At 40.2% G+C, this 144,179-nt stretch overlaps 1 protein-coding gene across 4 annotated transcripts; it reads left to right on the plus strand.

The window, feature by feature from the left end:
* Nucleotides 1–18,203: 18,203 nt before the first annotated feature.
* On the plus strand, nucleotides 18,204–119,228 carry LOC117529194 (tenascin-like). Of its 4 annotated transcripts, XM_034191894.1 has the most exons (22): nucleotides 18,204–18,753; nucleotides 19,209–20,522; nucleotides 25,598–25,861; nucleotides 25,962–26,077; nucleotides 28,922–29,075; nucleotides 31,889–32,158; nucleotides 34,174–34,359; nucleotides 34,705–34,794; nucleotides 34,951–35,214; nucleotides 71,654–71,932; nucleotides 91,152–91,424; nucleotides 91,713–91,835; nucleotides 93,720–93,863; nucleotides 93,936–94,055; nucleotides 94,187–94,330; nucleotides 98,161–98,291; nucleotides 99,133–99,265; nucleotides 103,184–103,335; nucleotides 104,615–104,711; nucleotides 104,799–104,960; nucleotides 118,452–118,615; nucleotides 118,698–119,228. In XM_034191894.1, exons 1-22 carry the CDS (start codon nucleotides 18,276–18,278, stop codon nucleotides 118,806–118,808), a joined length of 5,169 nt encoding a protein of 1,722 aa, XP_034047785.1. In that variant the 5' UTR covers nucleotides 18,204–18,275; the 3' UTR covers nucleotides 118,809–119,228. The 4 variants fall into 4 exon arrangements, with proteins under 4 accessions (XP_034047785.1, XP_034047787.1, XP_034047786.1 ...); XM_034191896.1 differs by lacking the exon at nucleotides 71,654–71,932; XM_034191895.1 differs by lacking the exon at nucleotides 31,889–32,158.
* The last annotated feature ends 24,951 nt before the right edge of the window (nucleotides 119,229–144,179 follow it).

Here is a 144,179-nt window from a genome sequence, read left to right on the forward strand (position 1 = left end):
TAATTACATTCCCACTCCAGCAGGCGGCGGTAAATCTATCTATATCTAAATCTATCTATCTATATAGCAAAAGCGAAGTGGCCTCTGTGTACATGTATGTGTGCATGTGTACCTTCCAACACAGAGAAATTGGAAAGAGCTGACATTTGCCGTTTGGTATGCTTATGTATTTTGTGTCAAAGATGAACACCGCCAAAATGGAACATTGATAGGACAAATATTTTTGGAGAAATTGGCAATTTTAGCTAATTGCATGTTGCATTTCAGTGCTGCAATGCACCATGGGAGTTTGGGGTTTTGAGGTTTTAAATGTTGTAATTGTGGTTTATGTTAGTTTAACAGTGTTGTTGCTGTTATTGATTTATTGTGTTTTTGTAGCTAAATTGGTTTTGTCAGTTTAGTTAAATGTCATGTTGCCATTACCATAAGTGAGTTAAGTTTCATGTTGCCGGTACCATGAGTGAAATTTTAGTGATCTTAATGTCTTCAGCCACTGTCTTTGTTTGTCAAGTTAAAACCACCTGCTTACAGCAGCTGTGCATGCTTGGGTGAAACTTTGATCAGGGACAAACAGAGCACAGCTGACATTTGCTGTTTGGTATGCTTATGTATTATGTGTCAAGGATGAACACACCACCACAATGTAACATTGATAGGACTAATATTTTTGGAGAAAGTACGGATATTACGTAACAACAATGAAAAATAGACGATAATTACATTCTGGGCTCACACGTCATTCCAAACCATTATTGAAACTTTGCTTAATTTATTACCACCCTTGAAATATGTCAGATACCTATTTTATAAACACTACCCAAGCTATAGCCCGTGGATCCCCATGAACAATGTGCTAGTTTACAATATTAGGGTCATTACCACTCCAGAACTGTTGGGGGCACTGTGCAAAATTCTTTACTTCAATTGCAAAGCATTGCTACCATTACAAAGAGTCATAATCTTGATGTTTATGCTTCAGTTATTTCAGACTTCAAAATATTTTTAAAATACATTGCATAGCCATATCTCTTCAGCTAGCATATTTTTGTTGCAACAATAGAGGCTGAGTTATGTGTGCTGCCACTTAGTGGGTAAAAATTCTCACATCATCACAATGCATTCTGGGAAAAAGGTGGAAGTTTACCTGTGGATGTCAAGTGTCAGCTTCTCCATTTAAGTTCAGACTTCTTATGATCACACTCATGTCTGCCCTCTGCCTGTTCTAGATCAAATGTCTTGCAGTTGCTTCCTGGTTTGATAACGGTACATCAGAAGTCATGTTGGATTTGGCATGTTGCCTAGCTACCCAGATGAGACGTAAAGTTTTACCCGCTTAGTGGCAACACATGTAACTCGGGCACCATCTATCCTGAAAATTCTGACATTTTATTAGCGTTAGCTTCACTAGCCTACGTTACACTCACTGGCCGTGCGTGCAAACAGCAGTGCAGTGCGACAAATCGAAACTGTCAATGCACAGTAACTTGGGAGATGTGGTAAACATCTGTTTTATTGCAAGAATTTGAACCCAGCATAAGAAACACCCTTTTTTTTTGTGCCCGCCAGTTTAAATGTAAAGGAGCATTCCGTTTCCTACAGACCATGTGGGCGTGTCACAGGGCACAGATTGGCTCAGTGAGCCGCCGTGCCGATAAGGACACGGCTTTCAGATCTAAATTCTGTTTATAGCTGGACAGTTTTAACATTCAAACTCATACAATTAAGAGATCTGAAGATGTTTAAGCTGCAGTTTATATGATTTAGCGGTGTTTAACAGAAATGGAATCTAGCATTAATAACCATCTGTTCATTAGTGTGTAAATTATCTGTAACAATGAACTGACGTGTTTTCATGAGCATAAAATGAGCCCTTCATATGTATATGGGTGAGCGCCCCCTCATGGAGGCTGCCATGTTGCACCACTATGTTGATACAGTTGCGCATACGCCACCTTTATCACTGTACGAGACAGCCAGAAGACAGAAGTACAAAGAAGAGCAATTGATGGTCGCTCCCATCTATACTGTTTATTTGATGCTAGTGGAGGCTAACAACATTAGGAACCCTCATTTTTATGAAATGTAGGACTATACATATTGCTTAAACAAAGGCAAGATGGCAGGAATCCCCATTGCCAAAGAAGCGAAAATGTGCAGGAAAACAAAATCATCACGTTATGGTGTAATGCAGTTTGCAACGTCACCACTAGGTGGCACTAAATCATGCACACTGTAGCTTTAAAATGAACCACCACCACCACCAAATTTAGAAAGACGTTTTACACAATACGGCCACTTTAAGATTCTCATTTATTGGATGTTCACCTCCTGCTGAAATAATTGGCTTCAATCTATATAACAGTAGCGCTCATATATATCATTTTTTACAGTTTAATTTCCTAAAACACCAAAGAGCATCAATTATGTTAAATTACACAAAGCACATTCTTGGCATATCCTGTGACTCCTTCCACAGTCAGACAGCTGTAGCAGTGGATACTTATGGTTGTGTGATGATGACTGACTGTTGAGGGGGTGGACGTGTGGGAGAGTTATCCACAGCTTTGATCGTCTGACCGAGCGGGCCAGCCGCCGGGGCGCAAGTCAAGCCAAAAAAGAGAAAAATTTTCCCATTTCTTCAGGTTGTAGATCAGTCTCTAAAATACAATAATAACTAGAGCACCGCACTCATACAGCGCAAACCTGCACCAACAATAGTTTCCAATTCCACAAATTTTTACTTTGGAAAACATTTTCAAGGTCAAAGAAGTGGCTTTTCGTAAGATAAAATATAATACAAAATATAGCTCAAAAGGGCTTTTCAATGTTAAAAAGAATCAAATATCCGATAAGTCAGATCAAATTTAGTCGATTCATTGAGAGTGTCGGTTTGCATTTCATTCTCACAAATGAAAGTGTTTGAGGCACTTTTGATTAAGATATAATGCAAAATATACACCAAATGGGCTTTTCAATATTTTTTTAAATTCAAATGTCCACAAAATCCACAATCCGGATCAGTCTGTCAGTCTGCACCTCACATTCAAATATGAGAGTGATTGAGGCACATTTGATTAAGATATAATGTAAAATATACATTAAAAGGGGGTTTTCAATGTTAAATTCAAATGTCTACAAAATCCACAATCCAGATCAGATCCAGATCAAACTTTGTCAGGTGATAGTGAGTGTGACTCTGCACCTCATTTTCAAATGTGAGAGTGATTGGGGCACATTTGATTAAGATATAATGTAAAATATACATTAAAAGGGGTTTTCAATGTTAAATTCAAATGTCTACAAAATCCACAGTCCAGATCAGATCCAGATCAAACTTTGTCAGGTGATAGTGAGTGTGACTCTGCACCTCATTTTCAAATGTGAGAGTGATTGGGGCACATTTGATTAAGATATAATGTAAAATATGCATTAAAAGGGGGTTTTCAATGTTAAATTCAAATGTCCACAAAATCCACAATCCAGATCAGATCTGGATCAAACTTTGTCAGGTGATAGTGAGTGTGACTCTGCACCTCATTTTCAAATGTGAGAGTGATTGGGACACATTTGATTAAGATATAATGTAAAATATGCATTAAAAGGGGGTTTTCAATGTTAAATTCAAATGTCCACAAAATCCACAATCCAGATCAGATCTGGATCAAACTTTGTCAGGTGATAGTGAGTGTGACTCTGCACCTGATTTTCAAATGTGAGACTGATTGCAGCACATTTTGTTAAGATATAATGTAAAATATACATTAAAAGGGGGTTTTCAATGTTAAATTCAAATGTCCACAAAATCCACAGTCCGGATCAGATCCAGATCAAACTTTGTCAGGTGGTACTGAGTGTCGGTATTCACCTCATATTCAAATATGAGAGTTATTGGGGCACATTTGATTATGATATAATGTAAAATATACATTAAATGGGGTTTTCAATGTTAAATTTAAATGGCCACAAAATCTGATCAAACTTTGTCAGTTGATACAGGATACCATCCTACATAACACTCTCACATATGAAAGAAATTGGATCTTTTTTTGACAGAGTTATGAATTTTCAAGAATTCGTTCAATGTTAAAGGACAGGGATTTTTCCATTTTTCCAAGATTTTTACTGACTTTGCCCTTTGACCTTGAAAATTAAATCAGTTCTTTCCTATGAGGATATGAATCTTCAGTAAAATGGGCTGTTCACAGACAGGGTCGATAATATCACTGCGTCCAACTTTGTTAGCGGAGGTAATAATACTGATTTTAAAAAGTCTCAGTCTGCGTGTTGTGCTGGGCTGCAGATTCGTGCAGAATCATCCTTTTGTCTGCTGAGGCTTTGCAGTCCCATGAGTCATCACAGTACATCGGGCAAAACTTTGCATTATTTGTTTTTTCCATCATGGCAGCCGAATGAAAGGAAAAGTGGGTGATGGCAGAACATTAACCAGGGTGGGCGAAGAAACCTCTCTCCCCTCCATTAAATCCATTTGTGCTGCTCAATTGAAGTTTAAGTCTCACGGTGGTTTCACATCCTTTTCATCCTTTGGGTGCTGGTTTTGAGTCAATAGTTTCAGTTGACGATGATATTCCAGATAAATGTGGTTATAATATTTTAATTTCTCTGCGTATTTGCACTTTTTTCTGCATATACGTAAATGTGCATCCTATTCTGTCTAGGCCTGAATGTTTTACAGGCTCCCCGCTGTGTGCCGGGATGTGTCTGAGCGAGGCGGAGCGGTAGTTTACTACCATCAGCTTCCCCGCGGCTCTGACCCTATTTAACTGAACTTGACTTTGCTTCTGAGAGTCGTGTCTTAGCTATAACTCATAATCTGCTGGTGCATTTAATGAAAAATGCAACTGATTTCCCCCCAGCATCCAAAGAACATAGTAAGAAAGCCCAAATGAAATGGTTGGCTGTTTAAAAATCTGCTCTCAATTATTAGGGAAAATTAATTTTGAAATATCTCACTTTGCAGTTATTTTGGGGAATATGAACTGTAAATAAACACAAGTTGCCTGTTGCAGGTAATCGATCACCTACAAGGAAGAAAGTTGCAACAGGCACCGGGTTTATTACCAAGTTATGGAACTGTTCATAAAACGTTGACGAACCACAAAGTCTTTGCAGTTTAAGTGCAACACTGTCTGAGCCTGTGGGTCGAAAAAAGGAGGCAAGAAACGGCAAATAAACCTGTTTACAAGATACAACAAATTTGAAGTTTTGACTATTTCTTCAAATGTAGACCCCAAAAAACACTTGATTCCATTACTTTGTGTCCTTATGGGCAGCGTTTGCTTGGATTCAGTCTGAATTTTCAACCAAGTTGGTTATAATTTCAGACTGATCACCACAGGAAGAGCAGCATTTTGCAGTTTTAGCAGAATTTCAACAATTTCCACTTTCTGTGGGAAATCTTCTGATCTACATTCGGTCTCTATTACTTTATGGGTGCAGGGTGAAGGGTTCTGTTCCTCCCTGTGACTGGGGATCCAGCCAGACCACTTCGGACATGTCTTTGGAGGACTCTGGCTCTAACCCTTGGGTGTCCCCTGGCATCTCAATAGACAGCGTCTCATGATGTGGATGCAGATTCACATGGTAGTTCTGATGCTGTCCTGTGGTCATCAGGAGGGTGGGATCCTTGGGTTTGGAGATGGTGTGCTGTAGGGTTGTTGGATGACTGGTTATGCAGTATGTGCCTGGTGTTGATGGCTGCAGAGGAACTCCCCTTGGCTCTGGTGTGGCGACCTTTACCCTTGGAGGGTGAAGCAATGCTTGGAGATGTTGCTGGCTCTTGCTGTTGTACGCAGTCTCAGATGGGGTATTGGCTCACTAGCTATGTTGGGTTTTGGGTCTGTCTGTTGTAGGGATTGATGGTCTAGGTCCTTTGTCATACTCACAGGGCTGCTTTGCTCCCATATGAGGGGAGGTTGGGGGCACTCTGTCGTTGGGTGATTGGTCTGCGGTCCCCATGGTCATTCTTGCCTCCTGGTGGTATGGGCTGTTGGTTCTATCCCTGCACATGTCTGGATCCTGTGTGGCGATGGAACTGAATCTTGTTTGGGGGCTATTTGGCTCTGATGCAACTCCTTACAATCAGTCAGGATATCTGGAGTGATACATGAAGACAAGGGGGTAAGGGTAAGGGTAAGGCCCTAAGGGTTTAGTTTGCATGGTTAAAAAATTAATTCTGCCTATAGCAACCTTATGGATGTAAGGATCTTAAGTGAACAACAAATAATAATACCTTCTCTTTGTTTAATAGCAGACAAAACCAACAGTAAATGGTATCACATTTGTAATCTCAAGTACTCCAATATTACTGTTTACAGTAATATCGCGATGACATTGCTATAATGTGCATGACATATTTCCTTCACTGATAACAGTGTAGGCCTGTGGCTGAGTAGAGTATGCCCATCCCAGCTAGCTTGTGCAGACAATAATTCAAAACAGTCTATGCCATCATTTTGTATTAACAATCTAAACTAAAGAGCACATTAGGACGATGAACTGATTAATTTGTGGTGAATTTTGATGCACCTGATCTATTCAAAAAGTAACTTTGTTTTGGCCTATGTAATATCCCATAAACATATTTGCTTCGCCACTCGTTAGTGTCAATTAATGAGGGAAGTTCGGCTAGAAAGTGCAGGGAGAAACACAATGAATACAGGATGAAACTCAAAACAGAAGACGACTGTAAAACCAGGATTAAATAATCGATGGAACTTGTGGCTGTGGATGGTGCGGAAACGTTTTGTAGATACTGCAAATTGGTGATGGCTAATTTGAACACTGCAAAAAACTTTTGACAAGTCTGTGTTTTGAACATTCTTCTGGAGTTCTGATGAAAATTATGCTGTGGTGACACCCAGAGAACACTGACACCTGCTGGACAATTTGAGGCTTAAAGATGCAATGAATGATTTTTTTGCCAGTAGATGTCACACTTGTCTCACACTATGAGATGTAAACAAAGCTTCACTGTCAGCCACTGCCCCCCCCCCCCCCCCCCCCCCCCACACACACACACACAGGTCGGACAGTTCTGTATGTGAGAAAACAAAATGTATGTTGATTCTAGTCTAGCAATTTTTACCCCCTAAATGTAATTTTTGGACATATTTCTGGTACGTTTTTGGTGCATCATGGTCACCACCTGATTAGTGCACTTGTTTCCAGAGCAGAAGGTTCCTGCGCCTTGGGGCAACTGTTTGTTGTGATTTGGCGCTATATAAAAAAATTGATTGATTGATTGATTGATTGATTGATTCAAAACCACCCATGCCCATTCTCCACGCAATCTGGCATTAGATCGCGAAAGGCATTTGAAGTAAAACTTGTGCCAAAGGATTTGCTGTGGTGATCCCGAGTGGAAAAACTAATTCTGGAAAGTTGTTGCCATTGTGGATAAAGTTCAAGAGCTATGTGATGAGTGGCAATGGTTTCACACGGGGTCACGTGCACTAAATGTACACGTAGCATAAATCTCATGCAATAAACATGAACGTGTGCCCAGTCTGAGGAGAATGTAAACAGATGATAGAACGGCAGCACAGAGTTCTTAGCTGCTAAATGAATGTTTAAAATGGCATTTGGGGACATGTGTCACAGTAAAGGGGGGAGTTTACAATCTCTTAAAGATGTGCTGCAAGTTCTACTGTTGTATCAGCTCCACTAACTAGTGGTGACTCCAGTGAACTTGCTGGAGATGACTTCCAGATGTTCAAACTTAGCTTTTAATTGAAAACAAAAATGGCAAAATTTCAGATAAACAAAAACATGCAATGGAACAGTGTTAAAAATCTACCACTCACCCAGTCTGTCAGCCTCAAACAGTTTTCCACTCAAACCTTTCTTGCAGAAATTAATGCTTTTTAATGAGTGAACTTGTTGCCACACTTACTGAGAAACCTGGAAGCAGTTCTTCACACCAGCTGCTGGTGGCACAGGTACAGGCTATAGAACTGACTGCAAATAGGCATTTAAATAAGTACCGCTTTCCTTTGTCTTGACACATGACAAGAACCCCAGGGCCGTTTTCTGGGACTAGGCAAAACAGATGTCCATAGATCAGGGCCAATATTTCCAGTCTCCACGTGGGAAAATTCCCTTCTCACTGCCAGCATGGGGGAAGCTACGCTGATTCTGGATTATAGCTTAGTGAACAGGTTATATTTATTTCAGTTTTCTCTCCAGAATGTCTCCCCATGCATGTCTCCTTGTGAAATGAGAATTCTTGTCAACCCCAGGCGTGCTTTATATAAAAATAGAAGATAGGTGGCAGTCTGTCCATTATCTATAACCACACATACAGTAATATCTGTGAAAATATTTTGGGAACGGCATAGAATATACTGTATAGAATTTTTATTTATGTTTTTAGTATGTATTGAGGTTTTGAGGCCTTTTCTTGTGCAAATACTCCTTTAGGTAAATTCACATTGTCTACAATTTATTAATTTGCTCATGTTTTTGTGTGGATTGTTGACCAAAATATTTTTTAATTCGATGAATAAATACTGTTCATTAAAAAAAAAAAAAAAAAGTTGTCTTGCAAAAGGGAGTTATGACAATCTGTCCACTATTTCAACCCTGTGGACCCAACATAAATACACAGGAATGTCCAATTACAGGACACTACACAACCTATGACATCATTTCTATCTTAAAATGGTCAATACTGGTGTCAAGACAGGTTTGGTTCACAAAGGAGTTGGCGTTACCGTGTTCGTTAGGCACGAGCATGTTCTGTTCCGAAAGACATATCAAGTAATCAGAAGCAGATGCAAGTGAAAGGATTTCTGGTGCATTAAAGGATTAGTGCCAATCTGTCAGAGTGCACAGTGGACGGCAGCCACCAAAGCTCCCTGAGGTGAAGCAGCAACTATCTACAATGAGATCAGACATGTATTACATGACCTCCACATTTGCATCACTCACTACTGGTTCACTGCTCCTAAGCTCTATTACAACTACGGGTATCAAAGGATTTGGCAGAGGGCTGCAGAAAGTGTAGCGTCACATAACATGCAGTTGTGTCCATAAATATTTGCACAGTGAGAAGGGTTTTTGTAATTTGATGATGATAATCCTTCCTTGAGAGTCCTTCTCCATGCCACTCCACTATCAACGTGTGACAGATCAAATTTGCCCTATGCACAGCGAGTGCTGCTAAATTTGAACATGTGCCAAACACTGCACACCTCCTGTGACAAACCATTTTCAAGGCACATTCATTTTCATCTAATATGTGTTTGTTTTCTAATAGGCTGCCCATAGCTGCAAGTGGCTGATTGAATTTTATTTTGCATTTACAGTCATTAACACACGCAAAATCCTCATTTACAGTGGGGTAAAAAAAAAGTATTTAGTCAGTCCCTGATTGTGCAAGTTCTCCTACTTAGAAAGATGAGAGAGGTCTGTAATTTTCATCATAGGTACACTTCAACTATGAGAGACAAAATGAGAAAAAGAAAATCCAGAAAATCACATTGTAAGATTTTTAAAGAATTTATTTGTAAATTATGGTGGAAAATAAGTATTTGGTCAATAACAAAAGTTCAACTCAATACTTTGTAACATAATCTTTGTTGGCAATGACAGAGGTCAAATGTTTCCTGTAAGTCTTCACACACTGTAGCTGGTATTTTGGCCCATTCTTCCATGCAGATCTCCTCTAGAACAGTGATGTTTTGGGGCTGTCACTGAGCAACACGGACTTTCAAGTCCCTCCACAGATTTTCTATGGGGTTTATTTTATTTATTTATTTATTTATTTATTTATTTATTTATATTTATATAGCGCCAAATCACAACAAACAGTTGCCCCAAGACGGGTTGAGGTCTGGAGACTGGCTTGGCCACTCCAGGACCTTGAAATGCTTTTTATGGAGCCACTCCTTTGTTGCCCGAGCGGTGTGTTTGGGATCATTGTCATGCTGGAAGACCCAGCCACGTTGCATCTTCAATGCTGTCACTGATGGAATGAGGTTTTGGCTTAAAATCTCATGATACATGGCCATGTTCATTCTTCCCTGAACACAGATCAGTCATCCTGTCCCCATTGCAGAAAAACAGCCCCAAAGCATGATGTTTCAACCCCCATGCTTCACAGTAGATATTGTGTTCTTGGAATGCAACTCAGCATTCTACTTCCTCCAAACATGACTAGTTGAGTTTTTACTAAAATGTTCTATTTTGGTTTTATCTGACCACATGATATTCTCCAAATCCTCTTCTGGATCATCCATATGCTCTCTGGCAAACTTCAGACGGGCCTGGACATGTACTGGCTTAAGCAGTGGGACACGCCTGGCACTGCAGGATTTGAGTCCCTCTCTGTGTAGTGTGTAGCCTTTGTTACTTTGGTCCCAACTCTCTGCAGGTCATTCATCTGGTCCCTCTGTGTAGTTCTGGGATTTTTGTTCACTGTTCTCATGATCATTTTGACCCCACGGGATGACATCTTGTGTGGAGCCCCAAATCAAGGGAGATTATCAATGGTCTTGTATGTCTTCCATTTTCTTACAATTGCTCCCACATTTGATTTATTCACACCAACCTGCTTGACTATTGTAGATTCACTCTTCCCAGCCTGGTGCACATCTACAGTTTTCTTTCTGGTGTCCTTCGACAGCTCTTTGGTCTTGGCCATGGTTGAGTTTGGAGTCTGACTGTTTGAGGCTGTTGACAGGTGTCTTTTAAACAGATAACAAGATCCAACAGGTGCCATTAATACACGTAACAGGTGGAGGACAGAAGAGCTTCTTAAAGAAGTTACAGGTCTGTGAGAGCCAGAAATCTTGCTTGTTTGTGGGTGACCAAATACTTATTTTCCAACATAATTTACAAATAAATTCTTTAAAAATCCTACAATGTGATTTTCTGGATTTTTTTTTCTTCTCATTTTGTCTCTCATAGTTGAAGTGTACCTATTTTGAAAATTACAGACCTCTCTCATCTTTCTAAGTAGGAAATTAATAAATTAATAATAAATTAATAAATAATAAATTTAGGAGAAGTTGCACAATCACGGACTGACTAAATACTTTTTTAGCCCACTGTACATACTCTTGTCTATGTCTCATTAAAACTCACTGTCATGTGCACAATTATTCTTAGTAAATCACCTGTAAACCCTTCACCAACCCAACCCACAATAGGTTTAAATGTCCGTACAAGTCGGTACTTATTATATGGGATCTTAGTAAGTAAGTCAGGTCCAGGATGTTGTTTGTTTCTTATCACAGAAGTGTAGATTTTCAGGGCCTGTCTTGATGATCTCTGGTACACAGTGTAAAGTGCATGGTGCAAGAACAATTGGGGCATATCTCACTCCTCTTTTACCTTAGGTCATGGTCAGCATTCACATCTCACAACTAGGACCAGGACTTAAAGACTTGGACCTTCGTTCCTTCTTCGTTTGTCCTAAAAAAAAGATTGCCAAACACCTCTGTCCAGTGATCCCATGACTCCATTGGCTCTGCCCTGGTATAACCTATAAGGAAAAGGTATTCATTCTGTTACTTGATGACTTTGGAAACACCTTGGGTGTCGTTGTAATGACTTTGTGTCATATGAACCATTAGTTAGGGAGATGCAGATGAGGAGTATCACTGGCATGCTGAGGGAGACGACCACAATATTTTGGTGATGTGACACCTTTTTTGGTGCATGACCCAGCATGCAGGTGTCACATTTCTGGGGACCCCAGCAGCTGGAGAAGGCCAACAGCACAGCCATGTTCTATCCAGCTGAGGCAGATGGATTGTTACAGTTGACAGGATGGACTGGGTGGGTGGTTGCCAGCCAGAACCAGGGCAATTTTATAGTGTGGTGTGTTGTGGAATTTTTGAGTTGTGTCAGCAGGAAATGAGACCAGAGAGCAAGGACCACCAGGATTCAGATATACGATGCAGAGAGAGAGATTTATTTACAGTTGAAGCAGAAACAGGTGCACCTGGAGGAGACCCCCAATGGATACCGCATGCAAACATACCCACAGAGCCTTCTGTCGACGGTGCAGTCACTTTCTGTTGCCTCACGATATCAATACACCAACACTGTGCCTGATCACACCTCATTGTAAGACCAACATGCACAAATGAGCGCAAGTACATTTGTGATTTAAACAACATATGCGCTGGACGTTGCAATTATGGACTAGCAATGCTTGTTCTGGTGTGCTGCACATTGCATTATGCAGGGTGTAAGTCTTACTGCATACACCTTAGATCTTTATAGACCCATCAGAGTTCCTAACAACACCTAAGACATAATGTATTCAAAGACCAGTGGACAACTTATTGTGTTTTCCCAATTATACATTTCAGTCCTGGGAAAAGTCATCTTATCTACGTAGAGCTTCATGTGTTTTCCAAAATAAATAAATAAATAAAATCCACAGACATGAGCTGTCCACCTTATACAGTAGTGTTCGGAATAATAGTAGTGCTATGTGACTAAAAAGATTAATCCAGGTTTTGAGTATATTTCTTATTGTTACATGGGAAACAAGGTACCAGTAGATTCAGTAGATTCTCACAAATCCAACAAGACCAAGCATTCAATATATGCCACTCTTAATGCTATGAAATTGGGCTATTAGTAAAAAAAAAAAAAGTAGAAAAGGGGGTGTTCACAATAATAGTACTGTGGCATTCAGTCAGTGAGTTTGTCAATTTTGTGGAACAAACAGGTGTGAATCAGGTGTCCCCTATTTAAGGATGAAGCCAGCACCTGTTGAACATGCTTTTCTCTTTGAAAGCCTGAGGAAAATGGGACGTTCAAGACATTGTTCAGAAGAACAGCGTAGTTTGATTAAAAAGTTGATTGGAGAGGGGAAAACTTATACGCAGGTGCAAAAAAATTATAGGCTGTTCATCAACAATGATCTCCAGTGCTTTAAAATGGACAAAAAAAAAAACAGAGACGCGTGGAAGAAAACGGAAAACAACCATCAAAATGGATAGAAGAATAACCAGAATGGCAAAGGCTCATCCATTGATCAGCTCCATGATGATCAAAGACAGTCTGGAGTTACCTGTAAGTGCTGTGACAGTTAGAAGACGCCTGTGTGAAGCTAATTTATTTGCAAGAATCCCCCGCAAAGTCCCTCTGTTAAATAAAAGACATGTGCAGAAGAGGTTACAATTTGCCAAAGAACACATCAACTGGCCTAAAGAGAAATGGAGGAATATTTTGTGGACTGATGAGAGTAAAATTGCTCTTTTTGGGACCAAGGGCCGCAGACAGTTTGTGAGACGACCCCCAAACTCTGAATTCAAGCCACAGTTCACAGTGAAGACAGTGAAGCATGGTGGTGCAAGCATCATGATATGGGCATGTTTCTCCTACTATGGTGTTGGGCCTATATATCGCATACCAGGTATCATGGATCAGTTTGGATATGTCAGAATACTTGAAGAGGTCATGTTGCCTTATGCTGAAGAGGACATGCCCTTGAAATGGGTGTTTCAACAAGACAATGACCCCAAGCACACTAGTAAACGAGAAAATCTTGGTTCCAAACCAACAAAATTAATGCCTCGCAGATGTGAAGAAATCATGAAAAACTGTGGTTATACAACTAAATACTAGTTTAGTGATTCACAGGATTGCTAAAAAAAAAAAGCAGTTTGAACATAATAGTTTTGAGTTTGTAGCATCAACAGCAGATGCAACTATTATTGTGAACATCCCCTTTTCTACTTTTTTTTTACTAATAGCCCAATTTCATAGCATTAAGAGTGTGCATATCATGAATGCTTGATCTTGTTGGATTTGTGTGAATGCACTGAATCTACTGGTACCTTGTTTCCCATGTAACAATAAGAAATATACTCAAAACCTGGATTAATCTTTTTAGTCACATAGCACTACTATTATTCTGAGCACTACTGTATGTCGAAATGGCTGTAATGTATTGCTCCAAAGTCTACTGAATATTGGCTAATCAAATATATATGACAACAAGTCAAAAAAAATATACCGAATCTCAATGTTGTGAATTTGTTTGAGCTCAAAATCAGAAATAGAGACTGTGTTGTGATGGATAACAATCTTGGTTGCACAGTTACGAGTTAAATTGATGCAACAAACAACTCTCATCTTACCGTTTTTGTTTAATTGTCTAGTTTTCATCACCTGGCGGAAGTCAATCAGCTGTGAAGAGACCTAAAAAGTGTTTCCAGAAGTCTTCATGAGAACCGTCTTCCAGGTGTGCACCACATCATGCTTTAGAATCACTACTTCCTGAGCAATTTCCTCCTGGAAATTATTTCTCATTGGTTTGCATGTGCTTGGCCTGTCAGCACCTACCTTTCAAATACTGTGGCTGAAGCATCACTGGCAGAGACTTTGTAGAGGTGTTGTTTTCTTCCTCTCAGAGGTAGCAGCAGACAAGCTACTGAACATGGTGGTGGTTTCTCTGCTCAACATTTCCCGTCTGTTGTCTCCCTACCTGGATGATGAAAATAAATCCATAACAGAACTAGAAGGGCACTCGGTAGAGCGCATACCTCCGTCACGCCACATATCAATATCGAAGGATGTGGATTCACAAAAGGGCAAACTAATACATTATGCTATATTTTCCAGAGTTTAATCCGGATCATCACCAAATTTCAATCGATTGATCCTGGACATATTTCCTATCATTCCACCAAATTTGGTTCAAATGCGTCTAAAACGTTTTGAGTTATCCTGTTAACAGTCAAGCAGACAGACAAACGCTGGGGAAAAAAAACCCTCCTTGGCGGAGGTAAAAATGAGAGCGATATAATGTCAAATATACATTAAATGAGGTTTTCCATGGCCACAAAATCTGTAATCTGGATCAGATCTGGATCACGCTTTGTCAGTCGATAAAGGATACCATCCTACATAATGCTGTCAAATATGAAAGAAATTCAATCTTTTTTGTTCAATGTTAAAGGATAGGGATTTTTCCAATATTTTTCCTGACATTGACCTTTGACCTTGAAAACTGAATCAGTTCTTGCCTATCAGGATAGGACTCCTCTGCAAAAATTTCAAAATGTTCACAAACAAACAAACAAGGGCAAAAACATAATCTCCGCCCACAAAGTTGGGCAGAGGTAAAAAAAAAAAAAAAAATTCACCTGCACATTTTCCGTGTCACATGTCCTATGACTTTTCCTGTCAGTGAAAACATTTCTGAAGATATGTGTGTATGTGAAGAGGAGGTCGTACCGGTGGACAGATGTTCTGTCTGTTGGCATATAGCAAATGATTCTGAATGTATCATCAGTATGTTGAGCCTTAAGTTTACCCAGAAATACAAGACTGGAAGAAAATTAACTTTACTTTCAATTTGTCAACCACAAATTGTTTCTTGGCATCCAGCCGATGAAATCATCTGAGAGATTTCAATCAATCAATCAATTTTTTTATATAGCGCCAAATCACAACAAACAGTTGCCCCAAGGCGCTTTATATTGTAAGGCAAGGCCATACAATAATTATGTAAAACCCCAACGGTCAAAAACGACCCCCTGTGAGCAAGCACTTGGCTACAGTGGGAAGGAAAAACTCCCTTTTAACAGGAAGAAACCTCCAGCAGAACCAGGCCCAGGGAGGGGCAGTCCTCTGCTGGGACTGGTTGGGGCTGAGGGAGAGAACCAGAAAAAAGACATGCTGTGGAGGGGAGCAGAGATCGATCACTAATGATTAAATGCAGAGTGGTGCATACAGAGCAAAAAGAGAAAGAAACAGTGCATCATGGGAACCCCCCAGCAGTCTACGTCTATAGCAGCATAACTAAGGGATGGTTCAGGGTCACCCGATCCAGCCCTAACTATAAGCTTTAGCAAAAAGGAAAGTTTTAAGCCTAATCTTAAAAGTAGAGAGGGTGTCTGTCTCCCTGATCTGAATTGGGAGCTGGTTCCACAGGAGAGGAGCCTGAAAGCTGAAGGCTCTGCCTCCCATTCTACTCTTACAAACCCTAGGAACTACAAGTAAGCCTGCAGTCTGAGAGCGAAGCGCTCTATTGGGGTGATATGGTACTACGAGGTCCCTAAGATAAGATGGGACCTGATTATTCAAAACCTTATAAGTAAGAAGAAGAATTTTAAATTCTATTCTAGAATTAACAGGAAGCCAATGAAGAGAGGCCGATATGGGTGAGATATGCTCTCTCCTTCTAGTCCCCGTTAGTACTCTAGCTGCAGCATTTTGAATTAACTGAAGGCTTTTTAGGGAACTTTTAGGACAACCTGATAATAATGAATTACAATAGTCCAGCCTAGAGGAAATAAATGCATGAATTAGTTTTTCAGCATCACTCTGAGACAAGACCTTTCTGATTTTAGAGATATTGCGTAAATGCAAAAAAGCAGTCCTACATATTTGTTTAATATGTGCTTTGAATGACATATCCTGATCAAAAATGACTCCAAGATTTCTCACAGTATTACTAGAGGTCAGGGTAATGCCATCCACAGTAAGGATCTGGTTAGACACCATGTTTCTAAGATTTGTGGGGCCAAGTACAATAACTTCAGTTTTATCTGAGTTTAAAAGCAGGAAATTAGAGGTCATCCATGTCTTTATGTCTGTAAGACAATCCTGCAGTTTAGCTAATTGGTGTGTGTCCTCTGGCTTCATGGATAGATAAAGCTGGGTATCATCTGCGTAACAATGAAAATTTAAGCAATACCGTCTAATAATACTGCCTAAGGGAAGCATGTATAAAGTGAATAAAATTGGTCCTAGCACAGAACCTTGTGCCTTGTCTGTGAAGAAGATTCCCCATTTACATGAACAAATTGTAATCTATTAGACAAATATGATTCAAACCACCGCAGCGCAGTGCCTTTAATACCTATGGCATGTGATTTGTGTGCTATAAGACATATGGGATAGATTATCCCCCCATACAAAACCTCTACCTCCAACCCCCCACATTTGTGCTCGATTTTATTCCGGTTTTAAGTACTTATAGACTGAGGAAGGGTGTAGATATAAGTGGAAACGTGGAAAACAGTTGGAATTTAATATTAACATGCTTTATAACTCTGCGATTCTCTACAGTGGCAAATATTATTCAAACTGAAGTAGTGATGTTTACTACCTCAGTTTCCCAGAGGGAGTCTTTACAAGGGATCAATAAAGTTCTATCTAATCTAATCTAATCTAATCTACCTCTAGAGCAGGTAGCTCAGTGGGCAAGGAACTGACCTGCCAATATATAGAACAGGTTTGAATCCTGCTCATGTCACCTGTCTGTGTCCTTGAACGAGACAGTCTGCATTGTCCCAGTCCACCTAGCTGTAAACGGGTCCCGCCTTAAGAAATAGTCTGGCGTCCTATGCAGTGGGAGTCATAGACTCTCATCCACTTCACACTACGGAATCCAGAGATAAGCAATGGGCTTCGGGGCCTATACAGGACATATTTCTTATTAGTGCAGCAGATCTATCTGTCTATGACTGAATGAAAGTTAAACTTGGTATTTTTTGGTAAAAGGTGGTGCAAATTATTGGTTGAGCTAATAGGATTAATAAATGGAATAGTTTTGACTGTGTTGAATTCTTGGTTTGCAAAATACATGTCGACATACATTGGCTTCTGTGACATATATGTTACCCTGTAATGTGACAACTGAGCATGACACATGATGCAAACTATTCCTTTTTAAAACCCTATTAACTTAACCAATAATTTGCATCACATTTTACAAAGGTTGGAGCAACTTTAACTTTTGACCCCTGTACAAACTGAAACTGACCTTTGTCACCATTCTTGCTGTTTCTACCCCATAACTCCAGAACATTCAGTCATAGATAGTCCAAACTATACCTTTTTGGAATCTTTGTGATCAGACACATAATGTGGTATAGCTTTCAATATGATTGGAGCATTTGTTAAATTTTGACCCCTGTGTAATTCTTCTATGGCCGCCATATTGGATTTTCAAGTGGCCTGAACACTGATTTATGAAGAACATTCATGCCAAATCTGATGCTTGTATCACCAAGTGAACAATTCTGGCCAGAAATCATACTTATCTGCTCCACTATATTATGATGTCACAAAGGTGTGATGGGCACTTTCAGCTTTTCAAGGTGATGTTGAATATTAAATGTGTTGAGTATTTGAAACATTCCAAATTGAACATGAAAGCAGTTGCCGTATCTGATATAGTGTTTTCTGTCTGTTTTTCTAGGACTTTGGTCACTAACCAGGATTAGTTGAGTCAGAAGGTGCAGCTGTTTATTTTGCCACAACCACATCCTGTTGCTAGCATGGGTACCAGAGGCCAGTTTTGCCGCCTCCTCTTTACTACTGTCCTCACGTTATCGAATGCTGGGCTTGTAAAGAAAATCCTTCGGCATCCACGAGAGACTTCTTCATCTTCTGGACAACATAACATCACCTTCCCCAGTCCAGAACATCCTGTAGTCTTCAACCATGTCTACAACATCAATGTACCCGCAAGCTCTTTGTGCTCCGTGAACTTGGACACCCCAGACGGCATGCAACTGCACCCCAAAGATGGAGCAGCAGGCTCAGACTATCATACTACTGAGCACACCCTAGACGGGCAGAACCAGATTATCTTCACCCACCGTATCAACATACCATGGCAGGCCTGTGGTTGTATCGAGAATCTGCCCGGCATGAAGGAACTCATGAGCAGGTTGGAGATGCTGGAGAGCCAAGTTTCAGTATTGAGAGAGCGGTGCAACGGTAACGGTGGCTGCTGCAGCTCACAGGTCACAGGTAGAGATGCTTTCATGTAAAGACAATAATGTACCTACCATATGGGTGTAAAAGTTATAGCCTTAAAGTAAAATAATCATGCATTTTGCCACAAGATATATGGTATAATCTTGTGAGTTCAAGTCTTCAGAACAAGACACATCTGTTGAAGTCATCAGCTGGAATGCTCTTGGACGTAAAGTGGGAGCAAATAATACTGAGGCTTATAGTGCGGAGACCAACAGCTCATCAGTTACATTTGAATAGGTCTTTATTATAGTGCAGAAAAGCATGCAGATGCTGTAATTCCTACAAAGTAATAGATGTTCTTGAGTATGTTTAGTTAAAAAACAGCTGTTCAAAAATGCACATTTGGAATTGAAGTCAGCGTCTTGCAACAGGAACGGTATTCCTTAAAATGCTCGACTGGATCTGCAACAATCAGTCAGTTTTACTGTCTTTCTTTTCTGTCCCAGGTGAAGTGGGTACTAAACCTTACTGCAACGGTCACGGAAACTACAGTGCTGAAACCTGTGTCTGCATTTGTGAATCTGGCTGGAAAGGAACCAACTGCACTGAGCCCGACTGTCCGAATAACTGCGAGGGCCGAGGCCGCTGTGTGGAGGGAAAGTGTGAGTGCCAGGAGGGCTTTGCAGGAGAAGACTGCACGTCAGAGGTTTGCCCCGTGGACTGCGGAGAACACGGCCACTGCGTGGGCGGCATCTGTGTCTGCTCAGATGGTTTCTCCGGTAAAGACTGCTCCCTGACCGCCTGCCTCAACAACTGCCAAGGGCACGGCCGCTGTGAAGCTGGAGACTGTGTGTGCTATAAACCCTGGACGGGTTCCGATTGCTCTGAACTCAACTGCCCCAAAGACTGCAATGATCATGGGCGCTGCGTGAATGGAACCTGTTACTGCAACGAGGGTTACATTGGGGAGGACTGTGGGAATCGTACCTGTCCCAACAACTGTCGAGGTAACGGGTACTGCCAAAATGGCATATGCGTCTGCAGCGTCGGCTATAGTGGAGATGACTGCTCTCACTTCACCTGCCTCAATGACTGTAATGGTCGAGGTACATGCTTCAACGCCATGTGTATTTGTAACACGGGCTACCAAGGGGAGGACTGCAGCCAGTTAGCATGTCCAAACAACTGCAATACCAGAGGCCAGTGCATAAATGGGCATTGTGCTTGTGATGTAGGTTTCCAGGGCGAGGACTGCTCTGAGCTGTCCTGCCCCAGTAACTGTCTCCTCAGAGGACACTGTGTTAATGGCCAGTGTGTGTGTGACGAAGGCCTCACTGGTGAGGACTGCAGCATCAAGACGTGCCCCTCAAACTGTTACGGCCGAGGGGACTGTATTGGCGGCCGTTGTAGGTGCTATGCTGGCTTCACTGGTGAAGACTGCAGTGAGCTGAGCTGCCCAAACAAATGTCAAAACCGTGGCCGGTGCATTGATGGTCAGTGTGTGTGTGACGAAGGCTTCAGCGAAGAAGACTGCAGTCAGAAAGCCTGTCCCAACGACTGCAACGCTCGAGGACGCTGTTTTGACGGCAAGTGTGTATGTCAGGAAGGCTTTTCAGGGGACGACTGTTCCGGGCTTATTTGTCCAGATAACTGCAACAATAGGGGGCGCTGTATCAAGGGAAGGTGTATATGTGAGACTGGATATGAAGGACGTAGCTGTGCAGAGCAGAGCTGCCTCAACAACTGTCAGGAGAAAGGACAGTGCGTGAACGGTCAGTGCATCTGTGACGAGGGATACGTTGGTGAAGACTGCTCACTGGGTAAGTCTATGATTTTAAAACACACCTGTCAGTTCATAGCATTAAAGAGGCCGAACCCAAAAAAAGTCCACATTTATTTTCCTTTATATAGCACCAAATCACAACAGAGTTGCCTCAAAGCGCTTCACACAGGTAAGGTCTAACCTTACTAACCCCCAGAGCAACAGTAGTAAGGAAAAACTCCCTCTGAGGAAGAAACCTCAAGCAGACCAGACTCAAAGGGGTGACCCTCTGCTTGGGCCATGATACAAACATAAATTACAGAAACAATTCACAGAACAATTCACGGACGAATATACAAGAAATGCTATTGGCACACAGGACAGGAGGGTCGCCAACACAAATACAGCTCCCATCTCTGGATGGAGCTGCACCTTAAACAGAGAGAAAAAATAGAATCAGGCATCAGAAAGACAAAAAATACTATATAATTTTCAGCATTAAACAACAAGAAAAACAGAGAAATACTAAGGTGATCGCCGGCCACTAGACCTAAACTTCACTAAAAGACCCAGAATTTAGGTAAAGTTGAGGCCGCGACATGCTCCAATTACTAATAAATGAATTAAAAGAGTAAAAAGTGTAAAACAAAACTGTACCAGTATGCTAGCCATATGAAAGGGAAAATAAGTGCGTCTTAAGTCTGGACTTGAAAATCTCCACCGAATCTGACTGTTTTATTGACGCAGGGAGATCATTCCACAGAACAGGGGCACGATAAGAGAAATCTCTGTGACCCGCAGACTTCTTATTCACCTTAGGGACACAAAGTAGTCCTGCACCCTGAGAACGTAAAGCCCGGGCCGGTATGTAAGGTTTAATTAGGTCAGCTAGGTAGGGAGGTTGTTGTGCCTGTACCTTCATATGGCCTGTGGGTACATCACCCTGCTCAGGGTGCCACTCTCATTGGACCTATTGGACCTATTTTGGAATTGTGGGATAGCTCGCGCCCACAGATTGAACTCGCCTGCCACCCTGCTCAGAGTGCTGCTCTCATTACCAAACCATTCCAATCGTATCGTTCTGAACTCTTCCACATCAAACTCCATCGTGTCAATGTTTACAATGTGCTTGAGCAATAACAGGTGAAGTTGCTCATAAACTTTAAGTTTCTTAAATATTTATTACGGCCACTCTTAAAACTTCAGTTATCTTTATCATTTTATTACTGGTAAACTTTAGAATTAATTTAGATGAGATATACTCATTATCTCACAGAAATATATCACAATTATCTGGGAACTACTTTATGCGCAGGAATTCATCAAGCATGTTGGCTGCAAGTGCGTACTAACACAGAATCCCCAGAAACTGGACAGTTGTTTAGCCATAATGAGAGCGTCCTCTTTTAACTTGTCATAGCTTCTTTTAAAATTAACAACTTCTACTGGTCATGTAAATAATGGCAATCTCAGCTCTGCCACTAACCACGCAACGGCCAAATACAGAAGAGTGTCTATGCCATTGCTTAACAACATAACAAGCATTATCATTATTATTATTGTATGAGTACGACAGTACGCGTGCTCTGACTGCCTGTTACCATGACAATCGGTCGGGATCGCGGGATCGGGATCAGATGTGCAACTTTGTTTACAATTTTCACGGAATGAAATAAAACAAAACAAATTTCGAATAAAGCATGAGCGACGAAGAGGACCATTCTCTGAGCGAATTTTATTACACTGATAAGTTTGAATTGGAGAAATTAACAAGTCGAAGTGCACATGCAAAATGAAGACCAACAAGATGAAAACACAGCTTCGAACAGCCATAAAATAAACAAATTATGAGGCTTGCTTGCTCGGTCTGTTTGGTGTTTTTTTTGCACTGTCAACACCTCGGCCTGATATTTTCCTGTACAGACCTCATGCTCGGTTATGGCCCCTTCGCACATAGTGTGAAGTTTGGACAGTGTTTGGATGAAAACAGCGAAACAGTTCAAAATTAGCACACGAAACATCGCGCCAATGAGCAGGCGTGCACGACCCTGGTGCGAGAGTTCATGCACGCGACGGGGTCTTTCAAGCAAGAACAGTGCCAGGTGCAGCACATGGCACCGCTTATGTGGCATAAATAAAAAATAAAAACCCGCCGATACCTGTGGAACCACATGGCGCTGCTTATGTGGAATAATTAAAAAAAAAAGAAAGCGAAATCACACCACTCACTGGACGCAAACTCACGCCTTTCAAAAGTTCTGATTACCAGTCAGCAACTTTACCACTGAGCTACGGCAACGTTCTTTGAAAGTTGCAGGAATCTGCCTCATATCAGGAAGGACATGGAAGTATTACAAAAAAAACTAAAATTACACACCATATAAAAACACCGCATTTATCAAGCGAGCAATACAAATATAATCCATCTGTTCACCTGTAAATGACCCACGGTCACAGATATACAGTCATGAAATGACATGAATGAGAAGCAGTTCACTTGTCTAATTCATGTCCACATCTGCAGGCATGTCTCCAACTGGCCACACGTGCATGTCTTGTGGATGACGCACCACAGGACACTGCGTCATGTGGAACAGAGCTCACGTGAGTGACGTGACAGTAAGACTGCCTGCTGCACGTTCTGATCTGACAGTCCGTTTCAACCTGGGAGCAGCCTGTCCATGTGTGCTCCGTGCGTGCGCGTGCTGCAGCATGTCACCACAGTGATATGTTTTTATTTATGTCCACTTGTTAATAGCAAACAGACACATGCGCGTCACAGTAGGCAGTTGTTTGTCCATGTCTATCCAAACACAGTACGTGGTGTCCAGCTGTGATGTCCAGAACCACAGATTTTCACAGCCGCTTCAGTGGGAGGACACACCTCCTGTCAACTCAGCGCACACAACAAAGCCACACTTGTGTGGGACTTAGACAAATTTCTCTGCGAGTACGAAGGTGATTGTCTGCAGTCTGTTGTCATGTTAACAGTGCGACTGCCCACGCATTTTCCGTGCGAGCCGTGTTAGATGTTCATGCGTGTCACCTGGAATTTGGCCGGCACCTGCCGTGAGAGGGTGCGATGGTTCACACAGCGCACATGCTGTCATTCAGGCGCTGGTGTGCGCAAATAGTTGTAGCAACAGGAGGCAGGGATGACATTACACAGTTTGCACATGATTCCCGCATCATGCGCACTAAGTGTGCACTTTGTGCAAACTTTGCACTATGTGTGAACGGGCCCTTAATAATCCTTTAATCATATCACAGCATCCGTACTATTGGGTCACAGTAACCGTACCATTACCTAACATAGCAGCCAATCACATCACACTATTCTCACCATTGCCTAACAGAGCAACAAGAAATCATATTATATTGTCATTACCATTGCCCAACCAAGTGATAACATCACTGTCCTTGCTGTTGCCTAATAACATGACAACCAGTCACATCACAGTGTCCGTGTCTTAGATGTCTCATCATCATATGACCTTTCACCTTTGTTATTAATCAATGAATGCAAACAGTTTATGCAACTAGGAAGTTTTAAATGTGCAGAATGTTAACTGGTATTAATACACCATTATCTATGTTTTGCTCCTTGCAGTACATTGCAGTTGCAATGGCTTTGATTTTGCAGTAAGCGGTCTGCTTTGATCAGCTGTTGTGAAAAGAGTATTAATAAAAGCAAAAAGTCCTCAGCCTCAGGGCCTTCATGGGGCGGTTATAACGTCCAGCCAACCAATGACTATGTTGTCCTTATAACATATTATACAGTTATTACAGCAGATGGCAAATAAAGGCACTGACAGTATATTCTGGGCTTTTTCAGATTGTTTCATGACTGTTTGTCTTGTACAGTTAAAATGATATAAACAAGTCAGTAAAAGTAAGTCCCTTCGGCTGCTCCCTTGTTTGCACTCGGGGTCGCCACAGCAAATCCAAGGTGGATCTGCATGTTGAATTGGCACAAGCTTTACGCCGGATGCCCTTCCTGACGCAACTCCACATTACATGGAGCAATGTGGCAGGGGTGGGATTTGAACCCAGAACCTTCTGAACTGAAACCAAGCGCATTAACCACTTGGCCACCACCCCTATCTGTAATGAACTGAGGTTAAAAAAAAAAAAAAGAAGAAAAAGAAGAAGAAGAAAGAATTTCCACATAGAGGCAAAATGACTGTTACATATCTCATATCACTACGAAATGCATGAATTTAGCAAAAAGCCTCTGACAGCATGAACGAAATGACCTATATGGTTGTATGGGTTGGAGGACTTGTAGGTTTTGCACGTTTCTGTGTGTGTGTCAGTTAGATGCACAATTAATGAAAATGTGGATGGGATATTTTTTGAGTTTCAAAGTTAAGTCACCATCCATAATGAGAAAAACTCATTTTATTCTGCTCTTTGTACACATATTTTTGACAGGAACTGTGGCTCTTGTGTTTGTTTTTAGCATTACGTGATGGATCCTCAATTACTACGTTTACGAGAAACATTTTTCCAAATCAAAATCCAAAGATATTGTTTGCATCAGCACCAAAAAAAAACGGTCACGTGTGTTTACGTGCCAAACAATTCAATCAGAACCGATATAATGATGTGAGTAAAGTATGCTTTCATAAGCAGTGCAAGTTTAAAGATGGACCTGCTGCTCGCAGTTTGAACTATTGTGCATTCGAGCAAGGACAAAAAAAAAAAAACTTTTCCATGCACTGGAAAAAGAAAAGAAGAGAAGCACAGAGCATTTCTATGGCACTTGTCAAAACTGCTTCTGCTGCAGCCCCCTGCAAACAAGGCACGTGTGAAGCAACAAATTAGAATGGACGGAACATTTCTGCACGACCCAGCAGCCCTTTAGAAAGGTCGGCTATTCAGTGGAGCCAACTGGGCAGTCGGGTGTAAAACTGAGTGAGCTGGAGACAGAAAGTGAAAAAAAAAAAGTCAAAAAATGCTGAAGCCAGTTCAGTCAACCATGTCCAGTGCTAATATTTTCCATTTACACCACCCTTTATATTCTAGTCATTTCATTACAATTGACATGTGGTAACATGAGGCATTGGCAACTAATTGAAGGCATGAGAAACGCTGCAAAGTTTTTCCTTCCTTCTCTTTGTCTTTGTCTAGTGTCTCCTCCGAAGGACCTGAGCATCGACGAGGTCACCACTAAAACAGTGGGTCTGTCCTGGAACAATGACATGCTGGTGACGGAATACCTTATTACCTACATACCCACATTTCCTGGTGGTCTGTCCCAAGAGTTTACTGTACCAGGAGTCAAAACTTCTGCCACTGTCAAAGAGTTAGAACCCGGCATTGAGTACCTGATCAACGTCTACGCTGTTTTAAGTAACAAGAGAAGTGTCCCCGTCAGTGCCAGGGTGGCAACACGTATGTCGTCATGGTCTCCAAGCTGGGAAAGCTGCAGAAAAATGTCATACTTTATCAAAAATACAAGTGGCATTGAATACATTGATTCTTTCTCCTCTAGATCTCCCACAGCCGGAGGGTTTAAGGTTCAAATCTGTGAGGGAGACCTCAGTGGAGATAACGTGGGATCAGTTGGACATCCCCTTTGATGGCTGGGAGGTGTATTTCCGCAACACGGTGTGTCCACCTTTTTTATGTTTTTATGAACAAACTACAAAGCAGCGAGAAGTAATAGGCTGTGCGAACTTCCCAGAATTCTTCATTTCACTCAAACTTAAAGTTTCCTTGCCATGTATGAACGCATCACTGAGGTTTATACTCTGTAAATCTGTTGTTTATAATTTGAACAAGTATTTCTTTGACAAACTGTATATAATTGTGGTATCTTATACGTAAGTCAACATTTGTGGTCGCACGTATTCATACACTCACCAGGAGCAAGAAAGTTAATTTTGAGCGTTTAATGATATCTTTGAAATGTTCTTTTGCCAGGGTGGAATGATTGTACAGCATACATCATTAATCATGTTCATGATTTTAATGAAATATTCAGGAAAAATTATGCCAGAAGCTTGTTGTTGGTGACCAAAAGCATCTGGTCGAGGTGCAGCTTCCTAAGGAACATTTAACTAAATATTTGTGGGGGTGTATTTATATGTTAGAGCCTGTATGTATAATTTTGACCCTGTGCGAATGAGAGAAGGTCCAAAATACAGTAAATTCAATCTTGTGTGCTCAATCCTTGTTTTTTTTCCAGGTGTTAATGGTGTATGCTGTAGAATTATTTGACCCTGGCAAAAGTACAGTTCAAAGGCCAAAATTAACATGACTTTCATGACCATGATCAAGTCAGGTCAAGCCTGAGAGCATGCTCTGGTGCTGCACTTTGCGAAATCCGCAACACCACGGAACTGCCCTGAGTCCTGGATGGCAACCACCCAGACAGACAACCGGTCTATTCCCGCTCGCTTGATACAAGGTCATTCCAATAGTCTCCAAAGATCCTTCGGAGACATTTAGTACCAAAGACATCCAGGTGTTGCTTTAAGTCACTGGTTAGTGACTAAGTCTCGCAACAATAGCATCGCCAAACACCTCTGTCCACTCAGCTCTTCCCAGGTGACTCTCTGTCTCAAAGGCCGAGGACCTAGAGGTATGTATGTCACTGCCGAAACAAGTGAATGTCTCTACAAGTTCAACTCTTTCACCACATACGGATACACTTCTGATGGCTGAGTCCAAGAAGTCATTAAAAGCCTGAACCATAGTCTTGATCCAAGACAATCTCAAACCCAGGCACTCTGAATCCTCATTCAGCTCCTCAAGTGCTGCAATCAGAGCATCCATTGATTCCACAAAGATCACAGCATTGTTCACGAAGTCAAGGTCAGTAAACCTTTCCTTGGAAACAAAAGCACCCAAATCACTAGTTTCCATGACCGATTCCAACACCCAGTCCATGTAAGCATTGAATAGTGTAGGAGCCAGAACACATCCCTGATGAACACCAGTTTTTACTGGTAAAACATCAGTCTCTACCTCCATGCCACACAGCACTCAGTGTCTGTATATAGGCTGGCTATGATGTCCAATAGCTTGGATGTTTGATCAGTTGAATAAAACACTGCGAAAATCAACAGGCTGCAAAGAAGCAGAACGTTCACTGGGTGTTGCGTCTGTTGATGCCCATGATGAGTGTATGTAAACATCCAACCACAGCTTTATGTAAGATGTTGATGAATTTTAAACACTTTGCCATAAAGATGATTTGTTCTCAATCATTCCCACCATGAGAAAAAGTTATAAGCTGCCACAATGGTCCCTCAGAGTGCAACACCTGTGCCTTACATGTTCAACGCTGACTCATGCAAAGTCATTCTTTGACAGTGTTGCCACAGTTACTTTGAAAAAGTAATCCAATTACTGATTACTGATTACTCCTTGAAAAAGTAACTTAGTTACTTTACTGATTACTCAATTGTAAAAGTAACTATGTTAGATTACTAGTTACATGCTATTGTAACAAGCACAAAACAGGAGTGAACTACTACTTTTGGCTGCTGCACAGTCATATACAGATAGTAGAGTTACTTATTAGGCCTTAATACTTCTAATAGTTCAGATGCAAAACCTATCAAGTCCAGTTGATCACTTAATGAGCTTTACTTAATGGAAACTGTCCATCTCACATTGTCTCTTTTAAAAAGAAAAGATTTAGTGGACTAACTGGGTTTTGCATCTGAACTCATCCTATACAGTGTGAGTGTAAATGACTTTAGGTTATTCAGTATACAGGAGCAGCTTGTCACAAGTGTAGATGTTTCCATCTTGTGACCACAGAGTAAGAATCGACAGGAGCATCATATGTGATCACTGGAGACATGTATTAATGACAAGTATAAATGTAACCAGGTCAAAATCAGATCTAGATTCAATCTGGATATGACACATTTTAATGTCAGGTGTAAATGGAGCCATAGTGTTTTCTTTAACCAGTCCTTTAAAATGTAATCCATCAAAGCCTATAAAAAATTAAATCTTATGGGTGCTGGATCATAACAATAACTACAAAAAAAACAAGGAATCCACTCACCGAAAAAACTCAATATAAAAGCCTACAATGCATCATGAATATTTAAACTGATTACTGTTTGATTTCAGCTGCAGCCACAATTCAGAAGAACGATGTTAGAACCTTAGTCTTGCAATAACACTTGCAATAAATGATTCCAAAACAGTCAAATTTGATCATGAATATTGTGACCACAAGCTTTTAGAATGATTTCCTGTCAAACGCCAACCATTAGGTAAGGGACATACAGAAAGGACACGACGGATACTCCTACAGTAATTTGGTTTCTTGTGTGTGTGTGTGTGTGTGTGTGTGTGTGTGTGTGTGTGTGTGTGTGTGTGTGTGTGTGTGTGTGTGTGTGTGGTGTGTGTGTGTGTGTGTGTGTGTGTGTGTGTGTGAATATATAATTAACAGGACATTTTCCATTCATTTATTGTGTGTTGCTGCAGAAAGAAGAAAATGGGAAAATCGTGACCCTCCTTCCACCCTCTCAAAATCAGTTCCTCCAGTCAGGTCTTGGACCAGGACAAGAATACAAAGTGTCCATCAACATCATCAAGAACAACACCAGTGGACCCCAGATATCCAAAACAGTCACCACCAGTGAGTTTTAGGGTGAAACCAAATGAGCACAGTATAAATTTGGAGGTCACTGTTAGTCATTCCTAATGAGATATTGATGATTCAAAACCACATGTTGTGAAAGTAATTTATTGAATGATAATTGCCGTGGATCTGCACCTTGAGAGTCACAGTCACTTGACACTGGAGCAGCACCTACTATGGCTGTGCAAGCCAACGCAGGAATTACAGTCCCTGCCACGGTGACCACACTCACAACTGGTGTCTATAGTTGGAGCTTGTTAGCTGTGTTTGCATTTTGCTCTTTGTTCTTCTGCCACAAGATGTAGATTGTTTTCCCCCATGTGTACATTGTGGTTCCATTGCTGTCTCCAGCAAGGGCAATCTTGGGCAAGAACTTTCCATCCATTGATGTCCAAGTTGAGGGCCTTCATGTCTCTTTTGCAGACATCCTTGAACCAAAGTTGAGGGTGGCCCTGGCCTCTCTTGCCTGTTGCAAGCTTACCATACTGTAGATCCTTGGGAATCCTGCCGTCGTGCATCCTGTGGACATGACCCAACCATCGGAGGTGACATTGACGTGCAGGGTGAAGACTCTGGGTGTGGCAGCACAGTTGAATACCTCATTGTTTGCTACGTGGTCTGTCCATTTAATGCTCAGAATCTGCCTCAGGTTGGGCATGTGGAATGTATTGAGCCTCCTTTCTTGCCTTGAATAGAGTCCTCACTGCCATATAAGAGGGCACTGAGGACACAGGCTCTGTAGATGGCCGTCTTGGTCTTTAAGATCATTTTGGTGTTGTTCCAAACCCACTTTGAGAGCCTGGAAAATGTTTACCAAACCACCTGCTGACTTCAGAGTCCTGAGAGAGGTTGTTGGTTGCCGTTGCACTAGGCTTTGTAAACTCCTTCACCACATAATTGTTTGTGATGATTGATGAGCTACTGGTGTCCTGGCCCATGATGTTGGTTTTCTTAAGGCTGATTGTCAGTCTGAAGTTCTCACAAGCTTGGGTGAAACAGTCCATAAGATTTTGAAGATGGTCTTCCTTGTGAGCTGTCAAGGTTGCATCGTCTGTGAATACCATGTCTCTGATAAGAACCTTTTAGATCTTAGTCTTTGCCTTCAGTCTGGGAAGGGCAGAAAGCCCATGCAGCTTGGCCCCAGTGCCAACACAGGATCTGCCAAAGCAATGTTGAAATGACAAACTGCCTTCAGGGCTCCAGCTCCAGAATTGTCCTTGAGATTTATTCCCAAAGCCTTTCCACGATAGGGTATAGCTGCAAGGCAGTGGAGGTTTGGAGTCAGAGTTTACCTTCCCCTAGGGGAGCTGCCACCCAAGGTTGACGCGCTTCACCTGCCCAAAGCCATCTGGTTCTGAAGCACCAGAGAATCACTATTTCGCCCTTTCTCCTTGTCAGTCAAAGCGGTTCCACCACAGGAAGGCCAGGAGTTGAGCTTGGCTGTCATTGGCTATGATACAAGCGACTTGGGAGCATTTCGAGGAGCGGTGAGCACTTGCCCACACTGCCCACTCACTCCTGGCTTTGACAGCCTTTGGAAACACTTGTTAAGTTACACTCATAAGAAATTCTACTTTATTTTCTGCGGTGTCTTGCTGGTATCCAGATACCATTTGGTAGAACTCAACATGAAATCATTAGATTATTTATTTCTTTTTTTTAACATTTTCCTTCCCTATCCTCAGCCAGGCCCTACAACTCCTCCTGGGAGATCTCCAGGAGTTCCCAAGCCAGCTGTGAGATGTAATTCCTCTCACATATCCTGGGTGTTCCCCTGGGCCTCCTCCTAGCTGGGCGCACCTCTCTAGGGAGATGGTTGGGGTCATCCTCACCAAATACCCAAACCACCTCAGTGGGCTCTTTCATATTTCTCCAAAATATTTGAATTTCATTAGATCATATTTCAATAAAAAAAAAGTAATTTGTTAGAGTGATACTGGTTTTCTGTTATTCGAGTTGACAGATTTTAGAAAAGCACAATTATTCAGGAATATTGACTCTCACCCTTGCATGACCATGTAATCATCATGTTTTTCACCTTCACTAAGTCTCACTCTGAGTTCTTGTCCGTGAGCTTGCTGAGAGTTTTATTACACTGTAACTGCATGCATTGTACGGTAAAATGATTCCAGTTGTGCAATAGGTACGGCGTGCCAGGCTAAACAACCTCCTTTGTGCATGGAAAAACCATGTGGTTTATAGGTCTTTGTTGGTAGACTCCCCGAGTATCGCTTCATTCCACATCTGATGTAATTTATTTGTATAGGGTGAAACTGCACAGCTCCAAAAATGAGAAATGGCAGTGATGTTGAACTTTTCAGAACCTTTTGGCCCCCTCCCAAAGGTTCTTTTAGAACGGCACCGGGACGATGAGAATGAATTCCACAGCAGGTACACAGGAGATCTGCCAGGTAGCAAACACAGCGCCAGCGTAAAAGGAAATCACATTAATTGTCAGGATATCCCTACCTGTTTGGATCGAAGCTACTGCTTTATCTTTGAGAGAGCCAAGACGGTGTCTCAGTTTTATGTACAAACACAGTAAAAGAGATCATGTCTAGACTGCTATCTTTCCTGAGCCAGTATTGGATCTCAGCTTGACTGTTTATCTGCCAATAAAATAGTTACTTGTGGATTGTAATGAATTTGTGCTTCTAGAGACAGTCAACAATGATTCTAGGTCTATTCCCTGTATTTTAGTAGTCGGTTGGCTCTTCTGGCTCAGTGATTGGATTCTTAATTGGATGCAAGAACATAAGTCCCCAGTCATACTGACCTTTTACTATCATGACACTCTAATTCCATTTCAGAGATTGACGGCCCCCAGCAGGTGGAGGTGAAAGACGTGACGGACTCGTCAGCTCTTGTCAGCTGGTCTCAGCCTGTGATGCCTGTGGACAAAGTCACCATAATGTATGGGCCGACTTCAGACCCCTCCGACAGAACCACTGTGGTCATTTTCTTTCCAGACAAACAGTTCAGCATTGACAATCTAAGACCAGACACCGACTACCAGGTGTCCCTCATCTCAGGGAGGGGAGGCATCACAAGTGACCCGGTCACAGAGTCTTTTACCACAGGTAGAGTTTGGTGGGAAACCAAATACACTGATTACAGTATAGGAAGGTTGCCAATATGCTTTAAACATCCCGTCATAATAATGGCGTGCCCCTAGGTTGGTTCATAGGTCACCATATGTTATTTGGAGAATTTGAAGTAACAAATTGAAAATAAGCTTAATGGAATTCCCAAATAAATAAATAAATAAAAAACCTCAAATATCAATGTTTGGATGGTTTTTCAGGCAATTCCAAAGCATGCATTTGCATTTTGGTTAAGGTTAGGTTTAGGGTTAGAACAACAATAATAGGGGAGGTGACAGTCCAGCAGTTAAGTGGTGGGCTTGAGACCAAAGGATCTTTGGTTCAAACCCCTCCCAGACTGGAAAATCACTAAGGGCCCTTGGTCATGGTACTTAATCCCCCCCGATGCTCATTGTAAAGCGCTTTGAGTTTCTGATTCAGGTAAAAAAGCACTATTGACGGTTTTAGAGTATCCCAGAATCCTTTGCTCGCTGGGGAGGGAGGCTTGATAATGGCTCAGCTTAATGCTAACTTTAACATTGAAAATGCGATAGACATGCTAACGCGTTAGCATCGGTCACATTTTTAAGTTATACAATACATCTATCAACTGTTTCTGAAGACCATAACAGTTCGGTTTAACATAAAAAAGGTAAATATTACTATTACCTATGCTCTTTAGGGTTTTACCAGGGAAAAATTAAGATAAAGCAAAATAAAACAAAGAACCAATGAAGCAGCAAATCGAAGCACTGCTTCATTGGTTCAAGGTTTCAATCAAAGCCGCGCTGCAGAAATGGTTGATTATACAGACCCACTGCAGGGTCTGTAATCAATGTAGAGAAATGATCATTTTCCTGACAAACACCCCCAAAAACAGCGTCCACTCTGAAGGACCGATAAGGGAATCGTTAAGCAAAAAGGCTATTGATGTCGATGGATCGGATTACTTCTTAAGGATACCCAAAAAGAACCGGTTCCTGACACACAACCTTAACAGCAACACGCTTTTTTTTGTTTTTGTTTATAAAACTCACATTTAAGACTCATGATTATGTTAGTTAAACACCCAAATACATATTTTGGTTGATCTCACCTCCATAACGACGCAACATTGCAAACATTTTTTCACCACCCGCAAATGCTTGTTTACACTGACAACGAAATCTCAGCCTCCCCAGCGAGAACATGATTACGCATGAGATTTGACACCATAAAAGCGTCAATATAAATGTAGTCCATTTACCTTTAATAAAAGTAAAAGATGACTTCCTGCATTTTATTGCATGGATGATCCCCCATCTTGCTGTCTGGGATATGGACAAATTCCATTAAAAAATACATACCAATATGGACAAATTTTTGTTCATTACTTTTTTGTATGTTTCACTTCAAAATGGTCTTGAGAATAGGCTGCATATTCATGAATACAAGCAGGTCAAGGTGTTAACATCCAAGGCAATCTGCTGCATACAAGGAGCAAGTTCTGGATTCAGGACCTTGCTCCGGGGTGCCTTAGTGAGCTGTATGTGTAACAGGGAATCAAACCGAGGCATCATTCTCACAAGACCATCAGTCTAACTTGGGTACACAAGGCTACCTGACTAAGACCTTGGACCAGTTGAGTGTTTCAGTTGTAAGTGTAGATACCAGGGAGCCAAGTCTGTCAAAACTAGTGCACATGATAAAACCACCAGGACTTCATGGACTATGATGAAATGTCTACTGTACCACCTTAATACAGTGCTGGCAAAGTACACCTTACTGAGACCGTGCACAAGTTCAGAGTTGGGTTTTTTGCAGTGGAAGCTGTCTGCTAAGAACTTCTAAAAGCTTCATTAGAATGTGATCATAGCACCATAGTACAGTGTGGAGAACTTATACCACATTGATGGAGCCTGATCTCCGCTAACATATATCTTTGTAATCTCAATGTTAATGAACAGTATGTGAGTTTTCTAATATCCTTTACTAATTTGCTTGAATGTTTCTAAAACTTTTGTTTATTCTAGGTCTGGATGCCCCCGAGGATCTGCAGGCTGTGTCTCAGACAGATAACAGCATCACTCTGCTGTGGCGGAACAGTCAGGCGGATGTTAGCAGCTATCGAGTGAAATACAGCCCCATCTCTGGAGCTGCTCAGGGGGAGGAAGTGTTCCCTCGAGGTTCTGGAGACACCACGCAAGCCATCATCATTGGTAAGTTTCAAAAAGTCAAATGAAAGGCATCAGGGGGCTGCACGCGCTACACACCACAATATAAATGGACAAGTAAATATACATGTGTGTAATGGTGTTCGTGACGATCCATATTTTCCTTGATTTTGACCAAACTATTCCAAAATTCAAATCACCTCTCTAGGTGCAATTCGCACCAAGTTTAAGGATCCTTCCAGCCAATTTTAATTTATTATGGCTGCAGACACACTTGCCAGTGAAAACAACACCCTGCTCTCGTCGCTTCAGTGACACGCAGGGTAATTAAATCCAGCCACATGATCTCCATACATCTGCGCTGGTTATTTTCTCCTCTGTGAACGACAGGGCTAAATCCAGGAACAGAGTACGGGATCGGAGTGACGGCTGTGAAGAAAGAGACAGAAAGTCTCCCTGCTACGACAAACGCAGCAACCGGTGAGCGATGCCCAAACAGCCCCCTGCGCACCTCGTCATGAGCGCAGAGCGCAGTCATAAAAACATTATAAGGACAAGTGATTTGTAGTTTTGTCAAGCATGAGACAAAAGATTTTGCAAACTTGCTGCTCTGCTAATCCATGACTCTTTGTCTAGACCTCGACCCCCCCAGAGACCTAGAAAAACGTGAGTCCACGGAGACCACCCTCACCCTGCAGTGGCAGAAACCTCAGGCTAAAGTCGCTGTCTACAAGCTGGTTTACATCTCACGAGATGGCCAGTTTGAAGAAGTGGACGTTCCAGACTCGGCCACGAGCTACGTGTTAAGCAACCTAAGTCCAGGAATGAGCTACACAATCACCTTGACAGCAGAAAGGGGCCACAGGAGGAGTGCACCTGTCACCCTGTCTGCATCCACAGGTGACTACACAACATTTCCATCCATACTGATCTTAGAAGATTTTGTAATACATTCTTTTGAACACTAGAGTTATTTTGTACTTACAGTTGCCTCCAAAAGTGTTAGAATATGAAGACTTTTTTTAATAGGCCTTGGCAAATTTCCACCATGCCTGTGATAAGTAGATCAGGTAGCTCAGTATTTAAGAAGCTGGGCTACCAATAAGTAGTCCCCAATCACGCTACCAGTCTTCGTCCTTGGACAAGACACTTCTTCTGCATTATCTCAGTTAACACAGCTGTAAGTGGTGCGGACCTTGGGAAGTAACCTGCATCAGACTGAAGTCCCAACTTGGATCCAGTTGATGCTACGGTATCCATGAATGAGCACTGGGATCAGTGGACCACTGGCCCTATATCAGGGTGGAAGGAAAATGTGATGAAGAGATTTTTCCCTGTAAATCCAGAGATGTTCAGCAAGTAGAAAAGAAAACAAGGTTGCTTTTTGGATTGATTCAGGACATCACAGTTAAACAATCTTCAATCAATTTATCCTCATTATACACCCTATTAATTTCATGAGGTACAAGATTCTTGTTTTAACAAACAGGAGGGGATGGATTAAAATAAATTAAAAGATAAATTACAAAAATTAAAAGACAAGTTGGGACATGCCCAGCTCTCCACAATTTCTCTTATACTCACTCGACTGGTAAGCACTGAAAGCCGAGATAGGCATGTCCCAACTTGTCCTCTAACACTCCGAAACGGAGGTGTTCCTTTGTCTCGCTTCATCAGCGAATCGGTCGTGACGCGCGAAGCCTCCGCGCGGCTTTCCATGACAAAATCTCTTGTTAAAAGTGAAATCTGCCGGAAATGGCTGATGTCCAGCTCTTGTGATAACCAGAGAAATTGCACATGGCGGTCCCGGCTCCACACAGCAATCCATTTAGAAATGATGTGGTGGTTCCTGCCTCTCGATGGCGGCTCGGAGTGCGGCGCGCTGTGCGCCATTGTGGGTCGTCCTTAAAGCTGTAGTAACGCTCCTTATTCTCTGTGAAGCCCGTAAAATTTTCACCGAAAGCCAGATAAATTTTTCGAATGGTTTCCAGCTTGCCTGTCTCTAACAGTTTCTGAAAAAATTCTGATGGAATAAAAGCCCAAATCATTCCGCCATTTCCTCGCAATGAAACAACGACGAGAGGGGTGGAGCAATGCTCACTCAAAGCCTGCCCACAGGCGAATGATGCAACCGACAGGCGTGGAAAAACTCATGCATGCGCACGAAGGTTCAAGCTTGGCTGACATAAAAACATATGAATCAAATCCATATAGTTTTGAAAAAAATAAAAAGGTACAATACTTTTCTAACAGACCTCGTATTTTGAGTCAAGGAAAACGGAAAGTTGATAGAACTAATATTTTTGGAGAAATTGGTGATATTAGCTAATAACAGTCAACAATGGATGTTGTGCTGCAATGCACCATGAGAGTTTGTGGTTTTAGAGTTTAACATTTATTATTGTTATTCATGTTATTTTAACAGTGTTGTTAGTGTTATTGATTTATGTGTTTTTGTAGTAGTAAAGTGCTTTAGAAATAAATGTTGATTGATTGATTGATAGTTCAATTGGTTTAGTCATTTTATTTAGTGTCATGTTGCCGTTACCGTGAGTGGGAAGTGTAGTGTGTTTGATCTCTCCACCATCTCTATTTGTGGGTGTGTAAAAAATAAAAGCACGGCTTGTGGCAGAATGCAGAAAAGTCAAAAACTGTTTGTGTGCGTGCGTATAGCTTCAATCACGGACAAACTGGGGAGAGCTGACATTTTCCATTTGGTATGCCGCCAAAACAGAACGTTGATAGGACTAATATTTTTGGAGAACTATGGATATTAGCTAACAACACTGAACAATGGACATTGATAATTACATTCGGACTCACGCCATTTCAGCAGGGGGCGGTAAATCATCTATATATTAAAAGCGTGAAGGAGAAGAGTGAGGAAAGCCACCAAGACACCCAAACACCCAGAAGAAGTTATAGGCTTATGTGGCTGTGATTGGAGAAATTGTGCACCAGTGCAAATTTTGCATTTTGCATCACCACTCTTAGCTTCATAGTGGAGTAGAGCAGAGAAGGATTTTCTTTAACCAAAACAGATCTAGGCTTGCATCTCAGATGTACCTTCTGAGGGAATTGTTCACAATGCTGTCAAGCACAGCTGGGACCACCATCACCCCTTGGTCACATGAGCTACAAGACACAGAGGAAAAGCAACCAGCCGCCACTCATTTTCAAACAGAGTAGGTATTTTACAATGACAATCAACAGCTAGTTGGTATGCCACCAAGTAGGTGGGGCCAGAATAAATGAGATGTCTAGCTATTTTATGTAAATGCTAAGCAATTGTGACATGGCGACTGCCAAGCCAAGTGAAGGCAGCGTGAAGTACTTTAGTAGGTTGTTGGTTATGTTCACAGTTATTCACCCAGACAGAGCTTTAATTAATTTGAAAGCTTGTCTCTTAGTCTTGTCCATCCAAATTGGAAGTCCCAAAAACCAGTTTTATTTGTTGTTATCTATCGTCCACCTGGTCGTTACTGTGAGTTTCTCTGTGAATTTTCAGACCTTTTGTCTGACTTAGTGCTTAGCTCAGATAAGATAATTATAGTGGGCGATTTTAACATCCACACAGATGCTGAGAATGACAGCCTCAAACACGGCATTTAATCTATTATTAGACTCAATTGGCTTTGCTCAAAATGTAAATGAGTCCACCCACCACTTTAATCATACCTTAGATCTTGTTCTGACTTATGGTATGGAAATTGAAGACTTCAACAGTATTCCCTGAAAACCCCCTTCTGTCTGATCATTTCTTTATAACATTTACATTTACTTTAATGGACTACCCAGCAGTGGGGAATAAGTTTCATTACAGTACAAGTCTTTCGAAAGCGCTGTAACTAGGTTTAAGGATATGATTAATTCTTTATGTTCTCCAATGCCATATACCAACACAGGGCAGAGTAGCTACCTAAACTCTGTGAGTGAGATAGATTATCTCGTCACTAGTTTTATATCCTCATTGAGGACAACTTTGGATGCTGTAGCTCCTCTGAAAAGAGAGCCTCTTAAATCAGAAGTGCCTGACTCCGTGGGATAACTCACAAACTCGCAGTTTTAAAGCAGATAACCCGTAAGTTGAAGAGGAAATGGCGTCTCACTAATTTAGAAGATCTTCACTTAGCCTGGAAAAAGAGTCTGTTGCTCTATAAAAAGCCCCTCCGTAAAGCTTAGGACATCTTACTACTCATCACTAATTGAAGAGAAAATAAGAACAACCCCAGGTTTCTTTTCAGCACTGTAGCCAGGCTGACAAAGAGTCAGAGCTCTATTGAGCCGAGTATTCCTTTAACTTTAACTAGTAATGACTTCATGACTTTCTTTGCTACTAAAATTTTAACTATTAGAGAAAACTTACTCATAACCATCCCAAAGACATATCGTTCTCTTTGGCTGCTTTCAGTGATGCCGGTATTTGGTTACACTCTTTCTCTCCGATTGTTCTGTCAGAGTTATTTTCATTAGTTATGTCCTCCAAATCATCAACATGTCTATTAGACCCCATTCCTACCAGGCTGCATAAGGAAGCCCTACCATTAATTAATGCTTCGATCTTAAATATGATCAATCTGTCTTTATGTACCACAGCCTATGTACCACAGGCTTTTAAGGTGGCAGTAATTAAACCATTGCTTAAAAAGCCACCACTTGACCCAGCTATCTTAGCTAATTATAGGCCAATCTCCAACCTTCCTTTTCTCTCAAAAATTCTTGAAAGTGTAGTTGTAAAACAGCTAACTGATCATCTGCAGAGGAATGGTCTATTTGAAGAGTTTCAGTCAGGGTTTAGAATTCATCATAGTACAGAAACAGCATTAGTGAAGGTTACAAATGATCTTCTTATGGCCTCAGACAGTGGACTCATCTCTGTGCTTGTTCTGTTAGACTTCAGTGCTGCTTTTGATACTGTTGACCATAAAATTTTATTACAGAGATTAGAGCATGCCATAGGTATTAAAGGCACTGCGCTGCGGTGGTTTGAATCATATTTATCTAATAGATTACAATTTGTTCATGTAAATGGGGAATCTTCTTCACAGAATAAGGTTAATTATAGAGTTCCACAAGGTTCTGTGCTAGGACCAATTTTATTCACTTTATACATGCTTCCCTTAGGCAGTATTATTAGACAGCATTGCTTAAATTTTCATTGTTACGCAGATGATACCCAGCTTTATCTATCCATGAAGCCAGAGGACACACACCAATTAGCTATACTGCAGGATTGTCTTACAGACATAAAGGCATGGATGACCTCTAATTTCCTGCTTTTAAACTCAGATAAAACTGAAGTTATTGTACTTGGCCCCACAAATCTTAGAAACATGGTGTCTAACCAGATCTTTACTCTGGATGGCATTACCCTGACCTCTAGTAATACTGTGAGAAATCTTGGAGTCATTTTTGATCAGGATATGTCATTCAATGTGCATATTAAACAAATATGTAGGACTGCTTTTTTGCATTTGCGCAATATCTCTAAAATTAGAAAGGTCTTGTCTCAGAGTGATGCTAAAAAACTAATTCATGCATTTATTTCCTCTAGGCTGGACTATTGTAATTCATTATTATCAGGTTGTCCTAAAAGTTCCCTGAAAAGCCTTCAGTTAATTCAAAATGCTGCAGCTAGAGTACTGACGGGGACTAGAAGGAGAGAGCATATCTCACCCATATTGGCCTCTCTTCATTGGCTTCCTGTTAATTCTAGAATAGAATTTAAAATTCTTCTTCTTACTTATAAGATTTTGAATAATCAAGTCCCATCTTATCTTAGGGACCTCATAGTACCATATCACCCCAATAGAGTGCTTCGCTCTCAGACTGCAGGCTTACTTGTAGTTCCTAGGGTTTGTAAGAGTAGAATGGGAGGCAGAGCCTTCAGCTTTCAGGCTCCTCTCCTGTGGAACCAGCTCCCAATTCAGATCAGGGAGACAGACACCCTCTCTACTTTTAAGATTAGGCTTAAAACTTTCCTTTTTGCTAAAGCTTATAGTTAGGGCTGGATCAGGTGACCCTGAACCATCCCTTAGTTATGCTGCTATAGACTTAGACTGCTGGGGGGTTCCCATGATGCACTGAGTGTTTCTTTCTCTTTTTGCTCTGTATGCACCACTCTGCATTTAATCATTAGTGATTGATCTCTTGATTTGATTTGATTTATAATAAAGTTCATATTTAAACTGTAAAACATAAAACCTCAATTACATTTCTTTGTCATAAAGGTTTGATCATGAAATGTTTGGAATCACTGGCATTTTTATGTATCTACTGGCGATATCGTATCAACCCCCAAAAACTCTACATCAGTCGGGCTCTGCTACGTGTACATTTATATGATGAATACTTTATGGAGCAAGTTAAAAACATTTATACATTGCGCACATTCATCTTTGAAAATCCGTACATTATTCAAAGGGAGTAGAATGAAGTAAAACTTATATTTTCTACCCCCTTTCACATGTTTTATTTTCAACTACGCAGACAAGAATAAATAAAAACATTTTTGAGATCATATATACCTATATAAACACACACCTTGCATTATACATATCAACATGTATTTACATAAATACACTACCTCTATACACAAATACCCTTGCATACACCAATACACACACTAGATTCAATGAGATTTGACAATATAACACTTCTAACCCACATACATGCACCCATGGGCACCCAAGCCCATGCATGCATGCACGCACATTTACCTATATTCGATTAAACTTGATGATATAATAATTTGTACTTTTTTTTTTCCACATACATGCACCCATTTCCACATACATGCACCCATGCAACCCATGATCATGCATGCATGCACGTTTCCCTGTACTCAACATGACATAATAATATAACAGTTTTTTTTTTCCCACACACATGTATCATGGGCAACTCGTGTGCATTCATATTTCCCATACATTCGTCGTGACCAAATAATATAACAGTTTAGATCCACAAACATGCACACCTGTATGTATAGTAAGAATTATGTTATTCAGTTTCATATTTTTTTAATATTTTGAGTTTTAAATTTCTTTTGAATTGATGTACTGTAGTACATACTTTGATGTCCTCAGTTAGGTTATTCCATAAATCCACCCCATGTCTCGTTCGGCACATTTGTTTCATTGTTGTACGAGCACACTGTTTTTTTAAATTATATTTCCTTCTTAAATTGTAACCTCCCTCTCTTTCACTAAACAATTTTTGGAGGTTATCTGATAGTAGGTTTTGTTTCACTTTAAAAATTATTTGTAAAGTTTTAAATTCTGCAAGATCTCTAAATTTTAGTATTTTGGATTGTAAAAACAGTGTACTCGTATGATCTCTGAAGCCTACATGATGGATGATTCTTATTGCCCTTTTCTGTAACTTAAAAAGTGTGTCTACATTACTTTTATATGTATTACCCCATACCTCAATGCCATAGCTAATATATGGTAATATTAATGTGCAATAAATAATATATAAGGACTCCTGATCTAAGAAATGTTTGGCTTTCCCCATTATGGAAATACTTCTGGCCATTTTGGATTGTATGCTAGCAATGTGGGGTTTCCAGCACATCCTGTGATCGATTATTATTCCTAAAAATCTATGTTGGTTAACCCTTTCAATAGGAACCATGTCAATTTTAAGATTTACTTTTGTTTTCATTTCTCGGTTTCCAAAGAGCATTAAATTTGTCTTTGAAATATTAAGTGACAATTTATTACTATCAAACCAGTTTTTTAATTTAATAATTTCTATTTGCATTTTGATCACAAGTTGTTCCAGGTTTTCCCCAGAAATATAAATATAAATATATATATCTAAATATATAGATATATTATGGCGTGTCGAGTACACAGGGTACTGTATGTATCCGCCCTCCGATGGCTTTGGTGGAGTGTGTTTTCTGTATTTGGAAGGTTGGGGACTCGCCAGGTCAATCACCAGAGCCAAAACAAACCAATGAATAAAGGTCTGGAAAAGCAGAGCAAACGAAAAAAAAACTTAATGTCAGTGAGTCACAGGCTGATGTTGTTACTGAAAACAAGCGATATGGTACCAAGCCTTGTTGTATCTATTACAACATTTTTATTTGTCCAAAGATTGGGTAGTCTTGACGCAAAAGTAAGAAAGTTCTATGTTGTTAACACATTTATATCTGAACACCAAGAAATAAAAGCTGGCGTTCTAAACTGTTGTTTAATACTCATCTTAATGTCTTCAGTGTACTACAACAGTTGCAAATCTGTTATTCCAACACTTTGGAGGCGACTGTATTTAAGTTATATTTTGTTAAATATTCAGCATCTACTTTTATTAATGCCATTTCATCAGTATTCAATTGGTTTGTTTTAAATAGAGGCACAGTATTTATTAGCTCTACTACAGACAGAATTGTTGAGTTTTAAATAAATTCGCAGCCAATAAACACCAAGAAACAAATCACACTTCAACCGAAATGATGACTTCTTGATTTGTGCCTGTTTGCTTTTTTGTAGCCTCTTTCACATTTTATATAGCTGAATCCGACATCCGCGAGCTAACGACTCCCACACCCTCGGAGGACAATGTCATTAGCTTTGTGTATTTAGACCCGTCTGAGTCCCCGTTCTCTGTGGTGCAGCCTGAGGATGAGCCGGGAACCCTGACTATCTCAGGCCTCACATCAGATGGATTTGACCTCTCGTGGAAACTGAGAGCTCCCAGTGCCTATGATAGTTTTACAGTAGAATATAAAGACACACAGCAATTACAGGATATGGGAGAGGTCCACCTTCCAGGAGATGCGACCGGCTCTCGAATTGAAAGCCTGAAGGCATCAACAGAGTACCACGTAAAGCTTTACGGGATAACCAATAACCAGAGATCTGCACTACTTCAAGCTCTTGCAGTCACAGGTATCAGCTTCTCTTTTGGAATCGTTACTGATGAGAACATATGTCCTGGTCTTTCACGCCGTTCCATTCCAGGGGAAATAATTTCTGTTTTATCTTGGTCACATACTCACAACTCTGAATAGTAATATCTGCTGCATGGTAGTCTTTAAACATGACTGCAATCATCATGTGTAGAAACATTTGGCATGGTATGATGACATACCAAATGGAGATGATTGTGTCCTGCTTTTGGTCTCCAGGATGATAGTTAACAAATAGAAGATGACATGCCATCTATTTTTCCAGCAGCATGGGCGCTGTGACCTCACTGTACTGTTAATATTTTTAGGCAGACCTTCAGAACATCTTCCTGTCCTTCAACCTCTAACTGTCAATTCTTTGTCTGAACACCTGCACAACTAATTCCCTTCACAACATTCTGTCTTGTTTGCCGCTGAACAAATGAAATAATTCTACCAGGTCAAGTAAATTGCATCATGCAAAATGACCAAAATAGCTACGCATGGCTTCACCGTTAGTTTGAAGTAGAGATGTTCTGATTCCAATCAGTGGATTGGTAACTTGGCTGATATTGGCTTTTTTTTTTTTAGTATTGATGTTGGTTTTGTGCATTTTGTTCAAAGCCACGTCTTTGAAGCAACCCAGATGAAGGGAAAAGTTACAGTTCCTTCAATGGGTGCTTGAGCCTGCCTCCAAAAGTAAGCGGGTTACCTTAGAAACCCATGTTAAAATGTCCAATGTTAGAGGCAAAATAAGCATGAAAATTCAGTAAGGTATATCTTATATATTATATTCCAATTCTAAGGCGGAACTATGCCAGTGTACAAAGGTATATTTAAATATCTGAAAAGGAAGAGTAAAATAGGAGAGCAGAAAAGAGTAGAGAAGAGCTACATAGGTGCCTGGTCTTGAGAACCAGGGATGGTAGGTTAAAAAGCTTTTTTATCCCATGGGAACTCTCCCTACCCACCCAAGCAGCTCAAGAAAAAGGTATATATAATATAATAAGTAATAAGACATAAGAAGGATAAGACATCACAGGAGAAGACTGTTATCAAACCAACTATTTTGTAAGCTACAATGAACGTTGCTAAGGCCGGCTAGATAAGCTAACGTTAGTTGTTAGGTATAACTAATTGTACCCCACTCCTCCAATATTTACTTAAATATAATTATATTAAAAGGGGGAACAAGAAAAAGTAAAGCGTGTAGAAATGTATATGGAGACATAAGTACATATATTTGCAGAAAAGAGAAAAATGGGGGGTGTTTTAATCACCAAACCTGCAGCTGCTAGTGTTACACATCTGGCTGTTTCTTCTTCTTGTGCTATATTTTTAACACAGTATTCAGTAGCTTCGCCCTCGTGTGGGAACACATATTACAGACTGGTACTTTAAAAAAAAGGTTTCGGTCTCTATAGCTAGTTCCCTTTTTATGACAACTGCACTGTAAAAAATTTTGAACAATGGTTGCTTAAAAAATTTGTGGCAACAAAGTGACACATAATATAATTGAACAGATTTTAATTTCTACAATTTTGATTAAAAAGTATTGAATACATTAACTAATCTTAAACAAACAAAAAATAAGTACATGTTAATAAAAGCAAAAGTTGAAGTGTGTTGGTAATAGCACACCAAATTATCAGGTATATCACCAAAAAATATTTAGAAAATCCTAGTCAATTTTACGAGGAAAGCGGAAGGTTCCCGGTAAATCCTACTTTCCTGTAGGATTTACCGGGAACCTTCCGCACTGATATCTAGCGCACTAACCACTTGGCCCCCTCCCCTGCCCAACACACTGATTCAGTACATTTACACGACCCAATATCCTGACCAACCTTACGGAAAATGCAGTTTGCTTAAGTTTGGTCAGGATGCTGCGTATGGCAACAAAGTGACGTTCAATATTATTGAATAGATTTAAAGTCCTATGATACAAATTAAAACATAAAATTAAATAATTATATTAGGTACAAATAAATAAGAAAAACAGTGCAAATGCAGTGAATTAAGCAGCAATGTGCTGGAATATGCGGTTGGACAGGGGTGGTGGCCAAGTGGTTAGTGCACTTGGTTTCAGTGTGGAAAGTTCCCGGTTCAAAACCCCACCCCTGCCAGATTTCTGCATGTAATGTGGAGTTGCATCTGGAAGGGCATCCGGTGTAAATCCTACACCAGCTACTTTCCTTGTGAAATTGATTAGGATTTACTAAACAGTTTTTGGCAATATTCCATTATTTGGCGCGCTGTCACTAAACACAACAAACTTCAACTGTTGCTTTTATTAACATGTACTTAATATTTTTTGTTGTTTAAGTTTAGTTAATGTATTCAATACTTTTTAATCAAAAAATTGTAGAACTTAAAATCTATTCAATTACAATTCAATTATTATGTGTTACTTTGTAGCCACAATTTTTTTAAGTAACCATTTATCAGAATTTTTACATTGTGTTGGTGAATTTTTACTCAATTTAAGAGGCTTTACGACATAATCCATAAATGTACACATAATAAGAGGCACGGCCTCTTGACAGCCAGTGTTTGCCGCTGAGCCGCCGCCTCAGAGCACTGATATCAGACACCACTAGCTGTGGCTGCTAGCTCTTTTTTTTTTTTTATGAATATATGTAAAAATACGGCTTGCTGTGCGGTTAATTGTCCTCACAAGTTATCTGAGAATTCATCTGCCACATTATTTTCATACATCTGGAGTTGTTTCATGAAAGACGTACCGTGGAAAACTCGTGCCAAATCACTACAACAGATCCGGATGGATCCACTGTGGTGACCTCGAGCAAAAATGGGAACAGCCAAAAGAAATTATTTATAGCAGGTATTGGATTCTGTTTTGGCTGTTACTCAATATATTAAATGGCTCGAATCAAATCAGGGGCTAAAAACTGTGATCGGATCAGAACATCCCTAGTTTGGCGTCTGCTGTGTACTTCCACTCGAGTGGAGGACATTTAAATGATTCTAACACAACTACCACGAATGTCTTGGCTGCATAAAAGGCCAGTAAGATTTTGATGGCTGTTGCTCCTGTGATGACGGACTCATTTTTGATTATCACAAATTTTGCAGGTAGAATCAGGAATGTGTTTTGTGTATATTAATATGTACTTTTTTGCATTTTGAAGTTTTTTCCTTCCACAGGTTATGTCATTTTCCCCTCCCAGCACCATTCCAAGTAACCTTTTCATTGTTTTTAACCTGCTCTTATTTATTGTAGCACCTGAGCCAACCTCTCCAGATGTAATTATGTTGAGCATCAGCGACACCCAAACATCCCCAGAGTCTGCTTTGGATGCAGGGATCGTTCAGACCCCAGATCCTCTTCGTCCTCTAAACAATGAGCATCCTTCCATTTCTGAAACAGATGCAATGACTCCTGAGGGTGAAAAATTAAACCCAGACCTGTTTGGAGAACTCACAGTCACAAACATTACCTCCACTAGCATAAGCCTGGTTTGGTCGGCACCTGAAGACGTGTTTGAGAGTTTTTGGGTGGAAGTCAGTGTTTCCACAGGGATGACGCAGCCCCATGTGACCACACTACCAGGAAGTGCGAGAAAGGCTGAAATAGAGGTTTGTCGCCCTCGACACAATATGATATTAAGTTACACGGTGTGGTGGAAGGGAACGATCTTTACCTCTCAAAGGTTTTGCTGCTACAGGTACATGGAGCAATATTTCCACTCTTAGGCACTCATCTCAACTCTCACTCAAGTATTTGAGGCTGTTTGGATGGAGGTTGCAATTTATTCCAGAAATGTTGTTATTTTCACATAGTGATCAATATTCCAACTTTTTAGAATCCTTTGTGCCCTTCAGCTGATCCAGCTGTCGTCTTCTATTTAGCAAGAAACGCTGAATCCCCAGGGTGGTGAACCTCACCATCTCTGACGTCACATGGGACAGCTTCATTGTGTCCTGGAGCTCCACAGGTGGGGAATTTGACAGGCTTTGTCATTGAGGTAACTAACTTGGAGAATTACGGCAGAGAGCCAGAACCTCACTCTGTCTGGAGATGCGTTCAGTCTCGGCATCCCAGGTGATGAATCCAGCACAAGCTACATGGTCGGCCTTATGGGGTGTATCAGGGATCCTCCCAGGAACCTTTGTACACTATGAAGCCACAAGGTACCTGCCCCTGGCAGCACTTTTGGAACCCCACACGTTCTCTGTTCCTTTCTTTCATCACTGATTGTGACATTTTGTTACGATGTATTTGTGATCATCCACATACACAAACACACACTGCTGCTGTGCATCGTCCATTTCTCATGGCATGAAACGAGCGCATAATAACCCTTTTCTCTGTGTGTCTTTAATAACTATCCAACACGCTGGCTAAAGCATAATGTAATGCTTCATCTTAACCAACACTCCATGGGCCCTATCTTGCAAGTCTAAGGCACATGATCTGAAATGCAAACACAGGTTGTAGTGATCAGGAGGAATGGGTGTCGGCTTCCCGATAGCTGTAGATGAGTCACCGGGCAGAGTTGAGGTTCGGACGATGGGTTTGACTTACTGACAACAACAACAACAACAAAACATTTCCAGAGCATTAGCGAGGTGATCCCAGATAGTGGCTAACAAATACTGGTCCATACCAGCATTGCCACAGTTACTTTTAAAAAGTTACTTTATATTTACTTTTCAGTTACAGCTGCTGAATGTAACTAGGAATGTAACTTGGTTGTTTTTAAGATTGAGTGCTCAGAAAAGTAGCTATAGGTTACTTTGCTGATTAGTCAATCTTAAGAGTAACTAAGTTAGATTACTAGTTACCTTTAGGTACATTAGTTATTAGTTACAAGTTGTCGGCAGCTGCTAATAAAGTAACTTTTCCAAAGTAACTGTGGTCCATGCGTGAACGAGGCTGCGGTTAGCTATTGTCGTGGTGTACCTCACCAAGCTGTGCACCTGACTCAGACTAATGAATACATGTATATACAGTTAGTCAGATGCCTCCAGAGGCCACTTGTTGTACTACAGTCATGACAAAACAGGAACGCTAGTGACTTGTACGAGGTGTGTTTGAGGTACGGCAGACATGTTTTGGCTATGCAGAGGGTTTGTAGTCTGTGCAAAATAGGGCACTGGATGCAAAGGGTTTAAATTTAATGTCATCATTAGTCACATGTGCATTTTGGACATAACATGAAATAAACCAGTTATGGTGTCATCTGTTATCACCTTAAACTGCGTGATGCACAGCGCTGTGGTATGTGAAACAGACAGAAGTAAGACATTTTCTGGTGAGTTAACAGAGCAGCACCAAGCACTGAGAGTGCACCAGTGGAGAGAGGCCACCAGAGCTCCCTGAGGTGAAGCAGTGAAACAGTAAGGTGACGTTTTGCATTTTTTGTACAAGTGTTTACTTGTATTCCATTTAATTGTTGTTTTCAATACAGTTTCTATGTGTATGCATGCATGGTGTGCACTGTGACTATAAGGAGCATCGGAGTGTTGCACCACTTAGATTATGTAAATACACTGCACTGGACTTTAGACCATGTTTTTATTGATCTGTAGGCACACACTACTTTCTGCTTCCACTAGCACCATGTCTGAACAAACCTGCCTTTTTCAACTAACACGCTAACAGGCAGTCCAAAACTACATCTGCCAAGAAACTACAAATGATACTTGCGTTTGCACCATGCGCATCTTTGTACCAGATTGACGATAGGGCCCCATGTGTCACTCTTTACCCTCCAGCCATGTTTCTGTCCGCTGAGATGAGGGCGGGGTGATGTGCACCCGAGTGGCATCATGAGCTGCACATTCAGCCCTCAAATGTTCACCCTGAAACCCTATCTGCTCCACCCTCCCCGTTAGCGAAGTGCATGAGCCATCCTTTTGCATTTTTGGTAAGGTTGATGCTGATATGCTGCAATGATGGTAAAGCAAAACCAATACTTTCACCTCTTCCATCCATCACAAAGATGACAGCGTGGCCGTGCTCATCCTTATTTCATCCATCAACTGTCATTCAGTGTGTTATTGATTAAGCTGCATGGCTATTTGCCTGTGGATGTGTAAGTGCTCACGGTACGCGTGAGTGTTTGAGTTACATTAGTTTGTGTGGCAGAGGCTGAAATAGTGAGGTTTGGTCAATGCAGCTCGAATTCTTTCAGAAATATCAACATAAATATCTTCATTTCCTTCTGAACTGATAAGTAGCAAATGATTAAATCTTCTTGTCTTTTTCAAGGTAAAACACTGATATTTCCCACCTGAGGTTGAAATAAATTTAACATCTGAATGCTGGATTAGTTGCTGCATGTTGCATGGAAGTGACCATAATTTTATTAGTTTTTTTTGGAGAAAAGCTTTTTTTTTTTTAAGTTTGCTTTCTTCTTCTCTTACTATTTGCTTGTACACTGCCCGGAAAATCTTCACATAAAATAATACCCATCCCCAACTTTAACAGTTACACATTAATTCAAAAATTCATTCACATAAACTAGCAGGCTACTGTTCTACAGCTCATTATTAATGTTTAAAAATTGCTTTTTGAGCCTCCCACTGGCATCTGTGCATTTGAACACTGATAAAGTTTAGGTTGTCTGAGTTGTCTGGCATATTAGAGTTGAAAGCAAATGATGATTGTGAGCTTCAGTTTCTGTGAAACGTCATCCAACTCAGGTGAATGTGCCGGTACTGCACGTGCACAAACCACTGCACTTAGCGTGTGAGTCCCAAGCAAAGAAATAAGGAGAGTTGCATAAAGAAGGATACAGAATTCCATACCGGATGCTTCTGTTGGAGTTAAGAGGAGAAGAAGGGAGGAAAAGTGTTTCTGGAGGCAATATTATAGAAGGAATGTTAGAATGTAAAGGGTGAAAGTTGGACCTTTGAATGATGGCAATATGAATGACAAAAGAAGGGAGCTGGCTGATATAATGGAGAGGAGAAACTACAGGAAACCAAACAGAAGGAAAAAAGTCCAGGAGCATGTGAGATGCGTTCATACTGTTTCATCATGGTATGGATGGAAGGAGAAATGTACTAGGAATAATTCTGAAAAGTATATTATGTGTGTGTGTGTGTGTGTGTGTGGTGTGTGTGTGTTGTGTGTGTGTGTGTGTGTGTGTGTGTGTGTGTGTGTGTGTGTGTGTGGTGTGTGTGTGTGTGTGTGTGTGTGTGTGTTTATTGTGGTGGAGTGTGTCACAGGTGAGTGAGTTTATAGCTGGAAACTGATGAGAAGACGATAAATGCCATCAGCACATATGCACCACAGGTGAGGTGTGAGATAGAGGACAAAGATTACTGTCGTGAGTTAGGGTGGTCTCCCACTGAAAATTTTTGATGCCAGACTGTCTCTATACCCCCCCCCCCCCCCCAAAAAAAAAAAAAAAAAAAAAAAAAAAATCAGATTCATAATCAGAATCTGAAATAGAAGATAATCAGTCTGCAGAACATTGTGAACAATCTGGAAGGTTTTAAACATGTTTTACAAATTTGACATCAGGTTGAATTGTGATCCACAAAACATGAATAACTTGATTTAGCTGATGAAGAGCAGAAGCCTTCTGATCCTCTTCCATAACATGAAATCCAAAGTGTAACGATAAAGCAGAAGTAGCGTTTTGCGCACAGAAACAGTTGTGTAATGGAATCGTACATATGAGGTCCATTTGGCAGTAATCATTCACGCGTGTGGGCCCTGTCCCACTGGTGTTTAGGAAGATTTGCATATGAATTGCGCACAAAAGTGGTTATATAATCGCTAAACAGCCGCATTATCCGTGAAACATGCTTGTATGAGTCGGCGCCGACCCGCACACGTCTGCAGTTATCCGCACAGGCACGTTTTTCTGTTGCCAGGATTTTTGAGTGGCACAACATTTTGGTTGCGGATTACATCCGCCTTACATACTCAATAAATACTCAATCTATGTGCTGTATATCCACCATTATCCACTGATATCTGCAACTGACAGGGTATTGCGGTTTGGCAGCAGACTGGGACAGTGTGTAAAACAGATATATAGCGTGCCTATCACGTCCACATCACAAGCTAAAATAAGTTGTAGCGAATGCATAAAGAGCGGCCACGAATAAAGTGTTTGTATTACGTCTGCTTTGCATCTGATTTGCAGACAATTTGCGAATGCATAACAAACAGAAATCAGCATACCTGCCAGTCAGTGCCAGTCCAGCTGTGGAGACTTACTGATGTAGTTATGGATCCCCAAAGACGTAGTGTGATAGTTGCTGCCATCCAACAACGTACTAATCAACGTGTCCAAGTCCAGCAGTTGCTCCAGAGGCTGTGGTGTTGGTGTGAATAGTGATGCCGACAGGCCCGAGTGCGCTTCTGTTATGACAGCAATGCAGATGCCGCGCACGCACAATACAACCGCTGTTGCCGCCACATGTGCGCGATGCATTCACAATACATCTGTAATATTTCCATGATAATCGCAATGCGTCCGATCCATTTCCTCAATATATGCTTTATACATCTGTGATTGTTCCTCATATATTCGCTATACATTATTAATATATCCATAATTCATATTGGGACGTTTATCATTTTTGGCCAATTTTGTTGCGGACGACAATGAACCCCCATAATTTGTATACTCAATTCATGCACAATTAATCCTCTCCCTAGTGGGGCCGGTTCTCTGTAGGTACAGTAGGTAAGAATTTTGAAGACTTTTCTTAATTCTCAATTTTAAAACCAGTGTCATAGACCTAATGGTGTAAGAATCGAATCACTGCTGATGCTCCAAAATGATGCATGCACAGTGAAGACAGGGCGAACGATTTTTAGGAGGGGCCATTTGGTCGGGACAGCGGGTCAAAAAAATGGCAATGGGAGACCAATGAGGTAGAGTGTATCCAAGTAAACATCAATAAGCGACTAACCTCACCCAAAAAATAGCCCATAGTTCGTTTGTGCAAGCATGTATTTATGACCTGTTATATTTTAGAGTTAGTAAAAAGCAACTTCGATTGGCAGGGTTAAACAAAAGTGCTCCACAGAATGTAAGGTCATATCTCTCTCATGCTTGTCTTCACTGTACATCAAATCCAAACCCGAAACCTAACCTAAACCGTCGGTCACTCAGAGAGCAGGTGCACTCGCAGCACTCCAACCGGTGACACAGATACATTTTCAAATAAGCGCACTTTACCTAAACAATACCGTGTGCAGGAAACAAATCTGGTCCTTTTGGTGCACACGGAAGAAGAAATGTCAGTTTCAAAGCCACCTGTGCAACCGTTTTGCATTTCTTGCTGTGGAGCCCTTTTTTTTCCTGAAACACATTTAGGAAACTATGACCTTTGCAGGAGATGTAGTGTGAAATAAATCGAGACTGTAAGGTCGTGGTTAGGGAGAGATAATTCATAATTCTTGTACTATGCAACTGAAAGTTCAAAATCTGTTGCTTTTAACTCTGTTATGCGGTGATACACAACTTTAAAAAAAAAGAAAATGTGATCACAGCAAAAAAATTAATATACAGCTGTGATCAGACGCTTGTACTCGTCACAGCGTCTCATGGTTGTGTTTTGAGTCAATGTTTCTTTTTTACTGGGGTAGAATGATTATACAACTAACATCTTTGGCGTACATTTTAATTTATTTTGAGTTTTCTGAAATAAGCACAGGGCTGAAATTATACATCCACCCATTTCGATTATTAAATCAGTGATGCTGAAAGTACCAAAATGCATTTTAACTTGCCAGCGCATCTTAACTTCCAATATGTGATTGCAATTATTTACAGGTGGTAGGTTCTGTGTGTCAAAATTAAAAATTATTTATTTGACAGTACTCATTAGAATGACCTCCACACAGCACAATGGGAAGATCCAAAGAGCTCAGGTCAGATCTCACAAAGAGGATTATAGATAGATAGATAGATAGATAGATAGATAGATAGATAGATAGATAGATAGATAGATAGATAGATAGATAGATAGATAGATAGATAGATAGATAGATAGATAGATAGATAGATAGATAGATAGATAGATAGATAGATAGATAGATAGATAGATAGATAGATAGATAGATAGATAGATAGATAGATAGATAGATAGATAGATAGATAGATAGATAGATAGATATACATTTTCACCTTCAAAGATCATCGGTTAGTTGCCTTGCCTTACAATATAAAGCGCCTTGGGGCAACTGTTTGTTGTGATTTGGCGCTATATAAATAAAATTGATTTGATTTGATCTGCTTGTTATTGAAGTAATCATGTAAGAGGTAGAACATTTCAGCCGACCCTGTGCTGATGTAAAAATAAAATAAATTTTCACCATTTCTACCCAAGCAGGTATTGCGAAGGCTTTGGTCCATCCGTCTGTCATCCATCTGTCTGTGCTCATCATAAGTCCAGTCCTATTACTGCCAAGGTCTTGAAATTCACAGGGAACATCTTTGGTACACAGACCTTGAACAAGTTCAAAGATGGCTAACCTTGACCTATTTTCAGAGGCCAAAAGGGCACATTCTATTTCAGTCTGTTCAGTTTGGTTTTTGACTGGCAGAGGTGACAGCCAATCAGAGTAGAGCTGCACCGTGATGTCACAGTCTGGTCTAGCTAGCTGCAAACTCCATTTGTGTGTAAACATAACCTCTTTGTCAAATTATGTAAAGGCTAGTGCAAAATAAACATATAAAATTGAAAATTCTTTTTTGTAACCTAATAACAACTATGAAGTGATTTAAAAGACATTTAGTGGTTGTTAGCGTGCATGCTAACATCTGCTAAATTAGCTCAATGCTCATTTCCACTGTTTTCAAAAGGTCATGTTCATAAATTATGTAAAAACTAGCTACAAATAAACACTTCAAACTGAAAATGATGTATTTGTAGCCTGATAACACACCTATTTTAATATATAGAGAGAGAGAAAGAGGGAGAGAGAGAGAGAGTTTCTGCATTGAACATGTACAAATTGTATGTAAGACAATGGGATCTTAATAATTAAACAACTGCAAATGATAAAAAAAACACGCATTATATTTTATATTATAGATGAAGGTTGTACGTCATTCTGCCCCCCAAAAAAGAACACTTTATCATGTCATCACTCAAAGCTAATTATCACCATGACAACCATGACGTCCATGTAAAGGATGGATGGGTGTAAACGTCTGGCCACAACTGTATGTGTACGTGACTCTACGTGATGCACCTAATTTTAAATGAACAGACTGACAACATTTCCAAAGTGCTGAAGGATGAATTTTTTGGTACACTTTTTATGTAAAACTATGCATGATGTATATAATCTTTTACTAAATTGTTCAACTCCCAGTAGGTGGGTGGTGAGTGTCAAACAAACCATCTAAAGGTTTATTTCACATATTTTTACACGTATCGGCGTGATCTAACCCTGCTTTCTGTCTCTAGTGGATGAACCAGTGGTTGGCAAACTGTATGTCTATAACGTAACATCAGAGAGCTTTTCAATCCTCTGGAATGACACTGAAGGAGAGTTTGATGCTTTTATCCTGGAGATATTGACTCTGATTGGCTGATGGAGCCAAAGGAATATAACATATCCACAATGTAACATCCCAACACGTCCCAGGGCTTAGGCCCAGCACTGACTATATAGCCTACCTCTACGGGTCAATCAAGGGATCCCGAACAAGTGCTGTCAGTACAGTGGCATCAACAGGTACTCTGATTTATATTTTTTATATATTATATTATTATTTTAATTTGCTGTAAAATTCACATCAGCCTGCAGACTGGAAAAAACAAATCAATAATGCTATATTGTTTTTTTGTTTTTTTTTCTCCTCCCTGTAGCTGAAGAGCCTGATCTGTCCAGGCTTATCGTTTCTAACATTACCTCAGACAGATTTTCTCTCTCATGGCGGACAGGAAACAGAGCTTTGATAACTTTATAGTGGAAGTCAGGGAGTTGCTCTGCTCGCAGGCAATGGGCCGCGCTCTCCTTGGAGACGTGCGCTCCACGGTTATGGCCGGGCTCAAAGCCAGCATGAGCTACAATGTAAAGTTGTACCCAGCGTGGTGGCCAGAACACGCAGCCCCTGTTTGCCGTAGCTACGACAGGTTTATCGACACCGCACGTGCAGTTTAAACAACAGTCACATCGTCGGCATACAACCGGAGTCCAGACCATAACTGATGAGTCGTGTTCTGTTTTTGTTCAGAGGACGTCCCACTGTTGGGGCCCGTAACCGCTGCATCTGTGAGCCCCCATAACCTCAACCTGTCCTGGAGCACTGTGTCAGGACATTTTGACGGCTTTGTAATCCGGCTCGGTGACTCTCAGCAGCAGTTTGATACACTGGAGCTCAGAGCGGCGGGTGATGTCCGTAACATGACCGTCTCAAACCTGATGGACGCCACAGGCTATGATATGAACTGTACGGTATCTCACACGGGCGTCGCACTCCCTCTGTGCTCGCCCATGCTGTCACAGGTACTAGGTATTTTACCATATCTCTCATAATAACTTGTGAAATGAGACCGTGCGCATCTTTAAAGGGGTCATATTATGGAAGTGGAGTTATGTGCATTTTGGTGCAGTTGTCATTGATTTTCATTTTAAACAATTAAATCCCACAGCTCTGTGACTGTGAAGGAAAATGCTGCTGTCAGCTAAATCTGGCCTGACTGGCTCATTTAGATGCTGTGAGGTATGTCATGCTCTCAGACATGCCTCGTGAGATGGTCTGTCCTCTATGTAATGGGTGGTTTTTACTTCTGTCCCGCTGCACGTCTGTGTTTCAAATGACACGCAGCCCCCAAAATAACCATGCACTATCGGCACACACTGCATGCTGAAATAAGGTGGCTGGTCAAATTTAAGACAACCAGTCTGGTTGTCTGCCTTCGTGGTTGCCATCCAGGACCTGGGGCAGTTCCGTGGTGTTGTGCTCTCAGACTTGACTTGACTTGTCCAATTTACCTCAGCGATCACACCTGCATTTCAAAGTATTAGGTATGTAGAAGCAATGTTATATGTGCTTTAAAACACTCAAGTTTACAAACAAAAAATATCTGAATTAATTTTCATAAAACTAGCCATTTTCCTATACTAGTGCAGTGCCTGTAAGCAGTTTGTATTCCTGTAGAAAATTGTGAGCTTAAGTAGATTTCTCATGGATGGTCATATGAGGCTGTGTTTGAAGGTGGGATGTACTTATATTATTATTTGAATATAGTATTTCATATTGCTTTAAAAAAATCAGTTTTATTATCAGTTATATGAAATAAATGGATTCCTATTAAACAAGTTATTGTAAGAGAGTCAGACAAAATTAAACAGAACATTTAAAATATTGGAAAAAGCTCATTCTCAATGTCTCACCTCCTGAACACAGTTTATTTAAATTTGAACTCACAGCAAATATAAGATTTTATTCAGCTTATGTACTTACTGAAACGTCATACAAATAGTGGGAAATTTGTTGGTGTTATCCAACAAGTTGATTTTAGCTAGCGTCTCCTCAGTGTTGTCAAGTTAAACTCACTTGCAAGGAACACTGACAACATGCCTTTCACAATAAAAGTATTAGGAGGGATGCTGGCATTAAATGTCTTATTGTGAAATGGATCAAGCAACATGAACAATCTGATGTTGTTTAACTTTGCTACTAGTAACAGCGAGTCACGCCGTCTTGGAAGTACGAGTGTTACAATGTTATTAAAAATTTTGTTGTTGTTGTCCATTTGGCTGCTCCCGTTTTTTGTTCGGGGTCGCCACAGCGGATAGATCCACATTGATACTCGGCACAAGTTTTACGCCGGTGACCCTTCCTGACACAACTCCAGTGTTACCTGGAGAAACAAGCACAGCCGCCGTGAAGTGACAGAAGCAGAATTTGATCAAAATGCATTAAAACATACAGCTTTGAGTTGTAAAACTTAAAAATACTGCATAGGCGTACCTCGCTCTGCTTGTCAATGCTGCAAACTCTAGAAAACCTCTTGAGTGAACACAAAATAAATTTACCAACACGTCAAAAGTGTTCACATGTTCACAGGTGAAAAATAGCATCAACTATTCAGGTTCCTGGTGCACACTGATCAAATAATGGACAGTTCATGAATGAACCTACAGTCATTTACATGACGGAATCCAGGGCCTATAAGATTCACTTCTTCTATATATTAGCATTGGGCTAGAAGTTTGACCTTGATCTCTGACACTGATCAATTGATCGATCATAACCAATCTCAAATCAGGCCCAGCATACTTGTATTAGATATTCTTACTCTATCTTACTAAAATACACTCAACAAAAATATAAACGCAACACTTTTGGTTTTGCTCCCATTTTGTATGAGATGAACTCAAAGATCTAAAACTTTTTCCACATACACAATATCACCATTTCTCTCAAATATTGTTCACAAACCAGTCTAAATCTGTGATAGTGAGCACTTCTCCTTTGCTGAGATAATCCATCCCACCTCACAGGTGTGCCATATCAAGATGCTGATTAGACACCATGATTAGTGCACAGGTGTGCCTTAGACTGCCCACAATAAAAGGCCACTCTGAAAGGTGCAGTTTTGTTTTATTGGGGGGGATACCAGTCAGTATCTGGTGTGACCACCATTTGCCTCATGCAGTGCAACACATCTCCTTCGCATAGAGTTGATCAGGTTGTCAATTGTGGCCTGTGGAATGTTGGTCCACTCCTCTTCAATGGCTGTGCGAAGTTGCTGGATATTGGCAGGAACTGGTACACGCTGTCGTATACTCCGGTCCAGAGCATCCCAAACATGCTCAATGGGTGACATGTCCGGTGAGTATGCCGGCCATGCAAGAACTGGGACATTTTCAGCTTCCAAGAATTGTGTACAGATCCTTGCAACATGGGGCCATGCATTATCCTGCTGCAACATGAGGTGATGTTCTTGGATGTATGGCACAACAATGGGCCTCAGGATCTTGTCACGGTATCTCTGTGCATTCAAAATGCCATCAATAAAATGCACCTGTGTTCTTCGTCCATAACAGACGCCTGCCCATACCATAACCCCACCGACACCATGGGCCACTCGATCCACAACATTGACATCAGAAAACCGCTCACCCACACGACGCCACACACGCTGTCTGCCATCTGCCCTGGACAGTGTGAACCGGGATTCATCCGTGAAGAGAACACCTCTCCAACGTGCCAAACGCCAGCGAATGTGAGCATATGTCCACTCAAGTCGGTTACCTGATCGAGACCCTGATGAGGACGACGAGCATGCGGATGAGCTTCCCTGAGATGGTTTCTGACAGTTTGTGCAGAAATTCTTTGGTTATGCAAACCGATTGTTTCAGCAGCTGTCCGAGTGGCTGGTCTCAGACCATCTTGGAGGTGAACATGCTGGATGTGGAGGTCCTGGGCTGGTGTGGTTACACGTGGTCTGCGGTTGTGAAGCTGGTTGGATGTACTGCCAAATTCTGTGAAACGCCTTTGGAGATGGCTTATGGTAGAGAAACAAACATTCAATACACGAGCAACAGCTCTGGTTGACATTCCTGCTGTCAGCATGCCAATTGCACGCTCCCTCAAATCTTGCGACATCTATGGCATTGTGCTGTGTGATAAAACTGCACCTTTCAAAGTGGCCTTTTATTGTGGGCAGTCTAAGGCACACCTGTGCACTAATCATGGTGTCTAATCAGCATCTTGATATGGCACACCTGTGAGGTGGGATGGATTATCTCAGCAAAGGAGAAGTGCTCACTATCACAGATTTAGACTGGTTTGTGAACAATATTTGAGGGAAATGGTGATATTGTGTATGTGGAAAAAGTTTTAGATCTTTGAGTTCATCTCATACAAAATGGGAGAAAAACCAAGTATTGCGTTTATATTTTTGTTGAGTGTAGATACATACGTGCATAAAGTGCACACAAGCGCAGTTTACCCAGAGACAAACGTGACCTGGTTTTGCTAACAGACTAATGTTGCACCTGGATGAGCTTGATATGTGTTTCAAGGAATGCAGACTATCAGCACACAGGAAACTGCTAGGCTAGGCTATGCTAGGATAGGCTAGGCTATGCTAGGCTAACAAGGTGAAAGCTGCACCATGTACCACTGTGCCTGGTGGTGTCACAGATCTGTAAAGGTGAGCAGCCACGCAACAGTCTCTGAATGTCTGTTGTGACGATGCAGATGTGCAGCGTGGAAGTAAAAACCAGCCTTATCACGGAGACACAACCTGTGGGAGAGACATCGAAAGATTCAACCTCTCAAAAAGCAGCGTTATTTTTCCATCCAAAGCAACAAATCAGAGGAACAGGCCTCTTTTTTCCAGACTTAAAAATGAGTCATTCCTGTGTTTGTGCTGTATTTTTTGTTCAAGATTTTTTTTTTATATATATATTATACAACTCCTGGCAAAAATTATGGAATCACCGGCCTCAGAGGATGTTCATTCAGTTGTTTAATTTTGTAGAAAAAAGCAGATCACAGACATGACACAAAACTAAAGTCATTTCAAATGGCAACTTTCTGGCTTTAAGAAACACTATAAGAAATCAAGAAAAAAAGATTGTGGCAGTCAGTAACGGTTACTTTTTTAGACCAAGCAGAGGAAAAAAATATGGAATCACTCAATTCTGAGGAAAAAATTATGGAATCACCCTGTAAATTTTCATCCCCCAAATTAACACCTGCATCATATCAGATCTGCTCGTTGACATTGACCCTATGCCATGACATTGACCCTATGTGTCTTTTTGCAAGGAATGTTTTTGCAGTTTTTGCTCTATGGCAAGATGCATTATCATCTTGAAAAATGATTTCATCATCCCCAAACATCCTTTCAATTGTCCAAAATATCAACATAAACTTGTGCATTTATTGATGATGTAATGACAGTCATCTCCCCAGTGCCTTTACCTGACATGCAGCCCCATATCATCAATGACTGTGGAAATTTACATGTTCTCTTCAGGCAGTCATCTTTATAAATCTCATTGGAAAGACACCAAACAAAAGTTCCAGCATCATCACCTTGCCCAATGCAGATTCGAGATTCATCACTGAATATGACTTTCATCCAGTCATCCACAGTCCACAATTGCTTTTCCTTAGCCCATTGTAACCTTGTTTTTTTCTGTTTAGGTGTTAATGATGCCTTTCATTTAGCTTTTCTGTATGTAAATCCCATTTCCTTTAGGCGGTTTCTTCCAGTTCGGTCACAGACGTTGACTCCAGTTTCCTCCCATTCGTTCCTCATTTGTTTTGTTGTGCATTTTCGATTTTTGCTTTAAGTTTTCTGTCTTGACGCTTTGATGTCTTCCTTGGTCTACCAGTATGTTTGCCTTTAACAACCTTCCCATGTTGTTTGTATTTGGTCCAGAGTTTAGACACAGCTGACTGTGAACAACCAACATCTTTTGCAACATTGTGTGATGATTTACTCTCTTTTAAGAGTTTGATAATCCTCTCCTTTGTTTCAATTGACATCTCTCGTGTTGGAAGAAATTGCACAAGCGGTCCCGGCTCCACACAGCAATCCATTTAGAAATGATGTGGTGGTTCCTGCCTCTCGATGGCGGCTCGGAGTGCGGCGCGCTGTGCGCCATTGTGGGTCGTCCTTAAAGCTGTAGTAACGCTCCTTATTCTCTGTGAAGCCCGTAAAATTTTCACCGAAAGCCAGATAAATTTTTCGAATGGTTTCCAGCTTGCCTGTCTCTAACAGTTTCTGAAAAAATTCTGATGGAATAAAAGCCCAAATCATTCCGCCATTTCCTCGCAATGAAACAACGACGAGAGGGGTGGAGCAATGCTCACTCAAAGCCTGCCCACAGGCGAATGATGCAACCGACAGGCGTGGAAAAACTCATGCATGCGCACGAAGGTTCAAGCTTGGCTGACATAAAAACATATGAATCAAATCCATATAGTTTTGAAAAAATAAAAGGTACAATACTTTTCTAACAGACCTCGTATTTTGAGTCAAGGAAAACGGAAAGTTGATAGAACTAATATTTTTGGAGAAATTGGTGATATTAGCTAATAACAGTCAACAATGGATGTTGTGCTGCAATGCACCATGAGAGTTTGTGGTTTTAGAGTTTAAAATTTATTATTGTTATTCATGTTATTTTAACAGTGTTGTTAGTGTTATTGATTTATTGTGTTTTTGTAGTAGTAAAGTGCTTTAGAAATAAATGTTGATTGATTGATTGATAGTTCAATTGGTTTAGTCATTTTATTTAGTGTCATGTTGCCGTTACCGTGAGTGGGAAGTGTAGTGTGTTTGATCTCTTCCACCATCTCTATTTGTGGGTGTGTAAAAAATAAAAGCACGGCTTGTGGCAGAATGCAGAAAAGTCAAAAACTGTTTGTGTGCGTGCGTATAGCTTCAATCACGGACAAACTGGGGAGAGCTGACATTTTCCATTTGGTATGCCGCCAAAACAGAACGTTGATAGGACTAATATTTTTGGAGAAACTATGGATATTAGCTAACAACACTGAACAATGGACATTGATAATTACATTCCGGACTCACGCCATTTCAGCAGGGGGCGGTAAATCATCTATATATTAAAAGCGTGAAGGAGAAGAGTGAGGAAAGCCACCAAGACACCCAAACACCCAGAAGAAGTTATAGGCTTATGTGGCTGTGATTGGAGAAATTGTGCACAGTGCAAATTTTGCATTTTGCATCACCACTCTTAGCTTCATAGTGGAGTAGAGCAGAGAAGGATTTTCTTTAACCAAAACAGATCTAGGCTTGCATCTCAGATGTACCTTCTGAGGGAATTGTTCACAATGCTGTCAAGCACAGCTGGGACCACCATCACCCCTTGGTCACATGAGCTACAAGACACAGAGGAAAAGCAACCAGCCGCCACTCATTTTCAAACAGAGTAGGTATTTTACAATGACAATCAACAGCTAGTTGGTATGCCACCAAGTAGGTGGGGCCAGAATAAATGAGATGTCTAGCTATTTTATGTAAATGCTAAGCAATGTGACATGGCGACTGCCAAGCCAAGTGAAGGCAGCGTGAAGTACTTTAGTAGGTTGTTGGTTATGTTCACAGTTATTCACCCAGACAGAGCTTTAATTAATTTGAAAGCTTGTCTCTTAGTCTTGTCCATCCAAATTGGAAGTCCCAAAAACCAGTTTTATTTGTTGTTATCTATCGTCCACCTGGTCGTTACTGTGAGTTTCTCTGTGAATTTTCAGACCTTTTGTCTGACTTAGTGCTTAGCTCAGATAAGATAATTATAGTGGGCGATTTTAACATCCACACAGATGCTGAGAATGACAGCCTCAACACGGCATTTAATCTATTATTAGACTCAATTGGCTTTGCTCAAAATGTAAATGAGTCCACCCACCACTTTAATCATACCTTAGATCTTCTTCTGACTTATGGTATGGAAATTGAAGACTTAACAGTATTCCCTGAAAACCCCCTTCTGTCTGATCATTTCTTTATAACATTTACATTTACTTTAATGGACTACCCAGCAGTGGGGAATAAGTTTCATTACAGTACAAGTCTTTCAGAAAGCGCTGTAACTAGGTTTAAGGATATGATTAATTCTTTATGTTCTCCAATGCCATATACCAACACAGGGCAGAGTAGCTACCTAAACTCTGTGAGTGAGATAGATTATCTCGTCAATAGTTTTATATCCTCATTGAGGACAACTTTGGATGCTGTAGCTCCTCTGAAAAAGAGAGCCTTAAATCAGAAGTGCCTGACTCCGTGGTATAACTCACAAACTCGCAGTTTAAAGCAGATAACCCGTAAGTTGAAGAGGAAATGGCGTCTCACTAATTTAGAAGATCTTCACTTAGCCTGGAAAAAGAGTCTGTTGCTCTATAAAAAAGCCCTCCGTAAAGCTAGGACATCTTACTACTCATCACTAATTGAAGAAAATAAGAACAACCCCAGGTTTCTTTTCAGCACTGTAGCCAGGCTGACAAAGAGTCAGAGCTCTATTGAGCCGAGTATTCCTTTAACTTTAACTAGTAATGACTTCATGACTTTCTTTGCTACTAAAATTTTAACTATTAGAGAAAAACTTACTCATAACCATCCCAAAGACATATCGTTCTCTTTGGCTGCTTTCAGTGATGCCGGTATTTGGTTACACTCTTTCTCTCCGATTGTTCTGTCAGAGTTATTTTCATTAGTTATGTCCTCCAAATCATCAACATGTCTATTAGACCCCATTCCTACCAGGCTGCATAAGGAAGCCCTACCATTAATTAATGCTTCGATCTTAAATATGATCAATCTGTCTTTATGTACCACAGCCTATGTACCACAGGCTTTTAAGGTGGCAGTAATTAAACCATTGCTTAAAAAGCCACCACTTGACCCAGCTATCTTAGCTAATTATAGGCCAATCTCCAACCTTCCTTTTCTCTCAAAAATTCTTGAAAGTGTAGTTGTAAAACAGCTAACTGATCATCTGCAGAGGAATGGTCTATTTGAAGAGTTTCAGTCAGGGTTTAGAATTCATCATAGTACAGAAACAGCATTAGTGAAGGTTACAAATGATCTTCTTATGGCCTCAGACAGTGGACTCATCTCTGTGCTTGTTCTGTTAGACTTCAGTGCTGCTTTTGATACTGTTGACCATAAAATTTTATTACAGAGATTAGAGCATGCCATAGGTATTAAAGGCACTGCGCTGCGGTGGTTTGAATCATATTTATCTAATAGATTACAATTTGTTCATGTAAATGGGGAATCTTCTTCACAGAATAAGGTTAATTATAGAGTTCCACAAGGTTCTGTGCTAGGACCAATTTTATTCACTTTATACATGCTTCCCTTAGGCAGTATTATTAGACAGCATTGCTTAAATTTTCATTGTTACGCAGATGATACCCAGCTTTATCTATCCATGAAGCCAGAGGACACACACCAATTAGCTATACTGCAGGATTGTCTTACAGACATAAAGGCATGGATGACCTCTAATTTCCTGCTTTTAAACTCAGATAAAACTGAAGTTATTGTACTTGGCCCCACAAATCTTAGAAACATGGTGTCTAACCAGATCTTTACTCTGGATGGCATTACCCTGACCTCTAGTAATACTGTGAGAAATCTTGGAGTCATTTTTGATCAGGATATGTCATTCAATGTGCATATTAAACAAATATGTAGGACTGCTTTTTTGCATTTGCGCAATATCTCTAAAATTAGAAAGGTCTTGTCTCAGAGTGATGCTAAAAAACTAATTCATTGCATTTATTCCTCTAGGCCTGGACTATTGTAATCATTATTATCAGGTTGTCCTAAAATTCCTGAAAAGCCTTCAGTTAATTCAAAATGCTGCAGCTAGAGTACTGACGGGGACTAGAAGAGAGAGCATATCTCACCCATATTGGCCTCTCTTCATTGGCTTCCTGTTAATTCTAGAATAGAATTTAAAATCTTCTTCTTACTTATAATTTTGAATAATCAAGTCCCATCTTACTTAGGACCTCATAGTACCATATCACCCCAATAGAGTGCTTCGCTCTCAGACTGCAGGCTTACTTGTAGTTCCTATGGTTTGTAAGAGTAGAATGGGAGGCAGAGCCTTCAGCTTTCAGGCTCCTCTCCTGTGGAACCAGCTCCCATTCAGATCAGGGAGACAGACACCCTCTCTACTTTTAAGATTAGGCTTAAAATTTTCCTTTTTGCTAAAGCTTATAGTTAGGGCTGGATCAGGTGACCCTGAACCATCCCTTAGTTATGCTGCTATAGACTTAGACTGCTGGGGGGTTCCCATGATGCACTGAGTGTTTCTTCTCTTTTTGCTCTGTATGCACCACTCTGCATTTTAATCATTAGTGATTGATCTCTTGATTTGATTTGATTTATAATAAAGTTCATATTTAAACTGTAAAACATAAAACCTCAATTACATTTCTTTGTCATAAAGGGTTGATCATGAAATGTTTGGAATCACCTGGCATTTTTATGTATCTACTGGCGTATCGTATCAACCCCCAAAAAACTCTACATCAGTCGGGCTCTGCTACGTGTACATTTATATGATGACTACTTTATGGAGCAAGTTAAAAACATTTATACCTTGCGCACATTCATCTTGAAAATCCGTACATTATTCAAAGGGAGTAGAATGAAGTAAAACTTATATTGTTCTACCCCCTTTCACATGTTTTATTTTCACTACGCAGACAAGAATAAATAAAACATTTTTGAGATCATATATACCTATATAACACACACACCTTGCATTATACATATCAACATGTATTTACATAAATACACTACCTCTATACACAAATACCCTTGCATACACCAATACACACACTAGATTCAATGAGATTTGACAATATAACACTTCTAACCCACATACATGCACCCATGGGCACCCAAGCCCATGCATGCATGCACGCACATTACCTATATTCGATTAAACTTGATGATATAATAATTTGTACTTTTTTTTTTCCACATACATGCACCCATTTCCACATACATGCACCCATGCAACCCATGATCATGCATGCATGCACGTTTCCCTGTACTCAACATGACATAATAATATAACAGTTTTTTTTTTCCCACACACATGTATCATGGGCAACTCGTGTGCATTCATATTTCCCATACATTCGTCGTGACCAAATAATATAACAGTTTAGATCCACAAACAGCACACCTGTATGTATAGTAAGAATTATGTTATTCAGTTTCATATTTTTTTAATATTTTGAGTTTTAAATTTCTTTTGAATTGATGTACTGTAGTACATACTTTGATGTCCTCAGTTAGGTTATTCCATAAATCCACCCCATGTCTCGTTCGGCACATTTGTTTCATTGTTGTACGAGCACACTGTTTTTTTAAATTATATTTCCTTCTTAATTGTAACCTCCCTCTCTTTCACTAAACAATTTTGGAGGTTATCTGATAGTAGGTTTTGTTTCACTTTAAAAATTATTTGTAAAGTTTTAATTCTGCAAGATCTCTAAATTTTAGTATTTTGGATTGTAAAAACAGTGTACTCGTATGATCTCTGAAGCCTACATGATGGATGATTCTTATTGCCCTTTCTGTAACTTAAAAAGTGTGTCTACATTACTTTTATATGTATTACCCCATACCTCAATGCCATAGCTAATATATGGTAATATTAATGTGCAATAAATAATATATAAGGACTCCTGATCTAAGAAATGTTTGGCTTTCCCCCATTATGGAAATACTTCTGGCCATTTTGGATTGTATGCTAGCAATGTGGGGTTTCCAGCACATCCTGTGATCGATTATTATTCCTAAAAATCTATGTTGGTTAACCCTTTCAATAGGAACCATGTCAATTTTAAGATTTACTTTTGTTTTCATTTCTCGGTTTCCAAAGAGCATTAAATTTGTCTTTGAAATATTAAGTGACAATTTATTACTATCAAACCAGTTTTTTAATTTAATAATTTCTATTTGCATTTTGATCACAAGTTGTTCCAGGTTTTCCCCAGAAATATAAATATAAATATATATATCTAAATATATAGATATATTATGGCGTGTCGAGTACACAGGGTACTGTATGTATCCGCCCTCCGATGGCTTTGGTGGAGTGTGTTTTCTGTATTTGGAAGGTTGGGGACTCGCCAGGTCAATCACCAGAGCCAAAACAAACCAATGAATAAAGGTCTGGAAAAGCAGAGCAAACGAAAAAAAAAACTTAATGTCAGTGAGTCACAGGCTGATGTTGTTACTGAAAACAAGCGATATGGTACCAAGCCTTGTTGTATCTATTACAACATTTTTATTTGTCCAAAGATTGGGTAGTCTTGACGCAAAAGTAAGAAAGTTCTATGTTGTTAACACATTTATATCTGAACACCAAGAAATAAAAGCTGGCGTTCTAAACTGTTGTTTAATACTCATCTTAATGTCTTCAGTGTACTACAACAGTTTGCAAATCTGTTATTCCAACACTTTTGGAGGCGACTGTATTTAAGTTATATTTTGTTAAATATTCAGCATCTACTTTTATTAATGCCATTTCATCAGTATTCAATTGGTTTGTTTTAAATAGAGGCACAGTATTTATTAGCTCTACTACAGACAGAATTGTTGAGTTTTAAATAAATTCGCAGCCAATAAACACCAAGAAACAAATCACACTTCAACCGAAATGATGGACTTCTTGATTTGTGCCTGTTTGCTTTTTTGTAGCCTCTTTCACATTTATATAGCTGAATCCGACATCCGCGAGCTAACGACTCCCACACCCTCGGAGGACAATGTCATTAGCTTTGTGTATTTAGACCCGTCTGAGTCCCCGTTCTCTGTGGTGCAGCCTGAGGATGAGCCGGGAACCCTGACTATCTCAGGCCTCACATCAGATGGATTTGACCTCTCGTGGAAACTGAGAGCTCCCAGTGCCTATGATAGTTTTACAGTAGAATATAACGACACACAGCAATTACAGGATATGGGAGAGGTCCACCTTCCAGGAGATGCGACCGGCTCTCGAATTGAAAGCCTGAAGGCATCAACAGAGTACCACGTAAAGCTTTACGGGATAACCAATAACCAGAGATCTGCACTACTTCAAGCTCTTGCAGTCACAGGTATCAGCTTCTCTTTTGGAATCGTTACTGATGAGAACATATGTCCCTGGTCTTTCACGCCGTTCCATTCCAGGGGAAATAATTTCTGTTTATCTTGGTCACATACTCACAACTCTGAATAGTAATATCTGCTGCATGGGTAGTCTTTAAACATGACTGCAATCATCATGTGTAGAAACATTTGGCATGGTATGATGACATACCAAATGGAGATGATTGTGTCCTGCTTTTGGTCTCCAGATGATAGTTAACAAATAGAAGTGACATGCCATCTATTTTTCCAGCAGCATGGGCGCTGTGACCTCACTGTACTGTTAATATTTTTAGGCAGACCTTCAGAACATCTTCCTGTCCTTCAACCTCTAACTGTCAATTCTTTGTCTGAACACCTGCACAACTAATTCCCTTCACAACATTCTGTCTTGTTTGCCGCTGAACAAATGAAATAATTCTACCAGGTCAAGTAAATTGCATCATGCAAAATGACCAAAATAGCTACGCATGGCTTCACCGTTAGTTGAAGTAGAGATGTTCTGATTCCAATCAGTGGATTGGTAACTTGGCTGATATTGGCTTTTTTTTTTTTAGTATTGATGTTGGTTTTGTGCATTTTGTTCAAAGCCACGTCTTGAAGCAACCCAGATGAAGGGAAAAGTTACAGTTCCTTCAATGGGTGCTTGAGCCTGCCTCCAAAAGTAGCGGGTTACCTTAGAAACCCATGTTAAAATGTCCAATGTTAGAGGCAAAATAAGCATGAAAATTCAGTAAGGTATATCTTATATATTATATTCCAATTCTAAGGCGGAACTATGCCAGTGTACAAAGGTATTTAAATATCTGAAAAGGAAGAGTAAAATAGGAGAGCAGAAAAGAGTAGAGAAGAGCTACATAGGTGCCTGGTCTTGAGAACCAGGGATGGTAGGTTAAAAAGCTTTTTATCCATGGGAACTCTCCCTACCCACCCAAGCAGCTCAAGAAAAAGGTATATATAATATAATAAGTAATAAGACATAAGAAGGATAAGACATCACAGGAGAAGACTGTTATCAAACCAACTATTTTGTAAGCTACAATGAACGTTGCTAAGGCCGGCTAGATAAGCTAACGTTAGTTGTTAGGTATAACTAATTGTACCCCACTCCTCCAATATTTACTTAAATAATTATATTAAAAGGGGGAACAAGAAAAAGTAAAGCGTGTAGAAATGTATATGGAGACATAAGTACATATAGTTGCAGAAAAAGAGAAAAATGGGGGTGGTTTTAATCACCAAACCTGCAGCTGCTAGTGTTACACATCTGGCTGTTCTTCTTCTTGTGCTATATTTTAACACAGTATTCAGTAGCTTCGCCCTCGTGTGGGAACACATATTACAGACTGGTACTTTAAAAAAAAGGTTTCGGTCTCTATAGCTAGTTCCCTTTTTATGACAACTGCACTGTAAAAATTTTGAACAATGGTTGCTTAAAAAATTTGTGGCAACAAAGTGACACATAATATAATTGAACAGATTTTAATTTCTACAATTTTGATTAAAAGTATTGAATACATTAACTAATCTTAAACAAACAAAAAATAAGTACATGTTAATAAAGCAAAAGTTGAAGTGTGTTGGTAATAGCACACCAATTATCAGGTATATCACCAAAAATATTTAGAAAATCCTAGGTCAATTTTACGAGGAAAGCGGAAGGTTCCCGGTAAATCCTACTTTCCTGTAGGATTTACCGGGAACCTTCCGCACTGATATCTAGCGCACTAACCACTTGGCCCCCTCCCCTGCCCAACACACTGATTCAGTACATTTACACGACCCAATATCCTGACCAACCTTACGGAAAATGCAGTTTGCTTAAGTTTGGTCAGGATGCTGCGTATGGCAACAAAGTGACGTTCAATATTATTGAATAGATTTAAAGTCCTATGATACAAATTAAACATAAATTAAATAATTATATTAGGTACAAATAAATAAGAAAAACAGTGCAAATGCAGTGAATTAAGCAGCAATGTGCTGGAATATGCGGTTGGACAGGGGTGGTGGCCAAGTGGTTAGTGCACTTGGTTTCAGTGTGGAAAGTTCCCGGTTCAAACCCCACCCCTGCCAGATTTCTGCATGTAATGTGGAGTTGCATCTGGAAGGGCATCCGGTGTAAATCCTACACCAGCTACTTTCCTTGTGAAATTGATTAGGATTTACTAAACAGTTTTTGGCAATATTCCATTATTTGGCGCGCTTGGTCACTAAACACAACAAACTTCAACTGTTGCTTTTATTAACATGTACTTAATATTTTTTGTTGTTTAAGTTTAGTTAATGTATTCAATACTTTTTAATCAAAAAATTGTAGAACTTAAAATCTATTCAATTACAATTCAATTATTATGTGTTACTTTGTAGCCACAATTTTTTTAAGTAACCATTTATCAGAATTTTTACATTGTGTTGGTGAATTTTTACTCAATTTAAGAGGCTTTAAGACATAAATCCATAAATGTACACATAATAAGAGGCACGGCCTCTTTGACAGCCAGTGTTTGCCGCTGAGCCGCCGCCTCAGAGCACTGATATCAGACACCACTAGCTGTGGCTGCTAGCTCTTTTTTTTTTTTTATGAATATATGTAAAAATACGGCTTGCTGTGCGGTTAATTGTCCTCACAAGTTATCTGAGAATTCATCTGCCACATTATTTTCATACATCTGGAGTTGTTTCATGAAAGACGTACCGTGGAAAACTCGTGCCAAATCACTACAACAGATCCGGGATGGATCCACTGTGGTGACCTCGAGCAAAAATGGGAACAGCCAAAAGAAATTATTTATAGCAGGTATTGGATTCTGTTTTGGCTGTTACTCAATATATTAAATGGCTCGAATCAAATCAGGGGCTAAAAACTGTGATCGGATCAGAACATCCCTAGTTTGGCGTCTGCTGTGTACTTCCACTCGAGTGGAGGACATTTAAATGATTCTAACACAACTACCACGAATGTCTTGGCTGCATAAAAGGCCAGTAAGATTTTGATGGCTGTTGCTCCTGTGATGACGGACTCATTTTTGATTATCACAAATTTTTGCAGGTAGAATCAGGAATGTGTTTTGTGTATATTTAATATGTACTTTTTGCATTTTGAAGTTTTTCCTTCCACAGGTTATGTCATTTTCCCCTCCCAGCACCATTCCAAGTAACCTTTTCATTGTTTTTAACCTGCTCTTATTTATTGTAGCACCTGAGCCAACCTCTCCAGATGTAATTATGTTGAGCATCAGCGACACCCAAAACATCCCCAGAGTCGGCTTTGGATGCAGGGATCGTTCAGGACCCCAGATCCTCTTCGTCCTCTAAACAATGAGCCTCCTTCCATTCTGAAACAGATTGCAATGACCTCCTGAGGGTGAAAAATTAAACCCAGACCTGTTTGGAGAACTCACAGTCACAAACATTACCTCCACTAGCTAAGCCTGGTTTGGGCGGCACCTGAAGACGTGTTGTAGAGTTTTTGGGTGGAAGTCAGTGTTTCCACAGGGATGACGCAGCCCCATGTGACCACACTACCAGGAAGTGCGAGAAAGGCTGAAATAGAGGGTTTGTCGCCCTCGACACAATATGATATTAAGTTACACGGTGTGGTGGAAGGGAAACGATCTTTACCTCTCAAAGGTTTTGCTGCTACAGGTACATGGAGCAAATATTTCCACTCTTAGGCACTCATCTCAACCTCTCACTCAAGTATTTGAGGCTGTTTGGATGGAGGTTGCAATTTATTCCAGAAATGTTGTTATTTTCACATAGTGATCAATATTCCAACTTTTTAGAATCCTTTGTGCCCTTCAGCTGATCCAGCTGTCGTCTTCTATTTAGCAGAAACGCTGAATCCCAGGGTGGTGAACCTCACCATCTCTGACGTCACATGGGACAGCTTCATTGTGTCCTGGAGCTCCACAGGTGGGGAATTTGACAGCTTTGTCATTGAGGTAACTAACTTGGAGAATACGGCAGAGAGCCAGAACCTCACTCTGTCTGGAGATGCGTTCAGTCTCGGCATCCCAGGGCTGAATCCCAGCACCAGCTACATGGTCGGCCTTTATGGGGTGTATCAGGGATCCTCCCAGGAACCTTTGTACACTGAAGCCACCACAGGTACCTGCCCCCTGGCAGCACTTTGGAACCCCACGTTCTCTGTTCCTTTCTTTCATCACTGATTGTTGACATTTTGTTACGATTGTATTTGTGATCATCCACATACACAAACACACACTGCTGCTGTGCATCGTCCATTTCTCATGGCATGAAACGAGCGCATAATAACCCTTTTCTCTGTGTGTCTTTAATAACTATCCAACACGCTGGCTAAAGCATAATGTAATGCTTCATCTTAACCAACACTCCATGGGCCCTATCTTGAAAGTCTAAGGCACATGATCTGAAATGCAAAACACAGGTTGTAGTGATCAGGAGAATGGGTGTCGGCTTCCCGATAGCTGTAGATGAGTCACCGGGCAGAGTTGAGGTTCGGACGATGGGTTTGACTTTACTGACAACAACAACAACAACAAAACATTCCAGAGCATTAGCGAGGTGATCCCAGATAGTGGCTAACAAATACTGGTCCATACCAGCATTGCCACAGTTACTTTAAAAAGTTACTTTATTATTTACTTTTTCAGTTACAGCTGCTGAATGTAACTAGGAATGTAACTTGGTTGTTTTTAAGATTGAGTGCTCAGAAAAGTAGCTATAGGTTACTTTGCTGATTAGTCAATCTTAAGAGTAACTAAGTTAGATTACTAGTTACCTTTAGGTTACATTAGTTATTAGTTACAAGTTGTCGGCAGCTGCTAATAAAGTAACTTTTCAAAGTAACTGTGGTCCATGCGTGAACGAGGCTGCGGTTAGCTATTGTCGTGGTGTACCTCACCAGCTGTGCACCTGACTCAGACTAATGAATACATGTATATACAGTTAGTCAGATGCCTCCAGAGGCCACTTGTTGTACTACAGTCATGACAAAACAGGAACGCTAGTGACTTGTACGAGGTGTGTTTGAGGTACGGCAGACATGTTTTGGCTATGCAGAGGGTTTGTAGTCTGTGCAAAATAGGGCACTGGATGCAAAGGGTTTAAATTTAATGTCATCATTAGTCACATGTGCATTTTGGACATAACATGAAATAAACCAGTTATGGTGTCATCTGTTATCACCTTAAACTGCGTGATGCACAGCGCTGTGGTATTGTGAAAACAGACAGAAGTAAGACATTTTCTGGTGAGTTAACAGAGCAGCACCAAGCACTGAAGAGTGCACCAGTGGAGAGAGGCCACCAGAGCTCCCTGAGGTGAAGCAGTGAAACAGTAAGGTTGACGTTTTGCATTTTTGTACAAGTGTTTACTTGTATTCCATTAATTGTTGTTTTCAATACAGTTTCTATGTGTATGCATGCATGGTGTGGCACTGTGACTATAAGGAGCATCGGAGTGTTGCACCACTTAGATTATGTAAATACCTGCACTGGACTTTAGACCATGTTTTTATTGATCTGTAGCACAACTACTTTCTGCTTCCACTAGCACCATGTCTGAACAAACCTGCCTTTTTCAACTAACACGCTAACAGGCAGTCCAAAACTACATCTGCCAGAAACTACAAATGATACTTGCGTTGCACCATGCGCATCTTTGTACCAGATTGACGATAGGGCCCCATGTGTCACTCTTTACCCTCCAGCCATTGTTTCTGTCTCGCTGAGAGAGGGCGGGGTGATGTGCACCCGAGTGGCATCACTGAGCTGCACATTCAGCCCTCAAATGTTCACCCTGAACCCTATCTGCTCCATCCATCCCCGTTAGCGAAGTGCATGAGCCATCTTTTGCATTTTGGTAAGGTTTGATGCTGATATGCTGCAATGATGGTAAAAGCAAACCAATAACTTTCACCTCTTCCATCCATCACAAAGATGACAGCGTGGCCGTGCTCATCTTATTTCATCCCATCAACTGTCATTCAGTGTGTTATTGATTAAGCTGCATGGATCATTTGCCTGTGGATGTGTAAGTGCTCACGGTACGCGTGAGTGTTTGAGTTACATTAGTTTGTGTGGCAGAGGCTGAAATAGTGAGGTTTGGTCAATGCAGCTCGAATTCTTTCAGAAATATCAACATAAATATCTTCATTTCCTTCTGAACTGATAAGTAGCAAATGATTAAATCTTCTTGTCTTTTTCAAGGTAAAACACTGATATTTCCACCTGAGGTTGAAATAAATTTAACATCTGAATGCTGGATTAGTTTGCTGCATGTTTGCATGGAAGTGACCATAATTTTATTTAGTTTTTTGGAGAAAAGCTTTTTTTTTTTTAAGTTTGCTTTCTTCTTCCTCTTCCTATTTGCTTGTAACTGCCCTGGAAAATCTTCACATAAAAATAATCCCATCCCCAACTTTAACAGTTACACACTTAATTCAAAAATTCATTCACATAAACTAGCAGGCTACTGTTCTACAGCTAATTATTAATGTTTAAAAATTGCTTTTGAGCCTCCCACTGGCATCTGTGCATTTGAACACTGATAAAGTTTAGGTTGTCTGAGTTGTCTGGCATATTAGAGTTGAAAGCAAATGATGATTGTGAGCTTCAGTTTCTGTGAAACGTCATCCAACTCAGGTGAATGTGCCGGTACTGCACGTGCACAAACCACTGCACTTAGCGTGTGAGTCCCAAGCAAAGATAAATAAGGAGAGTTGCATAAAGAAGGATACAGAATTCCATACCGGATGCTTCTGTTGGAGTTAAGAGGAGAAGAAGGGAGGAAAAGTGTTTCTGGAGGCAATATTATAGAAGGAATGTTAGAATGTAAAGGTGAAAGTTGGACCTTTGAATGATGGCAATATGAATGACAAAAGAAGGGAGCTGGCTGATATAATGGAGAGGAGAAACTACAGGAAACCAAACAGAAGGAAAAAAGTCCAGGAGCATGTGAGATGCGTTCATACTGTTTCATCATGGTATGGATGGAAGGAGAAATGTACTAGGAATAATTCTGAAAAAGTATATTATATATGTTGTGGTGTGTGTGTTGTGTGTGTGTGTGTGTGTGTGTGTGTGTGTGGTGTGTGTGTGTGTGTGGTGTGTGTGTGTGTGTGTGTGGTGTGTGTGTGTGTGTGTGTGTGTGTGTGTGTGTGTGTGTTTATTGTGGTGGAGTGTGTCACAGAGTGATGAGTTTATAGCTGGAAACTGATGAGAAGACGATAAATGCCATCAGCACATATGCACCACAGGTGAGGTGTGAGATAGAGGACAAAGATTACTGTCGTGAGTTAGGGTGGTCTCCCACTGAAAATTTTTGATGCCAGACTGTCTACACCCCCCCCCCCAAAAAAAAAAAAAAAAAAAAAAAAAAAAAAAAATCAGATTCATAATCAGAATCTGAAATAGAAGATATAATCAGTCTGCAGAACATTGTGAACAATCTGGAAGGTTTTAAACATGTTTTACAAATTTGACATCAGGTTGAATTGTGATCCACAAAACATGAATAACTTGATTTAGCTGATGAAGAGCAGAAGCCTCCTTCTGATCCTCTTCCATAACATGAAATCCAAAGTGTAACGATAAAGCAGAAGTAGCGTTTTGCGCACAGAAACAGTTGTGTAATGGAATCGTACATACTGAGGTCCATTTGGCAGTAATCATTCACGCGTGTGGGCCCTGTCCCACTGGTGTTTAGGAAGATTTGCATATGAATTGCGCACAAAAGTGGTTTATATAATCGCTAAACAGCCGCATTATCCGTGAAACATGCTTGTATGAGTCGGCCGACACCCGCACACGTCTGCAGTTATCCGCACAGGCACGTTTTTCTGTTGCCAGGATTTTTGAGTGGCACAACATTTTGGTTGCGGATTACATCCGCCTTACATACTCAATAAATACTCAATCTATGTGCTGTATATCCACCATTATCCACTGATATCTGCAACTGACAGGGTATTGCGGTTTGGCAGCAGACTGGGACAGTGTGTAAAACAGATATATAGCGTGCCTATCACGTCCACATCACAAGCTAAAATAAGTTGTAGCGAATGCATAAAGAGCGGCCACGAATAAAGTGTTTGTATTACGTCTGCTTTGCATCTGATTTGCAGACAATTTGCGAATGCATAACAAACAGAAATCAGCATACCTGCCAGTCAGTGCCAGTCCAGCTGTGGAGACTTACTGATGTAGTTATGGATCCCCAAAGACGTAGTGTGATAGTTGCTGCCATCCAACAACGTACTAATCAACGTGTCCAAGTCCAGCAGTTGCTCCAGAGGCTGTGGTGTTGGTGTGAATAGTGATGCCGACAGGCCCGAGTGCGCTTCTGTTATGACAGCAATGCAGATGCCGCGCACGCACAATACAACCGCTGTTGCCGCCACATGTGCGCGATGCATTCACAATACATCTGTAATATTTCCATGATAATCGCAATGCGTCCGATCCATTTCCTCAATATATGCTTTATACATCTGTGATTGTTCCTCATATATTCGCTATACATTATTAATATATACATAATTCATATTGGAACGTTTATCATTTTTGGCCAATTTTGTTGCGGACGACAATGAACCCCCATAATTTGTATACTCAATTCATGCACAATTAATCCTCTCCCTAGTGGGGCCGGTTCTCTGTAGGTACAGTAGGTAAGAATTTTGAAGACTTTTCTTAATTCTCAATTTTAAAACCAGTGTCATAGACCTAATGGTGTAAGAATCGAATCACTGCTGATGCTCCAAAATGATGCATGCACAGTGAAGACAGGGCAGAACGATTTTTAGGAGGGGCCATTTGGTCGGGACAGCGGGTCAAAAAAATGGCAATGGGAGACCAATGAGGTAGAGTGTATCCAAGTAAACATCAATAAGCGACTAACCTCACCCAAAAAATAGCCCATAGTTCGTTTGTGCAAGCATGTATTTATGACCTGTTATATTTTAGAGTTAGTAAAAAGCAACTTCGATTGGCAGGGTTAAACAAAAGTGCTCCACAGAATGTAAGGTCATATCTCTCTCATGCTTTGTCTTCACTGTACATCAAATCCAAACCCGAAACCTAACCTAAACCGTCGGTCACTCAGAGAGCAGGTGCACTCGCAGCACTCCAACCGGTGACACAGATACATTTTCAAATAAGCGCACTTTACCTAAACAATACCGTGTGCAGGAAACAAATCTGGTCCTTTTGGTGCACACGGAAGAAGAAATGTCAGTTTCAAAGCCACCTGTGCAACCGTTTTGCATTTCTTGCTGTGGAGCCCTTTTTTTTCCTGAAACACATTTAGGAAACTATGACCTTTGCAGGAGATGTAGTGTGAAATAAATCGAGACTGTAAGGTCGTGGTTAGGGAGAGATAATTCATAATTCTTGTACTATGCAACTGAAAGTTCAAAATCTGTTGCTTTTAACTCTGTTATGCGGTGATACACAACTTTAAAAAAAAAGAAAATGTGATCACAGCAAAAAAAATTAATATACAGCTGTGATCAGACGCTTGTACTCGTCACAGCGTCTCATGGTTGTGTTTTGAGTCAATGTTTCTTTTTTACTGGGGTAGAATGATTATACAACTACATCTTTGGCGTACATTTTAATTTATTTTGAGTTTTCTGAAATAAGCACAGGGCTGAAATTATACATCCACCCATTTCGATTATTAAATCAGTGATGCTGAAAGTACCAAATGCATTTTAACTTGCCAGCGCATCTTAACTTCCATATGTGATTGCAATTATTTACAGGTGGTAGGTTCTGTGTGTCAAAATTAAAAATTATTTATTGACAGTACTCATTAGAATGACCTCCACACAGCACAATGGAAGATCCAAAGAGCTCAGGTCAGATCTCACAAAGAGGATTATAGATAGATAGATAGATATAGATAGATAGATAGATAGATAGATAGATAGATAGATAGATAGATAGATAGATAGATAGATAGATAGATAGATAGATAGATAGATAGATAGATAGATAGATAGATAGATAGATAGATAGATAGATAGATAGATAGATAGATAGATAGATAGATAGATAGATAGATAGATAGATAGATAGATAGATAGATAGAGATAGATAGATAGATAGAGATACATTTTCACCTTCAAAGATCATCGGTTAGTTGCCTTGCCTTACAATATAAAGCGCCTTGGGGCAACTGTTTGTTGTGATTTGGCGCTATATAAATAAAATTGATTTGATTTGATCTGCTTGTTATTGAAGTAATCATGTAAGAGGTAGAACATTTCAGCCGACCCTGTGCTGATGTAAAAATAAAATAAATTTTCACCATTTCTACCCAAGCAGGTATTGCGAAGGCTTTGGTCCATCCGTCTGTCCATCCATCTGTCTGTGCTCATCATAAGTCCAGTCCTATTACTGCCAAGGTCTTGAAATTCACAGGGAACATCTTTGGTACACAGACCTTGAACAAGTTCAAAGATGGCTAACCTTGACCTATTTTCAGAGGCCAAAAGGGCACATTCTATTTCAGTCTGTTCAGTTTGGTTTTTGACTGGCAGAGGTGACAGCCAATCAGAGTAGAGCTGCACCGTGATGTCACAGTCTGGTCTAGCTAGTTGCAAACTCCATTTGTGTGTAAACATAACCTCTTTGTCAAATATTATGTAAAGGCTAGTGCAAAATAAACACTTATAAAATTGAAAATTCTTTTTTTGTAACCTAATAACAACTATGAAGTGATTTAAAAGACATTTAGTGGTTGTTAGCGTGCATGCTAACATCTGCTAAATTAGCTCAATGCTCATTTCCACTGTTTTCAAAAGGTCATGTTCATAAATTATGTAAAAACTAGCTACAAATAAACACTTCTAAAACTGAAAATGATGTATTTGTAGCCTGATAACACACCTATTTTAATATAGAGAGAGAGAAAGAGGGAGAGAGAGAGAGAGAGTTTCTGCATTGAACATGTACAAATTGTATGTAAGACAATGGGATCTTAATAATTAAACAACTGCAAATGATAAAAAAAACACGCATTATATTTTATATTATAGATGAAGGTTGTACGTCATTCTGCCCCCCAAAAAAGACACTTATCATGTCATCACTCAAAGCTAATTATCACCATGACAACCATGACGTCCATGTAAAGGATGGATGGGTGTAAACGTCTGGCCACAACTGTATGTGTACGTGACTCTACGTGATGCACCTAATTTTAAATGAACAGACTGACAACATTTCCAAAGTGCTGAAGGATGAATTTTTTTGGTACACTTTTTATGTAAAACATATGCATGATGTATATAATCTTTTACTAAATTGTTCAACTCCCAGTAGGTGGGTGGTGAGTGTCAAACAAACCATCTTAAAGGTTTTATTTCACATATTTTTACACGTATCGGCGTGATCTAACCCTGCTTTCTGTCTCTAGTGGATGAACCAGTGGTTGGCAAACTGTATGTCTATAACGTAACATCAGAGAGCTTTTCAATCCTCTGGAATGACACTGAAGGAGAGTTTGATGCTTTTATCCTGGAGATTATTGACTCTGATTGGCTGATGGAGCCAAAGGAATATAACATATCCCACAATGTAACATCCCAACACGTCCCAGGGCTTAGGCCCAGCACTGACTATATAGCCTACCTCTACGGGTCAATCAAGGGATCCCGAACAAGTGCTGTCAGTACAGTGGCATCAACAGGTACTCTGATTTTATTTTATTTATTATTATTATCATTATTATTAATTTTTGCTGTAAAATTCACATCAGCCTGCAGACTGGAAAAAACAAATCAATAAATGCTATATTGTTTTTTTTGTTTTTTTTCTCCTCCCTGTAGCTGAAGAGCCTGATCTGTCCAGGCTTATCGTTTCTAACATTACCTCAGACAGATTTTCTCTCTCATGGCGGACAGGAAACAGAGCTTTTGATAACTTTATAGTGGAAGTCAGGGAGTCTGCTCTGCCCTCGCAGGCAATGGGCCGCGCTCTCCTTGGAGACGTGCGCTCCACGGTTATGGCCGGGCTCAAAGCCAGCATGAGCTACAATGTAAAGTTGTACGCCAGCGCTGGTGGCCAGAACACGCAGCCCCTGTTTGCCGTAGCTACGACAGGTATTTATCGACACCGCACGTGCAGTTTAAACAACAGTCACATCGTCGGCATACAACCGGAGTCCAGACCATAACTGATGAGTCGTGTTCTGTTTTTGTTCAGAGGACGTCCCACTGTTGGGGCCCGTAACCGCTGCATCTGTGAGCCCCCATAACCTCAACCTGTCCTGGAGCACTGTGTCAGGACATTTTGACGGCTTTGTAATCCGGCTCGGTGACTCTCAGCAGCAGTTTGATACACTGGAGCTCAGAGCGGCGGGTGATGTCCGTAACATGACCGTCTCAAACCTGATGGACGCCACAGGCTATGATATTGAACTGTACGGTATCTCACACGGGCGTCGCACTCCCTCTGTGCTCGCCCATGCTGTCACAGGTACTAGGTATTTTACTCATATCTCTCATAATAACTTGTGAAATGAGACCGTGCGCATTCTTTAAAGGGGTCATATTATGGAAAGTGAGTTTATGTGCATTTTGGTGCAGTTGTCATTGATTTTCATTTTAAACAATTAAAATCCCACAGCTCTGTGACTGTGAAGGAAAACCTGCTGCTGTCAGCTAAATCTGGCCTGACTGGCTCGTTTTAGACTGCTGTGAGGTATGTCATGCTCTCAGACATGCCTCGTGAGATGGTCTGTTCCTCTATGTAATGGGTGGTTTTTACTTCTGTCCCGCTGCACGTCTGTGTGTTCAAATGACACGCAGCCCCCAAAATAACCATGCACTATCTGCACACACTGCATGCTGAAATAAGGTGGCTGGTCAAATTTAAGACAACCAGTCTGGTTGTCTGCCTTCGTGGTTGCCATCCAGGACCTGGGGCAGTTCCGTGGTGTTGTGCTCTCAGACTTGACTTGACTTGTCCAATTTACCTCAGCGATCACACCTGCATTTCAAAGTATTAGGTATGTAGAAGCAATGTTATATGTGCTTTAAAACACTCAAGTTTACAAACAAAAAATATCTGAATTAATTTTCATAAAACTAGCCATTTTCCTATACTAGTGCAGTGCCTGTAAGCAGTTTGTATTCCTGTAGAAAATTGTGAGCTTAAGTAGATTTCTCATGGATGGTCATATGAGGCTGTGTTTGAAGGTGGGATGTACTTATATTATTATTTGAATATAGTATTTCATATTGCTTTAAAAAAATCAGTTTTATTATCAGTTATATGAAAATAAATGGATTCCTATTAAACAAGTTATTGTAAGAGAGTCAGACAAAATTAAACAGAACATTTAAAATATTGGAAAAAGCTCATTCTCAATGTCTCACCTCCTGAACACAGTTTATTTAAATTTGAACTCACAGCAAATATAAGATTTTATTCAGCTTATGTACTTACTGAAACGTCATACAAATAGTGGGAAATTTGTTGGTGTTATCCAACAAGTTGATTTTAGCTAGCGTCTCCTCAGTGTTGTCAAGTTAAACTCACTTGCAAGGAACACTGACAACATGCCTTTCACAATAAAAGTATTAGGAGGGATGCTGGCATTAAATGTCTTATTGTGAAATGGATCAAGCAACATGAACAATCTGATGTTGTTTAACTTTGCTACTAGTAACAGCGAGTCACGCCGTCTTGGAAGTACGAGTGTTACAATGTTATTAAAAATTTTGTTGTTGTTGTCCATTTGGCTGCTCCCGTTTTTTGTTCGGGGTCGCCACAGCGGATAGATCCACATTGATACTCGGCACAAGTTTACGCCGGTGACCCTTCCTGACACAACTCCAGTGTTACCTGGAGAAACAAGCACAGCCGCCGTGAAGTGACAGAAGCAGAATTTGATCAAAATGCATTAAAACATACAGCTTTGAGTTGTAAAACTTAAAAATACTGCATAGGCGTACCTCGCTCTGCTTGTCAATGCTGCAAACTCTAGAAAACCTCTTGAGTGAACACAAAATAAATTTACCAACACGTCAAAAGTGTTCACATGTTCACAGGTGAAAAATAGCATCAACTATTCAGGTTCCTGGTGCACACTGATCAAATAATGGACAGTTCATGAATGAACCTACAGTCATTTACATGACGGAATCCAGGGCCTATAAGATTCACTTCTTCTATATATTAGCATTGGGCTAGAAGTTTGACCTTGATCTCTGACACTGATCAATTGATCGATCATAACCAATCTCAAATCAGGCCCAGCATACTTGTATTAGATATTCTTACTCTATCTTACTAAAATACACTCAACAAAAATATAAACGCAACACTTTGGTTTTGCTCCCATTTTGTATGAGATGAACTCAAAGATCTAAAACTTTTTCCACATACACAATATCACCATTTCTCTCAAATATTGTTCACAAACCAGTCTAATCTGTGATAGTGAGCACTTCTCCTTTGCTGAGATAATCCATCCCACCTCACAGGTGTGCCATATCAAGATGCTGATTAGACACCATGATTAGTGCACAGGTGTGCCTTAGACTGCCCACAATAAAAGGCCACTCTGAAAGGTGCAGTTTTGTTTTATTGGGGGGGATACCAGTCAGTATCTGGTGTGACCACCATTTGCCTCATGCAGTGCAACACATCTCCTTCGCATAGAGTTGATCAGGTTGTCAATTGTGGCCTGTGGAATGTTGGTCCACTCCTCTTCAATGGCTGTGCGAAGTTGCTGGATATTGGCAGGAACTGGTACACGCTGTCGTATACTCCGGTCCAGAGTATCCCAAACATGCTCAATGGGTGACATGTCCGGTGAGTATGCCGGCCATGCAAGAACTGGGACATTTTCAGCTTCCAAGAATTGTGTACAGATCCTTGCAACATGGGGCCATGCATTATCCTGCTGCAACATGAGGTGATGTTCTTGGATGTATGGCACAACAATGGGCCTCAGGATCTTGTCACGGTATCTCTGTGCATTCAAAATGCCATCAATAAAATGCACCTGTGTTCTTCGTCCATAACAGACGCCTGCCCATACCATAACCCCACCGACACCATGGGCCACTCGATCCACAACATTGACATCAGAAAACCGCTCACCCACACGACGCCACACACGCTGTCTGCCATCTGCCCTGGACAGTGTGAACCGGGATTCATCCGTGAAGAGAACACCTCTCCAACGTGCCAAACGCCAGCGAATGTGAGCATATGTCCACTCAAGTCGGTTACCTGATCGAGACCCTGATGAGGACGACGAGCATGCGGATGAGCTTCCCTGAGATGGTTTCTGACAGTTTGTGCAGAAATTCTTTGGTTATGCAAACCGATTGTTTCAGCAGCTGTCCGAGTGGCTGGTCTCAGACCATCTTGGAGGTGAACATGCTGGATGTGGAGGTCCTGGGCTGGTGTGGTTACACGTGGTCTGCGGTTGTGAAGCTGGTTGGATGTACTGCCAAATTCTGTGAAACGCCTTTGGAGATGGCTTATGGTAGAGAAACAAACATTCAATACACGAGCAACAGCTCTGGTTGACATTCCTGCTGTCAGCATGCCAATTGCACGCTCCCTCAAATCTTGCGACATCTATGGCATTGTGCTGTGTGATAAAACTGCACCTTTCAAAGTGGCCTTTTATTGTGGGCAGTCTAAGGCACACCTGTGCACTAATCATGGTGTCTAATCAGCATCTTGATATGGCACACCTGTGAGGTGGGATGGATTATCTCAGCAAAGGAGAAGTGCTCACTATCACAGATTTAGACTGGTTTGTGAACAATATTTGAGGGAAATGGTGATATTGTGTATGTGGAAAAAGTTTTAGATCTTGAGTTCATCTCATACAAAATGGGAGAAAAACCAAGTATTGCGTTTATATTTTTGTTGAGTGTAGATACATACGTGCATAAAGTGCACACAAGCGCAGTTTACCCAGAGACAAACGTGACCTGGTTTTGCTAACAGACTAATGTTGCACCTGGATGAGCTTGATATGTGTTTCAAGGAATGCAGACTATCAGCACACAGGAAACTGCTAGGCTAGGCTATGCTAGGATAGGCTAGGCTATGCTAGGCTAACAAGGTGAAAGCTGCACCATGTACCACTGTGCCTGGTGGTGTCACAGATCTGTAAAGGTGAGCAGCCACGCAACAGTCTCTGAATGTCTGTTGTGACGATGCAGATGTGCAGCGTGGAAGTAAAAACCAGCCTTATCACGGAGACACAACCTGTGGGAGAGACATCGAAAGATTCAACCTCTCAAAAAGCAGCGTTATTTTTCCATCCAAAGCAACAAATCAGAGGAACAGGCCTCTTTTTTCCAGACTTAAAAATGAGTCATTCCTGTGTTTGTGCTGTATTTTTTGTTCAAGATTTTTTTTTTTTTATATATTATACAACTCCTGGCAAAAATTATGGAATCACCGGCCTCAGAGGATGTTCATTCAGTTGTTTAATTTTGTAGAAAAAAGCAGATCACAGACATGACACAAAACTAAAGTCATTTCAAATGGCAACTTTCTGGCTTTAAGAAACACTATAAGAAATCAAGAAAAAAAGATTGTGGCAGTCAGTAACGGTTACTTTTTTAGACCAAGCAGAGGAAAAAAATATGGAATCACTCAATTCTGAGGAAAAAATTATGGAATCACCCTGTAAATTTTCATCCCCCAAATTAACACCTGCATCATATCAGATCTGCTCGTTGACATTGACCCTATGCCATGACATTGACCCTATGTGTCTTTTTGCAAGGAATGTTTTTGCAGTTTTTGCTCTATGGCAAGATGCATTATCATCTTGAAAAATGATTTCATCATCCCCAAACATCCTTTCAATTGTCCAAAATATCAACATAAACTTGTGCATTTATTGATGGTGTAATGACAGTCATCTCCCCAGTGCCTTTACCTGACATGCAGCCCCATATCATCAATGACTGTGGAATTTACATGTTCTCTTCAGGCAGTCATCTTTATAAATCTCATTGGAAAGACACCAAACAAAAGTTCCAGCATCATCACCTTGCCCAATGCAGATTCGAGATTCATCACTGAATATGACTTTCATCCAGTCATCCACAGTCCACAATTGCTTTTCCTTAGCCCATTGTAACCTTGTTTTTTTTCTGTTTAGGTGTTAATGATGCCTTTCATTTAGCTTTTCTGTATGTAAATCCCATTTCCTTTAGGCGGTTTCTTACAGTTCGGTCACAGACGTTGACTCCAGTTTCCTCCCATTCGTTCCTCATTTGTTTTGTTGTGCATTTTCGATTTTTGCTTTAAGTTTTCTGTCTTGACGCTTTGATGTCTTCCTTGGTCTACCAGTATGTTTGCCTTTAACAACCTTCCCATGTTGTTTGTATTTGGTCCAGAGTTTAGACACAGCTGACTGTGAACAACCAACATCTTTTGCAACATTGTGTGATGATTTACTCTCTTTTAAGAGTTTGATAATCCTCTCCTTTGTTTCAATTGACATCTCTCGTGTTGGAGCCATGATTCATGTCAGTCCACTTGGTGCAACAGCTCTCCAAGGTGTGATCACTCCTTTTTAGATGCAGACTAACGAGCAGATCTGATATGATGCAGGTGTTAGTTTTGGGGATGAAAATTTACAGGGTGATTCCATAATTTTTTCCTCAGAATTGAGTGATTCCATATTTTTTTTCCTCTGCTTGGTCTAAAAAAGTAACCGTTACTGACTGCCACAATCTTTTTTTCTTGATTTCTTATAGTGTTTCTTAAAGCCAGAAAGTTGCCATTTGAAATGACTTTAGTTTTGTGTCATGTCTGTGATCTGCTTTTTTTCTACAAAATTAAACAACTGAATGAACATCCTCCGAGGCCGGTGATTCCATAATTTTTGCCAGGGGTTGTACCAATAATGAATGTTTGAGTGCAATGGTAAGAATATTTCATGAGGTGAAAGATGGACGAAATGAGGCGAAACATTCCATCTTTCGCCGAATGAAATATTCTTACCATTGCATGAATGAAAAACACTCATTATTTGTTTTATATAACACCTAACAATCCCAATGATGTAGTCTGTACCTGATGGCGTGTATTGAAGTCTTCTTGTTCAGACTGCTGTCTGCTTTCCTCAGTCCAGCAAAAAATCGTGACAAATTTGAAGAGCTCGTAACCCGACAGCGCTTGTACTTCAGGTAGATCCGTCCCAGTGAATACTGCATATGCCTCCAGATGGCTTACGGCGTATTCAATTAGTTTTTTTGTGTTACAAGAATGAACACTGTTAAAAAAACAAACCCCGCCATGTTTGTTTTTAAGCTAAGCGCCATCACTGCTAATGCGAGCATGCACAGTGGTGTCACGTTGCGATGGTACACAACATGTGAAACCAAAATTGCACGGTAAATGGGACCAAATTTGCATGGTCAGTGGAACACGATGGCAAATGGGACGAATGATCCATATCACGTGACATACAACTCACCAATCAAATGACAGGGATCTGTTTAGGTGTTATATAAATGTTTTTAAGACACCCGTGACCTGTGTTAGCTGAATGAAAAGGTGTATAATGTGACCCCTTTAAATGAGGTTTTGTAATACCGTCAAGGAAATTAACCCATTGCTTTCTGGCTAAAACATTTATGTCAGACTTTTTCTAGCTGAATCATTAGAAGCAAATTTGACACACGTCATATGCTCCCATTTTTTATTTGGCAGCTACAGAGCGTTATTATGTATCTGAAAATGCCACTTACCCATTCTGATTGATTGTTCTATCAAAGCTGACCAGGTCTATTCAGGGTCGCCACAGCAAATCTGAGGTGGATCTGTATGTTGAATTGGCACAGGTTTTACGCCGGATGCCCTTCCCGATGCAACTCCACATTACATGGAGAAATGTGGCAGGGGTGGGGTTTGTTTCATCAGAACAGAGAATTTTGTTTCTCATGGTCTGAGAGTCCTTCAGGGGCAGGAACCAGTAACTTTCTGCACTGAAACCAAGAGCATCAGGCACTTGGCCACCTTTTACATTCCAGATGCATCGTACAGTGCATCGCAAAAGTATTCACAGCACTTCACTTTTTCCACATTTTTGATATGTTACAGCCTTATTCCCGCTCTAGGAAGAGTCCTGGTTGATCCCAACTTCTTCCATTTACAGATGATGGAGGCCACTGTGCTCATTGGGACCTTCAAAGCAGCAGAAATGTTTCTGTACCCTTCCCCAGATTTGTGCCTCAACACAATCCTGTAGACGATTCCTTTGACTTCATGCTTGGTTTGTGCTCTGACTGCCAACTGTGGGACCTTATTTGTAGACAGGTGTGTGTCTTTCCAAATCATGTCCAATCAACTGAATTGACCCCAGGATGATCAGTGGAAACAGGATGCACCTGAGCTCAATTTTGAGTTTCGTGGAAAAGGCTGTGAATACTTATGTACATGTAATTTCTTAGTTTTTTTTTTTTATAAATCTTTAAAATCTAAAAAAAAATACTTTTTCACATTGTCATTATGGGGTACTGTGTGTAGGATTTTGAGGAAGAAACTGAATTTCATCTACTTTGGAATAAATGAAGTGCTGTAAATACTTTCTGGATGCACTGTAATTTTGTTGGTTAGTTTGGTCACTTTTAATGGGGTTCCTCCTTAACAAATTAGTAAATTTTAATAAGTAAGTTAATAATAGGTAGGTAATAAGTTAATAAATTTAGTGGAAAAAATTACATTGTTGTTTCTAATCACTGATTAGTGGAATGACACTGCAAATATTATTATTATTATTATTTTCTAAGAAAGTTGAAAAATAGACATTTCAAAAAGTCAGTTAAAACAACGTTTGGTCTGGCCTTGAATGGATGGTAGTGTATTTTGGACAGACGTATGTAAAAGGATGAAGATGTGATGTCTCTTTGAGGTTGAAGCGGTTACATTTGCTGCATCTGTTTTTTCATTAGCCAGTAATAAAAATGCACAAAGCAATATGATGTGTGCCAAATTTGCCGCGAGTGTTTTCTGCATTTAGTGGACATCAGATGGCATATTTAATCTGTAGACAACTTAAAAGTCTAGGAGCAAAATGACTTTTGTGATTTGCTTTTGCAACCATTGCACACATCATTGACCCCATATGTTCTAATCAAATCTTGGTCTACGTCCTACATCTGTTCCCCAAAATGGTAAAAAAAAAAAACATGCACGCACTCCCTTGTAGCTCCTTTGCCTAAAGTGGAAAACTTGACCGTGTCCAACATAACCCCCTATGGCTTCCGTGTGTCATGGGAGGTGAAGCAGCAGCAGCAGCAGGAAGAATTTGCGCCGTCTCGTGGCGGTTTCAGCCACTTTCACATAGTGGTGACAGACTCGGGCTGGCTGCTGGAGCCTCAGGAGTTCACTATCCCAGGAAACCAAAGTCAGCTGGACATCTGGGGCCTGATCACCGGCATAGGCTATGAGGTCACGCTGACTGGGGTGTCCGAGTCGGGGCTTCTCTCTCGGCCTCTGACTACAGTGGCTGTGACAGGTACCACTCACGGTGAAAAGCCCCACTTACTAACCAAAACATGCAGCTCTTACTTTCTGCAGCCTGTTTTCTATATTTACACCGTGTGATTCATTTCTGAACCTTCACCATCACAGCTCGGCAGGTCTACAAACTGAAGATTTACACAAAAAACTGTATGTAACAAAATTGGGCAACCCCTGTGCAAAGTGCACATTTTATTTTATTGTTTTATTGTAAATTGAAAACAAAAAATGTAATGTATTTTTTAAAGTTTTATTTTATAAAGGTTTTTAACTGATCTTGAGAAAAAATGATGCTCTCTAATTAAAACAAATACAAAATACTGGCTTGTATAAGTACAAAAACCTGTTAATACTTAACAATTACACTGCAACAACTGATACCTAAGAAAGTACAAAAAGACTTAATTTTTGTCTAAATAGAAAAATAATCCTGTCAAGCATTTTTTATATAAGAAAAAATGTCTTATTTTGGGAAAATGTATCTCACTTTTTCTTAATAAGTTTTTTCCAGCTAATATCAAGCTGTATTTAACCTGTAACAAGGAAAAGCAGTAGATTACAAATCAACCAAGCAAAGGAACAAGATTGTTTTACTTATTGTAAGATAGAGGCTAATCTTAAAATAAGAATTCTGTCTAGTTTTAAGGCACATTTTGATTATTCAGTGCCTAGACATTTTTGCTAGTTTTAAGAATTATAACCAAGTAATTTTTTCTTACCTTATTGGCAGAGTAATTAATTAATTAATTAATTTGTTTATTTATTTTTGCTTAATACAAGACAGTTTGACTAGATTTCATATTATTTGTCTTATTTTGAGAGGGACGATTTTTGCAGTGTAAATTGTGAATTTTCCAGCTTTCAAACAAATTCGAGGATTGAAACAACAATGTTCTTGACAAATCAATCAATGAGAAGTGGGAAGAGTTTGGGTCAGTACGGCTCATTACGTAGACTGTGTGCAGCCACTTGACCACCACACCAACAAGTTAATCCTACGGGATACATTGTTGTGTATATTTTGCAATTTTAAACTACGTTGTGCAGATTTCTTTTTTCAGATTAAAGAGTACCATTTTCTAAATTGTCGCATGTAGAAGTATGGAGTTTTTAAGGCACCCAAGCTTTTAAACAGAACTTTATGCTCACTCTTTAACTACAGCTGTAATCAGATGCTCACATTAATTTTTACATTTTGAAAAATGCCCTATTTTGATGGTGAATCTTCAGCTGTGAGTACTGGGACTTAAGCTAAACTCAACATATCCCATCTTTTCCAGCATGATCGTGGTATTAATCTTTTGTTTTCAATATTCAGCCTGTTTTCTTGGTATACAGCTTCATCACAGGAAGGAAGACCTGGAGATCCTCTTACCTCCAAAATATTAGCAAGCACATTCGTTTATCATATTTTCAAGTAGATGTGATGTGATGATTCTGTCAAATGTCAACAAATGCTGTGATTTAACAGTTAGAGCCCTGTGGGCATTTTCTGGATTTTAACATATCTTCAGAAATTCCCCTTTGAAGGTACTTTATTTTAGTATAATGCCCATGTGTTGCATATCAAAATGTTCAGAGCAATCTCGGCTTTCTGAATGTTAAACACATATTTGTCTAGATCACTGTGTGAAGATATGAACTCACTACAATTTCAAAAATGTCCAAAAATGCAGACAGAGACCAAGAGTAAAAAGTAAAGAAATGATTTACTCAAGCTGATAATGAGAGTCCAAAACCAAGGAAAAGTCCAAATGATCACGAACACAGCAGGAAGATCAGGGACAAGGGGAGATGATTAAACACAGAACGAAATATTGCAAACAGGACCAGACGAACCATAATAACCCAGCAAAGTGAAGGTAGAACAGTGACAAATGTAAATAGTGACATGTAAAGAGACAACAAGCAACAGGTGAGAAGATTGTGATGAGAACCAGCTGTGAGGAACACCAGGTGACAGGACAACACCTATAAACACATTGGGACTGACTGACACATTAAACCACAAAGAATAGCATCTAAAACAAACCATAAATAATTACCAAATGAAAAGGGAACCAAAAACACTGACAGAACAAAACCAAGGAACAATGGCTGAAAACTAAAGTGAACTCAAGAAAGGCTAAAGTGTGAAATAAAGGACAGAACTAAACTAACAGGAAAGAAGACAAGGACAGGGGACAGATCACAACAGGTCTAGCAATAGAAATATGATATGTTGAGCAGTATGCAGGAGAGTCATTGGGGCCATAAGTGTTAATGTTTTATAGGATTCTGACTAAAAACTACAGTAAACAACAATGAATTGAACAAAACTTATAAAAGCTGTAACAAATAAGAAAACACTGAATCACTGAGACATCCTGTGCATGAAAGATCAGTTAATTTAACTTCTGATTTCTATTATTTCTTTATCTTTGAAGGCTGATCTTAAGAATGCTCTCGCATCTCAACTTTACCGTTTTTCCGAAGTCCTTCCAACAGATCGGTTATAACCTCTTACAGAATGTCAACCTAGTAACTGTCATAAATAAACTACCAAATGTCTTTTGTCCTTTGACAAACCATTGCCTTGTGTTCTTTGGGATTTGGCTGATTTACACTAACGGGTGCATGAATACAGCAGATGTGAAGCGATGGACACAAACACCACCAGGCTGCTATTTAACTACAACGCTCACCTGGAAATCCTCTTGCCTGATTTCTGCCGACATCCAAACTGAACTGAAGTCTTTGGCCGCCTCTCGTATGTCATTGAATGTCACCAGGAAAATAAATCCAGACCTTCTACAACGTTGTGTCTCCTTTCTAACCAGAGGCCGAGGCAGAGGTGGAGCATCTTTTTATCTCAGACATCACAGCCGACAGCTTCCGCCTGTCATGGACGGCTGATGAAGACATATTTGACAGATTTGTGATCAAAATTAGAGACACCAAAAGATTAGCTCATCCCAAGGAGTACGTCGTCCGTGGCGATGAGCGAACCAAGGTTTTAAGTGGGCTCATGACTGGCACCGAATATGAAGTCGAGTTATATGGTGTCACGTTGGATCAGCGCTCTCAACCCATTACTGGGGTTGCTCAGACAGGTACAACAAAAACATGGCAATGTTTCATACTAACTAACACCTGAGTTTAGGTTTGCTGTCACAGACCTGGACCTACAGTCCCACAAATGGAGAATTTCTTCTGGGAAATACAAATTTAATTTGAGTTCCCTAAGCTGCCAGTTGATCCTTGTCTTTAGTTTTAAAATTTAATTCTACAAGTTCTCTTCAATTCACTGTTTGTTTTGTTGTTGTTTTTGTGTGTGTGTGTGTGTGTGTTATTGTTTTTTTTACTTTGGTGTTGGTTTGTGTCCGTTTGCACTTTGCTAGGTCTGAGCTCTCCACGAGGACTTCACTTTTCTGAAGTGACCGATTCGTCTGCCGTTGTTCACTGGTCCATGCCGAACTCTCCAGTAGATAACTACCGCGTCACCTATGTGCCATTTGAAGGCGGTAAGAGAACAATCATGGATATTGCCTTTTTTTTAGTAACCTGCCACTTTAAATTCATGGGTCCATGTTTGAATTTTATTTTGAAATTTTTTTTGTTAGTTTAGGTTTGTTGCCTTGTAACTTTATGAACATTTTATCACTGTTTTAAATGTTGTTACCCTTAATGTATAGCAGTTTAATACAGAGCAGGTTGATCCGTGGGATGAAGAATTGGGTCTCCAATATGTAGACCTGGGTTCGGTTCCTTGTCACGCTACCTGTCTCAGTTGAGCCAGCTGTAAATGGGTTCTAGCCATGGCTGGGGAGGTAACTTGTTGTTGGACTTGCGTCCCCTCCAAGGGGAGTCGTAGACTCAATTCCACTGTTGTGGCATGGTGGATAAGTGGTTAGCACTGTTGTCTCACAGCAAGAAGGTCTTTGGATCACTTCCTGCCCAGGCCTTTCTGTGTGGAGTTTGCATGTTCTCCCCGTGTCTTTGTGGGTTTCCTCCCACTATCAAAAACTATATGCTTATTTAAGAGTCTGCTTCTTTCCCTGCCCGTGGGAGGAGGCTAGAGAGGGGAGCTTGTGAGTAGAGGATCTACAGTTCGATTCCTTGTCAGACAGTAAACATTAAGATCCCTCGAGCAAAGTCCTCAGTCCCCAAGATGCTGCCAGTGTGCACTGAGCGCCTTGCATGACAGAACACTGACACTGGTGTGTGTGTGTGTGTGTGTGTGTGTGTGTGTGTGTGTGTGTGTGTGTGTGTGTGTGTGTGTGTGTGTGTGTGTGTGTGTGGTAGTTGGAAAGTGCGTCTCTCCACACAAACCAACACTGAAAAAAATTTGGAGTGATATTTACTTGAAAAAACCTAGGAACGTTTTTTCACTCAGAAATTCCAAGTAAATTTTTCTTGCATATATTAGTTTTTCTAAAAGAATAACTTAAGTAACATCTACTAGCAATTATCAATTGAATATTTTAATTGAATTTTACTCTCTTTATTCATAAAAAAGTAAAACTATTCAGCTGTTCCCCTTGTTTTCACTCCAGGTTGCCACAGCAGATCCGTGTTGGGTCTGCATGTTGATTTGGCACAAATTTTACACGGATGCCCTTCCTGACACACCTCCACATTACATGGAGAAATGTGGCAGGGGTGGGGTTTGAACCGGGAACAAGGTTGGGTAGGATTACTTTGAAAGAATACATTTGGATTACTTGTAATCTGATTACTTTTGGATTACATTTCAAAGTAATCCTACCCAACCCTGACCAGGAACCATCTGCACTGAAACCAAGTGCACTAACCACTTGGCCACACCTCTGCCTACTATGGATTATTAAAAATACTTGTTTTTAATGGGGTTTTTTATAATGAACACATTCATGAACTAATGATCCAAGATCTGCTGTGGCAACTCCGAGTGAAAACATGGAGGTTTCCGGGTTCAAACCCCACCCGTGCCGCATTTCTCCATGTGATGTGGAGGTCCATCAGGAAGGACATCCGGTGTAGAATTTGTGCCAAATCGACATGCAGATGCAAATTGGATGTGCTGTGAAAACAAGGGGAACAGCTGGAAAGTTTTACTTTTTATGAATAAAGACAGAGTAAAATTCAATGAAAATATTCAATTGATAATTGCTAGTAAATGTTACTTGAGTTATTCTTTTAGAAAACTAATACATGCAAATAAAATTTACTGAAGAATTCCCCTTGTAAAATTTACTTGGAATTTTTGAGTGAAAAAAACTTTCCTGCGTTTTTTCAGGTAAATATCACTCCAAATTTTTTTTCAGTGAAAGACAAACATCTTTATGTAGTTCTGGCAGAAACCACTTGGGACTAACATGACAGAGTTCCCCTTTAAAGCAGGAGCTTTATTTACTGATTGTCTACAGGAGCTCCGATGACGGTGACGGTGGATGGCAGTATCTTTGAGGCTTTACTGCACAGTATGATTCCTGGAAAGGCCTACCAGGTGACTGTGAGTGCCGTGAAGGGTCTGGATGACAGCGACCCAAGCTCAGACATCGTGACCACGGGTTAGCTCTCACTCTGTCTTGAAGTAGCGTTGGAATCGTTTCTGTTGTGACCGTTCATGTTTGATCCCCCAGCTCTGGACAAACCTCAGGGACTGACTGTGGTCAACGTGACCGACACCTCGGCACTGTTGCTGTGGCAGCCCTCTGTGGCCACTGTTGATGGTTACGTCGTTACCTACACAGCTGACACAGGTATGTCTACATTCTCCTGTTACCATAAGAAAGTGGTAGAATTAATTACCCCACTTTTCTTTTGGTATTTGTATTGTAGCATTCAGTGATGCTGTTGATTATCTGACTTGATCAAACTGCCGTCCTTGTAGCACCTTCGGCAGTGGAGCATGTGTCCGGGAATACGGTGGAGTTTGAGATGGGCTCCCTGATTCCAGGCACACACTACATGGTTGGTCTACATGCTGTGAAGGATGTACAGAAGAGTGCCTCAGCCGTTACTCAGTTCATCACGGGTAGGTGCTGGAAGGGAGTAGCAAGATGGCGCTGGTGTGTTTTGGCTAGAGTTCCTTTATTCAGAGAGCAGCGTCAAATGATAACATGGCTCCATTTTGGGGCCAATTGTGCTGAACTGCTGAATGAACCTTTTATGTTTTCAACATTTTTTTTTTTTATCAGTTAACCACATACAGCAACACATCCAGCTACAGGTACTATCAAAATAAATATAAAAATAGTTAAGCTATCAAACTGACATAAATTTACAATTTATGATGATTCATTGAATTAATTTAAAGCCTGATTTATGCAGCTGCAGCTATGTAACTCTGTGTTATGACGCCAATGTACGTGACAGTTTTAAAGTTCTCTATGTCACTGGATTATGCTTTATTCTGGATTAATTTGTCCCTCAAGTTTTTCTTTCTGCACTCATCACCTCCAATTCAAAGGTAAAGTGTAAATTTGTGGAGTTTCTGATCCATTTATAATCGGTGTACACACTTGCAAAAACTATTAAAATACGAGGTCTGTTAGAAAAGTATCAGACCTTTTTATTTTTTGCAAAAGGTATATGGATTTGATTCATGTGCGCTTGCATCAGCCAAGCTTGAACCTTCGTGCGCATGCATGAGTTTTTTCACGCCAGTCGGTTGCATCATTTGCCTGTGAGCACGCTTTGAGTGAGCAGCGGTCCAACCCCCTCGTCAGATTTTCATTGCGAGGAAAATGTCTGAACGATTTGGAGCTTTTCTGCATCAAATTTTTCCAGAAACTGTGAGAGACAGCCAGGTGGAAACCATTCGGAAGATTCAGACGGCTTTCAGAGACGATTCTATGGGGATCACACAGATTAAGGGGTGTTACAACCGGTTTAAAGACGGCGCACAATGGCGGAGGGCGTGCCGCGCTCGAGTGGCGATCGACAGGCTGAAACGACCAGATCATTTCCAAACTGAATGCTGTGTTGATCCGGGACGTCGTCTGACTACTACAGAAATGGCAGAAGAGTTGGACATCAGCACTTTTTTGGCATGAAAAGACGTGCGGAGGAATTCGCCGGGACGGAGGCGCATGGCGCAGAACAAAAAGCAACGCCATGATGAAGCCTCACAGGACATGTTGTGGCATGTCCAGCTCGTCCACAATTTCTCGGATAGTCACACCACTGAAAAGCCACCGAAAGCCGTCTGAATCTTCCGAATGGTGCAAGAGCTGGGCATGTTACAACATGTCCTGTGAGACCAACACGGAGGTGCTTTTGTCCCGTGCCATTAGCGGCTCCGTGGCAAATTCCTCCGGTCCTCTTTCCATGACAAAAACTCCTGTAACAGTGGAATGGGGCGAAAAAGTGCTATGTGCACATCTTCTGCCATTTCTTTGGTAGTCAGACGACGTCCCGGATCAACACAGCATTAAGTTTGGAAATGATCTGGTCGTTTCAGCCTGTCAATCTCCACTCAGAGCGTGGCGCGCCCTCCGCCATTGTGCGCCAGTTTTAAACTGGTTATAACACTCCTTAATCTGTGTGATCCCCATAGAATCGTCCCTGAAAGCCGTCTGAATCTTCCGAATGGTTTCCACCTGGCTGTCTCTCACAGTTTCTGGAAAAATTTGATGCAGCAAAGCTCCAAATCGTTCAGACATTTTCCTTGCAATGAAAATACAACGAGGGGGCTGGACCACTGCTCACTCAAAGCGTGCTCACAGGCGAATGACACAACCGACAGGTGTGAAAAAACTCATGCATGCGCACAAAGGTTCAAGCTTGGCTGATGCAAGCGCACATGATTCAAAATCATATAGTTTTTGCAAAAAATAAAAAGGTCAGATAGTTTTCTAACAGACCTCGTATGAGAGGAAAGAGTGAAAGCAGAAAAGTGTCAGGTGTACATCAGGCTGTGAATCGGAGTCTGAGCACAGTTTGAAAAAAATTAACTGTCAGGCTTTTAAACACAGAAATGTCTCTGGTCCCACTTTCCTCGAATCTGAGTGTCAGCGCTGAACTTTAATTTTGTACCTCTGTTACTGTTCACATCCAGACTGATCTGTCTGGTACATGCGAAGGGTTTTAATGGAAAAACATTGCGATCAGACAGGACATTTTACCCAATGTGAGCGAAAATCCACTATACAAAATCCGTTATATATGGTGTTTATTAAATGGAAAACCACACAAAAACATCCGGTTTATACGATGGCGGTTTAGGCGAGTATTACCGTAAATGAGACTAAACACTAAATTAACCTCTCAAAACTTTTATGATGAAGTCGCTGCTATCCCACACGGCTGACTTTATTTTCCCAAAGGTTTCTTCTGTTCGGATTTGAAGGGAATCTGTACATCTTGAAGCCCTTGTTTTGTCTTTTTTTTGCATCCAAATGCAGAGAAACCCATTTTCAGGGAATAAATAAAGTAACAAACTTGATTTACATGCAGATAGATTAACAGCAAAGGCTGTTTTGGCCCCCCAAGATGGTACCACAAGTCAAGTGACCTTTTTCTTTTACTCTCTGAATAAAGGGACTCTGATTTTGGTTGGCTGTCTGCTGTATTTGTTACTGTGTTTATGTTTGGTTGTCAGTGCTTCTGCTGGAGTTTTTTCTTGGTGATGTTCTGGATAAATGGACAAGTGTCCCTCCCCTCCATTTCTGTTGGTCATGCCTTTTTTTCATCAATTACGTTTTATTCGCAGGTACAGAAGACACAGAAAACATCTTCTGTACCTCCTTCTGTAACAGGTGGTGGCCAAATGTACTATGTTTTCCCTTGACCCCTTGCTGACTAGGCTGGTAAAGGAATTCTGGCCTTTCTTACTTACTAAATGTTTTTCTCACCAGTTTTAAAAGTTTTAAAGCTGCTGTAATAAAACTTCTTAAGTAACCTATTTTGATTCTGGATTGCTGAAGAAGTGCAGATTTATTTTAAATTCATCACTTTTATGTGCTAGAAAAAGTGTGTGCTAAACAACTTCTTGCCTGTTTAGCTAAGAACAACTGAATTCTCAACTATGAAATGTGGAGTACCTCAGAGTTCAGTTCTTGGTACACTGTTGTTCTCTTTTTATGTAGGACCTCTTGTTCAGTGGAGTCATGGAGTTGAATTTTACTCCTATGCTGACCATTTGCAGATGTCAATAATGTCTTTTAAATTGTAAAGATGGAGAATTGCTTGGTTGCACTGAAAAACTGGGTGGTTTCTAACGTCATGCTCTTGAACACGGACTATGTTTGTATGATCATTTAATGTGGTCTCTGGGTGACCAAAAGTTAGGAATCTTGGTGTGAACTTTAACACAATACTGTTTTTTTTTTTTTTTTACATATTAAGGAGGTTATTAGTACAGCCCTTTTTAATTTGCGAGATATCAGAGTGATTAGACTTACTGTATCTGCGCGTTCGGAACGCACGGGGGTTTATGCACAAAATTCTGCCTGAAACGGGGTGGTGGGGGGGGGGGGCATGAGTGTGTGACTGATGTTTGCTAGAATACCCATCCCCCATATACTTCAATAAAGTGTCTGATTTCATCAGAGATAATTCCCCCATTTTGTGCCAGGTGGTAACAGATATGTTCCGCCTTGTGCGCAACTATTGTACTTATTCCATCATCTTGGCTTTTATATTCTTAATTACTTGATATTAAGTTGTAGAGATTTGCTTTCAGTTTAAATTTAAGGAAGATAATTGTAGAAATTTTTATTTTTTGTATTTTTTGTATTTGAAATGGTATAAACAAATTAAAATGTGTGACATACCAAATGTTCCAGTACTTTCGGAGGGCACTGTATGTCCCTTCTGTTAGATTTTCCAGCTTGAGTAGTGAAAGCTGATGATGTGTTTCAGGTGTGGACCCTCCTCGTGACCTGGCAGCTAGTAACATCCAGACTGACGGTGCTACTCTCACATGGAGACCTCCACAGGCCGCTGTCACTGGTTACACGCTTACCTTCTCGTCTAATGACGGCACAATCAGAGTATGTCCTTGTTCATTTCTTTCCAAACTCATGTAAATTGCTATTTGTAATTCATGAACAAGCAGTGTCTGTCTTGGTAAATAAAATACTAACATTTATCAGAGATGTGTTCTGGCTCTTACAGTGTATCATCATGGCACTGACTGTGTGTTGGGTAGGATTGTGGAAACCAGTGGTGTAGATGCTGTTCATGGTGAGGAAAGGTTTATTGACCTTGACTTCACAGATGATGGTGTGATCTTTGTATCTACAATGGATACTCTGATTGTGGCACTTGAGAAGCTGAGTGAGGAATCATAGTATCTGGGTTTGTGATTATCCTGGATCAACACTAAGATCCAGGCTTTCACTGACTTCCTGTACTTGTCTGTTAGAAGTGTATCTGCATGCAGTGACAATGTTGAACTTGTGGAGATATTTTCTTATCTTGGCAATGGTAAGAAAATATATGGGATTTTACCTTTGAGACTGAGAGACACCTGGGAAGAATTTATGGAGTCATGAGGTTACTGGATAGAGGTGCTGGTGATGCTGATAGCTTTAATTTTAGTGTGTGCTATCACTGCACTGATTAGCAGACACATTCATCTTGTATTTTGCTGTTTTTGTTGAAAAATACATAAATCTGTTCATCAGTAATGATATGGAAATAAATTATTATGATTAATATTATTATTAGTAGGAGGAGGAGTAGCCATAGTATCATCAATTGACATTCAAGCAACCATGAAACAAGCATTTCTTTAAAGAGTGGTACTTATTGAAAAATAGTTCAATTTTTAACAGCCAGGTATGTATGGGCCTGCTTTTTGGTAATGTATTGTGTCTATGTGTGTTTCAGGAAGTGGTGTTAAGCCCGACAGCCATGTCTTATACCATGACTCAGCTAACTGGCTCCACTGAATACAGTGTCACACTGCAGGCCATTGCCGGAGCCCAGAGAAGTCATCACATAAAAATCATTTTCATGACCAGTAAGCATGCGTACATTCTTCTTTTTTTTTTTCTTTCACACCTGGTGAGTCTAGTGCACGTGCAGATGAGCCCATAGGTTTATATATGGAAGACATAAGTCCTATACAGGCCCTCAGACCCATTGGTGCCAGTGCTTCTGTGGATTCTGTAGCGTGAAGTGGATGACAATCCATGACTCCCCCTGGATGGGTTGCCAGTCCCATGTAGGCGACTTTCCCGATCAAGGCTGGTATACCTTTACAGCTGTGTGGACTGGGACAATGCAAAGGATACACAGGAAGGATACAGGTGGAGTAACTACCAATTGGTAACCCAACTTCTATCCCACTAAGTTATCTGATCAGTTAGTATATTGTACTTTTCATTTTTATTTTATTTATTTGACAGGGACATTGCAAAACAAATGTGTTGCACAGACCAGATTTAGCTACCAGCTAATTTTCATCTGTTCTCCCCGGGCAGAAGCAAGAAACAGCAGGTCACAATGCACAAAATACTACAAAATATAAAACTAGATAAGTGCTAATGGCTTTTCATTGCTTAACTCCAATAAAGTCATGATAGACTTCCACAAGCTTCTCACAATAGTTAGCTGGGATTTTAACCCATTCCTCCTTATGTAACTGGTGTAAAAGAAGTCATCATTTTGGGCCTCTTTGCAAAGACAAGTTGACCTGCGTTGTGAGGGGGCGTCAGCTTTGACGTGTTTTCGAAAGGTGGAAATGGACCGGTTGTCTGCCTGGATGGTGCCATTCATGTCGGCCTTAGACTAACGGCTTCCTCTTTGGTTGACAGTCGTTCAGGTCATGGTGATGGATGATCACATTTCCATCTGATGCCTGCAGCTCCTTTATCAATTCCATAGTTGTGATTTTGAATTTCTGTTGGTGGTTTGACTCTGTGATCAAATTGAGCTTTTATCAACTACGGCTTTTAGTGAAGTTGAAGCCTTTTTTAAATCGTGTAGTGTTATGTGTCGACGTGGGTTGAGGAGCGGACCTGCGTCTGATGGAACCCAGCACTAAAATAACCAGAAAGCGGTTCCAATAACAAAACAATTTATTTTTTCCACCCTCTGGTGCATAACAAAGTGTATAAACAAAAGATGCGTCAGTCTGGTGGAGTGAAGGCTGGCACGCTCTCCAGCGCCTAAAAGGATCGAAGCCCGGCGCTTCTGGACTCACTTTACCACCAAACACCCCCCAGGTGGACACGACAAACCGACTCTCTGCGAAGGATAGAAAAGGTGAGGTAAGTCAGCAACTACAACCAATATCCTTCAAAAGGCACACACTATCAGCAACACATTCAGGTCTGTATTTAAGCTTTATGTAAATGAGCAGCTTCTCACAACAGGTGGAGGATTACCACTCCGCACGCCACGGCAGTGAGAAGCGAGCTGCACAATTCTCATCACAATTCAAATCTACTGCGTAACAAAATACCAAGTTACTATCAACAATTAGTCAAACAATTAATCACCTCTGATGTGTGCTGACAGCATGTGTCCCTCACCCTTCTTCCTTCACAGGCACGATGTGTCAAACCCAGGCGCGGTCCTCAGCGTCTCACAAACGAACATCACAAGGTCGAGTTCCCGGCAATTCTGCTTGAATCACACATGACTTAAATGCAGAACGCCATCTAATTATCTGCTTCAGCTGAAAGTCTTTAAGGTTGCATGTGAGCACCATCCACAGGTGCTACACATGATGTTGATGAGGGTGAAGGACTCTTCAGCCAGCACCTTCTCCACAGACAAATCAGTTTTCATACCACCTGGAGAGCAAAGAAAAGAAAATGTCCAGCCACACCCCCCCAACACACAACAGTGTAGATTTGGAAAAAGCCATTCATACTTTCGTTAGTTCTCAGCTGGACTATTGCAACGGGCTTTACGTTGGAGTCTCCCAGTCTTCCCTCAGTCGACTTCAACTGGTCCAAAATGCTGCAGCACGTCTGTGAACTAACACACGTAGACGTGACCACATCACCCCAGTCCTGTACACTCTGCACTGGCTTCCAGTTTGGGCTACATTTTACAGTTCCTATGTTTGTTTTTAAAGCTCTGAATGGTTCGGCCCCACCACACTTCGCTGAGCTGCTGACACATCGCGACCAAACCTGAGCTCTGAGATCTTCTAACCAGTGTGCACTGGAGGTTCCGAGGTCTAGATGCTGCCACTGGGGAGACTGGGCGTTCTCTGTGGCCGCACTCAGACTGTGGAACAAGCTCCCCCTGAAATCCACACCAACCACTGATCTGGGTCTCTTTAAATCAAAATTAAAACCTTCCTTTTTAGAACAGCTTTTGCACAACCAGCAGCACTCTGACATTTTATTCGACTCTTATGTAACCGGTTGTGACTGATTCTGCGTTGCGTTTGAAGAAGGAGAGTCTCAGATGTGGGTATCTTTGGAGGTCATCACCATTTAATTTCTGACAAACAGTGAAATAAAAAAATAAAAATCCTCCAGTCAGTGGCTTCTACACAACATGCCCCTCTCCCTCGGACATCAGTCACAAAAGGGCGAAACACAAATAATACATTAAGTCATTTAAACGGGATATAACATACCTGACAAACAATGACATAAAAAAATTAAAATCCTCCGGTCAGTGGCTTCTACACGACATGCCCCTACACAAATGAAATGACACAGATATATGTTTCAGCATATCGTAGGTACTTTATAACAAACCTAAACTAGCCAAAAAAAAAATGCTATGCAATTAACCAAGGCTAAAACAGAAATTCCCTCCCGACTGCAAGACGACTTACCTCTCCCTCGGACATCAGTAACAAAAGGGGAGAGCAAAGGCACGAAAACGCAACTTATAGAGGGCAGTGTCACATTAAAATGTGAACGTAAGGGGACAGGTGCATATTGAAGTTCCACATACTGACCTGGAGGCCCAAACTGTCAGGTATTAACTAAAATAAATGAACAAAAATAAAATCAAAGTTACACAGATTTTGTGTAATTATAACAATAACTAATGTACAACATATTTTTGCATACACACATTGTTGCTGCATAATTGACCTTGTTACACTTATCTGCAAATATTTTGGATGTATATTTTTATTGATGTGTCTTTTAAATTTGCTTATTGTCTTAAGTTATTCTCTTTTTTATCTGACTGTGAAGCTCTTTTCTCAGCCACTGGGCTGTGGAAAGACCTATAGAAATAAACTTTGACTGATTGATTGATTGATTGATTGATTGTTGCACCTTTCGGATCAAGGTTTATTCATCCCCGGGGGTTAATTTGGGCCTCCTTCCTCAATATGTAACATCTTTATGGGTCTAAGAGTTATATATTCACATATGGTAGATTCATGGTACCTTGAATCTTTTGGAGATGACTCTTAATGTGCAACCTGACTAATGGAGTTACTACATCAATTTCTGGAATTTTCTATTGTCCATATTGTTGAAAGAGGTAATCAATGGAACCCATTGAAAATGCAGACAGTGTGATTCTTGAAACAGTATTTGTTTAGTGATATCAAATGTGTTGGCATGGGGGGAAAAGGTGAGCTGGATTTTTTTTGTTTTTTTTTTTGTTTGTTTTTTGCTCAGCTGGATGTAAACTTATGACCTCTGCTGATGGTTTCTCAGCAGAGGCTCGTCCAACGATGGGTTGTGTGAAAATCCAGACTTGCATTAGAAATAAATGACTTCATCAGATTCCTTTCATTTAAGTCAATATCAAAACCAGATCAGCTTTGCTTATTTTTTCATTCTGTCTGCTCCAGTGGAAAAAAGAACTTTTCTTTTCTTTCTTTTCCTCTTGAAGATCTATTTCCCATAGTCTGCAGTCTCACACAACAAGGTGCACTTCTATAATGGAGATAGAGATGAAAAGACTGTGTGATTTAAAAGATGATGTGTTTTAAATCTGTTTTCAGCTGGACAGTTGGTCAGATACCCCAGGGACTGTGCTGAAGTCTTCCTGAATGGAGACACGACCTCCGGCCTCTACTCCATCTATGTGGGTGGAGAGGGGAGCCAGGCTGTCCAGGTCTACTGTGACATGAGTACAGACGGTGGAGGATGGCTGGTGAGGACGTTAGGTCGACGTTATGTTTGTGTCTGCACGCCGTAAATGTCCCATGTGGGGCCTTAAACTCCTATTTTTTACTTGAATTTTATTGTGCTGTATTATTTATTGTTACTTTTATATGCGCTTTTAATATGTGTGTTTTTTCTGTGTGAATGGGAGCAACAGACAACCACAAAATTTCCTTTGGGATTAATACAGTATTTATCTATCGATCTATCTATCTATGTAAAGTCACAATTCTGAGACTTTGAGTGAAAACATAAAACCTCGACCACATGCAACTTTAAAAGTAGCTAATATTTGATTTTGCACGATATAAACCCCCTTACAATGACCTTATGACCTTACAATGTCACACATGCATGCATTTGAATGGCACAAAAGAGAGAAAGACATGAAGAATCTTGGGGTCTTGTTCATGAGTGAGGGTAAAGACGGGCTGAGGCTGCGTCTGAGGTCCTGTGGACACTGTCCCAGTCTGTCCAGGTGAAGAAAGACCTAAGGGTACTTTCCATTTAACAGTCAGTCTGTGCTCCTGTCCTCACCTATGATGATGAGCTGCTTCTTCACATTGAAAAGAGTTGGCTGAGGTGGTTCAGACATCTGCTGTGGATGCTTTTTGTTGCCTGAAGGAGGTCTTCCACACACGTCCAACTGGAAGGAGGCTCTGGGGAAGATCCAGGACACAATGGAGGGATTATATTTCCAAGCTGTCTTGAGAACGGCTCAGCATCCCCCCAGGAAGAGTTAGAGAACTTGGCTGAGGATAGGGAAGTGTGGGATGAGCTGTTTGGTCTGCTGGCCCCTCAGCCCAGACCTGGATGAGAAGCAGAAAATGAATGATTTGGGGGGGGGCAAAAGGAGGTTGAAGATGATTCAGGGTCTACAAGTCCTCCATTTTAAACATAATCACCAAAAGTTACACAAAAAGAGTCTGCATGATGTTGCGTGATGACCAGACCCGGCGCCAGGCACAGATTTGTGGAGGGACCTTGCATAGTTCGGCGGGCACTTTTTTTTTAGGCCAGAAGTGTAAAGTCCTATTTAATTGGGGGTTTCTCCCCCAGGATATTTAAAAAAACTGAACTGTTGAATATGCAGTTATAACGTAGTTTGAGAAGGAAAGCGCAGTCTTCTCATCTGTGACTCACGTGAACAAAGCGCAGAGTAAATGCATGTGAGTGCACTTTAAATGCACCTCTAATAATATAATAATAAAATCACCACATTGGTCTAATTCATGCATGCACGCTGTGATTATTGTCGTTCTCTGCAGGTCTTCTTGAGACGCCAGAGTGGAAATATTAACTTCTTCAGGAACTGGAAGAACTACACGGCCGGCTTTGGTAACCTGAACGATGAGTTCTGGCTTGGTAAGACCACCTATATTCTGATTTATCTCATTTCGTTCCCACTCTGATTCTACACCATCCTGACTCCTCCGTTAAATTATGTTGTAGGTCTGTCCACTCTCTATAAGATCACATCATCTGCTCAGTACGAGCTACGAGTGGACTTGAGGGACCAAGGCGAATCGATGTACGCTCAGTATGACAAGTTCACTCTTGCAGAGCCGAGAACACGCTATAAAATCTACTTAGGAGCCTACAGCGGAACAGCAGGTAGGTATCACTTCACTTGAAGATGCAATGACGTGTCAGGAGTAATCTGTCGTACTGGCATGACTTTATATGTTAAACTCAGGTTCACAGGCACATAGTTAATTGGTGACCTTAAACACAAAGCTCTTAAATCATAAAGACAGATGCATGATATTTATTTTTTACTCTGTAATCAAGCTTTGCTTGTCAAATCAGTCATATTAAAGTGTCTTTATATAAGTTTAAATGCTGTTCTTGACTATTTATTTTCTAGGTCAAAGTCCACAAGGGAAGGCGCTATAATTGTAAAATTATTGAAACGTATTGCATTCACTGAATAAGAAAAAAAAAATTGACCGCTGATCTCATAATTACGAGAAAAGATCTCATAATTACTACATCAGGATCTCGTAATTACGAGATCAGCAGTCAAATTTTTTTTTTATCCAGTGAATGCAATACGCTTCCTTATAAAATAGTTTTTTTTTTTTTTTTACTTTTTTGTTTTTTGTTTTAAATGATGATGCTGTTAAAGATCAAATTGTATGTTACCAGCTGGTACATTACAACAGATCAGCGTTGACAAAATTACTTCTTAAATAGCCATAGAATTATTACCATTATTATCATTACCATATTGACCTTTTGACCGCAATACTATCAGTTATCAAGTTGTTCACCAGTGATTGGTAAAACAACTTGATAACGATTTTATCATATACCTATAAATGATAAATGTTGTATGGTTTTCTGAAGGGTGTAAAAAGCCATATTCATTGGTAAAACAACTTGATAACGATTTTATCATATACCTATGAATGATAAATGTTGTATGGTTTTCTGAAGGGTGTAAAAAGCCATATTCATTGGTAAAACAACTTGATAACGATTTTATCATATACCTATAAATGATAAATGTTGTATGGTTTTCTGAAGGGTGTAAAAAGCCATATTCATTGGTAAAACAACTTGATAACGATTTTATCATATACCTATAAATGATAAATGTTGTATGGTTTTCTGAAGGGTGTAAAAAGCCATATTCATTGGTAAAACAACTTGATAACGATTTTATCATATACCTATAAATGATAAATGTTGTATGGTTTTCTGAAGGGTGTAAAAAGCCATATTCATTGGTAAAACAACTTGATAACGATTTTATCATATACCTATAAATGATAAATGTTGTATGGTTTTCTGAAGGGTGTAAAAAGCCATATTCATTGGTAAAACAACTTGATAACGATTTTATCATATACCTATAAATGATAAATGTTGTATGGTTTTCTGAAGGGTGTAAAAAGCCATATTCATTGGTAAAACAACTTGATAACGATTTTATCATATACCTATAAATGATAAATGTTGTATGGTTTTCTGAAGGGTGTAAAAAGCCATATTCATTGGTAAAACAACTTGATAACGATTTTATCATATACCTATAAATGATAAATGTTGTATGGTTTTCTGAAGGGTGTAAAAAGCCATATTCATTGGTAAAACAACTTGATAACGATTTTATCATATACCTATAAATGATAAATGTTGTATGGTTTTCTGAAGGGTGTAAAAAGCCATATTCATTGGTAAAACAACTTGATAACGATTTTATCATATACCTATAAATGATAAATGTTGTATGGTTTTCTGAAGGGTGTAAAAAGCCATATTCATTGGTAAAACAACTTGATAACGATTTTATCATATACCTATAAATGATAAATGTTGTATGGTTTTCTGAAGGGTGTAAAAAGCCATATTCATTGGTAAAACAACTTGATAACGATTTATCATATACCTATAAATGATAAATGTTGTATGGTTTTCTGAAGGGTGTAAAAAGCCATATTCATTGGTAAAACAACTTGATAACGATTTTATCATATACCTATAAATGATAAATGTTGTATGGTTTTCTGAAGGGTGTAAAAAGCCATATTCATTGGTAAAACAACTTGATAACGATTTTATCATATACCTATAAATGATAAATGTTGTATGGTTTTCTGAAGGGTGTAAAAAGCCATATTCATTGGTAAAACAACTTGATAATGATTTTATCATATACCTATAAATGATAAATGTTGTATGGTTTTCTGAAGGGTGTAAAAAGCCATATTCATTGGTAAAACAACTTGATAACGATTTTATCATATACCTATAAATGATAAATGTTGTATGGTTTTCTGAAGGGTGTAAAAAGCCATATTCATTGGTAAAACAACTTGATAACGATTTTATCATATACCTATAAATGATAAATGTTGTATGGTTTTCTGAAGGGTGTAAAAAGCCATATTCATTGGTAAAACAACTTGATAACGATTTTATCATATACCTATAAATGATAAATGTTGTATGGTTTTCTGAAGGGTGTAAAAAGCCATATTCATTGGTAAAACAACTTGATAACGATTTTATCATATACCTATAAATGATAAATGTTGTATGGTTTTCTGAAGGGTGTAAAAAGCCATATTCATTGGTAAAACAACTTGATAACGATTTTATCATATACCTATAAATGATAAATGTTGTATGGTTTTCTGAAGGGTGTAAAAAGCCATATTCATTGGTGAACAACTTGATGACGATTTTATCATATACAGTGGTCCCTCGTTTATCGCAGGAGTTACATTCTAAAAATCACCCGCGATAGGCGAAGTCCGCGAAGTAGTCAGTGTTATTTTTTACAATTATTTTAGATGTTTTAAGGCTGTAAAACCCCAAACTACACACTTTATACACTTTCCTCAAACAGGCATTAACATTTTCTCACTTTTCTCTCCTGTGTAAACACTCAAAGTTCAAACCTTAGTAGAAAAAAAAATAGAATGTTTTCCTATAAATAATTATGATGGCTTTTAGAACTAACAGATTAAATTTTAACGATCAACCTACGAGGTTGGACACGTAACAAATTATTAATAGTGACTCACCAGTATTTCACAGTTCCTCTGACCACGCCTCTTCATCGTGGCGCCGCTCCTCTGCCCGGATAGGCTGATTACTCAGATGGTATGAAAAATATTACCCGTCCGTGAAAAGGGTGTATTGCTATTTATTCTTTAGTGTTTTATCCAGTCATATTGCTGTGTCATTTATAGGTATATGATAAAATATATAACCTGTTAATACACAGTTATGCATAATGTCCATGTACATTCACCATGCAAATGAATATCAGGTAATATTGGACTTACAGGGATTTCTTTGACATGCATCTTTAATAGAATTAACACATAAATTTGGTGCACATAACTATTGGGACAGTAGTTTGTTGCTTTGCTTTGGTGTTTTTTTGTTTGTTTTTCCTCTGCATACCACCACAATGGATTTGAAGAAAGAAAATCAAGATGTTATTGACATACACACTTTTAGTTTTTAATAAGAACTTTAATTGTATTAACATTTAGGAATTTAATAGTTCATATTACATTTATTAGTTTATAATCAGTCCTTCCATTTTTAGAGGCAACACATAATTGGATAAAATAAATATGAGGCTTATTTCTAATAGAAATCATCATTTTTACGTTCAGTTTTCTTTCAAGTCAGGAGATGGAAACATGAACATTTTCAAGTCACTGAATATGTCTTGGACTTAATTTACATTGATCAATAAAAAATGCAAACAGTATGGTACTTTATGATAAATCTGACTGGAGTAGGCAGTTCTCAAAGATGTGCAAAGAGGCTAGTAAGGGAAGCCACCAAGACACCATGACAACTCTGAAGGAGTTATAGGTTTTTGTGATAGTTGTTGTTGAAACTGTGCAAAGTATAAGTCCCTTAGTTATGCTGCAATAGACTTAGACTGCTGGGGGGTTCCCATGATGCACTGAGTGTTTCTTTCTCTTTTTGCTCTGTATGCACCACTCTGCATTTAATCATTAGTGATCGATCTCTGCTCCCCTCCACAGCATGTCTTTTTCTTGGTTCTCTCCCTCAGCCCCAACCAGTCCCAGCAGAAGACTGCCCCTCCCTGAGCCTGGTTCTGCTGGAGGTTTCTTCCTGTTAAAAGGGAGTTTTTCCTTCCCACTGTCACCAAGTGCTTGCTCACAGGGGGTCATTTTGACCGTTGGGGTTTTTCCGTAATTATTGTATGGCTTTGCCTTACAATATAAAGCGCCTTGGGGCAACTGTTTGTTGTGATTTGGCGCTATATAAATAAAATTGATGATGATGATGATGATGATGATAAGTACATTATGCCGCTTCATGATGGCGCAGCACAGAGAAGGAGATTCAGGAGTGTTGAGCTGAGATTTGATCTGTTCTTTGTATGACCGTCTGTGTCTGTTCAGTGTGTCCATGTAGCAGGTAGTGCAACAGAAAAAAGCTGCACTGTGCACAGTTTCTCTGATCACAGGCACAGAAACCTAGATGTCCTTGAGTGTTGTTATGGGTGTCTTGGTGGCTTCCCTCACAGGGCTCCTTCTCGTATGGTCAGGCAGATTTATCATGCCATACCATACTGCTTCTATTTCTTAATGGTAAACAAATTCTAAGACATTGTCAGTGTGTTGGAAATGTTCATGTATCCATCCTCTGATTTTCTAAATAAAACTGGCTGTAAACAAGTTGATTTGTATGAAAAATAACAATTAGTTTGACCAATTACTTATGTGCTTTGAAAATGGACAGATTATGTATCAATAAATTTGTAATTCCCAAATGTTTAATGCCATATTTTTGAGTGATTAATACATTGAATCTCCATTGTGATGGTGCGCCAAAACAAAATTACAAAAATTTCAATAGCGTCCAAATGCATATGTAGCCTACCTGACAGTAATTTAATTTCATCACAGTCAAAATTAAATGTACAGGGTCAAAAATCTCCATGCATGAAACCTACAAAACATCTTTGAACTGGCCTCTAAACTTCCTCTTAGTGAGCATGATTAACTACAGCTGGTAGCTTCTGTGTGCCAATACAAAAAGGGTTTGTTTGACAGTAGTAATTGGACTGACCAAAACAAAGTACAATGGGAACGTCCAAAGAGCTCAGTGCAGGTCTGAGAAAGAGAATCATACATTAGGAACAACTGAGAATTCCAAGATCATCAGTACAAAAGTAAGACGTGGCCAATTTGCCAAGATCAGGAGAAACAAACTGAAACAAACCCAGAAAGCACTAAAGCACAGGCCTGTGAGAAAGTGGAAGCTGCTGAAATACCAGTGTCACTGTCTCCAGATGAATGAGATCGACTCTGCCATGGACGGAAACGCTGCCGTCCAAAAAGAAGCCCCTGCTACAAAATATATATCTTTAAGATTGACTGAAGTTTACAGTGGACTAAAGATAGACCGATAATCAGCTCGGCTGATATTGGCCTACCCCTACATAGCACCCAACGGGATTATTGGCCAATGCCAATGATCACCAAACCGATTATTGGTCTATCCCTACGGAGCACCCAGAGGGACTATTGGCCAATGCAGATTATCACCCAACCGATTATTGGTCTATCCCTACAGAGCACCCAGAGGGATTTTTAGCCAATGCAGATTATCACCCAACCGATTATTGGTCTATCCCTACGGAGCACCCAGAGGGATTATTGGCCAATGCCCATTATCACCCAACCAATTATCGGTCTATCCCTACACAGCACCCAGAGGGATTATTGGCCAATGCCTACTGTTGCCCAACCGATTATCGGGCTTTCCCTACAGAGCACCCAGAGGGATTTTTAGCCAATGCAGATTATCACCCAACCGATTATCGGTCTATCCCTACAGAGCACCCAGAGGGATTACCAGCCAATGCATACTATCACCCAACTGATTATCGGTCTTTCCCTACAGAGCACCCAGAGGGATTTTTGGCCAATGCAGATTATCACCCAACCGATTATCGGTCTATCCCTACAGAGCACCCAGAGGGATTACCAGCCAATGCCTACTATCACCCAACTGATTATCGGTCTTTCCCTACAGAGCACCCAGAGGGATTTTTGGCCAATGCAGATTATCACCCAACTGATTATCGGTCTTTCCCTACAGAGCACCCAGAGGGATTATTGGCCAATGCCTACTGTTGCCCAACCGATTATCGGTCTACCCTACAGAGCACCCAAAGGGATTATTGGCCACTGCCCATTATCACCCAACCAATTATCGGTGTATCCCTACAGAGCACCCAGAGGGATTACTGGCCAATGCCAATTCTCACACAACCGATTATCGGTCTATCCCTGCAGAGCACCCAGAGGGATTACTGGCCAATGCCGATTATCACCCAGCTGATTATCGGTCTATCCCTGCAGAGCACCCAGAGGGATTACTGGCCAATGCTGATTATCACCCAACCGATTATCAGTCTATCTCTACAGTGGACCATATAGAAAAAGACAAAAACCTTATGATCAGTTAAGACAAAGATTAAGTTGTTTGGCCACAACCAAAGGTGTGTTTGGAGGAGTAAATGTGAGATTTTCAGGTCCAAGAACACTGCACTAATTGTAAGGTGGTGGTGGCATCATGCTCTGGGAGGCTTTGAATGTCAGTGGAACTGGTGCATTTACGCAAAGTCGATGGAACAGTTAAGGACTACCTCAGAATTCTCCAACAAATACCTCAAACCATCAGCTAGACAGACAAAAATCTGGTGTTCCAGCAGGATAGTGACCCCCAAACATACACCAAAGCTGGATGTGGATAAATCAGGTTCACATTTTTGGAATGGCCTTCACAAAGTCCTGACCTCAACCCCAATAAAAACATCTGGACTTTGCTTGAAAGTCTGTTTTGTAGCAGAAAATTAACAAGTATAATTTAACTCTACCAGTTCTGCCAAGAACGGTGGTCAAATATCAAACCAGGATTCTGCCAGAAGTTTGTTGATGGTTACAACAAAAGCTTCTGGTCAAAAATTGCTTATTGATGTTCAACCAATCATTTAGGCTGCTGTTTGTGTATTTCTGATTGTGTGTATACAGTTTCATCCTGGTGACCATTTCAGACAATCAAAAATAAACAACCTGCGCACCAAATTCTTGGGTTGTTTTTTTTTTTTTCCCATCAAAAATGCATCACAAACACTCAACCCCAGAAAAACAACCATTCAGAGAAACACCTAAGAGCGCAATATCGCCATGGCAATTATGTGTACACATAAATTTCGGATCGCAGCTGTATTTGACTGTACTGCCTTTTATTTCCTCGCTCAAATGTAGAAGACATTGTTCAGTGATGACTCAGATGTGTGGAATAACTTTTAATATCTTAAGCTAAACAATTTATAAAATATCGATTTTCAGTTGAATGGAAAAATCACTATGAATTCTCTGGTGTTATTTTGCACCTGGTGCATGCATCCGGCAAGTGTCATTTGCTAGTTTCCAACAAATGAAATTGGGCAGCACAGTCTTGTTTAAGGTCGGGTGCTAAAGGGGTAAAATATGACATAATTTCTCTACTTCCAGAGACAGAAACACGGCACTTTCTCTGAGATTTTGGGAAAATTACACGCAAACAAAGTGAAAATTCAAAGAAAAAGTGACAGTGTGGTGGAAAATGGACATATATTGCGGTTTGCTTATGACACGGAGCTCAAACGTGTCGAGGCGGTTTGTGGTTAGATGTGTAGGCCAACACTTGTAGGCCGACACGACCTCTCCCATTTGCCTCGTCTTCCCTTCAACACTGGGAACCGAAAAAATGCACTTTTCACGCCTGCTTTGGTGATTGCAGACAAAAACAAAACAGTACACCATTTTTCCATGTGAAGGGAGCGGCTGTCCCCACACAGGGTTAACACAGGGTTCGAACGAGACTGCGCTGTACTATTGGCATGTCCAAGCCAAGTGCCTACATTGTGTAAGCAGCAAGTCTACTTGGGCTCATCTGTGCACCTATGGGTGTGTTGGTCCTTAAGCAAGGTGTTGGAGCTGGAGCTCTGCCATCATCTAAAATTAAGCGTAGAGTTGTTTTTTCAACTAGAGTTTCTTTTTTATTGTTTGCCTGTTTGCATATTCTAAAATTCTGGGACCTGGTTGATTACTTCACAATACAAATTATGTATAAAGTTAAAAATAAACTGCTGCCACAACATGTCCAGGATCTGTTTAACCTGACAGACTCCAGTTATAATTTGAGAGGAATTTTATTGTTTGAAAAATCAAGGATCCGAACTACTGCAAAAAGTCATTGTGTATCTGTCAAAGGTGTTAACATCTGGAACAGCTGTCACGACAACATTAAAGTACTTGGTACATTAGCAGGCTTTAAAAGACATTACAAGAATAACAAAATTGCATGCTATAGTTGAAAACTTAGGTCTTGTTATTACTTTCAGGTTTGTGTGTTGTGTGCCAGTATTGTCTGGTTATATTTTGTAATTTTGAGTTCATTGACTAAGTTTGCATGTTTTTTGTTTTTTGGTATTGTCATCGCATGTGCGTATGTATGTATGTACATGTAGGTATGTGTACGTTTATATATCTGCATATGTGTATGTATGTACGAGGTCTGTTAGAAAAGTATCCGACCTTATTATTTTTTTCAAAAACCATATGGATTTGAATCACGTGTGATTGCGTCAGACAAGCTTGAACCCTCGTGCGAATGCGTGAGTTTTTCCACGCCTGTCGGTTGCGTCATTCGCCTGTGAGCAGGCTTTGAGTGAGGAGTGGTCCACCCCTTTGGCGGATTTTCATTGTCAGGAAATGGCAGAATGATTTGGGCTTTTTTTCCATCAGAATTTTTTCAGAAACTGTAATGCCGCGTTCACACAGGGCGCGAAGCGAGCGACTGCAGCCACAGGTTGCCATGTAATCCCTATGTAAGGATGCGTTTTGGCGCCAAACCGCGCAGCACGACGCGATGGACGCAAGTGAAGCGATGCGAGTGAAGCGATTTTGAGCGTTTTGCGCGTTTGTGCCGCAATATTGTGTCGTGTCACGTCATGTTGCCTTCCTCCCCAAGTTCAAAAATCTGAACTTTTTCGTCTCGTCGCGCCGCAATGACCAATCAGGGACTGGATATGCAGTGACGTGGAGATGTCTGGAGTTTGACTGAAGATGTGAACATGTCCTGTATCTGGTAGCAGCCTGTGAGCAGGACTTATGTCTCTTTTGTCCTTTATTTCACAATCATGACAGAGATTTTGGAGCGAACAGTAGCACCACAGCAGCGGGGAGTTTTTTCTTTTTCTTTTACGTGCACTCGCGCAAATCGTCCTGGAGATTATTTTACTTATTAACTACACAGCTGTATAGCAAATAGTGACTGGTTTCTAAACACAATTATGACAGTTTTTGGAGCGAGCAGCAGCCCTACTTGCAGCAGTGGGAGCGGAGCTTTTTCCTTTTCCTTTTCTGCTACGTGCGCGCGCGAATCGTCCTGGAGATTATTTAACTTATTAACTACACAGCTGTATAATAAAGCAAATGGTGACTGGTTTCTAAACACAATTATGACAGTTTTTTGGGGGAAGAGCCAGCTGCAGCAAGCAGCGGAGTTTTTTTATTGTTTACATGTGCGCGCGCGAACGGGACAGTTGATCCTCAAACTGGGTCCTGCAGAGGTGGAAGGACCGCTAAAAGCAGCCATCACCCAGACACAGCTCCTGCAGCAAATAATGATACTCTCTGTATTGGGAGCTTTTCACAGCAACTCGCTCCGTGTGATCAAGGTCTGTCATGTTAGCTTGACTGACAACTGGAGCCGGCGAGCGGAATGGAAGCTCCTCCTATTTGATGATGCACTGGGGCGAATTTTCGCAGCGAAAGTCCACCCAAGCAGAGCGACACACCGGGCGAAGGAGGCGCGTCTGTCGCCTGGCGACCCACGCAAATTTGTAGCATCATATCGTGCCCGGTGTCAACGCGGCTTTAGAGACTGGCAGCTGGAAACCATTCGAAAAATTTATCTGGCTTTCGGTGAAAATTTTACAGGCTTCACAGAGAATAAGGACTGTTATTACAGCTTTAAAGACAGCTTTAAGGATGCTCAGTGCGCCGCGCTCCGTGCCGCCATCGAGAGCCACAAACCACCGGATCATTTCTAAATGGATGGCTCTGTGGAGCCGGACCGTCGTGTGCACTTTCTCTGGTTATCACAAGAGCTGGACATTAACCATTTTCCGGCAGATTTCACTTTTAACAAGAGATTTTGTCATGGAAAGCCGAGTGGAGGCTTTGCGCGTCACGACCGATTTGCTGATGGAGCAAGACAAAGGAACACCTCCGTTTTGGTCTCACAGGACGGCTTTGAGATGGCGTTCAGACAGCTGTCGGTGGTTTTTCCATCTAGTGATTATCCGAGAAATTGTGGATGTGCCTGGACATGCCAGAACATGTCCTGTGAGGCTTCATCATGGTGTTGCTGTGTGCCATGCGGCACCGCCGCGACGTGCAGAATTCCTCCGCACGTCTGTCTCAATGTGCCGAAAAAGTGCTGATGTCCACGTCTTTTCACAATTCCTGTGCTAGTCAGACGACGTCCCGGATAAAACACAGCGTCCAGTTTGGAAATGAACGGCACATTCCACTGTTACAGGAGTTTTTGTCATGGAAAGAGGAGCGGAGGCTTCGTCTCGTAAACTGAACTGAAAACAATTTGGAGGAGGACGTGTTGCAGGAACGAGATGCTCAACTGCTTCTCCTCAGGGAGCTTTGGTGACTGCTCCCATAAATGACCTGCTTTCTACACAGATCCATGTCCCCACCAGAAAACCTCTCACTTGAGTCAAAAAGCAAAGCACCAGGTTCCAGTGCATCCATGATACATTAATCATGATGCACTGTTTCTTTTTCTTTTTGCTCTGTATGCACCACTCTGCATTTAATCATTAGTGATCGATCTCTGCTCCCCTCCACAGCATGTCTTTTTCCTGGTTCTCTCCCTCAGCCCCAACCAGTCCCAGCAGAAGACTGCCCCTCCCTGAGCCTGGTTCTGCTGGAGGTTTCTTCCTGTTAAAAGGGAGTTTTTCCTTCCCACTGTAGCCAAGTGCTTGCTCACAGGGGGTCGTTTTGACCGTTGGGGTTTTACATAATTATTGTATGGCCTTGCCTTACAATATAAAGCGCCTTGGGGCAACTGTTTGTTGTGATTTGGCGCTATATAAAAAAAAAAATTGAATTGAATTGAATTAAGAAACACCACTGTATATTTGTGCACTGTGCCATTACACACTGTGTCAACAGCAGTGTGGAAGTGGACACGCTCAAATGCACATTCACTCTTAGTTTATCAAGACTGAGCCCCAAGTTTTGATTACACAGAGATACAATAATGGTAAGATTTAACAGGCGTGTTGAACAACTATAGCAAAGTCTGTTTATGTGTCCTGTATGGTTTTACTGACCTGTAACATTTTGCTGCCAAAAATCGCTGAAGTATTAAGTAGCACATCTCCTTTTTACTCAAAAAATTGACATCGCAACAATCGTTTTAATCGCTGTTCATTACAGTAGTGAAGAGAGGGCGCAACTCGTCAAAACAAGAGCAATCAGAGATTTCTGATGTCCACCAATCCGGATCCGGATCTCCTCCAAAATCCAGTGGAGTCTTCCATGACCTAATATCTATCTGTGGTGAAAATTTTGTCAAAATCCATGCAGTAGTTTTGATGTAATCCTGCTAACAGACAGACAGACAAATAAACCCAGATGATTTTATTACGTTCTTGGTGGACGTAATTAAGACAAAAGGCAAATGCACAGACACCAAAACTTCAACAACAGGAAGTTGCATCAAAAATATCTTGCAAAACTAGAAGCACTCAGAAAGTGCAAACCTCCGCCAAGGCCATGGTGTCAGTGACATCATAACATCTACACGCAGTGGAATCATTGAACCTAAAAAAAAGTCTAACAATGATGTTTGCTTAGTAGTAAAGAAAAGTTTCATCTGCTGTGACTGGATAGCATGTATCCTTAGCACTTGGCATCACAGTTTATTACAACTTGCACCTTTCCCAGAAGCTACTGTCATCTGAGCACTGATATTGATATTGCATGTGCTTATAGACAAAAACAAATAAGAGACAAAATTCAATTTATTATTCAACTAAACTGCAAATATATGAATTTTTTAACATTTATGAAACACTTCTCTAAACAAGGCCATAGGGTCACTGACCCTAAAGAGATTCCCTCCTTGGCACAGCAATCTATTTCTTTTTGTCTCTTTCTCTAAAATTGTATATAATAATCATTAGATTATTAATATATAAACAAAAATAAATGTAAGCAATATTACAATTTGAAAACAAATGTACCCGAACGTGATGACAGCTGCAACTGCTTAATGCTAACTTTTAACAATGAAAATGCCATAGACATGCTAACGCGTTAGCATCAGGATCCGGATCACCACTAACATTTAATCACTTGTTCCTCTTGTCATTTCCAACCACTCCACAAAATTTCATCAAAATACGTTCAAAACGTTTTGAGTTATCCTGCTGACAAACAGACAGACAAACAAAAAACAAACTAACCCGACCGAAAACATAACCTCCTTGGCGGAGGTAAAAAGTGCTTGTAAACATACAGAATACAAATACAACCTACAGAACATGTAACAATGTACCCAATACACAGAAACGCTCTGCAAAGCTCCACAATACAATGGAAGTACTAAAAACATTTTACAAAAGCGATTTCTACCTGAAGGACTTGAACCACTCTTTACTGCACTGAAAATAAAATAATGTAGGTAAGTAAGTAAAGTCCCTTCAGCTGCTCCCTTGTTTGCACTTGGGGTCACCACAGCAAATCCAATGTGGATCTGCACGTTGAATTGGCACAGGTTTTACACCGGATGCCCTTCCTGACGCAACTCCACATTACATGGAGAAATGTGGCAGGGGTGGGATTTGAACCCGTAGCCTTCTGAACTGAAACCAAGCGCGTTAACCACTTGGCCACCACCCCTGTCCACTGAAAATAAGTAATAAAACGTGAAAATTAGGTAGTTTTAGAGTAAAATCTTGTATAAAGAAGACAAATAAACTTGCTGGGAAGCACTGTGATGCTTTCGTGAGTCGTCGTGAGTACTTCCATTATGTCAATTTCAATTCAATTTTCAATTTATTTTCATTTATATAGCGCCAAATCACAACAGAGTTGCCTCAAAGTGCTTCACACAGGTAAGGTCTAACCTTACCAGCCCCCAGAGCAACAGTGGTAAGGAAAAACTCAAAGCAGACCAGACTCAAAGGGGTGACCCTCTGCTTGGGCCATGCTACAGACATAAATTACAGAAACAATTCACAGAACAATTCACAGAACAATTCACGGACGAATATACAAGATGTTGCAGCTATTCGCTGCGCCGCTCTGTTTTTGGATGTAATGGGTACATTTGCAGCAGATGCATCATCAAGTTAAACTGTTGCATGTGATGTGTTATGTATATTTGCAAATGTATTCTTAAATTTCACAGACGTTGTTAGTTTGTTTTTGTGTATTTGTGCTTTCTGTATTTGTTAACGTCTTCATTTGGAAGTTTTTGTGTTCTATTTTCTTTACCTTTATTTGCTGTCTATGCCAGGCGACTCCATGACGTACCATCAGGGTCGACCCTTCTCCACCTTTGACAATGACAATGATGTTGCGGTCACCAACTGCGCCCTGTCCTACAAAGGTGCCTTCTGGTATAAAAACTGTCATCGTGTCAACCTCATGGGAAAATACGGTGACAACAGTCACAGTAAGGTGGGTAAAGTATGAAAACTTTAAAACCTTGCTGCTATGTGATAAAGAGTTAACTCGAGGAGTTATTGTCTCATATCCACAGGGGATCAACTGGTTCCACTGGCGGGGCCACGAACACTCCATCGAATTTGCAGAGATGAAAATCAGACCGGCGAACTTCAGAAATTTTGAAAGCAGAAAAAAGAGGTCATAGATATCTTCTTCCACCTTCATCATTTACACTTTATCTCCTTCCCCCGGAGGCTTCATCGGTGAACATCTGCGTCCCCTCGTCCCCAGATCACAACAGCAAAACAGTTAAAAATAAGGCAGCCACACCGGACACAATGACAAACATCACCCACCAGGCAAAGAACGAATGGCTTTGTTATATATGTGTGACTGCAGAGGTTGGTTCCAAGAGAGACTGTGGTCATACAGGGATAACATCCTAATGGGACCAAACTGCTTCCTTCCTGTGAGAATTTTTCTTTTTTTAAATAGTGTAAATGGATCCAGTCAAGTAGTAAAATGTCAAAGGCACATAATCGGAAGGCGTTAGGCCGCCGCAGCCCCTTCAGTAACACGATGGTAGAACCACTGAATTCACCTTCAGCCGAGATATGAAGAAAAACATATAATTATATACTTTCATGAACTTCATTAAATGTTATGTGTTTACAACCACAAGAACCATCACTAAAGGATTTAACATTTGGAAATCACTAATTCGTTTAAAAAAAAAAATCTCACTTATTTTGACAGAAAACAAACATGATGCTCTGTAACCTTCAGTACAAATAAAATAGTTTGATTAAAAAAATAAATAAATAAAAAAACAAAATTGTGTGGTGTCTGCATTTCCACCTCCTTCCCAGCAGATGGCAGTGTTGACCTATTAACTGTGTGTTCACGGTTTTTTTTTTTTGCTGCTGTTGTTGCTACGTGACCCTGTTACATAGCAACAGATACGAGTATGTACCCAAAAATATTTGTAATGACATAAAGACTTAGCCACATTAAAAAAAGATAATCAGAAGTTTCCAACTTGAACAAAATTCAGAGTCTAAGTTTTTTTTTTTTTTTACCTCAAACGAAAAGGTCTGGTTTAATCGTTTTAGAATGATTTTTCTATGTTTTCAAGGGCATTTAAAACAAATCTTATCCTGGTGCAAGTTGATAAAAGTCACTTGATTCTATAAATGTTTGACCTATTCCAAAGATTAGGTTAAAACACAGTCTTATCTTTCTCTTCCAAATAGAGACCTTTGGAGCCTTTGGGTCAATATATTATTGATCATTTTAATGGAGTTCAGCTTTTGGTTTCTTACTGCTCACTACTTCGGTTAAATTTATGACAATAATGTCAAAAGGTAGACAACATAAAATGTGGCATTAAACACGTAGTCCCTTTCAAATTTTTACCAGATGTCATAAAAAGGATTTTCTTCAGCACCACTTTGTTCTTTGGTATTCAGATGGAGTCACAATATTATATCACCAATATGATCAAAATATACATTGACCAGAAACAAGTGACAATTTTGACCCATTGTGAGTTAAAATACAGCAACAAGATGCCAACCCTCAAAGTGTATGTTGAGAAACTACAACTACTACAAGGATCTAACTAAACCGCTATGCTTATGCAAGTGTTAGCATCACTGAGACGAAGAAACAGCTTTCAACACACGCACACAAAAACAAAGAAACCAGATATGCTGCTGGGAAGAAACTCTGGAAAAAATTTAAATTGGCATAACACAAAACACACACAGGTCTGCAGTGTCATATGCTAATATTAGCGTTAGCTGCAGTTACATTGTTTTTACCTGTTTTTTGTTGGGTTGGTTGGTTTGTTTGTTTGTTTGTTTGTTTTTTGCCAACATGATTTGGTGAACAAACTGTTTCATGAGATGTATAAGATGGAAATCCCAACTTCTAGTTTCCATCAAAAGCAGACTTCAAATCTCGTGCTAATCTGACCGACCAGGCTCACTGTATTACTGTGGAATGTCCCAAAAATACTTTATACCAACAAAATTAGCTGTAATTTTGTGATATACCACTGACGTAAAGATACTTTATCATAACTATATTTCAACACAAAGTAAATTTGGTAAATTTTGTAGAAAATCAAAAAGGGCTACACCTGAAATGGGCCTACCATGGAGCTAATTCTTTTACATTTTGCCATTTGGAGAGACTTCCAGCGGTGTAACCTGAGTTTATGGCAGTGTTTTAGCACTACATATAATCCAGTAATCAGTGTGTAGCCTAATATCTATCTTTGGTGAAAAATTTTGTCTAAATCCGTGCAGTGACACAATCCTAAAAGCCTATACAGTGAATCCTGAGCCAGAATCTGGATCCAGTTCACCTTCAAAATTCTGTGGAGTCATCCAAGGTCTAATATCTATCTGTGGTGAACATTTCGTCAAAATCTGTGCAGTAGTTTTGACGTAATCCTGCTAAAAGACAGACAAATAAACGCCAATGATTTTAATCCTTGGTGGACGTAATAAGCAAAGCAGAGTGGTGAGGGAAGCTTCCAAGAGCCCAGTGGCTACTCTGAAGGACTACCAAGCTTCCATGCGTGTAACTGGAGCAAATGGGCAGAGCGCAACCTTTACTTGTTGCTTCACAGCGACAGATTCCTGGTAGAGCAGCAAAAGGAAGAACTTCAGTTTAAAAGAAAAGGACATCAGTCATATGAGATATGGTAAGATTAGAGCTAAAGAGAGACCTGCATAAATATGACCCGTCAGCACACAGTTCTTAGAAGGGTCATGATTTTCCTGTACACTGTGATACTGCCAGTATTTGCACAGGGTTTTGCCAGTGTTTGTTCAAAGAGCTCACTTGAATTTACACAGCCAACACACTGCTGCTGATGAAATAAACGAGACAAGCTGAGCTGAATCTGACTTCTGTGGGTTACTGTGCACATCGATGTAATTTATCAGTCTATGCATTATGTCTATCAGTCAATCACTGAGTTAAAAGGAGTCAAAAAGTCAAAAGTACATGAACGTACATGAATAAAGTTTGCTGGAGGGATGCCTTTGGTCAAAATGGACCAGATCTGAATCAAGGGACAGATGCCTTTGAGCTTTGTTCTGTGATCCAGATTTATTTGATCCTGGTTGTGTCTGATCTTTGGATCTTACTTTTGATACTTTATTTTTAAGTGAGATTCCTTTTATTTTGATCCTGCCTTTAATCTTTGAGCTCTGATGGATGATCATGTTTTCTTTAATCCTGTAATCAAGATTGTAGGATTGATTACAAAGCAAGACAGACAAACAAACGTCAACAAAAACATAACATTTTTGACAAGATTCTATGACCGGAGGTCAGTAATCAGGATCAAAGGAATGAAGATCAAAAATCATCCTTAAAGATAAGGGTTCAGAAACAGAAGTCACCAACCAGGATCAAAGCTGAAGATCAAAGATGTGTAATCAAATCAAAGATCGACAACCAGAAACAAAGACAAGTGATCACTTCAAAGATCAACAACCATGATCAAAGTTCAGGATCAAAAATAAGTGATCAAATTGAAGCTCAAAAAACAGGATCAAAGACGCGTGACCAAATCAAAGATCAAAAACCAGGATCAAAGATGAGTGATCAGGATTAAAGGTTTTCAACAAAAACTCAAAACCAAACATCAGGATTAAAGTGACTGGTGGAGACCAAAGACCTCAGAGATTTATCAAAAGTCAGTACTGGTCATGAGTGATTAGTGACAAAGAGCAGGATCAGCAATTAGAAAAAAAGGTGATCATGATGAAAATGAAAAGAGTCAAAACGAAAAACAGCATCAGATCCGTAAGCAAAGAACGACTCCAGGGTGGATGTATGTTGTATGTATGTATGTATGTTTTCCTTTCTAGTTCACTTTTATTTTGTCTGTACGTGTATATATCACCTTTCACACACACTTTAAGGGATTGTTCTTGCAAAAAATATTCATAGATTGCTTACCAAAGAATTATTATCAGCAGTGCAACACAAGAACACAGAAACACATGAAGACAAACAAACAAGAGGCCAAGAACGGGTAAATCCCGCCGCTGACCTCATTACTGTTCCTACCGCTGTGGCCGTTATGTAATTCTGCCCTGTGAGTGTCTCCTCTAGTTTTGTATCTTGTGGTCTGTTGTTCTCTTGTAGTTTTCCGACTTGTGGTTTGTATGTGAGGTTCCTGATTGGTCCAATGGTGGGTGTGTCCAGGGTGTGCCCACAGTGGATTGGCCAGCTCGTGACACATGACCTGCTGTGGATCGCTCAGCTCGGGACACCTACGGTTACAAAACCATGGGAGTGTTTCCAGCCAGCAGCTGTTCCAGCCCCGGCCTCCAAACCCAATGTGTAGTTTTCCAAAGTCACTGTGTGTAACTTTGGGAATGTTGTAAACAGCACATCCACTGAGCTCATATTTTTACTATTTTGTCCAGTGTTGTTTGTAACCTTTGGACAGATGGACAGACATATCATATCATAAATTGCTTGGGAAGGCAGGAGATAACAAGATCAGTAATTGATGATAAAAAGCAACACGATAACACTAAGGAAAAGTTGCCTTCTGTCATCGTACGGCCCTTGGCACCTGATTTTTTTTTTTTTTTTTTTTTTTTTTTTTTGGAGTTTCTGGATGCAGTATTTTTGTATTTGCATCCTATTTTCCTTTGCCTTTCTTTTTTCCCTGCTGTCAGTGTTCCTGTCGTTTGTAGACGTGTGGTTTCTCTGTGTGGTTTGTGTCTCACCCGTGCACTCCTTTCTTCTCCCCATGCTCCTTGCTCGTGTATTTGTGAGCATGCACCATGCCGTGTGTCTTTCCCTTCACACTTGCTCCATGTTTTCATCTGTACAGTTGCTTCGTACTGTCTCACAATCGAGTGCATTGTAATTTGGTTTTCAGTCTCTCTTGGTTTGAACTGATTCTCATGCTTGTCTACGTTCTCCGTTATTTTCCTGCTGTTTCTGAATGAATCCATCCCGTGTTTTTCCTGTGTGGTCTTTGACCTCCTTTCTCCATCCTACTGAGTCGAGACTATCATCATTTTCTCTTTTGTTTCTTCCCTGGGGTGCAATTTCTGCATACATCCTAACGTGAAAGTGTGAGGTGTTTTGACTGAAAAAATATCATTTCTTTTGAGAATATGAGGAATTGTTTTAGAATAGATGGAATGTCCCATAGCTTACGTGGCGCACGAGTCTTAACAGCAAATATCCCTGCCTTCGTAATCACCACACCTATCTATGACTGTATAACTTGGACTGGATTCAGGGACTCATCTTTTAAAACATGGCTTTATTTTATCTGTCTGGAGCTCACGCTTGTAAAATGTACAGTTTACAGGTCAGAATATCTGACTTTATGACCTCGACTAGTCCTTGTGACAGTGCAGCATATCAGCTGGTAGACTGATTAGTTTTAATGATGCAGTGTCACATCATCACTAAGGAAATAAACGCTGATCAACAATTTCATGATGGAACGTGAACTGGATGTGTTGGAGTTCTGTGAGACATTATATACCCACAGATGTTGCACATGTTTATGTTGTTTTGGGGGTTGGCTTTGGTTTATAGGGCAGGTGTTAGTCTAGCGTGAACATGGGGTACAAAACTGAATTCTTTTGAGATTGTAGATTTTTGCACTTCAAATCAAACAGGAGGTCTACTCGGCCCACCGAGCTTGCTTCTTTCAATTTCAATTTATTTTCATTTATATAGCGCCAAATCACAACAAAGCTGTCTCAAGGCGCTTCACACAAGTAACGTCAAAGCTTACTAATCCCCAGAGCAACAGTGGTAAGGAAAAACTCCCTCTGAGGAGGAAACCTCAAGCAGACCAGACTCAAAGGGGTGACCCTCTGCTTGGACCATGAAACACAAGTAAAACAGGAAATAGTAAGGTGATCGCCGGCCACTAGCCCTAAGCTTCACTTAAAGACCCAGAATTTAGGTAAAGTTGAGGCCGCGGCACGCTTCAATTACTAATAAAATGAATTAAAAGAGTAAAAAAGCATAGAACTATACTATGCCAGTATGCTAGCCATACAAAAGGGAAAATAAGTGCGTCTTAAGTCTGAATCTGAAAGTCTCTTTCCAGCTTTTTTATATATGAATTTGGCAAATTTACTGTAGTTATTTGAACATCTTAAGGTATTGGTGACTTCAACATACAGTGCATCTAGAGCAGTGATTTTCAACCTTTTTTGAGCCGCGGCACCCTTTTTATATTTACAAAATCCTGCGGCACACCACCAACCAAAATAATATTATAATGCTATTACCTCTGGTTTTGCGCAAAACCCAATTATCGCAATGGAACATCGATACAGAAAACACCGCATTTTGAAAATCCTCAAGCATTTTGCGCTCTGATCTCAAGTAGGGCTGTCACGATTAGGAATTTCTGGAGACGATTAATTGTCAGACAAATAATTGCGATTGACGAATATATTGTCTATGTTTTTTTTTTTTTCCCCTTCTTTATATTCTACTATTGTAGTATAGTTACACAACTCTGGAAGAACGTTTGGCTTCTGTGAGTGGAGAAACTGGGAATGGTGCAACATTTTTATTTTTATCTTCATTTTACATACAGTCCCAACGTTTTTCTGATTTGTGGTTGTTTCTTTTGCATTTCTGAAATTGTTTCTCCTCATCAGTCATGTTTTGTGCTTAAACACTGCATTAAGCTCAAGACTGAACAAATAAATACCTTTGGAAAATAACAGCTGTTAAAGTTCAGAGTTCTCACCTGCTTGTTGTGATCTCTGCGTCTGAACATTGTTTTTTTTTTTTTTTGTGGCTCAGTTCTCATTTTTAAAATATGTTTTTAAAGACATTTGACTGTTTATTTCATCTCATGATCTCATAAATTCAGCATACGACGCGCACATGGTGTGAACAGGACGGTAACGGCAGAATCACACCTTTAGAGAAAGTTCAGAGAGAAGTAAAGGCAGCTTCACATTTCCGTTTTGTTACCGTTCACTCGGGTTAAGATCCTCTCTCTGCTCCGCGTTCGCTGTGCACTGAACGTGTCGCGCCTGCATTCAGGAATCTCCCTCACCCACCCCCTCCCTCACAGTCTGTAGCCTGTTAACTCCGCACGTGCGCACACAGGCACAGACACACACCGACAGTTCCGCATTTTAGATGGCTTTTGAAGGAGACGGCACTGTTTTAATCGGCCGACAGCCTCCTTGTTATTGTCCCGCCTTAAGACGAGAGCGAGGCTGCAGCACGTTTGACATCAGATTCTGAGTCGTTTTATGCTTTATGGATAAAATAAATAATTCACGGTAATCGTGAATATGGAAAATAATCGCGAATATGAAAAATACCCACGGCACCCCTGACGATCGATCACGGCACCCCGGTTGAGAATCATTGATCTAGAGAACGTATTCACAGCACTTTTTCCAGATTTTGTTATGTTACAGCCTTATTCCAAAATGGATTAAATTAATTTTTTTCTCAAAAGTCTAGACACAGTACCCCATAATGAGGTGGGCTTCATAGATAATTGGCAAAGCTTCTGGGGAAAACCTGGTCTTGTTAGGAGAGAGGGCATCCATCCCACTTTGGATGGAGCAGCTCTCATTTCTAGAAATCTGGCCAATTTTCTTAAATCCTCCAAACCGTGACTATCCAGGGTTGGGACCAGGAAGCAGAGTTGTAGTCTTACACACCTCTCTGCAGCTTCTCTCTCCCTGCCATCCCCTCATTACCCCATCCCCGTAGAGACGGTGCCTGCTCCCAGACCACCAACAACCAGTAAAAATCTATTTAAGCATAAAGATTCAAAAAGAAAAAATAATATAGCACCTTCAACTGCACCACAGACTAAAACAGTTAAATGTGGTCTATTAAACATTAGGTCTCTCTCTTCTAAGTCCCTGTTAGTAAATGATATAATAATTGATCAACATATTGATTTATTCTGCCTTACAGAAACCTGGTTACAGCAGGATGAATATGTTAGTTTAAATGAGTCAACACCCCCGAGTCACATTAACTGCCAGAACGCACGTAGCACGGGCTGAGGCGGAGGATTAGCAGCAATCTTCCACTCCAGCTTATTAATTAATCAAAAACCCAGACAGAGCTTTAACTCATTTGAAAGCTTGTCTCTTAGTCTTGTCCATCCAAATTGGAAGTCCCAAAAACCAGTTTTATTTGTTATTATGTATCGTCCACCTGGTCGTTACTGTGAGTTTCTCTGTGAATTTTCTGACCTTTTGTCTGACTTAGTGCTTAGCTCAGATAAGATAATTATAGTGGGCGATTTTAACATCCACACAGATGCTGAGAATAACAGCCTCAACACTGCATTTAATCTATTGTTGGACTCGATTGTCTTTGCTCAAAATGTAAATGAGTCCAACCACCACTTTAATCATATCTTAGATCTTGTTCTGACTTATGGTATGGAAATTGAAGACTTAACAGTATTCCCTGAAAACCCCCTTCTGTCTGATCATTTCTTAATAACATTTACATTTACTCTGATGGACTACCCAGCAGTGGGGAATAAGTATGATTCCTTCTTTATGTTCTCCAATGCCATATACCAACACAGGGCAGAGTAGCTACCTAAACTCTGTGAGTGAGATAGATTATCTCGTCAATAGTTTTATATCCTCATTGAGGACAACTTTGGATGCTGTAACTCCTCTGAAAAAGAGAGCCTTAAATCAGAAGTGCCTGACTCCGTGGTATAACTCACAAACTCGCAGCTTAAAGCAGATAACCCGTAAGTTGGAGAGGAAATGGCGTCTCAATAATTTAGAAGATCTTCACTTAGCCTGGAAAAAGAGTCTGTTGCTCTATAAAAAAGCCCTCCGTAAAGCTAGGACATCTTACTACTCATCACTAATTGAAGAAAATAAGAACAACCCCAGGTTTCTTTTCAGCACTGTAGCCAGGCTGACAAAGAGTCAGAGCTCTATTGAGCCGAGTATTCCTTTAACTTTAACTAGTAATGACTTCATGACTTTCTTTGCTAATAAAATTTTTACTATTAGAGAAAAAATTACTCATAACCATCCCAAAGACATATCGTTCTCTTTGGCTGCTTTCAGTAATGCTGGTATTTGGTTAGACTCTTTCTCTCCGATTGTTCTGTCTGAGTTATTTACATTAGTTACTTCCTCAAATCCATCAACATGTCTATTAGACCCCATTCCTACCAGGCTGCTCAAGGAAGCCCTACCATTAATTAATGCTTCGATCTTAAATATGATCAATCTGTCTTTATTAGTTGGCTATGTACCACAGGCTTTTAAGGTGGCAGTAATTAAACCATTACTTTAAAAGCCATCACTTGACCCAGCTATCTTAGCTAATTATAGGCCAATCTCCAACCTTCCTTTTCTCTCAAAAATTCTTGAAAGGGTAGTTGTAAAACAGCTAACTGATCATCTGCAGAGGAATGGTCTATTTGAAGAGTTTCAGTCAGGGTTTAGAATTCATCATAGTACAGAAACAGCATTAGTGAAGGTTACAAATGATCTTCTTTGAATCATATTTATCTAATAGATTACAATTTGTTCATGTATATGGGGAATCTTCTTCACAGACTAAGGTTAATTATGGAGTTCCACAAGGTTCTGTGCTAGGACCAATTTTATTCACTTTATACATGCTTCCCTTAGGCAGTATTATTAGACAGCATTGCTTAAATTTTCATTGTTACGCTTTATCTATCCATGAAGCCAGAGGACACACACCAATTAGCTAAACTGCAGGATTGTCTTACAGACATAAAGACATGGACGACCTCTAATTTCCTGCTTTTAAACTCAGATAAAACTGAAGTTGGCCCCACAAATCTTAGAAACATGGTGTCTAACCAGATCCTTACTCTGGATGGCATTACCCTGACCTCTAGTAATACTGTGAGAAATCTTGGAGCCATTTTTGATCAGGATATGTCATTCAATGCGCATATTAAACAAATATGTAGGACTGCTTTTTTGCATTTGCGCAATATCTCTAAAATTAGAAAGGTCTTGTCTCAGAGTGATGCTGAAAAACTAATTCATGCATTTATTTCCTCTAAGCTGGACTACTGTAATTCATTATTATCAGGTTGTCCTAAAAGTTCCCTGAAAAGCCTTCAGTTAATTCAAAATGCTGCAGCTAGAGTACTGACGGGGACTAGAAGGAGAGAGCATATCTCACCCATATTGGCCTCTCTTCATTGGCTTCCTGTTAATTCTAGAATAGAATTTAAAATTCTTCTTCTTACTTATAAGGTTTTGAATAATCAGGTCCCATCTTATCTTAGGGACCTCATAGTACCATATCACCCCAATAGAGCGCTTCGCTCTCAGACTGCAGGCTTACTTGTAGTTCCTAGGGTTTGTAAGAGTAGAATGGGAGGCAGAGCCTTCAGCTTTCAGGCTCCTCTCCTGTGGAACCAGCTCCCAATTCAGATCAGGGAGACAGACACCCTCTCTACTTTTAAGATTAGGCTTAAAACTTTCCTTTTTGCTAAAGCTTATAGTTAGGGCTGGATCAGGTGACCCTGAACCATCCCTTAGTTATGCTGCTATAGACTTAGACTGCTGGGGGGTTCCCATGATGCACTGAGTGTTTTTTTTCTCTTTTTGCTCTGTATGCACCACTCTGCATTTAATCATTAGTGATTGATCTCTGCTCTCTTCCACAGCATGTCTTTTTCCTGGTTCTCTCCCTCAGCCCCAACCAGTCCCAGCAGAAGACTGCCCCTCCCTGAGCCTGGTTCTGCTGGAGGTTTCTTCCTGTTAAAAGGGAGTTTTTCCTTCCCACTGTCGCCAAGTGCTTGCTCACAGGGGGTCGTTTTGACCGTTGGGGTTTTTCTGTAATTATTGTATGGCCTTGCCTTACAATATATAAAGCGCCTTGGGGCAACTGTTTGTTGTGATTTGGCGCTATATAAATGAAAGTGATTTGATTTTGATTTGATTTGATAATGACAATGTGAAAAAAGCTTTTTTTTTTTTTTTTCAAAATTTATTGAAAATAAATCATTCTCGATATGTTTCTATAGCTTAATTGGAGTCCAACTGGGGTAAATTCAGTTGATTGGACATGATTTGGATAGACACACACCTGTCTACATATAAGGTCCCACAGTTGACAGTCAGAGCACAAACCAAGCATGAAGTCAAATTGTTTGTAGATGACCAAGGCAGGATTGTCTCAAGGCATAAATCTGCAGAACAGTACAGAAATGTTTCTGCTGCTTTGAAGGTCCCAATGAGCACAGTGGACTCCATCATCCATAAATAAAAGAAGCTCGGGTCCACCAGGACTCTTCCTAGAGCTGGGCACCCATCTAAACTGAGTGATCGGAGGAGAAGGTCCTTAGTCAGGGAGGTGACCAAGAACCCGATGGTTACTCTGTCAGAGCTCAATATTGCTCTGAACCTTCCAGAAGGACAACCATCTCTGCAGCAATCCACCAATTAGGCCTGTATGGTAAAGTGGCCACCTGGAGTTTACCAAAAGGCACCTGAAGGACTCTGAGACCATGGGAAACAAAATTCTCTGGTCTGATGAGACAAGGATTGAACTCTTTGGTGTGAATGTCAGGTGTCATGTGTGGAGGAAACCAGACACCATCCCCACAGTGGAGCATGGTGGTGGCAGCATCATGCTGTGGGGATGTTTTTCAGCAGCAGGAACTGGGAGACTAGTCAGGATTGAGGGAAAGATGAATGCAGCAACGTACAGAGACATCCTGGATGAAAACCTGCTCCAGAGCGCTCTTGACCTCAGACTGGGGAAATGGTTCATCTTTCAGCAGGACAATGACCCACAGCCATCAAAGGAGTGACTTCAGGACAACTCTGTGAATGTCCTTGAGTGGCCCATCCAGAGCCCAGACCTGAATCCGATTAAACATCTCTGGACAGATCTGAAAATGTCTGTGCACCGACGCTCCACATCCAACCTGATGGACCTTGAGAGGTGCTGCAAAGAGGAATGGACCAAACTGCCCAAAGATAGGTGGACCAAGCTTGTGGCATCATATTCAAGAAGACTTGAGGCTGTAATTGCTTCCAAAGGTGCATCAACAAAGTATTGAGCAAAGGCTGTGAATATTTATGTACATGTGATTTCTTAGCTTTTCATTTTTAATAAATTTGCAAAAATTTCAAAAAAAAAAATTTCATGTTGTCATTAATGAGTGTTGTTAGAATAAGGTTGTAACAAAATGTGGAAAAAGTGAAGTGAAATCCTTGAGGCTCTTCAATCACTCATTCTACTAATTTTTTTCTGAATTTGGCTTTATTCCTCTACAGAATTAGTCAAAAGTGCTTAGGAGTGTTAAATGTATGACCTGTTCTAATGTATCATTGCCAGCTTGTTTTGTTAAGGACCTTTGACCTTCTGTGTTGAGTGTGGTTAACCTGTTGCTCACCACTGGAGTTGATGCCTTCACACTGTGGTGAAGATCTCTCCCTAAGAAACTCAGTTTGGATTCAGGGATCATGGCAAATTATATGCCTGTTCCTGATTTACCACTTTTTCCAAATCTATTGAGAACATGATCTCCAGTCAACCTCTTGCATGACATTACATTGCATCAGTGGTGGGCACAGTTCAGATAATCCGATAACGGATAATTGTTTAAGCTAATGTTTTTGCTTGCAGATTAGCTTTCCAGATAAGTTTTAAAACCATTATCGGACCAATTATCTTCTAATAAATTTAGTTCTGATAACTTTCAGTCCAATGACGTCTTTTTTGCTGGTAAAGTGAGCAAAGTTTAATGGTCAAAAACATTTGTAAACCCTAAAATCAAACATTATATCCGGCATTAAAACCTCTGCCAATTCAACATGCAGATCCACCTTGGATTTGCTGTGGCGACCCCAAGTACAAAAACAAGGGAGCAGCCGACGGGACTTACTAGAGCTGTGAGGACAAGAGGTACTCTCACAAGAGCTGGGTTTCCAAGAGTTTCTTGATAGTACAGAGAGATGCCCATGCTCCAGTAGCATTTAGTAGCCACCATCAGGGAACCACATACGAGAATAACCTGGGTTGTCTTATGTGTAGGGATCCCAGTACCAGACAACACTCCTTGGATGAACACAGTGAACGAAGGATAGCATCAGCCTTTATGAGAACTTTTAAGTAGATGGGTGCAGACCCAGTAGTCACACTGCAGGTAAGCATTAAGCCATAGCCACTGGGCTCGATCAGGAGTGGGGGTAACATGCCCTTTTGGGTGGATCCAAAACCAGACATGCTGTTGTGTTCTGGATCTTTTTGTGAGACCTTTTCTGTGCAAGCCAGAAGATCCATTTACAAAGGTGTTTCAGTAGTCAAGGTGAGAGATAACCGTGACCTTTCCCAAGAGCTGGTTGGCATATTGAATAGGGGATATTGTCTGATTTTACTTATGTTAAATAGTGCAAAGTGGCACAAGCAGTAGACAGAGGCAACATGGTGCAAGAAGTACACCCAGGTTGCTTGCCTTCTTAATAGGAATAAGAGACAGAGAGGCTTTTTTATTATTATTATTTTATTATTGTGTATAGATTGTTTGGCTGCGAAGGCCAAAAGTTCAGTCTTAGAGAGACTATCTGAAGTTGGTCTTCTTTCATTCCATGAGGATATGCTGGAGAGACGATCTGAAATCCATGACGAGACCTTTAGCCAGAATTACAAATAGAGTTGAGTGTCATCTGCATAGTAGTGATATGACAAGCTGTGTGAGCAGATAATCGGACCCAGGGAAATGGTGTATATGGCAAAGAGAAAAGGCTCCAGCACTGACCCTTGGGGCACCCTTGTGGAGAGGTAGTAGGATCCTGATGACTGTCCAAACCATGATACCTTAACTGAACAAGCAGTGAGATAAGATTCAAACCAAGAATGTGCTTTGCCTGAGACCCAACCCCCTCTCAGAGACCATACCAGCACCCCACACACAACACCAGTTGACACAATTTATGATTAGGTGTCGTTTTCCAACTTACTTCCATACAAGCAAATAATTTCAAATTTTGGAAGTAAAATAATGCCAGAAACCTATACAATCATTTACAGACACAATTTTCTTCAAGCTAAAGAGCTGATTGGTTAAAAATATGGCAGTATTAGGTAATGATTACTCTTCTAGCTACTGAAACTTGTTTGCATTGGTTACGCCATGGAGGCCAGTTGGAACCCACTGGAGTGCCATATATCATGCTTTTCAAAGAATTGTTTTTCCCAGGAGTCTGTGCTATATTTGACTTGGCTGTGCTCTTAGAGCAGAGTCCCTGGCACTGTGTGAACATGTATGTAAATCATCCGGCACAGCCCCATCAGTGCCATCCACACTTTCCACACCACCGTTGGACATCTGTTACTGAAAAATATTTCATTTAATTTTCTGCCTGATTATTTTGAGCTGAGGAGAATTCTCATGGCAGTGCTTCAAGATTTCTGCACTCTAAACAGTATGTGATTTCACATTTTAGCCCCGGGACAACTTTGTGTACAGTTTTCCATTTTGTTTTGCTGTGATATTTTTAGAATTTAATTTATGAAAGCAAAGAGCAGTGTCACTGTGAGGGTTGGGCCAAAATGGGACCCTTTTTTTCAGGCCCAGGCCAAACTTTATTACAGCATTAATCAAAAATGCAGTACACCAAAGATTTGTGTTATCACTTTTTAAACTTTACGAGCGAACTAGTCAAATTTGTCTCCTTTTTCCGTCATAAGTTCTAATTATAGTTAACATTAATTCTGAAAGGTCGGACACTTAAAACTAACACTGAAGACAAATATGACAAAAATTTTAACATTTTTATCAAACTTTGCTAGCTAACTAGTCACATTTTCTCCTTTATTTAGTCATAAACACTAACTGTTGTTAGCAACCTATCATTAATTCTGTAAGCTCAGAAAAGCTAACACTGAAGACAAATATGACAAAGATTTGAACATTTTTATCAAACTTTGCTAGCTAACTAGTCACATTTTCTCCTTTATTTAGTCATAAACACTAACTGTTGTTAGCAACCTAACTTTAATTCTGTAAGCTCAGACACTTAAAGCCAACACTGAAGACAAATATGACAAAGATTTTAACATTTTTATCAAACTTTGCTAGCTAACTAGTCACATTTTCTCCTTTATTTAGTCATAAACACTAACTGTTGTTAGCAACCTAACATTTTCTGTAAGCTCAGACACTTAAAGCTAACACTGAAGACAAATATGACAAAGATTTTTAACATTGCTATCAAACATTGCTAGCTAACTAGTCACATTTTCTCCTTTATTTAGTCATAAACACTAACTGTCGCTAGCAACCTAGAATTAATTCTGCAAGCTCAGACACTAAAAGCAACTCAAAATTTGGCAACAGCAGCCCCTCTACCACACCCAGTTCTCCCACTTATATTTTCTACTTAAAAACTAGTTAGATTTTACTGGTAAGTGACCAGCACAAATATAAATTAATGTATTACAGTGTTTTTGCTGCAATAGTTTTTATATGATTTGTGTTTATGATGGCAGTTGCTTGATGTTTACATGGGGCCGATTTCTATTGTGATTTATTTGATTTTCCCAAAAGTATTGTATATTATGTGCTTGATACAGCTGATGGAACTAAGCATCCAGGTATTTGTACAGTTCTGGGGGTCATAGTGACAAATTAGTCCAAGTAATAAAGTAGCAAAGATCATGGGCCCATTAATTAGGCCAATCAGTCAAATGACAGTTTTAAAGTCCAGATCCATGCACATCACACATACATGTTATTTCTTAGATTTTTTATTTTTTATTAATTTGCAAAAATCTAAAAAAAAAAAAAAAAACCTTTTTTTGCATCATCATTATGGGGTACTGTGGGTAGAATATTGAGGGAAAAATGAATTTCACCCATTTTGGAATAAGGCTTAACATAACAAAATGGAAACATTTAAGTGCTGTGAATATTTTCTGGATACACTGTAAGGCTACAATACACAAGAGCTGCTGATAGATACAGGTGTTCTATATTTATACTACTTACAGATGTTTGTAGCGCTGCACTGCTGCACTCACCTGTTACCCATCTTTGACCAAAGGTTTGCACTATTAAATTTAGTTTTTGCACAGATTAGAGTATGCTGTCTGTTTCCTGATTGATTCATTAATTGCATATGTAATTTTGTTTAATATTTAAATTGTGAGGCACAAGGTACAAAGAAACACAAAAGGTTTCATTCTTCAAACAGAGCTGAATCATGATAAGTCTTAGTAGAGGAGTCCATTGACATTTTTTGCTCTAATAATAACCTCGATCATCCAGCACCTCCTTCTGCAGTGGCTCACAGGAAACCCACAACAGCGGGGATGGAAACTGCCAGTGACTCTTGCCCTACTTGCTGGATTGTGCAAGGTAGAAGATTGGGCCTATTCTGTTCAAATTACATACATAAATGTTGAAAACATATGTAAGGCCATACATTGTAGGAAATTATGTGGATACAATCATTAATTGTGATCATTTTCTGACATCTGTGAGCTCTGTTGTGCTCTCAGTCATCTGATGAGTCATCAAACCTATCGGTCTGAACATGAGAAAAGGTTTAATATACTCAGTGTCAGTGAGGTACCATATGTAGGATTTATTTTCTGTGCAGAGTGAGTGAATAATGGGTGATTTGGTCATATTCAAAGATTTGATGCTTTTATCCATTTTAGAAAAGTAGAGCAATTGCATCAAAGCCCCAGGCCAGATGTGTGACCTGTGTATAAAAGGAGAGAAAGCAGCGCTGACGGCTTTATTAAAGTAATGCATTTGGCTGAAGGTTTGACAGTTTGATTTCTTGTTCTGTCACCGTGCTTCATTTTTTTCTTTTTTACTCCACATGGCAATGTAATGCAGGAGCATATTGCAGAAGAAGTGCACATAGTACACATATTACAGTGTGCCTCTTTCCTTACAAGTTGCAGATTTCCACAGTGCAGAGAAGTAAATAATAAGGACATGTTTTCTCATGCACTAAAAATGCTCCTGTGTATGCAGATGATATAATTATTGGTCACATTTGATTAGTTTGCGTGTACATGCCCATCGTGCACACAGCATTGACAGAAAATAACACCATGCATGAGAGATGTTATTACTGGGCATTTATATGGACAATAACAAACAATTAAATAGTTAAATTAAATAAAAAATTAATTAATTAAAGTGCACCTCGCCTTCTCCAATGACTTCACCATGTATGTGATAAAATGTCTGGAATTATTGATCAAATATATAGAAGTTAATCAAACTGTGGAAATGAATGGCATCACATGCACACAGTAGCATTTCAAGTGCTATACTTTTTTGTATGTTGTTTTGTTTTTGGCCGCATCAAGGTTTGTGGCTCATGTTGAACTTTATTTTTAAAAAATGCTATCTGATTTAATGAGCAGAACTAAATTTACTTGAAGCTAATTTGTTTGTTAATGTTTAGCAAAATTAGCTGAAAAGCTAATTTGCTAGATTAGCTGCCTGCCAACGCTCTTCATGTCATCTGTAAACTCTGACTGGGTGAAGCTACAATATTTACCCTGGAATCCCCACAAAATAAAGGCTTTATTAGTCATAAAAATAGCTGTAATTTTGTAATATACCACAGAAATAAGGTTTTTTTTTCAATTTCAATTTATTTTCATTTATATAGCGCCAAATCACAACAAAGCTGCCTCAAGGTGCTTCACACAAGTAAGGTCTAACTTTACCAACCTTCAGAGCACGAACACAGGTGACAGTGGTAAGGAAAAACTCCCTCTGATGATTTGGGGAAGAAACCTCAAGCAGACCAGACTCAAAGGGGTGACCTTCTGCTTGGGCATGATACAGACACAATTTACAAAGATACAGGAAATTTTGCCAGTGCACAGGATGGTAGGGTTGCAGAAGAAGACACCCACTCCCATCTCTGAATGGAGCCGCACCTCAAACAGAGAGAAAAAACAATCAGGCATCAGAAAAACAACAAATACAGTGTAATTTGTCAGCATTAACCAACAAGAAAAACAGAAGAAATACTAAGGTGATCGCCGGCCACTAGCCCTAAGCTTCACTAAAAGACCCAGACTTTAGATAAAGCTGAGGCTGCAGCACATTCCGTTTACTAATAAAATTAATTTAAAAGAGTAAAAAGCATAGTAACATACTATACCAGTATGCTAGCCATATGAAATCAAATCAAATCAAATCAATTTTATTTATATAGCTCCAAATCACAACAACAGTTGCCCTAAGGCGCCTTATATTGTAAGGCAAAAGCCATACAATAATCACAGAAAAACCCCAACGGTCAAAATGACCCCCTGTGAGCAAGCACTTGGCAACAGTGGGAAGGAAAAACTCCCTTTTAACAGGAAGAAACCTCCAGCAGAACCAGGCTCAGGGAGGGGCAGTCTTCTGCTGGGACTGGTTGGGGCTGAGGGAGAGAACCAGGAAAAAGACATGCTGTGGAGGGGAGCAGAGATCAATCACTAATGATTAACAGTGATGCTGGTAACGAGTAATCTAACGCGTTAATCTTTCCAAATCAGTAATCAGATTAAAGTTACTTCTTCATGTCACTGTGCGTTACTATTATTTTTCATTGTGGGCCAATAGCAGCATTAAACTTGGTCTGTGGGCAGGGGGTCGGGGTTCGACTAAACTGCCCACTTTCAGTGAGCTGTGAGCTTTTCATCCGCGGTTTTTTGCAGCTGCTCGACTCGTCGTCACCTCTTAAAGCACGGTGATCAGCACACCTGCACTGAGCTTTACAAAGACATTTTTATACTTTTTTTCCTCCTTTATTTAGAGCTGAGCTGAGCCGCTCTGTATCTGGTCGTTAAAAACAGCTGATCCTCCACGACGCGTCAACAACTAACACTATTTTCCACTCAAATGCACCTAAACTCTATTTCTGAGGACCACATGATGAGATAACACAATAAAACTTTCTTACCTGTAAATCTGGTCACGTTTTCTGCATAAATAAATGTTATCCATTCTTTGTACTCAAACGCCAAAGTAGTGGCGAATCCAGATGGAATGGGGGCGTGGGGCAGGGATGTGCCCCCCTCACAACACCCCTAGATTAAAGGTCCAGTTTTGAAGCCTTTTTTTACTACAACTACTAATACTACTTAAAATAATATTAATTTCGACAAGTAAAATATTTAGAGAGAATTTAAATGTTAGAAAAATGCTAGAATGAATTTAATAGTTACATTTATAAACAATGTAGGTTCGAAATTGCAAGTTTTACTGTTACAGTGCTGTCAACAGTTAAATATGAGGTCAAGAAAGAGGTCTTTATTTTACTTTTTATAAAACAAGTATTTATTTTCATTGAAGTCAAGAAAGGGTGACTATAAAGTAAGTTTTGGCAAAACAGGTATCATTGTCATGTTGAGGTGGCAGAGGGTTGTTGTCGGCAGCTGGGAAAAGTAACTAAAAAAGTAACTAGTAATCTACTTAGTTACTTTTACAATTGAGTAATCAGTAAAGTAACTAAGTTACTTTTTCAAGGAGTAATCAGTAATCAGTAATTGGATTACTTTTTCAAAGTAACTGTGGCAACACTGATGATTAAATGCAGAGTGGTGCATACAGAGCAAAAAGAGAAAGAAACACTCAGTGCATCATGGGAAGGCTAAGTCTATAGCAGCATAACTAAAGGATGGTTCAGGGTCACCTGATCCAGCCCTAACTATAAGCTTTAGCAAAAAGGAAAGTTTTAAGCCTAATCTTAAAAGTAGAGAGGGTGTCTGTCTCCCTGATCCGAATTGGGAGCTGGTTCCACAGGAGAGGAGCCTGAAAGCTGAAGGCTCTGCCTCCCATTCTACTCTTACAAACCCTAGGAACTACAAGTAAGCCTGCAGTCTGAGAGCGAAGCCCTCTATTGGGGTGATATGGTACTAAGAGGTCCCTAAGATAAGATGGGACCTGATTATTCAAAACCTTAGGTCAGGGTAATGCCATCCAGAGTAAGGATCTGGTTAGACACCATGTTTCTAAGATTTGTGGGGCCAAGTACAATAACTTCAGTTTTATCTGAATTTAAAAGCAGGAAATTAGAGGGCATACATGTCTTTATGTCTGTAAGACATTCCTGCAGTTTAACTAATTGGTGTGTATCCTCTGGCTTCATGGATAGATAAAGCTGGGTATCATCTGCGTAACAATGAAAATTAAAGCAATACTTTCTAATAATACTGCCTAAGGAAAGCATGTATAAAGTGAATAAAATTGGTCCTAGCACAGAACCTTGTGGAACTCCATAATTAACCTTAGTCTGTGAAGAAGACTCCCCATTTACATGAACAAATTATAATCTGTTAGATAAATATGATTCAAACCACCGCAGCACAGTGCCTTTAATACCTATGGCATGAAAGGGAAAATAAGTGCGTCTTAAGTCTGGACTTGAAAGTCTCCACAGAATCTGACTGTTTTATTGATGCAGGGAGATCATTCCACAGAACAGGGGCACGATAAGAGAAAGTTCTGTGACCCACAGACTTCTTATTCACCCTAGGGACACAAAGTAGTCCTGCACCATGAGAACGCAGAGCCCGGGCCGGTACGTAAGGTTTAATTAGGTCAGCTAAGGAGGGAGGTGCCAGTCTGTGAACAATTTTATAGGTCAGTAAAAGAACCGTAAAATCTGATCTCACTGGGACAGGAAGCCAGTGAAGAGACGCCAAAATGGGTGTAATGTGGTCAAACTTTCTGCTTCCTGTCAAAAGTCTGGCAGCAGTACTTTACTTCTTAATAACATTTCAACACAAAGTAAATGTCAATTTTCTGAAAAATTCAAAGCGATTACACCATTAACATTAAGAATACCAAATACATTTTAATGTAAAAAGCACATAAACACAATTTTGCATAATGTCATTAATTTGCTTTGTGGATTTTGCATGTTCATAATCAGATTATATCAAACTATTCATCAACACATAAGACAAGTACATGAGTTATCAATCAATCAATCAACTTTTTTCTTATATAGCGCCAAATCACAACAAACAGTTGCCCCAAGGCGCTCCATATTGTAAGGCAAGGCCATACAATAATTATGAAAAACCCCAACGGTCAAAACGACCCCCTATGAGCAAGCACTTGGCCACAGTGGGAAGGAAAACTCCCTTTTAACAGGAAGAAACCTCCAGCAGAACCAGGCTCAGGGAGGGGCAGTCTTCTGCTGAGACTGGTTGGGGCTGAGGGAAAAAACCAGGAAAAAGACATGCCGTGAAGGGGAGCAGAGATCGATCACTAATGATTAAATGCAGAGTGATGCATACGGAGCAAAAAGAGAAAGAAACAGTGCATCATGGGAACCCCCCACAATCTACGTCTAAAGCAGCATAACCAAGGGATGGTCCAGGGTCACCCGATCCAGCCCTAACTATAAGCCTTACCGAAAAGGAAAGTTTTAAGCCTAATCTTAAAAGTAGAGAGGGTATCTGTCTCCCTGATCTGAATTGGGAGCTGGTTCCACAGGAGAGGAGCCTGAAAGCTGAAGGCTCTGCCTCCCATTCTACTCTTACAAACCCTAGGAACTACAAGTAAGCCCGCAGTCTGAGAGCGAAGCGCTCTAATGGGGTAATATGGTACTACGAGGTCCCTAAGATAAGATGGGACCTGATTATTCAAAACCTTATAAGTAAGAAGAAGAATTTTAAATTCTATTCTAGAATTAACAGGAAGCCAATGAAGAGAGGCCAACACGGGTGAGATATGCTCTCTCCTGCTAGTCCCCGTCAGTACTCTAGCTGCAGCATTCTGAACCAACTGAAGGCTTTTTAGGGAACTTTTAGGACAACCTGATAATAATGAATTACAATAGTCCAGCCTAGAGGAAATAAATGCATGAATTAGTTTTTCAGCATCACTCTGAGACAAGACCTTTCTGATTTTAGAGATATTGCGTAAATGCAAAAAGGCAGTCCTACATATTTGTTTAATATGCGCTTTGAATGACATATCCTGATCAAAAATGACTCCAAGATTTCTCACAGTATTACTAGAGATCAGGGAAATGCCATCCAGAGTAACGATCTGGTTAGACACCATGCTTCTAAGATTTGTGGGGCCAAGTACAATAACTTCAGTTTTATCTGAGTTTAAAAGCAGGAAATTAGAGGTCATCCGTGTCTTTATGTCTGTAAGACAATCCTGCAGTTTAGCTAATTGGTGTGTATCCTCTGGCTTCATGGATAGATAAAGCTGGGTATCATCTGCGTAACAATGAAAATTTAAGCAATACCGTCTAATAATACTGCCTAAGGGAAGCATGTATAAAGTGAATAAAATTGGTCCTAGCACAGAACCTTGTGGAACTCCATAATTAACTTTAGTCTGTGAAGAAGATTCCCCATTTACATGAACAAACTGTAATCTATTAGACAAATATGATTCAAACCACCGCAGCGCAGTGCCTTTAATACCTATGGCATGCTCTAATCTCTGTAATAAAATTTTATGGTCAACAGTATCAAAAGCAGCACTGAGGTCCAACAGAACAAGCACAGAGATAAGTCCACTGTCCGAAGCCATAAGAAGATCATTTGTAACCTTCACTAATGCTGTTTCTGTACTATGATGAATTCTAAAACCTGACTGAAACTCTTCAAATAGACCATTCCTCTGCAGGTGATCAGTTAGCTGTTTTACAACTACCCTTTCAAGAATTTTTGAGAGAAAAGGAAGGTTGGAGATTGGCCTATAATTAGCTAAGATAGCTGGGTCAAGTGATGGCTTTTTAAGTAATGGTTTAATTACTGCCACCTTAAAGGCCTGTGGTACATAACCAACTAACAAAGATAGATTGATCATATTTAAGATTGAAGCATTAAATAATGGTAGGACTTCCTTGAGCAGCCTGGCAGGAATGGGGTCTAATAAACATGTTGATGGTTTGGATGAAGTAACTAATGAAAATAACTCAGACAGAACAATCGGAGAGAAGAGTCTAACCAAATACCGGCATCACTGAAAGCAGCCAAAGATAACGATACATCTTTGGGATGGTTATGAGTAATTTTTTCTCTAATAGTCAAAATTTTGTTAGCAAAGAAAGTCATGAAGTCATTACTAGTTAAAGTTAATGGAATACTCAGCTCAATAGAGCTCTGACTCTTTGTCAGCCTGGCTACAGTGCTGAAAAGAAACCTGAGGTTATTCTTATTTTCTTCAATTAGTGATGAGTAGAAAGATGTCCTAGCTTTACGGAGGGCTTTTTTTTATAGAGCAACAAACTCTTTTTCCAGGCTAAGTGAAGATCTTCTAAATTAGTGAGACGCCATTTCCTCTCCAACTTACGGGTTATCTGCTTTAAGCTACGAGTTTGTGAGTTATACCACAGAGTCAGACACTTCTGATTTAAAGCTCTCTTTTTCAGAGGAGCTACAGCATCCAAAGTTGTCTTCAAAGAGGATGTAAAACTATTGACGAGATACTCTAACTCCCTTACAGAGTTTAGGTAGCTACTCTGCTCTGTGTTGGTATATGGCATTAGAGAACATAAAGAAGGAATCATATCCTTAAACCTAGTTACAGCACTTTCTGAAAGACTTCTAGTGTAATGAAACTTATTCCCCACTGCAGGGTAGTCCATCAGGGTAAATGTAAATGTTATTAAAAAATGATCAGACAGAAGGGAGTTTTCAGGGAATACTGTTAAGTCTTCTATTTCCATACCATAAGTCAGAACAAGATCTAAGATATGATTAAAGTGGTGGGTGGACTCATTTACTTTTTGAGCAAAGCCGATAGAGTCTAATAATAGATTAAATGCAGTGTTGAGGCTGTCATTCTCAGCATCTGTGTGGATGTTAAAATCGCCCACTATAATTATCTTATCTGAGCTAAGCACTAAGTCAGACAAAAGGTCTGAAAATTCACAGAGAAACTCACAGTAACGACCAGGTGGACGATAGATAATAACAAATAAAACTGGTTTTTGGGACTTCCAATTTGGATGGACAAGACTAAGAGACAAGCTTTCAAATGAATTAAAGCTCTGTCTAGGTTTTTGATTAATTAATAAGCTGGAATGGAAGATTGCTGCTAATCCTCCGCCTCGGCCCGTGCTATGAGCATTCTGACAGTTAGTGTGACTCGGGGGTGTTGACTCATTTAAACTAACATATTCATCCTGCTGTAACCAGGTTTCTGTTAGGCAGAATAAATCAATACGTTGATCAATTATTATATCATTTACCAACAGGGACTTAGAAGAGAGAGACCTAATGTTTAATAGACCACATTTAACTGTTTTAGTCTGTGGTGCAATTGAAGGTGCTATATTATTTTTTCTTTTTGAATTTTTATGCTTAAATAGATTTTTGCTGGTTATTGGTGGTCTGGGAGCAGGCACCGTCTCTACGGGGATGGGGTAATGAGGGGATGGCAGGGGGAGAGAAGCTACAGAGAGGTGTATAAGACCACAGCTCTGCCTCTGTCTGTTATCATCGTGATTAAAAGAGAGAAAACAATTTGTCTCATTTGTACTTTTTGAATTTGCCGTGGATGCTTTGAATTTGTATTCTACTGCACCCAAACAGGGAAAAGATTTTCTCAGATAATTGCTCTCCAGGTTTTTTCTGTGTCTGATATGACAGCGGTGTGAACTCTGCAGCTCGGACTGTGACATAACATCCTGGACCATGACAGCGTTGCAGGATCAGTGACAGGCTTACGGCTCATTCTTCAGAGCGCTGGGTTTATTTTAGGGTCTTGCTGGATAAAACAGGATTAGCATCACAATGAATCCTGGGCTGTTCAAACCCAGCGCTCAGGTCCTCTTTGGCCTTTGACATTTGAAATGTTTAGAAATGCCCGTCGGTGTTGCGTTAGCTAAACATAGGTTTGATAAGCTGCTGTTCCATTCAGGTGTCCATTGGTGATAAGTGTTGTGTGTTTTTATAGAGTTGGTCCACAGTGGTTGGAGGATTTTTGGTGACTTATCACTGAAGTCTGCTGTAGTTGCTGACGCACCTTTAGTCCGGACCGATGGAAGTGTTTATCCTTTGTGGTGGAACAGAAGACCCTCTAGTACTTTCAAAACTTCTTTTACTGTCCATGAGCCTGGAGCCAATTTGGATCTAATCTGTGCCAATTAAGGTGTTCAAACAACACCTCCAGTCCAGCCCCAGTACACTGCGGCCTACACAAAAATGTCTTCCAGCCCTCCCAGGTAGCCTGGGATCCCAATGTGTGAAACACCAAGGTCCAAATACTTTTGCAAGGCATTGCATTCTTTGACTTTGATGTTTCTTTTCATTTCATGTAACTTTTGATTGTGTGCTTGTCCACTTGACCACCTTTCGGGCATCCTCTCACTTGCAGATCATATTGGTTCATCCTGCTCTCTTGCATTTAATTTCCCAGTGTCTTTTCTAGTGTTTTGTCTCTGTGTTAGAGACCTTTTCCTCCTTCTAGAGTTCTGAGTTTTGTCTGACATCATCCTGTTTTCGACAAACGGGATGATTTTAACTTTCATATTGTAAAATTTCCTTGTATGAGTACCGAGTAAACCTACATATGGTGTTTACACCTCTCAATTAGTCAGAA

Source organism: Thalassophryne amazonica, chromosome 17 (assembly GCF_902500255.1).
Source record: "Thalassophryne amazonica chromosome 17, fThaAma1.1, whole genome shotgun sequence".
Classification (NCBI taxonomy): Eukaryota; Metazoa; Chordata; class Actinopteri; order Batrachoidiformes; family Batrachoididae; genus Thalassophryne; species Thalassophryne amazonica.

Bases quoted from the DNA above. Each gene is read 5' to 3' on its own strand.
- LOC117529194 (XM_034191894.1), top strand. From the start codon at position 18,276: ATGGGTACCAGAGGCCAGTTTTGCCGCCTCCTCTTTACTACTGTCCTC. The intron at 20,523-25,597 runs GTAAGTCTATGA...GTCTTTGTCTAG, and splicing joins TGGTGAAGACTGCTCACTGG to TGTCTCCTCCGAAGGACCTG. The intron at 93,864-93,935 runs GTTAGCTCTCAC...TTGATCCCCCAG, and splicing joins CTCAGACATCGTGACCACGG to CTCTGGACAAACCTCAGGGA.